Source organism: Sorex fumeus, unplaced genomic scaffold (assembly GCF_029834395.1).
Source record: "Sorex fumeus unplaced genomic scaffold, SorFum_2.1 ptg000041l, whole genome shotgun sequence".
Taxonomy (NCBI): domain Eukaryota; kingdom Metazoa; phylum Chordata; class Mammalia; order Eulipotyphla; family Soricidae; genus Sorex; species Sorex fumeus.
In genome coordinates this window covers 2843425-2961151 of record NW_026606098.1, presented here as the reverse complement: position 1 = coordinate 2961151, position 117727 = coordinate 2843425, and the positions used below count along the sequence as shown (strand labels likewise).

Sequence of the window (117727 nt, the reverse complement as noted above, 5' to 3'; positions counted from 1 at the left end):
TCAGGACGTCGGAGGGCAGTCATCTTGGTCTTATAGTTGGCGAAGGACAGGCGGGCGTTACGAATACTTTTCCCGGCTTCTGCCGCATCTACCAGTACTTCTGCTTTCCAGACTTGTTCTAGGATAACCATTTTACCTGGGATGACAAATAGCTTCTAAGCAGAAGATGACAATTTCACTGGGGTGAAAAGACAAGGACTATCAACAAGGGAGTTTGAAGTGACCAGAACTGGCAGGACAGAAGTCCAGAAAGAAAGAAATCACAAACAAAAATAAACTTTACAAATCTGAAAATTTCCCCAAAGAGATTAGTTTTTTTTTCTAATAATTTAATCACCATGAGAAAGTTACAAGTTTTCATATTTGGGTTACAATCACACAATGATCAAACACCCATCCCTCCACCAGTGCACATTCCCCACCACCAATATCCCCAGTATACCCCTCCCTCCCGTCCCCTCCCCCCCCTCCCCCCTCCCCTACGGCAGACAATATTCCCCATACTCTCTACTTTTGGGCATTACGGTTTGCAATACAGACACTGAGAGGTCATCATGTTTGGTCCATAGTCTACTTTCAGCACACATCTCCCATCCCGACTGATTCAAGAAATTCTTTTTATTTATTTATTTTTTTGCTTTTTTTTGGGGTGGGGGGAGTCACACCTGGCCATGAACAGGAGTTACTCCTGGCAGTGCTCGGGGGACCATATGGGATGCTGGGAATTGAACCCGGGTTGGCCGTGTGCAAGGTAAACGCCCTACCTGCTGTGCTATTACTCCAGCCCCAAGAGATTCATTTTAAACCCAGAGACTCATCCTCTCATTCTCAGGAAAATGTCCCTTAGAATTCTGTGTACCTTTCTCAGACATAAATCAGGACATCAGGACAAACACAGTATCCTAGGAATGCAAAATTTGTAATTCCTGAGTGAAGAGCCAGGAGGAAACCCTGAGCATCACCAAAGTGTGACCCCCCAAAAAAAAAACAGAAAAAAAAAAGACTATCAAGCTTAGCTGGTATCATTCTTGTAGTTTTTCTAAAAGCTTGAGTACATCCATAATCAAAATCTGAGGGTAGAGGCTAAAGAGATACTACAGTAGTATGTAAGGCACTTGGCATTGTGCCCGGCCGACCTGGGTTCCATCCCAGCATCCCATACAGTTCCTCGAGCTATTCCTGTGTGATTCCTGAGTGCAGAGCCAGGAGTAAACCCTGAGCATCTCTGGGTTGATTTTGGGTGTGGCCCCAAATCAAAACAAAATAAGGTCCCAAGAGATAGTACAGAGACAGGGGCTTTGCACGGGGCCACCCTGGGTTCGGTCCCCAGTTTTGCTCTGGCACCTTATGGCCCCCTGAGCACCGGCAGTAGTGATTCCTGAGTGCAGAGCCAGGAGTATACCCTGAGCATTGCTTGAGGGTGTGACCCTCAAGACAAACAAAAGTAAAAAGAAAAATGAAAATTTGAGGGTAAAAAGTGAAACAACTGAACAAGCAAACATCCCTTGGTTAATAGGCTTGTGAGCTGACGTTGCTAAACTTGGCATTGCATTTATTTGTAATCTTGAAATAAATATTTAAAAAATGTAGGTGCTTTTGTGGAGGCACCTATATTTAGATTACAGGGAGGGAAATATTTGCCTCTTGAAGCAGACGTTGAAAAGGTAGGATTGATTCTGGCCGGATATGCCTTACCTACTGGCTGGAAGAAAATGTTCTCACTATGCTAATCGTGTTTGAATTTTACAGTGCAACCATTCAGAAGTTGCATTTACTGTTTACCTAGCAGTAGCAGTTGGGATAGAAGCTGTCATTCTTTGGGAATGAAGGCGCCAGAGGAGCTCAATATGGAGTGATTGAAAACTAGCTGGTGTGGGTCTGTCACATGCTTGGTCTTGGGGGAGACAGGAATGAGCTCCCCCTTCTACTTCTGGTTATGTGGGGGGCGGGGAGCAGAAGCTAGGAGGTGCACACACAGTGCCGAGAATTATTTTTATTTTGGATATGAAGATTCTTTATATTTGAAACAATGTCCCCCAATAAAACTCAATATGAGTTTTATTGGGGGGATTATTCAAAAATAATATAAATTTATTTACTTTTTTGGAGGGGGGGGATTTTGGGCCACACCCAGAGATGTTCAGGGCTCATTCCTGGTTCTGTGCTCATGGAGTACTCCTGTCAGTGCTTGGCAGACTATCGTTTGGGATGCCAGGGATCGAACCTGGGTCAGTCACGTGCCATGCAAGTGCCCAACCCACTGTACTGTCTCTCTTACCCCAAGAATGTAAATTTAATATAGATGATCTCCCCCCTCGTTTTGGTTTTGGGGCCACACCAGGTACTCAGGGCTACTCCTGGCTCCACGCTCGGTGCTGTGTGAGGATTTACTTGGTCCTCCTGCACGCGGAGCCCGTGCTCCAGACCTTTCCGTTATCTTCCCAGTTCAAAGAGATGATCTTAACTTTTTTTTTTTTTCGTCACATCCAGCGATTCACAGGGGTTACTCCTGACTCATGCACTCAGGAATTACTCCTGGCGGTGCTCAGGGGACCATATGGGATGCTGGGAACTGAACCCAGGTTGGCTGCGTGCAAGGCAAACGCCCTAGCCGCTGTGCTATTGCTGCAGCCCCAAAAGAGATGATCTTGAAGATGCAAAAATTACAAAGTAAGCTCTGGACCCCCTCCCCTCCCCCTAGGTCCCATGGTTGAGGGAACTTGTGGAAGAATAACACTCCCCTTCTGACCACCTGTTCTTGGGGTTCAGGGCAGCAGGAAGAAGAGGCCTGAGTCACAGACAGAAGGAGCACCCTCTGCAGACACCTATGGTCACTTAGTGGCAAGGACCCAATCGGCTGTTTTGGGGAGTAGATCTTGGTGGCAGCAGCCCCAATGTGACAAAAGATGAGGTGACTGAATGGAAAATAGCAAAAAAACTTGGATCATTCCTGCTGAAACAGCCCCAACATTGGAAACAGTGTATGTGTGTGTTCGAGGGAGAGAGATGGGGGGGGGGGTAGATGCAGGGGGTGGTGGGCTGTGCAGGGTTATGTGCTGGGTTATGTCCCAGCTTTGGAGCTCAGAGGCTATTCCTGGCTCTGTGCTCAGGGACCATAATGTATTAGGGATCAAACCTATTTGCAAAGCGTGCATTCAGTCCTCATAACTAGCTCTCTGGTTTGGAAATGACATTTTTGTTTTGGGCTTACCCGACAGTGCTCAGGGCTTACTCCTGGCTCTGCACTCAGGAATCCCTCCAGATGGGGTGCTGGGGATTAATCCCAGATCAGTCACACGCAAAGCAAGCACCCTATCTGCTGTTACTTTTAGCCTTTGAACCCATTTTTGAGGCTCACTGGACGGACGACCCTAAGAAGAATGTGAAGGATTTCTTTCCCTTTTAAAAAATTTATTTCTTGGGCTGGAGTGATAGCACAGCAGGTAGGGCGTTTGCCTTGCACACAGCCGACCCGGGTTTGATTCCCAGCATCCCATATGGTCTCCTGAGCACCGCCAGGAGTAATTCCTGAGTGCGCGAGCCAGGAGTAACCCCTGTGCATCGTTGGGTGTGACCCAAAAAAGCAAAAATAAATAAATAAATAAATAAATTTATTTCTTGGGACTGGAGCAATTGCACAGCAGGTAGGGCATTTGCCTTGCACATGGCTGATCCAGGTTTGATTCCCAGCATCCCATATGGTCCCCCGAGCACTGCCAGGGGTAATTCCTGAGTACATGAACCAGGAGTAACCCCTGTGCAACGCTGGGTGTGACCCCCCCCAAAAAATTTCTTGGGGCTAGAGCTATATATAGTACAAAGAGTAGGGCATTTGCCTTGCATTCAGCCGACCAGGGTTCGATCCCCAGCATCCCATATGATCCCCCGAGCACTGTCAGGAGTAATTCCTGAGTGCAGAGCCAGGAGCCAGGAGTAACCCCTATGCATCGACGGGTGTGACCCCCCAAAAATTATTTCTTCCTTTTATTTTTTCTTTATTAAGTATTTTGGGTGACCCCTGGTGATGCTCAGGGGTCATTCCTAATGCTGCACTGAGAAATGAGTCCTGGCATTGCACAGTGGGTCAGATGGGATGTTGGGGATTGAACCTGGTTAGCTTCATGCAGAGCAAGTGTCCAATCCCCTGTACGATCTCTCCAGGAATATCTTTTCCTGAGTCTAGACAAAAGGCAAATCAATAAATATTTTTATGTATCACTGTATCACTGTCATCCTGTTGTTCATCAATTTCCTCGAGCAGGCACCAGTAACGTCTCCTTCGTCCCACCCTGAGATTTTAGAAAGTGCCACATTCGAGGCTCTTTCAGGGTCAGGGGAATGAGACCCATCATTGTTACTGTTTTTTGGCATATTGAATACCCCATGGGGACTTTGCCAGACTCTGCCATGTGGGCAGGATACTTTCGGTAGCCTGCCGGTTTCTCTAGAGTAAGAACTAGATAATAAGATGTTGCGTGGCCACAAATGCGGCCGCTCACTTCCAGGAGCTAGTTTTTATAGTCAACTTCCGGATTTTTGTAATTTTATGTAATTTAGCAAAATATCAAATGACCAGACATGGGATTATCTTTTTTTTTTTTTTGAGGAGGGGTTGGATCATACTGACTGTGCTTAGGAATTGTTCCTGAAGGTGCTTGGGGACTGTATGTGGTGTCAGAGATTCAAATCTGGGTCAGCCCACACCAAGCAAGCATTCTACCCTCCTACCCCTGTATTATTTCTCTGGCTCCAAAAGGAATTATCTTTAAAGTTGCTTCAGGGGGCTGGAGTGATAGCACAGCGGGTAGGGTGTTTGCCTTGCACACAGCTAACCCGGGTTCGATTCCCAGCTGAGTGCAAGAGCCAGGAATAACCCCTGCCAGGTGTGACCCAAAAAGCAAAAAAAAAAAAAAAGTTGCTTCAGGCATGGCTAGAGGGAGGGATAGCACACTGGGTGGGACCCTTGCTTTGCATGCAGCCAACCTGGGTTCAATCCCCAGCATCCCATATGGTCCCCAGAACCTGCCAGGAGTGATCTCTGAGTGCAGAACCAGGAGTAAGCCCTGAACATTACTGCCTGTGGCCCAAAAACCAAAATAGAAAAATAGGGGCTGGAGCAATGTACAGCATGTAGGGCGTTTGCCATGCAAGCAATCTATCCAGGTTCGATCTCTAGCATTCCATATGGTCCCTGGGCACTGCCAGGAGTAATTCCTGAGTGCAGAGCCAGGAGTAACCCCTGAGAATCACCAGGTGTGACCCAAAAAGCCAAAATAAACACATACAATTTAGGGGGCAGGGAAATGGGGGAATGGTAGGTAATCTGGGGACATTGGGGCTGGGAAATGTATACTGGTGGGAGGATGGGTGTTGGAACACTGTATGACTGAAAATCAACCATGAACTGCTTTGTAAGGGTCTATCTCATGGTGGTTCAATAATTTATTTTATTTTTTGCTTTTTGGGTCATACCCAACAATGCACAGGGGTTACTCCAGGCTTTGCATTCAGGAATTACTCCTGGTGGTGCTTTGGGGACCATATGGGATGCTGGGGCTTGAACCCGGGTTGGCCACGTGCAAGGCAAACACCCTACCCGCTGTGCTACTGCTCCAACCCTGGGGGTTCAATAATTAAAAAAAAAAAAAAGAAAAGCTGCTTCAGGACTCAATTGCTCTTGTAACAAATCGCGCTACGGACTTGGTGACTAAACATAACATTAATTTGCAGCTGTGGTGCTGAGGTCAGAAACCAAAAATGGGGCTCAGCAGTTCCAAGTGAGGGATGTTGGCAGGACTGCCCTCTTTGGAAGTGTACGGCGAATCTGGTTCCCTGCCTTCTCTAGCCTCGGTCACCTCTCAGATCTCTGCTTCCCGCCATTTCTTCTTCCACATGGTCCTCTGCTTATCCTCACAGTGTCTTTGTGACTCACTGACTCCCCGACTTCTGGCCATTGAATCTCAAGGCACATTCGGCTGTGTAACCAAGTCCCTAATTCTGGCAGGATCAGAGCTGGACATCCATTGGGGTCCTGAAGACATGAAGGACTTGTTTCTTTTGCAGGATTGCCCTGGCACATGCCAGCCTGGGTTCTGTGTACAGTCCCCAAGTCTCGCCAGGAGAAATCTGTGAATGCAGAACCAGGAGGAAGCTCTGAGCACCACCAGGGCCCAAACTAACAACAAAGAAATTTCCAGATCCCCCGTTGATGGTTTAATGTGAGGCTCAAATGTTTCCTGACAAGAACCATCCACTGAGGCTAGTGAACTCACAGAAATGTAAAAGAGGGCATCTCTTAGACATTTTAATTTGTATTTGTAAAAGAGGGGGAGAGAAAATAGTTCAAAGGGGGTACAGAGCATGCGCCGTTTGCTGGAGTTCTGGCTTCTACGTGGTCCCCTGAGCACCATGGGGTGCAGGCCCCCAGGTCCCCTAGGACTGCTGGGTGCTCCTCCAGGTGTTCTGGGTATCTCCAGTGCTACAGGGCCTGAGCAGCACTGATCTGAGTCACTGGCAGGGCCCCGGACCTCCTGAGCACCCCTTGGAATCCCATTCCTCGCCATCCAGCAAGAAAAGCAACAAGATTTGGGATTCCCAGCCCCATAATCCTCTTCAACCTCATTTCTGTCCTTTCGGGAAGTGCTCAGGTGCTTGGAGTTGCTCTGGGTGATGCTGGGGGATCAAGTGGTGCCAGGGGTCACACACCTTTTCATTGCGTTTTGGTTGGGGGCCATACCCAGTGGTGCTCAGGGCTTACTCCTCACGCTGTGCTCAGGAGTCACTCCAGGCAGGGCTCAGGGGACCATCTGGGCTGTCGGGGATTGGGGATCGAACCTGGGTTGCTTGTGTACATGGTAAGTGTCTTACCCGTTGTTCTACGACACCAGCATCTCTTAGACATTTTAATTTGTATTTATTTATTTATTCGCTTTCTTTGGTCACATCTGGTGCTGCACAGGAGTTACTCTTGGCTCTGCACTAAGGAATCACTCCTGGTGGTGCTCAGGAGATCCTTTGGGATGCCGGGGATCGAACCTGGGTCGGCTGCATGCAAGGCAAATGCTCTCCCTACTGGACTATCGCTCCAAATCCCCCTCAGATGCTTTTAATGACACTTGCATTTCCCCTCCCCTCTCCCTTCACCTTTGCTGCCAGAACTGGGCCCCCTGGACACTCCCTGCTGTGCAGCTTATCTGGGCACACATCAGCTATGCTCCTTACATCCTTATGCAAACTGCAGTTGTAGTGCGTCCAGCTGGGGGGCTGCATTCCTTTTTTTTTCTTTTTGGGTCACACCCTGTGATGCACAGGGGTTACTCCTGGCTCATGCACTCAGGAATTACTCCTGTTGGAGCTCAAGGGACCATATGGGATGCTGGGAATCGAACTCGGGTGGGTCACGTGCAAGGCAAACACCCTACCTGCTGTGCAATCGCTCCAGCCCCAGGGGCTGCATTCTTTAGCCAAGTGTATGGCACCCACGTGCACACAAGTGGTAGTTACTCCTGGCTGTGATGTTTGCACATCCTGTGGTTGTGCTCACACACCTGGAACCACTTGAAGGCTGGGCTCCGTTTGCCAGGCAGCAGAGCTGCTGGGCTGGAACAACAGAGTGGCTTAGGTCTGCTCTGTGCATGTGGACATTGGGGACTTGAACTCATGCTTGCAAGGCAGATGCAACAAGCCACTGAACTGTTCCTGCAGGTTCTTTCCCCTCCTCTCAACCAGTATTCATTCATGTCTCAGAACTTTTGGTGACTTTACTCTGTAAAAGTTAACCTAATTTTGCTGGGAATGGAGCTCAGGGGCAAAGTCCCCTCCCCCGCCAAACCCCAATAAAGATTTTTTTTTTTCAGGCTGTCAGTTTCATGCTGCTCCCAGCCGAGCTGGTCTTTAGCTGAGAGGGAGGGAACGGGGAAGCTTCCTCCAAGTTGCAAGCTCCTGAGTAATTACTGCAATTAGGTGTTGGATGTCATCATGTAAACAGGAAGTCCTTGCCCTGCCCACAGTGTGTGCTGAGCCCCTGCCAAAGAGTCACCGGCAGAGTGACCCAGTGACCTTGGTGCCCCGCCTTCTTCCCAGTTCCCATGGAGGAAGTCTCTGCAGCCTCTGTCCCGCCTCCAGCGCCACTGACCTTTCCCCTCTGCTCTCAGCAGTCAAAGTTTGGCAGGTGAGGCCACCTGCTCTAGGCCTGCGCATCCTGGTCTTCCTGGACACCCCAAGGGCCAGGGACCATGAGCCTCTGACAGAGGGGGTGGGAGGGATCTGGGGAGTCTATGCTCTCCTTTGGGGAGCCTGGGGGAAATTGGCTGGCTGCACAGGGACACTTGGATAAGGGTCCCCGCTGCACAGTGGTATCTCTGATGATCTCCCAAAGAATGAAACTGCTCAGGATGTAGAAACATTCAATAAATGCTATCTACCGGCTGACAGTCCCATTGAAAAGATGACAAGAAAATGAGAAAGAAATCCCGGTCCCACACTGAGCCCCAGGAAGCTGCTCAGTGATCACACCCAGACGCGATTGATTCCTGTGGGCTTGGCCAGCCCCACTGGGTTCTCTCTGGGCAGCACCACCGGAAACTTTGCGGAGGAAGAACTGGTAAGACCTGGAGGCAGAGCTGGGCTGATGCCCGCAACACGGGAATAGGCAGGACCTGTGCCAGTGGACAGGGCCGAGATAAATGTGGAAACAATTTGCTGAGGGATGCAGGGACAAGTAGCATTAGGGGACAGCTGCTTGGGTGAGTTGGAAAGGGAGGGAAGGTTCCAGAGGGAAAGATGACCGGACCGGAGGTGGAAGCAGTGCCACAGGCCTCCCAGGGCCTCCCTTCTGTGAGCCTCGTCTTCCTCCTGACAAAATCCTCTGCAGATCTGGGCTGGCTCTTCATTCCCGGGGCATGTCTTCCTGGGCCAGCGTTCATCACGAGGCCTGTGTGAATATCTCCCCTGATTTTCGCGGGATGCAGGATTTAGTGTGCCCTTGATTCCCTCCAGGCCTTCACTCCGGTTTTCTTATCATGGCTCCGCAAGTTTAAGGGGACCCCATTTCTTGTCGCGGCACAGACTGTGTGAACATGAATCCCTCCCACCCTACTCCCCCCACCTCTGCTGGATGCCCCTTAATTTAGCGATTGCACAGATTGACCCCAGATCAAATTATGTGTCTAAGTTCCTCTGTATGACCCCTGCTCATAATTCCCAGATCTCATTTTTTTTTATTTGCTTTTTGGGTCACACCTGGCGATGCACAGGGGTTACTCCTGGCTCTGTACTCAGGAGTTACTCCTTGTGGTGCTCAGGGGACCATGTGGGATGCTGGGAATCGAACTCGGGACAGCTGCGTGAAAGGCAAACGCCCTACCCGCTGTGCTATCTCTCCAGCCCCCCCAGATCTCATTTTTAAACTCCTTCAGAGTGAGTACAGGGGGATGTGTGCTGATGACCCTGGTTCAGTCCCTAAGCATTGCTAGGAATAAACCCTGTGCACAGAGCCAGGAGGACCCCCACCATGGTATGGTTTGAACATTTACCCCACTCAAAAACAAAACCTGACCCTCAGCTACTGTGTGTGTGTGAGGTGGGTGGGGCGGCAATGGGGAAGGAGGTAGGGGGAGGTATGCCTAGAGCTACAGGAATGCAACCAGAGTCAAACCCATGCAAGGCAAGCAGGCACCCTAGCCCACATCCTCAATCCTGCCCATTCTCTATTATTAAGAGGCAGGCTTGTTGGTTTACCAGATATGTTCTATCTGGAATGTTCTCCCAAGGAGTGACTTGGAAAGACAGCCCCAATAAATTCTATTTTTTAAAAAGAACTGATTTTTTAAATTAATTTCATTGAATCACCGTGAGACAGTTATAAGCTTTCATGTTTGGGTTACAAACATGATCAAACACCCATCCCTCCACCAGTGCACATTCCCCACCACCAATATCCCCGGTATAACCCCCCCATCCCACCCTCCCTCTGCCTCCATGGCAGATATGATTCCCCATAATCTCTACTTTTGGGCATTATGGTTTGCAATACAGACCCTGAGAGGTGATCATGTTTGGTCCTTTATCTACTTTCTGCACACATCTCCCATCCTGACCGATTTCTTCAGCCATCTTTTTCTTAGTGATCCCTTCTCTCTTCCAGCTTTGCTCATGAGGCCGGCTTCCAGCCATGGAGCAATCTATCTATCCCATGTATCTACTGTCCTTAGGAGTCAGCCTCATGATCTATTTTTTAAAAAGAACTGATTTTCATCCTTCACCAAATCCTTTTTTTGGGGGGGGGTTCTCAAGTAGTGCTCAGCAGTGATCCTTGGCCCGATGGTGTGAACCTGAAGTTCACTGCTTGGGGCAGTGATGTGCTAGCTGGATCCAGCTGTTTCAGAGGCCACCACGTGGTACTGGGGATTGAACTCAGGGGTCATCACATGCCAGGAATGTACTCCAGTCCTTAAGCCAGCACCCTGCACAAATTCCTAAATTTTTCTAAGTCTGGTTGGCCACTTTTTTTTTATTCCTTTGGATTTCTGAGTCACAGCTGGCTGCGGCTCCAGCTTTCTCCTGGCAAAGGAAGCAGATGAAGGGCACCTGGCAGGGGCAGGTGCTTGTGACATTAGCGAAGTTTCTCCAGGAGAGGTTGTTGCCAAGGTTTGAACGTGTGTGGCTTCCTCCTAGTGGAGAAAGGTGACAGTGTTCTGAGGTCCCAGGCGCTGATAGCTTCCTAACTTGTGTAAAAGCAGTAAGATGGTGAGCTCTCCAGAGAGCTGTGGCAAATTCAACTTGTCCTAAAGCAAGTAAGAGCCTGTGCTTTGTGATGGCCTCTAGATTCAGTTGTGGGAGGGAAGAATTTTTTTTGGGGGGGAGGGGGACACATTCAGCTATACTCAGGATTTACTTCTGCCTCCGCACTCAGGGGTCACTTGGTGGGGCTCAGGGGAGCATATGTTATGCTGGGGATTGAACTCTGTGGCTGGGTGCAAGGCAAGCGAGACCCACCCACAGCACTCTCTGGCCCCTGGAAAGAAATTTTTTGGGGGGAGAAAGTTTGGGCCACACCTGTTGTTCTTATGGGACCATATGCAAGCTTTAACCCCTATAGTTTCTCTCTGGGCTCTGGGGGGAAGCATTCTTGACAGGACTAGAGACCAGTTGAGACAGAGTTGCTCATGGAGACTAGGTCTCTTTTCTTTTTTTAAAAAGTAAAGCAAGATAGTTTTAATTTAAACTAAGAACGATGTGAGGGGAGAAAGGAAGTATGTGTTCAAGACAGAACATGGGCTTCTCCCCTTCCCACCCCTCCCTTCTCCATTTTTTTGCACCACACCCTGCAGTGCTCAGGGCTTACTCCCAGCTCTGCACTCAGGGATCAGTGCTGATGGGGCTCAGGGTAGCACCAGTCAACGTGGTTTTGATAGATCCCTCTTCTATCTTTTTATTGTTAGGAGGGAGTTGAGTTGGGGTCACTGTTACCTGAGAAAATAAGATACTGTTAGAAATCTTTTTTTAAAAAAATTTTATTAGTGAAACACCACGAGGTACAGTTGTAGACTTACAAATTTTTGTGTGGGGTTTCAGTTATACAATGATCGAGTACCCATCCCTCTACCAGTGCCCATTCTCCACCACCACTGATCCCAGTATCCCCCCCTGCCTCTGTGGCAGGGCGTTCCCTTTTGTTCTCTCTCTCCTTTTGGGTGCTGTGGTTTGCAAAAGAGGCATTGAGTGGCATTCATGTTCGGTCTATAGTCTACTTTCAGCATACATCACCCATCCTGGGTTGATCTTCCCAACACCCTTTATTTGGTGCTCCCCTCTCTATCTGAGCTGCCTTTACCCCTAGCATGTGCGGCTGGCCTCCAAGCCATGGAGTAAACCTCCTGGTACTTATCTCGGCTATTCTTGGGTGTTAGTCTACTATTTTGTTATGTTAGAAATCTTTTGAAAAGGTGGGTAGATAGATAGTACAGGGATTAGAGCGCTTGACTTGCTTGTAGCCAATCCGGGTTCATCTGGCCATATAGTACCCCCCCCCCCCCCAAACATCAACAGGAGCGATACCTGAGCACCACAAGGTATGGTACAACAGCAAAGATATCCAGTCTCTATTTCAAATCTGGGTACAGCATCTCCCATGGGTACAAAGTCAACTGTAAAGGAGACACATCTTAGGAACTAAGTCTGGTTAGGATTCTGCCCACGCTGGGATTCTCATAATACTGAGACTTTAAAAAATGTTTGTGATATGGTTCCAAACTAAAATACCCAAGTCCTCGGCAAGTCTCAACGTTTAAATTCTCCCCTTTATGTCTTTGCCGTTTGCTAAACTTTGGTAACCTCCTAGTAGTAGCAGGCTGTTCTGTTCCAGAGGAAATCACGCCAAGTAATTCCAACAAATGGAGCTGTTCCATGTACTTGTCCTTTTATCCCCAGCCTGCTGTGCCCTCTGTCAGCTGGCGGCATAACTTTGAACGACTAAAGCCCCTTTAGATTCTATGACCCTTTCTGCCTCTTGGAATTTAGCTCTCTGATACTAAGCTAAAACGAAAACTCATCTCTCCTGGTTTAGCTAGAACCTTCTAATGGCTCCCACTTTTAACTTCTGGCCTACTGGTCTCATTCAAGGAGACATCCTAGGTTTGAGCATCTCGAGTGCTAAGTGCTACTCAAGTCTTCCTGGTTCTCTGCCTTGGAATCCACTGGTTTCCAGCATCTTCTGCCTCCCACTGGCAGCTTGCTCCACCTTCAGTCTCACCCCATAAGCTGGTCATTATCTGCTCCCATGTCTCCCCTATGTCCTTTGCTGGAGTCTTTGATGGCAAAGCTGACACTCCTCCACCCTGTCATTTCTGTCGCCCAGGGTGTTAGCTGATAAGACCAGACCGCCAATGCTGCTTGCCCAGATGTGTTTTCCATGCTCCTCAGTCAACCTGTCATTTGCTGAAAATGACCGGTAACTGCCCATGATCCCTTCAGTCCTCACAACCTGGGGGCATGGGAGCACAACAGAGGTGCAGGTGCAGGGAGGTGGTGCAGGGCTCCAAGTCTCACACGTAACACTTCTCCCACTCCGAAGGCCCAAGGTCAGTAGTGCTGGACTCTGCCCTATTGCAGCTGGGGGCGTCTTGGCTGTATCTGCTGAGCACACAAATCTGGCCAGAACCTGATATGGCCAACAGAAGGACGTTCTGTGCATCTGCTGCTGTTGCCTTCCAGAAAACACCCTCATTCCCTCAAGGGTCCCACTTCCAAGGAACGGAGGCTGTGGGCAGGCTCCATCCTCCTCAGGCGCTGTCCCTCAGAGGGGAGGGAGCAGGGTTTCTTTTGCAGGTGATAATCTTCACCTTCCTTAACCCCTTGGGGGGGGAGGGGTGTGGTCTGCGCTGGTCCCTGGAAGTGAAAGACCCTAGGGGTTATGGGGCAGCTGAGCTCAGCGCGGCAGTGTGGGGGTGGGGGTAACTCGAGACCTCGAAGCAGCTTCGTTCCGCTGGGGCGTCCCCCGTGAAACCCCACCATCTGGCCAACGTGTCCTCCAATGAGCGGGGGTGGGGTGGGGTGAGAGTGTGATGGTAGTGGTGGTGGGGAAAGGAGACCGGCCCAGGCTTAAAAATTTCGCGCGATCTTCCACAGACGGTGTGTGCGCGGGGTAGTACCCAACCGGTGGCCCCGGCTAGAGCGTCCGCGAAACTGGGTCTGGGGGAAGCAGAGGTGGGAATGTCCCCTGTGAGGCTGGAGTCCCCTGGGAGTCGGTGTGGGGGGCGGGGAGGAAGGGGTGTCCCCTGTGTGGCGGGTATCCCCTGCGAGGCGGGGGATCCCCTGTGATGTGGGCGTCCTCGGTCGACCCCTGTGAGTTGGTGTCCCCTGGCGGGGCGGGCGTCCTCTGTGAGACGGGGGTTCCCTGTGAGGCGGAGCTCGCTCTCAGGTGAGCCACCCCTGTGTGGCGGGGGATCCCCGGTGAGGCGGGCGTCCTCGGGCGACCCCTGCGAGGCGGGGGTCCCCTGCGAGTTGATGTTCCCTGGTGTGGCGGGGGTCCTCTCTCTGTGAGGCGGGCGTCCTCCGTGAGACCGAGATCCCCTGTGAGGCGGGGCTCGCTGTCAGGCGAGCGACCCCTGTGTGGCGCGGGCGGGTCCCCTGTGAGGGGGTGTCCCCTGGTATGCCAGGGGGTCCCCTGTGAGGCGGGGGTCTCCACCCTGATCGCCGTCCGCCCCCGGAGCCCGCCCCACCGCGCCGTCGCCGTCGCCGTCGCCGCCGCCGCCGCCGCCGCCGCCGCCGCCGCCTCACAATGGCCGGACGGCCGCCTCACCGCGCGCAGGGATCCGGGCCACGCGCGCGCCCCTCCCCCACCGCGCCGCCCCCGGCCCGGCCGCCCCCCGGAGCCCGCCCACCCACCCAGCCAGCCTGGCAGTCCCGCATCAGCGTCAGCGGCGGCTGGGCCGGGGGCGGGGAGGCTCGCGGGGCCGGGCCGGGGGCGGGGCGCGGCGCGCCGGGGCCCCTCCCGCAGGGACTACTTTTCGTGGCGCGCCGGCGCGGGGCCCGCGGAGGAGGCGGCGGCGGCGGCGGGGCCGAGGTGCGCGCACGGCATGGCGGCGGCGGCGGCGGCGGCGGAGGCGCGCCGCGGCTAGAGGGACGCCGGCCCCGCTCAGGCCTCGGCGCGGCCCCCACGCTCGGCTCGCCCCGCGCTCGGCCATGGCGGAGCCCGCGCCCGCCCGGCGCCCGGTGCCCCTCGTCGAGTCGGGTAAGCCGCGCCGCCCGCGCCCCCTCCCTCCCCTCCCCGCCGGCCCGCGCCGCCCCTCACCGCCCCCTTGTCCCCGCAGAGCTCTACTTCCTCATCGCCCGCTACCTGTCGGCCGGCCCGTGCCGCAGAGCCGCGCAGGTGAGCCGGGGGGCGGGGGGCGCGGGCGGGCGGGCGGGTTCGGGGCCGCGACCCGCGCCCCGCGCTGCCCCGGGGGTCGCCGCCCGCTAAACGCGCGTCTCTCGGTGCAGGTGCTGGTGCAGGAGCTGGAGCAGTACCAGGTCGGTGCCGCCGCGCCCCCCGCCCCCACCTTTCGCGTGCGCGCGACCCCCGCCCGGCCTGCGCGGCGCGGCGCGGCGGGCGCGAGGGGGGTCACCAGGCTGCGCCCCGTGTCTTTGCAGCTGCTGCCCAAGAGGCTGGACTGGGAGGGCCACGAGCACAGCAGGACCTACGAGGAATTGGTGAGACCCGGGGGCGCGGGCGGACGACCCCGCGCTCCCCCTGCACCTGCGCCCCCCGCCCCGCCCCGACCCTGACTCCGATCCCCTCTCTCCCCCACCCCCCCCACCCCTCCGGCGGGGACCGCGCGCGCGCTCGGGACCCCGGGCAGCGCGCGCGGGGCGGGGGGCGGCCCGAGTGCGGGAGGGGTGGGTGGGTGGGTGGGTGGATGGACACGCACTCCCCTCCCCGGGTGGTCGGCCCTGTGCGCGCGGCTGCGAGGCGTTGTCGGGGGTTGGTTTGCGGGGGGGAGGAAACGGTCTCGGGGTGCGGGGCGGGGGGCGCGGCGGGGGCGACCGTGCGCCGGGCGCTGCCGCGGGGAGGGCGGTCCCCCCCCAGGTGCGGCCGCCTATGGCGAGGGCGCGCGGCGCGCGTGCGCGCGGGCCCGGGCGCGCCGGCCACTCAGCGAGCGGCTCGCGGCCGGCCCCGGCGCGCCGACTTGTAAGGCCGCCTTTGATTGGCTGCCGCGCGCCGGGCCCCGGTTTCCGGCCACTTGTTTCCCTAGGAATAGCCCCGCTGGGGTCTGGGCCCGGGAGAAACGCCCACCCACCCCCCCTTCCCGCTCCAGCCCCCTCCCCTCTCCTTCCCAAGCGTTTCTCCCTGGTTCCCTTTGCAGCCTTGTAAAAACTTAATGCTGCTCTCACCGCCAGCCGCGCGTCCTTTACCTTGGGCCACTCTTTTGTTTTTGTTTTTGTTTTACTTAGACCACACCCGGGGGTGCTCAAGGGTGCTCAAGGCCAAAGCACCTTCTCTGCTGTCTTGTCTCTCCAGGCCCTGGAAAAAAAAGTATTTTTGAAAATGATGCGTGGAAGTTCTGAGTGTTGCTGTCAGGTCGTTTTAAATTTCTTGTGGCTGTGATGTGTCTATCATTGGTTGATTTGGTCTGCCTTATTTAAAAAAAAAAATCTTCGGGGGGGGGGGCACTCCGGGCTGTGCTCAGGGCTTCTTCTGGCTGTGCACTCAGGCATCACTTCCTGGTGGGGTTTGGGAGACCATCTGGGGTGCAGCTGACGGAACCTGGCCTGGCCGCGAGTGCAAGGCACGCAAACGTGCTCAAGCTCAGCTCTCCGGGTTGATTACCTTCCCGCATGCCTCTCTTCTCCTCGCCCGCCCTAAGGAAGCAAGGACGAACGCTTCTGTAGAAAAAAAATTAATGCTAGTCAGGTTTATGGGTTTGAGCTACCCTGGGCTCACTTGAATGAGGTGTATTTCTCTCTTTTGGTGTTTGTTTCTGGGCCATACCTGGCTGTGGCTCTGCACTTGGGGGATCACTCTTGGTGGGACTGGGGGATCCTGGAGACTCTGCAGTTCCTGGGCTGCTACCTGGGCAAACCCAGGTGGGCTGCAGCTGTGCCATCTCGCCCAGCCCCCAGGCATGTTTCTCTTTTGTTCTCTTTTTTGGCGCTTCCTGGAGTGTTTGGGTTTACTAAGTCCTCCTTGCAAAGCCCTCTGGCCCATGGTGAAGTTTTGTCTTTGGGGAGTAGGGGATTTGCTGGTGGTGCTGGGGCTCCCCCATCTATGGGCATTGCCCCAGACAGAGCTCAGGAGTCTGGTCCGGGTGCCAGTTCTAGAACCTTGGTTTGGGGTGGGGGGGGGTTGTGTGCCAGTGAGTGTATGAGCTCATGAATCTGTAGGATATCAAGTGGTCGGATATGTGAAGTCCCAGGTAGAAAGGAAAGATGGGCAGAGAATGATTTTGAAGAGACAGTGGCTGAGCAGTGACCAGTGTTGGGGCCGACTCTGGACCTGCTATCCCTGACCATTCCTGCTGGACCGTGGCTCTTAGCGTCCTGTATGTTTCATCTTTGGAAAGATGCTTGAGCATTTTTGGTCAAGAATAGAGGCTAAGTAACAAAATGATCCCCCAGGAGAGAAGTGTCTCTCAGGCTCTTGATGTTAACTGCTTGTCTCTGTCCCCGCCAGCTTTACTTGCTTCTGGTTCTCTGCTTCACACCTTTCTAGAGTGGGCACTAGACCTTTCCCTCAGCAGTCTGGGGTTTGGTCACTGGTGGGATTCCTGAAAGGTCTGTGCTTAGCAGAGTTGCCAGCTTCCCTGCCCTCTTAGGATTGTGCTCTGCTTGATGCTTCTCCTCAGCAGCTTTCAGTTTTCTGACGTGTCCTTTCCCCCTCAGCCTGTGCTGGCCTCCCCCACAGGCACTTGTAGCCGGGGCTTCTCCGGAGCTGCTCTGCCTGTGGGAAAATGGCCAGGGATGCATGCAGACTCTGTGGGTGCTCAGTCTCGAGTGTCATGCCAGCCCACAGGTGGTGAAGTTGGGCAGGGTCACATGTGTTCTCACATGTGGTCAGGTCTTCCTGCCTCCCTGCTAGGGATACAGTTAGCTGAGTTTCTTTCACAGATGCTCTCCTGGGTCTCGGGGTGTTGCCGAGAGTTCTGTCTTCAGCTCTGTGATCTCAAACGATCTTCAAGCTAATTGTTAAGCGAGAGAGCAATAGCTTCTTTGAGTAGTTGGCATAATTGTAAAAATGTGTGGGACAGGGAACTGTGTAGTCAGCGTACATCTAATTATACTTCCTGGGACTTGGTACGCCCTCAGGATCACCAAAATAATGTTTGATGTTTACTGTTGAGGCTCAGCCGAGTTTGGTTACTAAATACTGAGGTTTTGTGTATCTGATTTCTTTTGATTCTTTTTGGCCGTAGCTAGCAGTGCTCAGGGCCTACTGACTCAATGCTGGGTGCTGCTCCTGGCAGTGATGAGGAGACCTTACGGTGAGGTGCTGGGATTGAACCCAGACTCTGCCCTGCTGCTTGCTGCTTCAAGTCTCAGGCACGTGTGCCTATTGGGACAGCGGAGTCTTGGCCAGTGCCAGCTGACTGGGGGCTAAGTGGGAGTTAAGTGTCTCAGGCCGGAGTGATAGCACAGGGGCTGGGGCGCTTGGCTTGCATTTGGCCTACCTGGGTTTGATCCCCAGCACCACGTACAGTCCCCAGAGCCAAGCACGAATCTGGCCTTGAGCACCAAAGAGGTGACCTTAAAACAAAAATCATTACATTAGGAATGTATAAAGTAGAATCCCAGTGATTACTCGCTTTTATTTTGGGGCCAGCCTAGCAGTACTCAGGGCTGACTCCTGACTCTGCTCAGAGATCACTCTTGGCAGGCTCAGGGGACCATATGCGATACTGGGGATCAAACCTGGGTCAGCCACATGAAGTCAAGTGCCTTACCTGCTCTGGCCCCCCTGTCTTATTTTAATGGGTCACGTTCATAGATTCCGGAGCGACCAGTGCCACTCCAGGGGTGACCAGCATATGTGTTGGAGGTGGAACTTGGCCTCACACGTTAAACTTGGGCCGTAGCACCTGAGCCATCGGGGCAGCCCCTTTCTTTTGAAGTAGAGAAATAAGGAAGTGGTATTTAGGATGCAAAATTTTTTGCTCCAGATAACATAATTGTAGCATCATAGCTCGAATCTGGCCCGCTGTGTTCCGAGTCTGGCCGTGACTCCATTTGTTTGTGGCGGCTGTGGTGGCGGGGCTGGCACACCTGTTAGACCGTGGCGGCCGTTTGGTGCTGCTCACGCTTGGCTGCGCTTGCTCAGCTGCAGGCTCTCTGACATCTAGTGCTCCCACGTGCTGGGGGGACCTGACCTGACTGTTTTTTTTTTTTTTGTTAGTGTTGCTTTTTGGTTTTGGGCCACACCTGGCATTGCTCAGGGCTTAATACTGGCTCTGCACTCAGGGATTACTCCTGTAGGTTCTGTGGACTGTATGGGGTTCTGGGGATTGAACCCAGGTGGGCCACGTGCAAGGCCATGTGCCTTGCCCTCTCTCCTATGGCTCTGGTCCTTTTTTTTTTTTTCCTTGCAGTCTCTCAGGTCTGAGACTTACAAAGAATCTTGGGGCCACATCCAGTGATGGCTCAGGAGTTACTTCTGGCGGTGTTTGGGGGACCATCGGGGATGCTGGGGATTGAACCTGGGTCAGGCGCATGGCCCCTCTACTGTCTCTCCGACCCTTGGAGGCTTGTCTCCTGAGGTGTTTGTGTGCGTGTGGGTTGCACCAAGCAGTGCCGGCGTTCAGGCTCACTGCGCTCTGCTCTCCTGTCGGCGGTGCTTGCGGGGGGTGGGGGTGGACTGGACCCGTCCAGAGCATTTCTGTGTGTGGGCTGCACCATGAAGTGCCAGGGAGCAGCGCCTTGCACTCTCTCAGGCACACGAGAGATCCCCAGGGCTCCTGACTGTTCGTTCACACTGCACTTCTGTTCAGTAGGAGTGTTGCTTGGGGTCACACCATTCCTGAGGTGCTTACAGACATCTGCTGTGTTGTGGCTGGGACTATCTTGTGGCACCAAGGAGCAAGATCTTGTTGCTTGGATTGTGCTTCGCATGTGGAATACCAGGGATTTGAACTCGGGTCCATACACTCCCGAGGGAGGTGCTCTAGACTGTGCCTCCCTCTTGATACTACAATTATTTTTTTGTTTTTGGGCCACACCCTGCCATGCTCAGGGGTTACACTCCTGGCGGCACGTGGGGTGACAGGTATCAAACCCAGGTCCTCAGTGTGCAGGGCAAGGCAAGCGTCTTAAGTGCTGTATTCTCCAGCCCCAGATGCCAACTAACATTCTTAAGCCCTTGCTCAAACCTCGTGATTCTGTTGTGATTTTATGACCATGCAGCATAGCTAATAACAGTGATGTGATGCTGGGGAGTTAAGCTACCTCACTGTGTGGGTTTGGCTCTGCCATTTATTAGGACTTTGATTTGGGGCAGGTGAGTTAATGCCTGCGCCTGTGTTTTCTCACTTTGTAGAGGAAGGGTAAATAGTTGTACGGTTTGAGCTTGGTTAGTAAGGTTCTCTGGAACAGTTTCTGTCGACACTGATGGCTGGGTAGGTGTTAGCTTTTTTTGTTAATAGTGAGGAGTTAACAAAACCTTAGCGTCCTTACAAAAGGCCAGGCGACTAACTCAGTGCTGGAGTGCAGGCTTTGCACGCAGGGGCCCTGGGGTGAGTGAACATGGCATGCTGTCCTGTGCATTGCTGTGTTTGCCAAGCACTGACCTGGGAGTCTCCGTTGAGCACCACCAATGGGCCCCCACTTCCAAAAAAACCTAGGAGAAAACTGCACATTGTAAAGGCACATTTATTTACTACCTGCAAAATGTTACTTCTGCAAAATGTGGACTCTGACCTAGGGACTTTGTCCAAGGTTCCATTGCTAGCTGGACGTTGGGCTTGGACTGTTGAGCCCCTTACCCCACCTCCTTCCTGCTCCGCTTAGCCAGTTGGTGATCAGGACTAGATGTCATGCTGAAGGATGCCTGTTTGAGGGGCGCTCTGGGTGGCGGATGCAGGTGCTGGAGTGCATTCTGGTGGGGTTTTTTAGTTTTCGTTTCTGGGTCATACACAACAGTGCTCAGGGGTTACTCCTGGCTCTGCACTCAGAAATCACACCTGTGGTTCTGGGGGACCATATGGGATGCTGGGGATCAAACCCCGGTCTGCTGTGTGTAAGGCAAGTGCCTTAGTTCTGGCTCTATGCTGTTGGTTTTTGATTTTGTCCTTTCTGGAGATGGGGCTATTCCCGTCTCTGTGCTGGTGGATGGAGTGGCGCCTGGGATTGGAACAGGATCAGCCACATGCAGGCAAGTAGGTGCCTTACCTCTCCTGCTCTCCCACTCCCCACAACCTGATCGTACAGTAATACCAATCAATAGCTAGTGTTTGAGACGCTTTTTCTCTAGTTCTTTGAGAAAGTTAGGAAATTTAGGAGCCTGGGATGTCTCCCCTTTTCTTTCATTCCTTTTTTTTGGGGTAAGCATCAATCACTGTTGATGTTGCTCAGGGGTTACTTTTGATGGTGCTCAGGAGAACATGTGGGATACTGGGGTTTGAACCCAGGTTGGGCATGTGCAAGGCAAGTGCCCTACGAGCTGTTTTGTCTCTCCAGCCTCAGGGCCTAGCGTGACTGTGCCGCGTGTCCTGCCTGTTGCATACACAGCCGGCTGACGTCCGTCTTTCTAAGCCCAGGCCTTCAGCAATGCCCTCACTCAGAACCGTGACTTTCCTTTTGATTTTTTTTTTCCCCTTTTTGGGTCACACTCAGCAGTGCACAGGGGTTTCTGCTGGCTCTGCACTCAGGAATTACCCCTGGCGATGCTTAGGGGACCATATGGGATGCTGGTAATCGAACCTGGGTCGGCCGTGTTCAAGGCGAAAGCCCTACCCGCAGTGCTATTGCTTCAGCCCCCGCCCTCTTTCCTTTGGAAATGAAACTGGAAGAGACAAATCACTCAAATGAAACTGTTTCTCAGGGCGGAGCTAGGCTGCAGGGCCACTTTCTGTGTTGATTGTTCACTGTTCTCTAATGCTAGGTGCATTTATTTAGTAAATGTCAGCTCATGCCACTTCGGGTACCATACGCCGGGAGGACAAGACTCCTATGGGACTACCATGGAAACACAGACCTGAAGCCACGAAGTACGGGGATGGGAGGGCGAGGTGGTGCAGCAGATGTTCAGGTGTGAGGGAGAGCTTTCCTTGATGGAAGGTGGCCAGGTGTGAGCCAGTGCAGGCGGCCAGAGCCATGGAAGGGGGCACGGTGGCCTTAACTTTGAGCAGCCGGATAGAATATCGAGTTTGGGTCTATTTGATTTCTGTATGTAATCAGAAGATCCGAACATTTCTTTCTTTGTTTCTAAACATTTTATTTTTTGTTTTGGACCATACCTGCTGAAACTCCTGGTCTACCTCTTCCCTCCCCTCCCCTGTCTTCTCTTCCTTTCCTTCTTTTCAGTTTTGGACTGATGCGCAGGAATTACTCCTGACAGTGCTTGTGGGAACATAATGTGGTGCCGGAGATTGAACTTGGGTTGGCTGCCTGCAAAGCAAGCACCCTCCCTGCTCCACTATCACTCCGGGCCCCCAAAATCCTAACATTACTTGCGTGTTTAAAATAAACTCGTGTGGGTAATGAGGTTTTTGGATTTGTTTTTTAAGACATAGCTAAAATGAGTAAGTTTATTTCGGTTTTCTGGATATGACTAATTTTCTGATGAGATAATGAATGGATTCTGCTAAGGTAATGTTTTGTATCAGTGCTGAAGTTTATGTTGGGGTTACTGAAATCGCTATTGCTACGCATTTTACTGTTTCCCATCATCTGTGGGCTGTTTAAAATCCGCATTCTGGAGTGTCAGACTTTTGGGCCACACCCAGCAGTGCTCAGGAACCTCCTCTTAGTGCCTGAAGGTCATTTTTTGCATTTCTTGAGGGACTCTGTGGTCCCTCATACTGAGTGTAGGACCTTTGGCCCATTCTTCTCAGCCATGCAACTTTTGTTTTTTTCCCTGAGACCCCAGGTGTGCTCTGGAGTTCTTCCCTAGCTTTGAGGCACTGTTTTGAATATCATCAGAGTGGGAACTGTGAGGCTTAAATGTTGAAACAATTTTGCGGGTTTTGTTTTCTGTTTTCCACTTTTCGGGTCATACCTGGCGGTGCCCAGGGGCTACTCCTGGTTTAGGCACTTAGGATTTACTCCCAGCCGTGCTCAGGGAACCATATGGATGCAGGGAAATCGAACCCTGGTCGGCTGCGGGTAAGGGCATTCACTCTAGCCCCCTGCCTTTTTTTTGCCATCAGGATTTAGAAACAAAAACATACTGACTTCAGGTTTATTTTTTTATGAGAGATCCATAACTGTTAATGTGTCAAGTGTTCACTGGAGTCCTGCTTCTCAGGGAATCTGGAGTGTGTGGGCTGTTGTTGGGCTCAAGGGGCATATGGGGTTCTGTTGGCTTCGGGAGGGGGGTGGGGGGGAAGAGCCGCGTTCGCGTTCGGTACCTCCTGACTAGGCCAGTGCTCTGCAGGGTGTTGGCATCCTGCCCTGGGGGCACCATGAGGATGCAGCTGTAAGGCTAGTGCTGATGCAATTCTTGCAGCCACCAAAGGGCTCCCTGGATTCAGTTTGTTTGGGAGCATAAGGAACTGTGTAGTCCTGGGCAGACAAGCTGAGGCTTTTGCCGGCCCTAGCCCAGCATCACATGGAAGGTAGTTTCCTGTGTCAGTCGCCTTTTCCCCTTGCCCCCAGCTATCTCTGGTCTGCTTTCTCTCTTGTTCCAGAGTTTATTTTGTATTATAATGGGGGGGGGGTTGGGTCATACCTGATGGCACTCAGGAATTACTCCTGACTTGTGCTCTGAGATCACCCAGGTGGTGTTTGGGGACCTACATACGGTGTTAGGGATTGAACCTGACTCAGGCCAACTGTGTGCAAGGCAAGTTCCATGTCTGCTGCAGGACATCTCCAGCTCTTAGTTTCAATAGCTGAAGTCGCAGAGTCTGGCCTCTGTACCCTAACAACACCCGTTGCTGCTCGGGCTCAAGGCTGGGTGCCAGGCCTGTGTCCTTCCTGCTGTGCTATTGCTCCGCCCCTGTTTCCTGGCTTCTTCCAGCGTACTTGGTTTTTGTTTGGGGCTACACTTACTCCACTCAGGACTTACTCCTGTCCCTTTTAAGTGATTATTTTGGCCTCACTCTGGCAACATCTGTGGTGCCAGAGACCAAATGGGGTTGGCTGTGTGCAAGGCAGATACCTGCTGTAGTATTACTCTGGTCCCCCTGTATGTGCCACTTTTAAGCTTCCCAGATGGTTCCAAATTATCTCTAGTTTTATATTTGTACTGCCAGATCCTCCTTTTTTTTTTTTTTGAAAGGTGGGATGTGGGGTATGGCACACCTGCAGTGCTCAGGCCTTATTTCTGTGTCTGTGCTCAGACATCACTCCTGGCAGTGATCGGGGATCACATGGGGTGTCAGGGATAGAAGCCAGGTTAGCTGTATGCAAGGCTAGTGCCCCATCCACTGTACTATCACTCTGGCCCCAGATCCTGCTATTCTTACCAATCTTGATCAGGACAGACTTGGATTTCGTTTGTTTTTGTTTTGGCTCTGTTTGAGGGGGTCTTACCGTAGTGGGAAGTGTGGGAAGCAAGCCTGTGCCTCCCCCCCAACCCCCCACCCTGACCGCATTGTCAGCTGCATACCTGTCTCAGGCCACCGTCCTGACCTCGGCTCTGGGCAGGAACATTCTAATAGATGCTTTTAATTTGTATTTAATCAGTTACAAGTAAAGAGCTACTTTTCTTGTGCTTATCTTCCATTTGTGTATCTTTGGTAAAATATGTTAACATCTTTTACCCATTTAAGAATAATTAAAAAAAAAAACATCGCTGAGGCTTGAATTCTTCACGTACCCTGGATACACATTCTTGCTGAGACCCAGGTTTGCAAGCACTTACCTTCATGTGGATGGTCTCATTCTCTGACGGTGCCTCTTGAATAGAAGTTCTGGGTTTTGAAGAAATCTGATTTATTGATTTGTTCTTTTGTGGATTGTGCTTTGGGGTGTTATATTAGAAATCTTGGCTTAACCAGGTTATAAAGATTTTTTTTCCCCCAAGTTTTCCAAGTTTAATGGTTTTAGATCGTTCCTTTAGATCCATAGACTGTCCTCGATAATTTTTGTTTATGGTGTTGATACATGAATCAAAGTAAAATTTTCTTTCTCTTTTTTGGGGAGGGCATGGGGCCACACGCAGCTGTGCTCAGGGCTGTTTCTTCTGGATCTATATTCAGGGGTTTCTCCTGGTGGACCCAGGGGACTCTGATATGCTGGGGATTGAACCTGGGTTGGATGTGTGCAAAGCAAAAGCTCTACCTGTATACTGTTCTGGCCCCAAAGTTAAATTTTTTTAAAATGGGTATTTAAATTATTCCAGCACTATTTGTTAAATCTGTTATCTTTTTAAAAATAACTTCTATCTCTCTCTACCCCTTTGTAAAAGTTATCTTTACATGTGCGCTTTCTCGTCTGTCTCTTGTTGATCTTCTCCCCCACCCCCCGCTTCTTGGGTCACACCTGGTGATGCACAAGGGTTACTTCTGGCTCATGCACTCAGGAATTACTCCCAGCGGTGCTCGGGGGACCATATGGGATGCCGGAAATCGAACCTGGGTTGGCCGTGTGCAAGGCAAACGCCCTACCCGCTGTGCTATCGCTCCAGCCCTTGTTGATCTCCTTCTGCCAGTATCGTGGGGATGAGCCTTTTTTTGGGTGAGGCCATGCCCTGGCTCTGCACTCAGGGATCACTCCTGGCAGTGCTCTGGACCACAGTCGGATGCTGGGGATAGAATCCGAGTCAGCCTTATGCACGGCAAATGTTCTGCCAAATTATCTGCAGTTTTATATTCGTACCGTTTTATTTTTCTTGAAAGGGGGGTTGTGGGGTTGGGCACACCTGCAGTGCTCAGGGCTGAGCTTTATTATCTCTCCGGTCCCCAACCCCCAGGAGTGATTCTTCAATGCATAGTCAGGAATAAGCCTAAGCATGTGGGTTCCCCCCCAAGAAAAAAAGAACGCCCTGATCTTAAACTTTATTATAAAGTGATAGAAGTCAAAATGGCATGCTAGTGACAGTGCCTAGGTTGAGCATATAAAGCTCAGAGATTGAGCGTGCTCCTTGTATGTGTGAGATCCCAGCATTCCAGACCATCTCTGGAACCCACCTTGAGCACTGCAGGGGCTGCGGGGAATGGGGGCATAATCGCTCCTGGCAGCCTCGGGTGACACTGTACTGGGATCCACCCTGGGTTGGCAGTGTGCAAGGCAAACACATTGCCTGCTGTGGTATTGCTCCGGCCCCATGATTTGGCTTTCTAGACTATTATTTGCTTTGTGTTTTTATGTAGATTTTTTTTGTGTTTTGGTTTTGGGCCTCACCTGGGCATACTCTTGGTGGTGCTTACAGAGCCCTGTGCAGTGCCAGGGGTCAGACGGGCGCAGCAGTGGGCCAGGCTAGCACCTTCCCCTCCCCACTATTGCTCTTGCCCCTGCATATGGATCTTAAAATTTCTCATTTTGTACCAGAAACGGTAGGGTTTTGGTTGGGATGACTGCGTTTATCGATCAGTTCTCTGTTTAGGTCTCAAGTTCCTCTCAGCACCCTTCTGTCCCTTTTGAATTGTTCTCTTTTTCTCTGTCGGATTCGCCATGATTCTAATAACAGTGTGGTCTTTCACACCTGCTCTCCCACCAGGTCTTATCCAATAAACATGTGGCTCCTGATCATCTTTTGCAAATCTGCCAGCGCATCGGTCCCATGTTGGATAAAGAAATTCCACCCAGTATTTCAAGAGTCACTTCTTTACTTGGTGCAGGAAGGCAGTCTTTGCTACGTACAGCAAAAGGTACCTTACTTTGAAGAAGTGTTCTTTTTTTTTTGGTATATCTAGCTTAGTAATTGCGATAAGTGTGAAGTAATGTAAGCATTGTGGAAAAAAAGCTGCTATGTAACGATGAACCGTGCTGTGGAATATAAAATTCTCTGCTTTTAGCATAGATGTTGAATTATATTACCTAAGTGTTCTGTGAGTCCTTCGTTTAACAATGCTAAAGGTATAGATGTTAAGTTAAAGAGCTTCAGTTTATTCTGAGATGTGTCTGAAGTTTTATCAGTGTGAGTTCTTGACTTTCCATCTTGTAGCTCACTCATAACTTCATTGCCTGTAATTGTATGTGTCTAATAACTCCTTAAATGCTAGAAGTATTTTCTTTAGATTCTGGAAAGCCCTTTGTTATAAGGACCAGTGATTTTTCTAAATTTGGTAGCAGTTTGAAAAGAAGTACCGAAAATGTCCAATTACGTGGCTTTTCTTTTTTTTGGCCAGTTAAATTCTGTTTGCTAAGTCATGTGGTAGCAAATTGTTTGGAATCGCTCTTTTTTTCCCGTCAGCTTGTAGACCCAGTGTATGTATATGACATGATCAATGCCTACAGTCTGACTTGACTGCCAGTGGGCAAGAATTCTTGTGGGCTCTTCTGATCCCGAACTCAAGTCAAGCTCATCTCCATGATTGTAAGATCTTTGCTGTCTCTTCGCTGAGCTTCCAGTGTCCAACTTGACTGAGCATCTCCCTCTCGGTTCCCTGCCAGCGCTAGTTATGTCTTGATGCGCATGGCTCCAGGAAATTGCTCTGGAGTTTTCTGGCCCCCCTTACCTTGTCATGCCTGTTTCAGTTTGCTCCTTCATTGCCTGGGTAGCCTGTCTCCTGTTTGCTCTGTGTGTGTCAGGCTCTCAGGGTCATTCTCTGATGAGCTCTGCTTTAGAACAGGCAGACCTAGGAGAGGCTTCAGCCGCTTTAGGAAGGGCCATGCTTCTCAGTTTGGCTCGCGACACGAGAGGGTGTTTGTCATTGCTCTCTGAGCATGACAGTGGCAGTGAGTCGAATCATGCAAACCATAAGGTGCCTCGTAGTCGGATGCCCGCGGCTCAGTAGCGCTGGTTGGTGCCTTCCTTCCCTTCCTCTTTTCCTCGGGGGAGACTCCCTTCTAGCTCAGTTGGACCCAGAGACTGCTGCCTTCTCCTGAGAAGGGGACAGATTCCTTTCTCTTAGCCTGTTGCTGGGAGATCTAAGAGGCTTGGCACTGTCGAATGCGCTCAGCCTCACAGACCTCACACTTGTGCTCTTGTGTAGAGAATGATGGATTCTCAAACAAGAGGAAAACCATTTCAGATTGTCAGTACTTCCTAAGGAGAGGAAAGTCATGATAATTTTGGCCAAAAAGAATTTTAAAAGTTAATATTTAAGTCAAGAATTTTTATAAATTTTACGTTACAAAAATTCTCAGTTCGGGGATGTTGAATCACTTGTATGATTACTATTGTATGATATCATTCTGCATTGGAAAATAAAAGCATATTGGCATTGAATGGGATTTGGAGCGGAAGACTTGGTTTCTGGTCCATTTTTACTTCTCAGTCATAGTGGATCTTTTAGAAGGTCCTGGAATCTTTGCGCCTCAGTTACCTCGCTTGTAAAGTGGCGTCGACACCTACCTCACAGGGTTGTTGTGAGGGTTCGCGAGACATTGTATGTCGAAAGCACTTTGTAAATTGTAAAGTGCTACACGAATGTTAGTTGTTGTTGTATCTGAGATGTTTTAATATTTTCCTTCAGACATAGTCTAATAAACCTTGAGGGCTTTTCTCTGGAAGTACAATAGTTGGTAAACTTTGAATAAACAGTTTATTGTATTGTACGTAAGTATTCTATAAAATCTTTCTGGGGCTAACTTTCAAGATTTTATGTGTATCTAAAATTCATTTTAAAGACTGCAGGCACACAGTGTGGAAGGGCTCTGCCTTTGCTGCTCTTCACAGAGGAAGACCCCCCGAAATGCCGGTGAATTATGGTTCCCCACCCAGCCTTGGTGAGTGAGGCCGGCTTTCCTGTGCCGGCAACTTCTCTCTCCATCTCTTCCCGTTGACTACCACATTTGTTTAAAAGAAAACATGGGTCGTGTTTTTAAATGATACCAGCTATACAGTAGTACAATTACTAGTAATTGCTAACAGTGAGAAGTGGGGTTGCTGTAATAAGCATTCAGTCAAATAGAATTGGGAAGAAACTTTGAAAACCTTTGTGTTTATTGATTGATTTATTTTTTCTTCTTTCCATACTGGCTCCACTTACCCTTTTCTGCTGTTTTTATTTCCTAGTGGAGATCCATCGAGGGAAACAGCTCACAGGGTGTTCCACTTTTAGCACAGCGTTTCCAGGAACTATGTATCAGCACATAAAAATGCACAGAAGGATTCTCGGTCACCTGTCTGCTGTTTACTGTGTAGCATTTGATAGGACAGGACATAGAATCTTTACAGTGAGTTCTGTTCTCAAACGTGTTCATCCTGAGGACATGCCAGTGAGCAGTCATTGGGCAGGTCAAACCACATGAATTCCATGCTTCCCATTTGCAGGTTTTTTTTTTTTTTAATTTTTGGTGTTTGGGCCACGTCTAGCGGTGCTCAGGTTATTCCTGGCTTTGCACGTAGAAATTACTCCTGGCGGTGCCCAGGGACCATATAGGGTGCTGGGGATCGGACCGAGTTCAGCCACGTGTAGGGCAAGTGCCCTACCAGCTGTACCATGTCTCTGGCTCAGTTTGTTTGTTTTTTAGGTCACACCTGGCAGTGCTCCAGGTGAGGTTCAGGATTCTCTATATGATGCCGGGGATTGAACCTAGGTCAGGCACATGCAAGGCAATTACATGGTGTCTTTAAAATTTTTAAAAAAAAAAAAAGAAAAAATTTTTTTTGGGGGGTGGGACGGATGAATGATACCGAAAAATTTTTAAAAATGTAATTATGTGTATGTTTGGAGTTTAATTTACCATTTTGCTGTTTTGGAGAAGTATTAGGATTGGGTGAGTTTACATTTTATTTTGTAGTTGTGAGATTCAGAGTAGATACTCAAATATTGGATGGGTGGATGCTGGTTGGTACAAATGATCTTGATTATTTAAAAAGATCTCAGTATTTTTTTTATATATATATTTTGGGGATTGCTACTCTTGTGCATTTCAACCTGGGAGACCTTGATCTGTCTTGGATTGATGTATTTAAGTTGAAACTTGCTAATGCAAATTGAAGTAGTAGACTCGTAGCCATGAATGAATATTTGGTAGAGAATTTTTTGAAATATGTTAGAGTGGCATCTTATCTGTGTTATGAGGAATCTAATAAAGTGTCTTGATAGCACTGTTAGATCATTTGAGCATACATTACAAAAGATTCATAATTTACTGAGTATTCTACAGTTAGTGTTTCAGATACTTAATTTTATTGATTTATTTGTTTTAGATGATTGACGAGATCTACACTTTTGGTCATGTGTTTTAGGGTTCGGATGACTGTTTGGTGAAGATTTGGTCAACGCACAATGGCCGCCTGCTATCTACGTTACGAGGTCATTCTGCTGAAATTTCAGACATGGCGGTCAACTATGAGAACACGATGATTGCTGCAGGGAGCTGTGATAAAATCATTCGCGTGTGGTGCTTAAGGACGTGTGCCCCCGTGGCTGTGCTCCAGGGCCACACAGGCTCCATCACGTCTCTCCAGGTGAGCCAGCTGCAACACACACTTCTGGGGTCCTTTCCTCTAAGACCTTGGAGATGACAAGTAGTGAGTCGCTTAGAAATTTGACACCGAAACAAAGCTGCCTTCCAGTGATGCCTTCCTGTGGAAGGACCCTTCGAGAGGGTAATGGGGTGTGACTCCCAGAACTCAGTGGGGAAGGCACGGAAGCCTCTCCTCACAGAGCGTTTGACGGGCGTCTGCAGCACAGGACACTGCAGCGATTCTGTGGGAAGGTCTTCCTCTGGCAGGCGCCCACTGTGTTGGCGAGACTTTCCGCTACTGCCTCTCTAATCCCCTGCCGTCCCTTGGCATGAGGCCTCAAGCCCAGCCTGACCATTTGAGCTTCTTCATTGAGATTGTGAGAGAACGACATTTTTTTTTTCTTTTGCTGTTGTTTTATAGGCTACACCTGGCTGTGCTCAGGGCTTACTCGTGGCGAGACTCTGAGGACCGTGAGGTGCTGGGGCTCCGAGCTAGCTGTGTGCACGGAAAGTGCCCTGCCCTCTGTACTATCATTCTGGCCCCAGGAGGGTATTTTAAATGATTCTTACATAGGATCTTTGAAAATTTAGATGAAACAAATACTTAGAAAAATAGCTGACCAATATTGGTGCCAAAAGAAACAACGTCTATCTAGATACGGATCTTGGTGTTGTACATGGCATCAGTTGTTGAAATTTGTCCTTCAATTGTTTCTGTTGAAAATGTTTTCCCAAATCTTAGGAAGGAAGGAAGGAAGGAAGGAAGTAGACATGTTGAGTGTGAGACTTTAGTCCTCAAAGCTTTAGTTTCAAGAAGGGGGTTAAAAAGAAAGATGGTAAGACCAATATTTGTGCAGTGTGAAGTTTGGTTTGCAACCTACCTTCCAGAGAGGAACTCTGGGAAGGACCTGTGAGAGATGGGGCTCATTCATTGTAGTTGTCTCCACGTGATGGGATTGTCCGCACGGTCACACAGTCAGAACGGTCTGTGCGTTCTTGTATGTAGGCTAGCACTGCTATTGGGGGTTATGCTCCGTCATGCCCTGGTGTTGTGTTTGCAGTTTGGATGACTGATGTCTGCTGGTCTCTGTTGGGGCAGGTAGGGCAGAGTAGGGTGTTTGTTTTCCTTTTTCTTTTTTTGTTTCGAGGGCCACATCTGGCAGTACTTCGGGCTTACTCTTGCCTCTGGGTTCAGGGATCACTCCTGCATGCTTGAGCGACCGTCTGTGGTGCTGGGGATTGCATCTGGGCCGACTGTGTACAGGACGAACACCTTCCCCACCTCACTGCCCTATGTCTTGTTGTTGACCCTTTGTGAATATTCCTGGACTCCTTTCACCACAGAGTGTATTCTATAGGGGATCTTTGTCCGCAGTATTTGCTGAGAACCACCTTTGCCTCTTTAATCGGCTTTTATTGATTCCAGGTGTTCTACCCATTTTCAGCATTTTGGGGGCCAGAGAGATCATACAGCGGGTAGCACACTTGCCTTGCACGGGGCTGACCTGGGTTTGATCTCTGGCATCCCATAGGGTTCCCTGGGCACGCCAGTAGTATTTCCTGAGTGCAGAGCCACGGGTGGCCACAGACAAAACAAAAGATAGTGAGGGGAGGGTGGGGAGATAGTACCTGGGTGAGGCCCTTGCCTTGCACAGGCCTCAGGAGTAACTCTGAGAACCACTGGGTGTGGTCCCGAAATAAAATCAAGAAACTCAGAACAGCAGGAAAAAGTGGTGAGGGGAGAGGAAGAGGAAGTTCATGTTCAGGAGCTTCTCAAGAGTGGATACAGCAAACAGAGGCATAGACAGGCTGGCGAGATAGATGTTCTAGGGAGGACGGGTGATTCGTAAGCCGCTGACATCTGGGGCTCCACTTGGTGTGTGGGAGCTAGTCGGTTTCTCCCACCCGCCGTGCCGCCTTGCAGCTCCATTGGGTGGAGACCGGCTCTCTCTTGTGCCATGCGTCTCACTGTCTCCTGGCCAGTATGCTGACCGCGCAGCTCTTGAGGCTCTTAGTAGCACTTGGCTTTCACTCCTCATAAGGGGTTTTCTGGCTTATTTTTATGAGTTTTGAAAATGATCTCTAATCAGTGTCCGAGATAAAAGCTCCCTTTTTTGTATGTGTTTCTGGGCCACACTCGGTGGTACCCAGGGTTTACTTTCGCTTTGTCATCAGGGATCACTCCTGGCAGGTTTGGGACCTTAGGGGATGCGGGGAATTGGACCCTGGTTGGCTGCCTGCAAGGCAAGCGCCGTGCCTGCTGTACTGTGGCGCCCTTCTTGCAGATTCACTTCCTGGGGCCGCAGCTCAATAGTGCAGCGAGTACGGCATTTTTGCCTAATACATAGGTTTGTTTGCTTCTGGCTTTTTGGGACACATTTGTGGCAGTGCTCAGGGGTTACTCCTGGCTCTGCACTCAGGAATTAACTCCTGTGGGTGCTTGGGATGCTGGGTATTGAACCTGGGTCAGCTGTGTGTAAGGCAAACATCCTCCCCGCTGTACTGTTGGCTCTGGCCCCTTATACAGGTTTAATCCAGGTGGATTTAATCTTCAGCATCCTGTATGGTTCCCTGAGCACAGCAGGCATGATTCCTGAGCACCATCGAGCACCCCCACAAAAAATACCACAGTTTATGGTCTTGCGTTTTATTTAGAGTATCACTTGTAGTTAACTTGAGGAATTATCCCACTGTTCTGCTGCGGCAGCTCAGGAGGTTGAACTTGTATTGTCTGTTTTCCAGTTCAGCCCTATGGCCAAAGGGCCCCAAAGATACATGGTCTCCACTGGTGCTGATGGGACCGTGTGTTTCTGGCAGTGGGATCTGGAGTCCCTCAAGTTCAGGTAAGTGGCTTTCATTGTGTTGCTTTTACTTCATGTCATTGGGATAAAATGAAATCTAATGATGAGAAATTTAGTATTTCTGAATTTCATCTCGAGGCTGTGCAGCATAGATGCCTTACTGCCTGCCTTTTACAGCTTAAGTAGATTGTTGGATATGTAAAACAGGCAAACCCTTTCTGTTTTGGGGGCACTGCCCACCCAGCTGTGTTTAGGCTTAGGGCTTCCTTCTGGCTCTGTGTTCAGGAATCATTCTTGCTGGGACTTGGGGACCACATGGGGTGCTGGGAATTGAACCTTCTTTGACCAGCTGCAAGGCCAGCACCTTACCTTACTGGCTGTGTGTATCTCTCTGGCTCCTACAAAGCTTTTTTTTTTTTTTTTTTGCTTTTTGGGGTCACACCCGGCAATGCTCAGGGGTTACTCTTGGCTCATGCACTCAGGAATTACTCCTGGCAGTGCTCGGGGGACCATATGGGATGCTGGGAATCGAACCTGGGTCGGCCATGTTGGCTGCGAGCAAGGCAAACGTCCTACCCACTGTGCTATCGCTCCAGCCCCTCCTATGAAGCTTTTTAGTGGACGCCATGTGACTGTGTGGGTGGGTGTGGTTTCTTTGGGCCACGCTCACTGGTCCTCAGGACTTATTCCTGGCACTGTTCGTGGACCATAGCTGGTGTGCTGTGGATCATACGGGGTGCTAGGAGTCAAGCCAGGGGTGGTCGCATGTAAGGTGTGCGGCTAGAGGCCTGACATTCAAGCCAGGGACAGCCGTGTTTGAAGCAGGTGTCCTACCTGCTGTACCATCTCTCATGCCCCTACGCTTGGGAGGTTTTTAAAGATTTGTTTCTTTGTGATTGGTTTTGTATCTCGCCTGCATGGCAAAGCCTGGCAAGCTACCCGTGACATATTTGATATGCCAAACACAGTAACAACAAGTCTCACAATGGAGACGTTACTGGGCCCGCTCGAGCAAATTGATGAACAACAGGAGGACAGTGCATTGCAGTGCAGTGATTGGTTTCAGGTTCTTGGGACCTACTCCCTGGCCTGTCCTTGGCGGTATGTCATGGGTCACTTCCTGTGGTTCCAAGGGAACCATGTGTACCTGGGATCCGATTTATGATGCTTTTAAGTGTTCAGCCCATTATGATCTCTTTCTGGCCCCTTCAGGATTTAATATAAAAGAATTTAAAATTCAGAACTTTTGAATTATATTTGGTTAGGTTTAAGTGAAATACAATTTTCTTAAACTGAAAATTGACACACGTGCTCTTTGTCATTTTGTTGAGTTTCTGTGGAACAGGAGTCAGACCTCGTGGTTCTGGCCGTGATCTGCAGAGTGGATGCTGGCTCTCTTTGACTAGTGTTTCCCAAAGTTGAGACCCTGGGATGATCCTTAGGATAGTAGTGAAGTAATTCCAGAAGGTACATTTCCCAGCGAGTCTCGAGTGATTTTTTTTTTTTTTCTGAAAGGGAATGGTAGACCCAGATAAGTCTGCGATCTCTGACAAGACTGAAAAAGTCACCAATTTAATAGGTCTATTCTTTCTCTGCAGTAGCCTGCTATGGAGAGAAAATTTATTGTTTGTTTTATTTGGGGTCCCATCCAGGAATGCGCAGGGATTACGCCTGCTCTGCACTCAGGAATCACTCCTGGCAGTTCTTGGGGGACCATATGGGATGCCGGGGATTGAACCTGGGAACTGCCCATGGATAAGGCAAAATGCCCTATCAGCTGTCCTATTGTTCTTGCCCTGAAGATGGAATTTAGACCTTTATTTTTAATAGTGCATCCATCTGTACCGTAGTGTACCTGGAAGTCTTTGGTGTGCTATGTGGTAGTAGGGAAAAATTAAAAGAAAAATAAAAATTTTATATTGTTAATCTATTCAACTAATGTATATTAAAATAACATCTTTCCTTTTCTCAAAGCCCACGTCCCCTGAAGTTCACTGAAAAGCCCAGACCAGGTGTTCAGATGCTTTGCTCTTCTTTCAGTGTTGGTAAGATAATTTGTTTTTCCCTCTGTAGTTTTAGCTTACTGAATGATGACATTGTGAGATGTTTTTTCAGTTAGATGGTCAATAGTTTACTCTGATAAGTTCATTAAATCAGCTCTGTGGCCCTTTGTTTCTTTTATTCTCATTGTCTGTGATTTGTAATAATGGAACAGAATAGCTGTGTCCTCTTAGCACACATCATCCTTACAGTTGCAACCTGGCGGTGGGTGGAGTTTGTTCCCATCAGCCATACCTGTGTCTGTGCATCATATGTTTGATGTGACAAGCTAAATTGCATTTTTGGGAGGTTAATTTGGTTTTTGGTTAACTGCTGGCAATACTGAGGGTTAATTATTCCTGACGAGGCCCAGTAGTTACTCTGGTGGTGCTTTGGGGAACATAGGGGATGCTGAGGATCAAAATCAGGACACTGTGTACAAGGGAGGCGCCCAGCCTACTGTACTACTACTCGTGCCCTGTGTGGTTTTTTTGTTGTTGTTTAAATGTTTTATTTACGTTTTTGGGGTAAAAGTACATATCCTAGTTTCCTGAAAGAAATTTCTGTGGTAGCTTTTCCTTTAAGGAAAGGACAAAGGCGTTTCCACTATAGAAGTCTTTTGAAAACTGAAACAACCTTGTAGTTCACAGCTAGGTTTAGGTATCTAGAAGTTTGGGGTCACCCCAGGTAGTGCTCACTTTGCGGACCATTTGAGGTGCTGCTGGTAATCTGACCTGGGTTGGCTGGGTGCAAAGCAAAAGCCCTACACAATGGAGTATCACATTGTAGGGTTCTTTCTTTTTTCTTTTCTTTTTATGGTTTTGTGTTTGGGCCACACCTGGCAATGCTCAGGAATTACTCCTGGCTTGGCTGTGCACTCAGGAATTATTCGCGAGTGAAGCTGGCGGCATGCTGGGGATCAAACCTGGCAGGTCGACTTTGTGCAGAGCAAGGGCCCTTCCCACTTAGATAGCACTGAAGGTCCTTGCTCTAGTCAAGGAAGCGGAGGGAGGGAGGGAGGGAGGGAAGAGCAGAGCAGAGCTTCGGGGTCAAGTTGAGCCTTTGAAGCCCCAGCCGATCCTTTTGCTAGAGGACAGCAGCGCAGCACTTGATCTTCCTTCAGGTCCCTTGGATTCCGACCCTCTCGAGGGAGCGGGCTGGATCCCCCAGCCTGAGGGCTCTGTTTTAGAAGGACCTTCCCTGCCAGCTGATGGACTAGATTTCCCCCATGTAAGAGGATGTCATTGAAAAGCCAGATGGAAGGAGCCATATAAGTCATGGGAAGGGGGTTCCCGGTAGCAGCGGGGCCGCAGGCAGGAAGACGGTCAGAGCTGGACGAGGTGGGGAAGCCCTGATGCGGGTGTGTCCCCTTCTCTCTGCGCATGCTCTCCAGCCTGGGGAAACCCTCAGCTCTGTCCCCACGGGCATGGCCTGATTGAAGGAAAATTGTGATCATTGGTAACTGATGTCATTCTGACCTCTCCCCTTGGAGATAAGGGGATGAAACCCAGAATTTCCAGAACCCTCTAAACAAAGCTGGTTGCTTCCCTTACTCGCAGCGCCCCTCCCTCCCTCGAAATTCTTTTGAGTAGTTTTCACAAATCACCTCATTGTCTAGAACCTGCTGCAGCTGGATGGTTTAATGATTGTCAAGATCGCTGTATTCTTCTCGCTTAGGAAATCCCAAGGGTTTTAGATTGTGTTAGAAACGAGGACAAAGACCAAATAGCTCTTTCTTCCCCTTTTTTTCAGGGGGTGGGGGCTGCTGTTGATTCTGTGCTCAGAAGTTGCTCCTGACAGTGTTCAGGGTAATGGGGAACTGGGACCTGATGTTTGCAGACAGGTGTCTTAACCCCTCTACTCTCTTTCCAGCCCGGGTGTACCTTTTTTTTTGGGGGGGGGGGCATGCCCAAACATTGTCATGGCTTACTCCGGGTTCTGTGCTCGGGGATCACGCCTTATGATTCTTGGCCGGGGGCAAACAAGCTCCTTACCTGCTGTACTCTGTATCCTTAGAACCTAAAAATCTGTTTCTGAAGGGGAGTCAGAGACAGGGTCTTAGGGGATGCTCTTCATTTTGAGTAGAGCTCTTGTTTACTAGGATAGTCTCTCTCCCACATACTTGTTAATGACTGGAATGTTTACCTTTTAACTTTTTCCCCCCCAGGTGGTATGTTTTTAGCTACAGGGAGTACTGATCACGTAATCAGGATGTATTTTTTGGGTTTTGAAGCACCTGAAAAAGTTGCAGAACTTGAAAGCCACACTGTAAGTACTTGTGGTTTTTTTTTTTTTGCTTTTGCTTTTGTTTTTTAGTTTTTTTATTTGGCCTTTTAGGTCACACCTGGTGATAATCAGAAATTACTTCTGACAGTGCTGGGGGGACCATGTGGGATGCCAGCAATGTCTTACTCTCTCTACTATTATTCTGGCTCCAAGTTCTTGTTTTTTTAAGGTGATAATTCATTGTTAGTACTACTATTATAGTACAGAGTAAACTGGTAACTTGGGGAATTACTGATTTTAAAAATGTAGAAAGAACTATATTCTAAAGCTGAAAGATAACATTGACATTTCAAAAAGTACCTTTGCAGTGCTAACCCCTTACTTTCTAGTGGTTGTTCAGCTTCAAGTCCAAAATTTGTTCGGTTTTAGACCCCACTGGTGATGCTTGGGACCTCCAGGGCTTTACCAGTGATCTCCAGGGGTACCATGTGGTACAGGACTGTACCCCAACCTTGTATTTTATCTCTTTGGCTCCAAAATACTTTTTTGGGGGGGGGGTGGCTCCGGGCATGGTGGTGCACAGGGTTTTTTTTTTTTTTTTTTTTTTGCTTTTTGGGTCACACCTGGCGATGCTCAGGGGTTACTCTGGCTCTGCACTCAGGAATCACTCCTGGTGGTGCTTGGGGGACTATATGGGATGCTGGGAATCAAACCTGGGTTGGCTGTGTGCAAGGCAAACACCCTACCTGCTGTGCTACCGCTTCAGCCCAGGGCTTATTCTTGAGCCTAGTAATGATCCCTGACAATGTTCAGTGGATTGCAGGTGGTAACGGATTTGAACCAGGGTCAGCCACATGCAAGGCCTTACCTCCTATTCTGTCTCACTCTGGCCTCAGAATGCTTATTTTTTTGCTCTGTGGCCCTTACCTGGAGGTGTTCAGAGTATAGTCCTGTCCTTGCTCTGTGCTTATGGATCACTCCTGGCAGGTCTTGGGGACCTTATGTGGTGCTGGGATAAGATCCTGGTCAGCTATGTGCGAGGCAAGTACCCTCTGCTTGCTATACTATATCTCCTGCCCCAGAATGCCATTTTTTTTTCCAGTGTGTTTGGGTCACACCCATCGATGTTCAGGGGTTGCCTTGGTCCCGCATTCAGTGATTACTCCCGGCGTTGCTGGTGGACCCATATGGGATGCCATGGGTCGGATCTGGGTGGGCTGCACAAGTGCAATTGTCCTACCCTCTGTACTCTCTCTGACTTATGAGGTTTTTTAAAAATTTTTTTAATTTTTATTTTTGGGTCACACCCGGCGATTCTCAGGGGTTACTCCCGGCTCTGCGCTCAGGAATTACTCCTGGTGGTGCTCGGGGGACCATCTGGGATGCTGGGAATCGAACCCGGGTCTGCTGTGTGCAAGGCAAACACCCTACCCGCCTTACTATCCATCCTGCTCCTTGTACCTGTTCTTGAACTTGATGTTCGCTTGTTGCTGGGGCCTAGTGTTTGAAAATAGGGTCTGGAGAGATGTTATGGCTTTTTTTCTAAGCTGTTGACCCTCTGAGCACTGCTGGATGTGGTCCGTCCCTAAATGCAGAACAAAAATAATGAGCAGGTTCTCAGAAGACGGTAGTCTTTGTTGACGATAGTCTTGTCCAAAGGCATAGCCACGGAGTGGGCATGAGGTGATAAACTGACAAAAGCCATGGGTTTTGATGATTTTGGGTGATTTCCTTCTGCCCTGGGTAGTGCTTGCACTTGATCCCAGCCTCCAGGGCTTGGTGGGAGGCATACTCTGGCCAGTGTCCTGCCTGTGCTGCCAGCATACCACCTTCCTGCCTTCATGGCAGTGCCCTTTTGGACACCGACTACTTTGTCCTGTAGCAGAAAGGAAGGGTCTACACTAAGATGATTGTTTTATTTTAAATTTTTAAAAATGTTTGGGCCACAGTTGGCGGTTCTTGGGGCTTTGTCCTGGCTCTGTGCTTAGACATCACTGCTGGCAGGCTTGGGGACCCTCTGGGGTGCTGTGGATTGAGCCTGGATCATTTCGTATCAGGGCAGACGCCCTGCACGTTGTAGGACAGGGATTTGCTTTAAGCCTTAAAGCTTGAGTGGGTTCTTTCGTCAGTCACAGACTAGAGTTGATGACTGTTTCTGTCCTTTTTTCTTTTTTCTTCTTTAGGATAAAGTTGATAGTATTCAATTTTGTAACAATGGTGATCGGTAAGTTAAGCGTGTGTGTGTGTGTGTGTGTGTGTGTATAGCACTGTAGCACTGTCCTCGTTGTTAATCAGTTTGCTCCAGTGGGCACCAGTAACATCTCCATTGTGAGACTTGTTACTGTTTTTGGCATATTGAATACACCACAGGGAGCTTGCCAGGCTCTGCTGTGCGGGCAGGTTACTCTCGGTAGCTTGCCAGGCTCTCCGAGAGGAATGGAGGAATTGAACCTGGGTCAGCCACGTGCAAGGCAAATGCCCTACCTGCTGTACTATCGTTCCAGCCCCTGTGTGTGTGTATTTTTTTTTTTTTTTAAGTTTTTGGTTCACTCCTGGCTGTGCTTGGGGACCATATCGGTTGCTGGGAATCAAACCCAAGTGAGCCATGTGCAAGGGAAGTGCCTCCTTGTACTATTGCTGAGGACTTTTTTTTTTTTACTTTTTTTACTTTTTTACTTTTTTACTTTTTTTAAAAAAATTTTTTAAGGAAATGTATGTGAATTTATCTTGTGTTTTATTACTGACCCACACTTGTGGCGGTGCTTTTGAGGGCTGCTCCCAACTCTGGGCTCAGGGGTTGCTCCCAGCTGTGATTTGGGGCCAGGTGTCAAACCTGGGTCTCTTGAGTGCAGATGTCTTCAGCCCTTTGAGCTTTCTCTTCAGCTGTGTGTTTTCGGCAGATGCTCTCTGCCGTACGTTAACACGGTTCTGTACACACGCTGTGTTTTAGGTGTGTGCTAGTAAGCACATTCATCGAATGGGAGTTGCCTGTAGCAGGGCGAACAGAAAAAGACCGCTTTAGAACTGTGTCTTGTGACCCAAAGAATAAAAGCTTCTCCTTTAGCTCAACTTCGGTTAAATGTTCTGGACAGAAAAAGGATATTGAAGGAAGTTGTCCCATATGCTAGAGTAGACCTTTTTTTTTTTCTCTCCTTTTTGGTTCACATCCAGCGATGCTCGGGGGTTCCTCCTGGCTCTGCACTCTGGAATTACCCTGTTGGCGCTTGGGGGACCATATGGAACGCTGGGGATCAAACCTGGGAGGGCTGCGTGCAAGGCAACGCCCTCCCCGACGTCCCATGGCTCCAACCCTGCTAGAGTAGTACTAAACCTTTGCTCATCATTTGATATATTCTGGGGGGGAAAAAATACACCTCTCAAGAGGGGAGATGCTGTGCTCGCCATGTGGGCACATGCAGCACATGGGCTTGGTAGCACATATGCTGCTACATATATATCACAGGGTTGGGTTATTTTTATTTTTATTTTTTGCTTTTTGGGGTCACACATTGGCTCAGGGGTTACTCCTGGTTGGCCGCGTCCAGGGCAAACGCCCTACCTGCTATGCTGTCGCTCCAGCCCCATATCACAGTGTTTTTGCTTGTGATTTTAATACAAATGTCACGGAGGCATATAAGTCTAAGGTCTCTCTTCTGAAAATTTTAAGGTTCTTAAGTGGTAGCAGAGATGGAACGGCACGGATTTGGAGATTTGAGCAGCTAGAATGGAGAAGCATTTTGTTGGATATGGCCACCAAAATCTCAGGGTAAGTTGTAACAGCTCGATTTTACTAGATATGGCATGCATTAGGCTTTTCTGTCTTGCTCTTGTGGTTTGCTTTGTTAGGGGATTGGATCAGCACTTAAAATGACAGGCTACTTGTAAGTAAAAAAACTATTTTCTCTTTTAACTCAGATATGTCAAGTATGCAAATTTTACTTTTTAGTGGATAGGAACTTAAACGGTTGCCTGTAACCAAGTCTGGTGAGTAGAGTATGCAAAATATTTAAGAAATTGACTTTTAGTGGGGAGTGAGGTTTTTAAAATTTTTTTTAATACATCAGTTAAATTACAATGATAATTATTGATTTTTTTTTTTTTTTTGCTTTTTGGGTCACACCTGGCGATGCACAGGAGTTCCTCCTGGCTCTGCACTCAGGAATTACCCCTGGTGGTGCTCAGGGGACCATATGGGATGCTGGGAATTGAATCCGAGTCGGCTGCCTGCAAGGCAAATGCCCGACCCGCTGTGCTATTGCTCCAGCCCCTATGTACCATAGCTTTTTTATTCACTCATCTGTTTGTGAACATTTGGTTTATCTCTATATTTTATCTGTTGTATACAGTGCTGCAAGGTACAGAAGAGTGCATATGTCTTTTCAGCATTATGCTTTTGGGCCCTTGGGATACATTCCCAGGAGTGGAATTGCTGGATCATATGGAAACTCAACTCCCAGGTTTTTGAGGAAGATTCATATTTCCCCAAAATGCTGTACCTGTCCACATTCCCACCAGTGGTGAAAGAGAGTTCATTTTTTTCACCGGTCATTGCCAGCATTGTGTGGTGGTGATTCTTTTTGATGAGGGTCAGTCTCTCTGGTATGAGGTGATACCTCGTTTTGATTTGCAATTTGTTGATTGATAACTTCTATAGAGTTTTTTTTTTTTAAAATATATTCACTGTGGATTTACAGTTATTTATAACTTGGTTTCAGACATACTATTTCAACGAGGATCCCTTCAGCGGTATCCACTTACTTGCAGCACACCCCCGTTGCCTCCCTCCCACCAGTCTCCTTCTGTCAGAGGCACCTCCCCTCCACACACACACACTCACACACACGCGCGCGCATACCTATGTGTGTATTTATAACATGTATATCGTCTATTTCTTGCATTGTGGTTTACAATACTGTTGCTGATAGGGTTTCATGCGTGACCTCTTACCACCTTTCAGTACCACTTCCTCCTCCCGGTTGAATGCTTCCCGCCACCATACGGGTGCCCTTGTGCCCGCCACCATCGGGGTGTCCTTGCTTCCTGCCCCCTCGAGTGGCCTGTTTCCCACTGAATGCCAGTTCTCCTGGTTTTTGTGTGTTTCCATGGTCTTTGGGCATTCATCATTCTCCTGTTATGTTTCCTCATATTCCGCATATGAGGCCTTCTGTGTTGGTCTTGCCCTCTGACTAACTTACCTCTCAGGGTGCTGCTCTCCGGGTCCCTCAACATAGCAGCACGTTGTTGCCTCACTTTGTCTATTTTATGGCCCAGTGATTCTTCATCGTGTAGATCTACCATCGTTTCTTCATCCAGTCATCTGTTCTTGGACACTTGGGTTGTTTCCGGGTTTTCACTATTGTACATAATACTCTATGGAACATGGGGGGGGGGGGGTGTAAATGCCTTTAATCCATTTTGTTTCTAGGCCTTTGGGGTATATTCCAAGAACTGGTGTTGCTGGGTCAAATGGAAGCTCAATTCCTAATTTTTCAGGAAAGTCCACATTGTTTTCCAGAAAGGCTGGACCTGTCGGCATTCCCATCAGCAGTGAATGCAAGTCCCTTTCTCCCCATATCCACACCAGCACTGGGGGTGGTGGTTCTTTTTTGATGCATGCCAGTCTTTGTGGTGTGAGGTGATATACCTCTTTAGCGTTTTAAGTTTTCCTGCTGATTAGTGAGACAGAGCATTTGTCTCATAGATTTTTTTGTTAATTTGTATTTCTTTGAGTACCTGTTGTTCATTTCACCCTCCCCCCCCACTTTTTGTTTCCTTTTTGTGCCTCACCAGGCAGTGCTCAGGACTTACTCCTGGCTCTGAGGGATCCCTCCTTATGGTGCTGGGGTACCATGTAGGATGCTGGGGATTGAACCCTGGACAGCTGTGTGTAAGGCAAACACACTACCTGCTGTATTATATCTTGTAGGCCCCATATGCTTCCCTTGTTTTTTTTTAATCTTACTGTTATTCTTGCATCTTGCAGAGTTCTTTCAGTGCTTTATATTTCTTGAATGTTATCCCTTTGTGGGCAAGTCATTCTTCATCGTGTAAATATACCATCGTTTATAAATGATGGGCAAATAATTTCTCCCAGTTTGTGGGGAGTCTTTGTGTTTTGGGCTTTATTTCCTTTGAGATGCAGAAGCGTATTTGTTTTTTCGGCCAAACTAGCGATGCCCAGGGTTTACTCCTGGTGGGGCTCAGGGGACCATATGGGGTACTGGGGATTGACCCAGGTCAGCCGTGTGCAAGGTAGAGTCCCTTCCCTCTCTTGCCTTTGAATATCTAGGTCTTCAGTCTGTTTTGATTTGACTTTTGGGGGAGAGATTCTGCATGCATAGATTTGTTTCTACAATCTTTTAATCTTTTAAGACTTCCAGCTGCTACCCTCTTCCAACAAAAGCTCCAAACCTTTTTTTTTTTTGTTGTTGTTTGTTTTTGGACCACTCCTAGTGATAGTGCTTAGGGAGCACTCCTGGTGGGTTCTGGGACCATCTGTATAGTGCTGGGGATCGAATGTACACTGGCCTGGCCCAAAGCAGAAGGCAGGGACTTTGCCTGCTGTACTATCGCTTCGATCTCTTCAGATATTTCTGAACGTGGTTTTCTTTTGTTCAGCTATTTTTGGGGGTGGGGTGGGGGTGTTGGACTACACGTGGCAGTGCTCAGGGTTCATTTCGGGTTCTGTGCTCAGGGATCACTTCTGTCAGTGCATGGCCATCTGTGGTGCTGGGTGGGCCAACAAGTAAGGCAAACTCACAGATACTAGACTTTGGGTTCTCCTGAGAGTTCTTGAGATAAGCTAGCTTGCTCTTTCCCTGGTAATATTGGGAGACTTGACCAAGAGTGGACCGTTCCTGTTTGATGTCAGACTGCTTAAATAAAATACCACGTAAGCTCTTTGAGTGATAACATTTTTGCTTTTTGTCTTTGGGCCACATGCGGTGATGCTCAGGGCTCACTCCTGGTGGGCTCAGGATTATATGGGATGTCAGGCATAAATCCTGGTCTGCTGCTTGTAGACAGTTGCCCTACCTGCTGTACTACTGCTCCAGCCAAATCAGCAATTTCTCGCCTTCCGTTTTCTCTCCCTTCTCTACCCCCATATTTCTCTAAATAAATTTTCTTTTACCAAAAAACGAACAAAACAAAAACCAGAAGCCAAAAAACCAACCAAATGAACGGGTAACATTTGTGGCCCAAGCTGTGGTGACGGGACTAAATGATGGGAATTTGGAACTCATTCTCAAATGAGCTGAGTCTCCACTGTGGCTTAAAGATGCTGTGTCTGGTTATCCCTGGTGGAGATGACAGAGGGCAGAGGCAGCGAACCTGGTCTGAAAGCATAGTCACCTGTGAGCAAACAGAACAGCCTGAAATCTTCAATATAGCTGTGGCTTTTGTGTTCCGTGGCCTCCCCCAGGGGTCCTCAGGGTCGCCAATATTCTAGGCCACCATGCTCTGAGTCTCTGTGCACTAGACTGTGGTCTGGCCCTGTGCGCCGTCCCCCCAGCCAGTAACCGCTGGTGCTCAGGCTCGGAGCTTGCTGCTGGCCGACCTTGCTTGAGGATCATGCAGTGTACTTTCACCTAACCAGCCTTTGTTTTTTGGGTGCTCTTTGGGCTGGAGCGATAGCACAGCGGGTAGGGCGTTCGCCTTACAAGCGGCCAACATGGCTGACCCGAGTTCGATTCCTCCGCCCCTCTCGGAGAGCCCGGCAAGCTACTGAGAGTATTCCATATGCCAAACACAGTAACAACAAAGTGTCCAATGGAGATGTTACTGGGCCCGCTCGAGCAAATCGAAGATCAACGGGAGGGCCTTTACCTTTTTTACCTTAGGGCTTACTCCTGGCTCTATGCTAAGGAATAATCACTCTCTGTGGGGCTTAGTGAACCATATGGGTTGTTGGTATTAAACCCAGATTAGTTGTGCATATGGCAAGTGTTCTGCCCGCTGTACTATCACTCCAGTTCCCAGTTGCAGCCTCTTAGAGATGAGCCCAAGAGCTGCTCGATTTCCTTGTTTTAGTCCATCATTGCTTTCATGGTGAGTGTTCTTTCGTTAAAGTTTATTTCTTGGGGACTGGGCAGATAGTCCAGAGGATAGGGCACTTGGCTTGCCTGTGGCTGACCTGGATTCAATCCCCAGCATCCCATATGGGTTCCTGAGCCCCATTAAGAGTGATTCCTGAGCACAGAGCCAGGAGTAAGCCCTCAGCATTGCTGACTGTGGCTCAACCGTTATCCCCACCCAAAAGGCTTTCGTTTCCAAATGTTGAGAAGCCACGGTGTCCTAAGAGCCTTTGCTCTTAGTTGTCTTTAGGCCCTCTCCCCCCTGACCATATCTTGCCCTAAGCCCTGTCACTGTTGATAACCTGTGATAGGTGCCTCATAAATCCTCTATTGTTGTCAGGAAGAAGTGGACTTGAAGTTTTTTTTTTTTTTTTTTTTTTTTTTTAATTAGTGAAGCACCATGAGGTACAGTTGTAGATTTACAAATCTTTGTGCCTGAGTTTTGGTCATACAATGATCAAATACCCATCCCTCCACCAGTGCCCATTTCCCCCCACCCCCTGAAGTTTTTTTTTAATTTTTTTTTTAATTGACAAGATCCATTTTTTTCTTAGGGATTTATCTTCCGAAGAGGAGAAGTTTATGAAACCCAAGGTAACCATGATAGCTTGGAATCAGAATGATAGCATTGTGGTTACTGCCGTGAATGACCATGTCCTCAAAGTGTGGAACTCCTATACTGGACAGCTGCTTCATAACTTACTGGTAAGTAGTTGTTTCAGAGGAATAGTTCTCAGTGAAATGACATTGGTAGTGTAGAAATAACTGGTGCGGTTTTAAAGTGGGGGGCACAGAGTACACGCAGCATACGGGGAGGGGGTTTCGCCCCCCCCCCCCCCGTCCTCGGCCTGATTGAGCCTGGTGATCAGATGCTACTTGGACCCAGTGTCTGCTGGGGTCCCAGGGCTGCGCACCTTGGCATTTTGTGTTTGGGTTGTGCTCTAGCCCTTGCTGCTCTCTCCCGGGCCTGGATTGGTAGGTTTATAAAACAAACATTTTGATCTTGGGCCTCACCCAGCTCTGCTCAGGGCTTACCCATGTCTCTGTGCTCAGGAATGTCTTTTGTTTTTGTGCTCAGAGGACCATTTTTGGTTCTGGGAATTGAACCAGTATTGGATACACTCCCATACTGTGTCTCTGGTCTGACAACTTATTTTTACTGAAGTAATTTTGGATCTAGGAGTTCACATATATCTGTGTGGCGAGGTAGTTTTTAAGCAGTATGACATCAATTTAATTTTGAACTAAAATTATTTTTGATGGTGTATTTATTGTCAATAGAAATTTGTGTTATTTATGTACATCATAACACACCAAAATATAAATGCATTTAGTTATTAGAAACAAGAGTAATATATATGTTTGTGTGTATATGTGTAATTTTTTTGAGGGGGGTTGGGTGGGACTATCTCAGGATCATTCCTGGCAGGGTCACTGAGACCATACGCAGTGCTGGGAATCACCTGGGTCGAACCCTATGAAAGGCAAGCACCCTCCCTACTGTACTGTCTCTCAGGCCCCAGTAGTAAGGATTTTTAATTTTGAGTTTGTAGCCATAAACCCCATTTATTAACTCTCTGACTTTGTTGAATGAAGGGACATGCTGATGAAGTATTTGTTTTGGAGACCCATCCCTTTGATTCCAGAATTATGTTATCTGCAGGACATGATGGCAGCATATTTATTTGGGATATTACAAAAGGCACCAAGATGAAACATTATTTTAACATGGTAAGTGAGCTTTGTGCATGTTTGTATTGGTTGCAAGCATTTAGATACGAAGTTGAGGTAGAATATTACTTAGGTAAAGATCGGACACTGGCATCCCGCAAAGCATTTGCTCAGCACACTGAGCTTTCTCCAGCCCTGTGTGGTTCATTTTTAGTGACCAACAGACCCATACTGCAGTCAGTATCAGGAACATCCATGCTCACTCAAGAGCTCTGCCCTGAGCTGTCCCTGCGCTGCACTGTTCACACAGGGACTCACTTAACTGAACTGGTACCATCGAACTCCTGCAAAACAGCTTATAATTAATGTTTTTAAGGAGATATTCCTGCTGCACTTGATCCTGAAATTCGTGGCAAATTGAAATAGTTGTTTAATTATAAATTGGTAAGATCAGAGTCCTGCAAAACAGCTGAAAGTTGGTATTTTTTTTTCTTTTTTTTTTTTCCTTTTTGGGTCACACCCAGCGATGCACAGGGGTTACTTCTGGCTCATGCACTCAGGAATTACTCCTGGCGGTGCTCGGGGGACCTTATGGGATGCTGGGAATCGAACCCCTCTTGGCTGCATGCAAGGCAAATGCCCTACCCGCTGTGCTGTCCCTCCAGCCCCTGATAATTGTTTTTAAGGAGATAATCCTTGATCTTGAAATTTCTGACAAATTGAAATAGCTATAACTGGGCCTTTCATTTTTGTATGTACCCCTGAGACTTGAGGGTGTTCACATTTTGCATGGTAGTCCTTTTTGTGAAGAACAGGTGCTGATACTTAAAAATAAGACATGGAGAAGATTAAGCTTTTGTTACTTTTTATGTGTTTGCCATCTAGGTTATTGTTTATAGCCATTAGTTACATTTTTAAAAAATAAGAGCTTTTAAAATTGTCATTCATTTATCAATCTTTTGCAATTTTGAAAATTAATTTTTTTGGGGAGTCACATCCAGCTCTGCTCAGGACTTACACCTGGCTCTCCATTCAGGGGTCACTCCTGGCAGATTTTGAGGTTCTGGGGTGGGTTGCATGCATGCAAGTGCCCTACCCATTGTACTATCGCTCCTCTGGCCATGAGAATTTTTTAGTTTCTTTTTATGTAGGCTAATGATATGTAAAATAAGTTTTATTTTCTCTAAATTCTGTGATGTGAGTTGTTTAGACAGTTGTAAATTATTTCTGATTATATAATTTCATTGTCTTGGATCACCAATGGTTGTGCTCAGTGCTTATTCCTAGCTCTGTGCTCAGGGGTCACTCCTGACAGTGCTTGGGGAACTATGTGCTGGGGTCGGCCGCTGGTGACGCCAGCACCTTCCTCACTACTCTTATTGGCCTCTAGTTTATTTTATTCACTGTTGTTTACAAAGCTGTTGATAATAGTTGAGCTGTTCACTATTCCAACTCCACACTGAGTATCAGTATCTGTATCCCTCACTAGTGTCCCAAGGTTTCCCCCTCTCCCTGTCCCACTCCCCTGGCCCCCCTCCTCCAAATTAAGTATTCATCAGTGATGAGTAATTGCATCCTGTTACTCTAAACGCGGGTTGAGCTGTCCAAAGCTCACTTGTGTAGAATCGCTTGTGTGATTTTCCCTGTGTTTCCTAGATCGAAGGACAAGGCCATGGAGCTGTGTTTGACTGTAAGTTCTCACAGGATGGACAACATTTTGCCTGTACAGATTCTCACGGCCATCTTCTCATATTTGGTTTTGGATGCAGCAAGCCATATGAAAAGGTCATTTTTGATACTTTACTGTAGTATGTGAAATAAGAAAACAATGGTTTGGATTGGTTCTGTGTACTAACATAATTTTCTTTGTTTTTCCTAGTGATAATATCTAAAGCTCAAAATGTCCATCTGTCACTTTCCCTTTCCTAGATTCCTGATCAGATGTTCTTCCATACCGATTATCGGCCACTGATTAGAGACTCGAATAATTATGTCTTAGATGAGCAAACTCAGCAGGCGCCTCATCTCATGCCCCCACCATTTTTGGTCGACGTTGATGGGAATCCTCATCCAACGAAGTATCAGAGATTAGTACCAGGCCGAGAAAATTCTGCTGATGAACATTTGGTTCCACAACTTGGTTATGTGGCAACAAGTAGGTTCCCAGTTGTTTTTATTTGGAAATTGTAAAAAATAGTTTAGTGCATGCCAGTAGTATCAGACTCACCAGTCATTTTGCAGGAAATGTTTTCTCTTTTCGGGTGGGTCACACCTGGCTTGTTCTCAGGGATCCCTTTTGGGAGGCTCTGGGGACCATATGTGGTGCTGGGGATTGAACTGGATTACCTGTGTGCAAGGCAAGTGCCCTACTCAACCATTCTCTCTCTCGCCCCTGGAGTAATTTCCTTCGTTGGATTTGCAGGTGATGGGGAGGTAATTGAACAAATTATCAGCCTCCAAACCCATGATAATGGGGAACGAAGCCCAGAGCCCAGTGTCCTGGACGGAATGATACGACAGTTGCAGCTGCAGCAAGACCAGCGACTGGGGACTGCTCAGGAGGCTGTGCCCAGTGGGCTTCCTGACGGCGAAGGGACTCCGCGGAGAGGTACTAAAGAGCTGGGCAGTACTGGGTCTCAGTGTGGTTGAGTTGGAATTGAATTGCAAAGTTAATGTGAGGAGCTCAAAGGAAGCATTGCTAGAGAATGTTGTCGTAGCTCTGAGTGTGCGCTAGTCGTCTGATTTTCAGTACCCGGGAGAGGCTATTAAAACCTGTGGTACGGACTATGATGTAGGCCATGTTAATGAGCGCTTGCCAGGCTGTTTGTGACCCTGCCTTTAATACCCCTGCTAAAATTAAAAAAAAGAAAAAAAAAAGAGGATCATTTCTGGCGGTCTCAGGTCCATATGGGGTGCCAGGGATCAAACCCGGAAGCCGGCTGTGTGCACAGTGCTAACCACTGTGCCCTAAAGCTTCGGGCTGTGTAGGCGAGAGTATTGTTTGCCAGTTCAAGCTGTGTTTCTGATTTGTTTTGGGGCCACACCTGGTGCTGCTCAGGGCTCACTCCTGACTCTGCGTTCTGAAATCAGGATCCCTCCCAGCAGTGTGGGTTCGGGGGTCCATATGGGTGCTGCGGATCAGATCTGAGTTGGCTGCATGCTTGGCAAAAGCACACCCCACTGTACTGTCGCTTTGGTCTCCATGCTGGAGCTCTAACAGATGCTGCCTTTGTGCATAGTATGGGCACTGACCCTTTCTTCCTGCCTTCATCTTTATAAAAAGGAGAGCCCAAGGATCAGCCGTATATTTGACAAGTACCTTACTTGCTTTACTGTTTCTCTGGCCCCCAGTGCTACTTTAAGTAGGTGAAGTATGGTGTTGCATGTAGCATGATTGATAGCATAAGGACATGTGTGTAAGAATGCACAAGCTTGTTAACTGATGGCTGTTCTCATAGGACACAGGCTGATGTAAGTGGAGGAGGATTTTTGTCTCCTGGAAAGGATGGACTGTTGCAGTGGCGGCACAAGCCCATCTACCCTGTGTTTTTTTTTGTGGGGGAGGTGTAGAGGGGTGGGGTTTGGAGCCATGCTCTGTAGTGCTGGGTGTATAGTTATCATACTGCTTGGGGTTGCTCCTGGCCATTGAACTGAACTGAGCCCCGTACAAATCTCTGGCCCCCAAAGTGCGTCCCTCCCCCGGTTTATGGGCCATACCTGGTGGTGCTCAGTGGCTCCTCTGGGATGCTGGGTATTGAACTGGCTTGGTTATGTGCAAGGCAAGTGCTCTACCCACTGTACTATCTCTCTGGCCCCTGTTTTGTGTATTTAAAGCCATTTGACCTGGAGCTCCCTTGCCAGGCCCCATCCTTACAGACTTTCTCCCTGGGAGGTTGTTGTGTTGCTTGCAGCCCAGCAGGTGCGTCCTGCATAGGCTTGGGGCTTACTGCTGCTGGCGTTGCCCTGTCACCCACACCTGCCCTCTCTCAGTACGTGCTGCTACTGTTTACCTTTTCTTGGCTTGGTCTTGACCCGGCAAGCTACCGAGAGTATTCGATATGCCAGACACAGTAACAACAAAGTCTCCAATGGAGATGTTACTGGGCCCGCTCGAGCAAATCGACGATCAACGGGAGGGCCTTTAAGTAATTTAATTTAATTTAATTTTATTTTATTTTTTGGACTCAGCCAACAATGCTCAGGGGCTTTACTTGTGGCTCTATGGTCAGAAATTACTTTTAGCAGGTTCTAGAGACCATCTGGGTTGCTGTGGATTACACTGGGGTGAGCAGGCGAGCTCTTCTCTGAACTCTTTCCACCCAAAATTGTTGGGTGTCCCTGCGGTGTCACTGAGCATCATGGAGTGGTTGGTGCTGACAGAGCCTTCTGTACACTGTTTTTGCTACTTGAGCTGGGTGGGCGTCTACACAGCTTTCCCATTAGATGTGCTCTGCGCCTACTGGGCTGGCAGTACTGGGAAATGTGGAGGTTCATGTGGCCCCATGATCCGGGAACTGTTGGGCAGCCGTGGCTGCTTAAAAGAGATTTAGCTTTGGAGCTGGGCTGTATCTGTGCCAGATGTTGGGTGTGGGTGCGGACATCAGAGACTTGCAGTTGGGGTGCGGGGGGAATCTGTGCTCCCCCTTTTTTGAGAAGGCCTCAGGGTTCTCAGTCCAGAGACTGTTCTGTCTCCGACCATTCACCGGCTTGGCGATGATTAGTGAATGTTACTGGAATTCTTGTTCTAGAGGCACTGCGTTGAGGAGGCTTCTCTTCAGTGCTGATCTTTCCGGAACTTGTTTCCATGCTCATAGAAGAAAGCATTTTTAGGAATTCAAATATGGTAGTGTACTAGAAAAATGCCTTTAATTAAATAAAACTGTTAATTTCGGCTAGAATAATGGCACAGCAACCTTAGGGTGTTTGCCTGGCACGAGACTGATTCCTGATGTCCCATATGGGTCCCTGAGCACCACCAGAGGTAATTTCTGAGTGCAGAGCCAGGAACAACCCCTGAACATCGGCAGGTTTGGCCCCTCCCTTTCCCCCTCCAAAAAAAAAAAAAGCATAAAACTCCCCCAAAACCTATGAATTCTAGTGAATGTATAAGCTAATAGGTTAATAATTCTGTATTTTGTATTGTTATCTTAGTTACTGCAGTTTTTTAAGTAGATTTTTATTTTTTGGTTTGTATATGTTGAGAGAGACTTACATTCATTATATGTATTTAAGATAATTAATTGGAAGTTAGTTTTTCAGTCATCTTTTGATAATTTTCCTCTAGGTTTTAGACGACTGAGCTTGGACATCCAGTCCCCTCCGAATATCGGTCTGCGCCGTAGCGGGCAGGTGGAAGGCGTCCGTCAGATGCACCAGAACGCGCCCCGGAGCCAGATTGCCACTGAGCGGGACCTTCAGGCCTGGAAGCGAAGAGTGGTTGTCCCAGAGGTACCACTAGGCATATTTAGGTTTGTTTTAGGATATTATTAATATTGCTTCTCTGTACACAAATATAGCTATGGTTATTTAACACAAATTTTTAATCCCTTCGTGGTATGCATATATTTTATATGCATATATTTTAGTAATGGATTGCCATCAGTGTTTATTGTGGTAGGAAAATGTCAAAATTGCCCTTTTTCCTACGGCAAATTTTGTCGTAGCCATTTTTATTTTATGTTCAACCTACTTTTTTCTTGATTCAGAGTTTATGCATTTTCTCTGAGTAAGGGAAGTATTTATGTGTGCCTTCCCTTTCTGCTGGGTCTGTCAGGAATGGGACCTCTGGCCTCTCAGCTCTGGTGTCTAATGCTATGGAGCTATTACTACCTCACCAAAAGATTCCCAGGATGAGGATGGAGTGCAGTTCAGAGTGCTTGTCTGGAAGCTTCAGGGCCTGAGCTCAGTCAAGAAGAGGGAAGAAAAAGTTCTCAGAGCAAATATTCAGTGGTTGAATTCACAGTTGTCTCATGGCTTTAACATTCATAGTGTTGATTTGCTATTTTTGGGTTCCTGGGCTTGAACCCCAGGGCCCAGCAGGTTGCTAAAGGCAAGTGCCTAAACCCCCACATACGGTCCTGACCCCAGACAACCGTGATATTTCAAGCCTTCATTTATATTTTTGTTTTATTTTGGATTTTGGGCCAAGCCCAGCAGTGCTCAGGGCTTATCCCTGGCTCTGTGCTCAGTAATCACTTCTGGAATGTGTGGAGGTTTCTGAGTGATGACTCAGGACGCTGGAAGGTCTGTTTCTGTGTCTGTTCTGGTGTTAGTGAAGTACAGGTGAGGAGAAGTCGCTGTGGCAGTATTGAGCCTGTGTCCTGCAGTTCCTAAAGAAAATGTGGGTTTTGAATGAGTTTGGGAGTGGATGCTGCATGAGAGGAAGAGTAATCTTGGAAATTCAGTCATTGGTGCTGTGCTAATGAGTCTGGAGATCCTGTTTGAGATGATTGTGGGGCCAGTTACGCTGCAAAGGAAAAACAGGACCTCCTAACTGTCCCTTAAATTTTGTTTCCAGTAAATGCCTAACACTTAGTTCTATTACTTGAGGAAATTTCTGTGTCGAAGTGAATCAGCATCATAATGATCAATATTTTCTTCGTAGATCATTTCTTAACCTTCAGTTCAGTAACTAACAACTGGTGCTTTTAAATTTTTTAGGAAGCTAGAAGATTTCAGAATCGAGAAAGGTGAGGAGGAAAGAAATCTTTATATCATCGGAAGGAAAAGGAAGACTTTCCAGCTTGCACAGAAGGTAAGCTTCATTTTATTTTCTTATGAAAAAGCAAGTTAGGAGTTAAACTCTCAGTGTGTTAGGAATTTCTTGATTAAATCTTGTGTATTTAAAATTGTAGACACTGGAACTGGAGCAATAGCACAGCGGGTAGGGCGTTTGCCTTGCATGCGACCGACCCGGGTTTGATTCCCAGCATCCCATATGGTCTCCTGAGCACTGCCAGGAGTAATTTCTGAGTGCAGAACCAGGAGTAACCCCTGTGCAACGCTGGGTGTGACCGAAAAAGAAAAAGAAAAAAAATTGTAGACACTGGGTTGTACATTTCGGGAAGAGTTTGAAAACTCCACTGTCTCTGGTCCAGTATATTTTCAGTTACAAAACTTGATACACATTAACAAAAAAATTTTTACAAATATCAGACCTGACAGACTAAGGAAAATAGAGCTCTATTTTTTTTTTAAATTTTTATAATTATGTTTTGGGCTGTGAGTCAGGAGTCAGGTCGGTGCCCGTACCAGCGATGACATGCCTTACTGTGTGGGCAGATGGCTCGGTGCAGGAATCCAGTGAAACATGCCACTCGGCCTGGCAGTGCTGGTACCGTTGGCCAGTTAGAAGTGGGGCACACAGGACTCGGGAGTTGAGGAATTGCATGTCCCAGTCCTTACTTAAAGATTAAGCGCAGGGGCTGGAGAGACAGTACAGTGGGTAGGACACTTGCATGTGACTGATCCAGATAACGATTCCTGCAACCCCGTGTGGTCCCTTGAGTACCACCAGGAGTGATCCCTGAGCATTGTCAGATGTGTCCCAATCCCCCATCTCCCTCAGAAATCTAAATCCAGCGGCTGGAGTGATAATGCAGAGGGTAGGATGCTTGCTTTGCGCTCAGCCCACTGTGGGCTCAGTCCCTGGCACCCCATTGAGCTCCAGAGTCCCTCCAGGCTTGTTCCCTGCACATGGAGCCTGGAGTCAGTCCTGAGCACAGAGGGCATGGCCCAAAAGCTAAGGCTGAGATTATGGGAGAAATAATTCAATCCTTTTTTTTTGACTTTATAGATTATTTAAATTTATTGTGGTAATATAATGGGCTGGAGCTATAGGATAGCAGGTAGGGTGTTTGCCTTGTATGTCTAGGGTGTTTGCCTATCTGGGTTCGATTCCTCCACCCCTCTCGGAGAGCCCGACAAGCTACTGAGAGTATTCCACCCTCACGGCAAAGCCTGGTAAGCTACCCGTGATGTATTCGATATGCCAGAAATAGTAATAAGTCTCACAATGGAGATGTTACTGGTGCCCGCTCGAGAAAATCAATGAACAACAGGAGGACGGTGACCAATATATATAATAAAGGGGCCGGAGTACAGTGGGTAGGGTGTTCGCCTGCCATCATCCTTGGTTCGATCCCCAGCATCCCATATGGTTCCCAAGCACCATTCATGGGAAGAGTCAGGAGTGACCCCTGAGCATTGCTGGGTGTGGCCCTCCCCAAACAAAACAAAAAACTCAAGCACACCCAAAGTCACTGTCACTGTCCTCCCGTTGTTCATCGATTTGCTCGAGCGGGCCCAGTAACTTCTCCATTGGAGACTGTTGTTACTGTGTTTGGCATATCGGATACATCATGGGTAGCTTGCCAGGCTTTGTGTGGGTGAGATATTCTCAGTAGCTTGCCGGGCTCTCCGAGAGGGGCGGAGGAATTGAATTTGGGTCGGCCATATTGGTCACTACCATATTTTAAATTTTAATTGGGAAATAACAAAGTTTATATTTGAGTTTGTCAGTTATTTTCTTATGTTTTCACACATTACATTATGTATAAAATCATTTTTACTTTGCATTTAATTTTACTTTTTTAGTATGTTTTTGTTTTTGTTTTTTGGGTCCCACCCACAGATGCTTGGGGGTTATGGCTCTGCACTCAGGTATGACCCCTGGCAGTGCATAGGGGACCCTATGGGATGCTGGGGATCGAACCCTGGTTGGACATGTGCAAGGCAAATGCCCTACCTGCTGGACTATCATTCCAACCCCTTTTGGCCATACTCAGGCAGTGCTCAGGGCTTACTCCTGGCTATGTGCTCAGAGAGCACTCCTGAACAGGTCTCAGTAGACCTTCTGGATTATTGAGGATTGGGCCCAGGTCAGCTGCAATCTCTCTCTAACCCCAAAATAATCTATTTTTAAAGTGATAGTTTTTTGTTTCTTTCTACCACCAACTTACTCATAATAGAAGTTATTTTACGTCATAATTTGGAGAATGCCAATTCGATGCATGTTATTTACCCATGTTTTCTCTGTGCAGTAAAGTTATACCATTTCATTTTACAGTATATATTGAACAGATCCATTAAAGAACTTGTGTTTTCTTTTCTTTCTTTTTTTTTTCAAATTTATTTATTGAATCACCTTGAGAGCAGTTACAAAGTTTTTGGTTTAAAGCTCAGTCATACATCGATGGAACACCGGTTCCTTCACCAGTGCACATTTTCCACCACCAAAATCCCCAGAATACCCCCCCCCCACCCCACACCCTCCCTCTACCTGTGTGGCATACGATTTCAACATTACTCTCTCTCTACTTCGATCACCAGACCCAACATTGTTATTTGACTCTTTACCCCAACACTCAAATCTGCCGAAAAGGCAACATTAGACAATTTGTTTTCTGTTGCTGATTATGAATTGCATATGATATTGCATGGCCGTGTGACTTTGGAATTCTGAAGTTATAGTAATTAAATCTGGAGGAATTTCTGCCAAAAGCTTATGGGTTCTGAGATTTGTTTCTGAGCCTCTGGAATCATGGCCAATAAGCAGCTTGATCAGCAGCCAGGGGGCCATTCGTGTGCGGCAACTCGGGGTATCCTGGTGTGGGGAAAGAGAAAGGCTGGCTCCGCCCCCACCCCATGAGGCCCGGCATTTCTTGTCACTGTGGGCCGCTACCTGGCTGTCTATAGGCCTCTGGAAGATGGTGGCTACTGAGCCGCCAGAGGGAACAGGCCAAGACATGAAACCTGTTCCCACCTGGTGTGGCCCGGCGCTGGAAACCTAAGTCCAGATGCATTTCTGCCAAAAGCTGCTGGGTTCCGAGATTTGTTTCTGAGTCTCTGGGATTATGACCGACAAGCAGCTCGATCAGCAGCCTGAGTGCTCTGTTTTATTTTCTTAATTGGTATTTTAGGAATGTCTTCGTATTGGCCAGTTTGTTGGCGACAGACTTGTTTATTGCCTGTTTATTTCAGTCTGTTCCGGTGGTTCTGATGTCACAGTCTCGGCAGAGGACGTGTCGACGTAAATATACAAATTACGGGAGAAGAAATCTTGGACGACTCGAGTTGTCTTCTGAAAATGAATCTTCAAGCTCTGTACGACATGTAAGTCAAGTAACTTTAAATTATAGAGGTAACCTGAAATAATTTCTGAAATAATTTGTTTCTTCAATTTGAAGCACTTTGAAATTATGGAAAACATAGAGGCCGCGCGACATCTTATCAGGACATCTTTTTATGACATCTTATTATCTCATTCCTACTTTGGACAAACTTGCAGGCTATCGAATGTAGCCTGCCCACAGGGCAGAGTCTGGCAAACTCCCCGTGGCGTACCACATATGCCAAATACCAGTAACAATGATGGGTCTCATTCTCCTAAAGAGCCTTGAATATAATCTCAGGGCTAGGATGAAAGAGACGTTACTGGGGCCTGCTCGAGGCAATCGACGAATAACAGGATGATGAATGAATGAATAGTGTTATATAGAAGAAATTCTAAATTTTCAGTTCTTTCCCCAAAAATCTTTAGCAGTTTTATTTACATATCTACCACTTGTCACTTGTCACCCTGTTGTTCATCGACTTGCTCGAGCAGGCGCCAGTAACGTCTCCATTTGTCCCTGTCGTGTGCTAGCGTAGCCCAGTGGTGTATTGGGGGCTCTTTCAGGGTCAGTGGAATGAGGCCCGTTAACTGTTATGTTTTGGCGTATCGAATACGCCACGGGGAGCTTTCCAGGCTCTGCCGTGCAGGCGGGATAGCTTGCCGGGACGGAGCGCCCCAGGAAAAACTGCATCGCTCTCTTCAGAAGTGTAAAATTGGGTGGTCTTAGTGGCTTAGTTGAATTGTGCCATTATAAGTATTTAATTTCAGAGTACTTGCATTACCTATTAAAGAGCCCTTGGCCTGGGCCGGGAAGTAAGAGTGGTTGAGGTGCTCGCTTTGCCTGGGCCTGAACCTGGCTCCCTTCCTGGTACCACAGTTTCTCTAGCACAGGAAAAACCCAGGAAACAAAACCTTAGGTTCATTTTGCAGTTGGTCCTCATTTTCACCCCAGTGTCCTTTTACAGCTAATTTTCTTGGTCTGTATTTCTGTGTTTTGGCCCTTGCCTATAAAGGGATCATGATCTATTTTGTGGCTTTATTTCCCCTACGTAACTCAGTGCACACACATGAACCTGGTTGAGAAAGAACTCCCATCTTCCAGTATTCCACTGCACAGCATACTGTATTTCGCGTCCCCACGTGGCAGCTGATGCACAGTTGTATGTTGCCCCACACTGGCTATTAGTGGAGCGCTGCTGACCAGCATTCCTATCCTTTCCTGTGCGGCCACAGTGTCCCGGGGGCTGTTTCAGAGCGGGTTTGCGGGGTCAGCTGGAAACTGAAAGTCACGAATAGGGAGAGGGCCTCAGTGGGTCAATTCAGAACATGTAGTTTTGGTTCATTGATGCTGCCCCTGACTCTCCATAGACGGTTTTCTTCAAAGAATCGGGCCCGTCCAGTAGAAGTAGAGCAGGGCCAGGGCCAGCAGCTTGTGGCTCAGTGACTCGAGCTGGTGACACTCCGCTCTGTGGCGCCTGGGGTTGACTGGGCGACTTTTTTTCCCATTTATTATTCATTTAATTTCAGTTTCCCCCTTATCCTTCATTTAAACACTGTAGTTTACAAAGTTGTTCATGATGATTTGTTGCAGACATTCAGTAATTGAACACCAGTTCCATTGCCGTTATATTTCCCCCTACTATTATTCCCAATTTTCCCAGCCTTAAGCTGCCCCCATAGCAGGTCCTTAATAATTTATTTAATACTGCTTGTCAGTAATTTGCTAAGAAAATGATCAAGAAATGTTTTCTTAGAAGAAAGCGAAGATTGTTGTATCTCACCTTGAAGCCATTAAGTCCCTGTGAGAGATTAGTAAGGTATTAACAAAGTTTTTATATTTTGTTAATCGAGATCGATTGCCTCTATGTTATATCCCATCCAATCCCATGTGCTACTCCTGGTTTATCAGTGCTGTAGAGTTTCAGATATCCAGGAACTCTAATATTTTAACGGGGTGTTATAGCTGCAGTTAAGTTTTAAACTATGGTGACTTTGGGGTGTGTGCGTGACTGTTGGGGCTTCTGGAAGTACAGGGAGATGGAGGGGAGGGAAGATAGTCCATCCTCGACTCTGCCAGAGCCTGGATATTTCAGTCACCAAACCCGCATACCTGTTTTTTTTTTCAGTGGATTGATTAATGGGTGAGGCTCATCCTGAGCAGTGGGGTCTGGCCGGGAGCATGGGGGTGATTGTGGAGTGGAAGAGCTTTGTGCTGCTGGGGCCCTGCCCCGCTCTGGGGTGCCCTGGATGCCAGCCTTGAATGGGTGTACGGGAGTCTTCTGGCACTCGTTGATCTCTTTCGAGGTTTTTTATGAGTTTCTGGATCATGGCCTGTAAAGGAGCTTACATGGCACTGGAGGTGGTTCATGGGCGTGATTACCGGGACTTTGGGAAGTACAGGGGGTTGAGGGGGAGTCGCTCATCCCATCTTAGTGGGTTGCATTTATTGGCACTGTGCAGGTGTGGCACCAGGGATCTGAGCCGGGCTGCCTGTCGGTAGCACTCTCCGTGGGTCACTGGTCACGGCCTCATGCAGTGACATGACTTCAGTCTTTGAGAGGAAAACTTGACAAGTTGGATTTAATTGGAATGAAAATCTGCTGCTCTGGGGGAGATTAAGAGAATTAAAAGATAAGCCATGGACTGGGAGAAAATGCTTATGAATTACCTCTGATAGGGCCAGAGAAGGTCATACCGGGTGTGAGGCACATGTCATGCGTGTGGTCAGTCCCCATCTGGCCCTCAGCACCATGTTGCCCCTGTATCTATCTCACCAGGAGCCCACAGAACGCAGGACCTGAGCACCACCACAGGTTTGAGCCATGGTTTGCTGAGAATTGCCTGCAGGGGGTCCCTGAACCTCTTGTGTACTGCTTGTGCAGCCCCCAAAACAAAAACCAACCAACCAAAGATCTGCCAGGGGCAGGAGCAGTGTGGTACAGCAGGGAGGGCATTGGTCTTGCACGCAGCCGACTTGGGTTCAGTCTCCAGCATCTCATACGGGATGGATCACTCAACAGTGCTGAGTATTGTCAGGAGTGATTCCTGAGTGCAGAGTCAGAGTTGCCCCTGAATGTTGCTGGGTGTGATCCAAAAAGGAAAAAATACAAACTAAAATGAACTGCCAGCCCTGTGTGGGTTTGGTTGGATGGCAGGTTTGTACCTCTCATCTATCGTGCCCCGAACCATTGCCTGGGCCCTGCCAGTGGGCTTTGGGTACTGAAGGGGCTGGGTAGGGCAACCCACTCCCCCAAACAAAACAAAACACAGGAACTGCAAACTTGTAACATTTCTTTTGATTTGCTCACTTCACTCAGAAATTGGTTTCTTGTGGAAACTTCTTTTCGACTAGTATTATGTTGCCTTGTGCCTGGATAACATTAAGGATGTAGCAAAGATGATTCACTCTTATTTCAAGTTTGTCCGATTCCATTTGATTGCTCGGTCGTTGTGCACCTGAAGTTATTAGGCTCACCGTGCTTTTTGTGTGTGTTATATTACCTCAGAAATAAAGATTTTACTTCCCCTGCACTCATTAGGAGACGTCTTGTGATCAGAGTGAAGGCTCTTGTTCTTCCGAAGAAGAAGAGTGGAAAAGTGATAGAAGAAGTCCAAGTGACAGCGAAAGTTCCAGGTACATATGCGTTGGCGTATTTGCTCTTGTAAGCATTTCGTTTATTTAGTCCTTTGTATTTTTGCCTCTGAGCCAATGCTAGCAGTGTCCAGCTGTGTGTGGCTAGTCCCTTGACCCTTGACCCAGTGCTTTAAGGATCAGTGGAACTGCTGGCCCTCAGCCAACTGGAGTGCTAGGGCTTTCCCGAGAGATGGGTGCAGACGGGTAAGGGCCTCCTTTTCTGCTTGATTCTTCTTCGTGTGGCTGCATTTCCTTCTCTTTTACTCTTGTCGTTCTGGGGAGGGAACCCTTCCTGGCAGGAAGTTCTGGGAACCTGGATCTTCCTATCTGCTCTGGCTCTTGTTTCATTGGACTTTACATAGTCTCCAGTTTCCCTGGAAGGCCAGTAGGGCCAGTGGGTGGTAGTTGGATGCTTGTGGGTTTAGTTTCTGTTTGGCTCAGACTTGGTGCTCAGGGCTTTCTCAGGGTCACTCCTGGTGGGGGTGGATCATCCTGGCTGGCCGAATACAGGGCAAGTGCGCTACCTGCTGTACACACAGCGTTTCTGCCCCACTTTTCTGTTCTCTTAAGATCGTGTTTGATTTCTTTGCTAATTGGACTTCTGATTCCATATGACTTAACATGCTTTCCCATTTTTTTAGAGGGTGTGACACCTGACAGTGCTCAGGGCTTATTCATGCTTCTGTGCTCAAGGACCACCCTATTGGTGTTTGGGGGATCAAATGGGGTGCCAGGGAGGGAACCTGGGTCTGCCACATAACAAGGCGACAGCCCTCCCCGCTAAAAGTATCTTTGTCACCACTTAACATGCTTTTCTTTCGTAGTGATTCTTCTTCCCGATACTCCGATTGGACGGCTGACGCAGGCATCAATTTGCAGCCTCCCTTACGGACTTCCTCGCGCCGACGAGTGACTCGATTCTGTAGCAGTTCAGAAGATGAAATGTCGACTGAGAATTTGTCTCCTCCCAAAAGAAGACGGAAGAGGAAGAAAGGAAATAAGCCCAAAAAAGAGGTCAGGGAAGCAAGCGCGCGCGCGCGTGTGTATGTGTGTGTGTGTGTGTGTGTGTGTGGCCTACCCAGGTGTGTGTGTGTGTGTGTGTGTGTGTGTGTGTGTGTGTGTGTGTGTAAGAGTGGCCTACCCAGGCTTACTCCGGGCCTGCAGGGATTGCTGACAGCTTCGGGGGACTGTGTCTGCAGTGCTGGGAATTGAACTTGGGTGGAGAAAGTCAAATGAAGTGCCCTTCTTGCTGTGCTCTTTCCAGCCCCTGCAGTGCTGCTTTAAAACTGTTTCTTCAGGTCTCAGTGAATAACAGTTACTCAAGATTGGGTTTCGGGCATACAGGGGTTCCACCCAAACCGCTTCACTGGTTCCCACTGCCTCCACCCGTGTCTTCCCTCCCCCCATCAGTGGCACCTTTCTCTTTGTTAAGATACTGTGTTTCACAGTAGTGTCACTGATGGGTGTCAAGCAAGTCACTGTTCTGCCCCCTTCCCTGACCTGTCTCCTCTCCACCCCCACTTCCCCGGTGTTCTTGATGAGTTCTTGTGCATGTTAACGTACTGAATCTGTACTGTAGAAAAACTGTTAACTCATTATTATTCTCAATACAATTTTTATTTTTTCTAATCAGAGTGTTGCTGTTTCCTGTTTAATAAACGTTGGTCCTTTTTTCTTTACCTTAACAGAATTTGAGGAGAATGTCTCCTGCAGAATTTTCAAATACGGAGCATTTGTACGAGTTTCATCCTCCAATTTGGATAACAGATACCACACTTCGAAAGTCTCCTTTTGTTCCTCAAATGGGGGATGAGGTGAGAGCGATGCGACTTAAAAGCACGAATATGGAACAACTTCTCAAAAACAAAATTGAGAGTATTCTTAAAAGTACTGAACTCTGTACTTCCCTTTTGTAGGTAATATATTTTCGACAGGGTCATGAAGCTTATATTGATGCAGTTAGAAAAAATAAGACTTACGAACTGAACCCTAATAAGGAACCTTGGAGAAAAATGGATCTTAGGGTAAGGTGATTATTAAGTTATTAAATGGTACTTGCGTTGTTTAAAAATCTATTTTAAGAATCCACTGAGATCTGGTTTATTATTGCCTTTCAGATTCATACTTAAGATCCTTTCTGTTACTATAAGTCGTAAGACCTAGTAGGTTGTAGCAACGTTGGTGAGCAGAGAAGGTATCCTGCGTAGTGAAATAAGGTTTTATTTACTATGGTGAATGTTGGTAGAGAAACCAAAGAAAAAAAGGTTTTATTGACAAATCAAGTTAAGTGTTACTAATGAAGGGAAGGTGAAATTGAGTAAAATAGGTCAGCTGTGTGGTATCGAATGGAATTGGACCTTCTGTGGTACCTTTTACTTAATTGTTGGTTTTGGTCCATACCCAGCAGTGTTCAGGGTATCACTCCTGCCAGGGATCAAATCCAGGTGGGCTGTGTGCAAGGCATGCGCCTCACCTGTTGTACTGTGACTCTGACCCTCTGTGGTGACTTTTCATACTCCGTAGTGTGGTACACTGATGCTCATTAGTCAAGAGGTGTGCCTGAAAAATCTGTAATGTCAGTTCCATTACTTAAAGAGTATTGGAAGACAGTTCCACTTGAGACTTCACATTTGTGCCTGGTCCATGTGATGGGTGTTCGCAAATTTAAACGCATTAGAGCTTTTTTAGGATAGCTTGACATACGTATGTGACTGGGGTCTGAGTTCCCAAAGAAAAATCACAAAGTGGTTTTTAATAAAATGTCGATGGCACTAGCTCAGATATAATAAAACCTAGATGACACCAGCTTCTCTATATTAACTGATTAGAAGATTTTTTTTTTTTTTTTAGTGAAGCAAGAGGTTTTTTTTTGCATGAATGGGGGGTAGGGGAAGAAAAAATCCACATGTACGAGAGAGAACATGACCTTAGAAGAATGAGTGAGCAGCCAAGTGTGAGAGATTTGTGATCAAGGACCAGCCAGAATTTAGTCTTTTCAACATTTTAAAATGCCACCTTGGAGGAAGTCCCGTGTTTTGGTGGTTAAAAGTTCTCAGTATTGTGATAGAGCAGTCTCGTCACTGTAGCGAGTCTGCCGACAACTGAAAATGAAGGCACTTACTTACACCTTTGAAATCGGTGATTTTATTGCAGCATTTAATGTATGGAAGTTCACAGGCTCTGCAGTTTATTCATGGGTATTACTGTTTATTTATATTATTATTTTTGGGGGGTGGGTATTTTGGACCACACTTGGCGGTGCTCAGGGGTTACTCCTTGCTTTGTGCTCAAGGATCACTCCTGACGGGGCACGGGGGACCATGTGGGGTGCTGAGGATCGAACCTGGGTCGGCTACATGCAAGGCAAGTGCTTTACCCACTGCTGTCACTTTGACCCCACTGGTTTTTAATTTTTGGGAGCCACTCTGGGCAGTGCTCAGGGGTCACGCCTAGATCTGCACTGAGGAATTACTCCTGCCGGTGCTCAGAGAACATGTGCAAGCCGGCGCCGTCCCTTACTCCTTTCCTACCTCTCCTGTTGCTGCGTGTAGTAAACACAAGGCCACTTGGAGAAGCCCAAGCACCCCACCATGCTGAATCACTGAGAACCTGTGCCCGCACTGCTGTGTACAGCCCCCAGCACAGCGGGGAGAGGGCGTCCAGGGCTGCAGTCTGTTCTGCCGGAGGCCCGGCTGCCCTCCAGCACCTCAGGGCTCCCCCGCACTCGGCTGTCTGTCGGCTCTGGCCCAGGCAAAGAACTTTGCTGCTGGAGGGATGGCTGTTTTACAATACATTACTGAAAGAAAAATGGGATGTGAATTGCTGTTGGCACTTAATGTGACTTAGGGACATGTCTCTAACACAAAATATTACATCATAGTGTCAGTGATTGTGCAGAAGAATTATTACAAGGAAGTTTTTTTTTTTTTAAAGAAGAGTTTGTGTGAGAGAGAGGAGAGAGAGAGAGCGAGAGAGAGCGAGAGCGAGCGAGCTGGTCAGGATGTTCTCCTGGGATGCTGGCGATAGAACTCGGCTTGACCCTGTGCAAGGCAAAGCGCCCTACCCACCCACCTTACCCGCTGTACTATTTCTCTGGTGATACTTTTTACATTAGAATTCTTGTTTTTGGGCCGCACCTGGTGGTGCTCTGGGGATACTCCTGGCGGGGAGTGATGGGGATGAAACCGGGTTGAGTGTGCGCGGCAGGTGCCCTGCTGACTTGTCTGTCTCTCCGGTCTGTTTCTTACTTGAGAAACAGCATGAAATGTCTTCAAAAATTGAGGGGATAAAAATGGACTTGTTTTTTTTTTCATTGAATTATTCTTGCTGGAAAAATGAACAAGTTTTAGCTCTGCGTAAAAAATGCCTGTAATTAAAGTTAAAGAGGATGCTGGTGAAAGCCTAAACGAACTTCACATAAGTTGGCAACATGTAAGGAATGAGTCTTCAAAAATCGCTTTACTTGAACAACTTAAAACTTTTCTTCTTTTAAACATGTTTATTAAAGGATCAAGAGTTGGTCAAAATAGTTGGAATTCGATATGAGGTTGGTCCCCCTACACTCTGTTGCCTCAAACTAGCGTTCATAGACCCAGCAACTGGAAAACTTGGGGACAAGTCTTTCTCCATTAGGTATGTATTTTTCTTTCAGTGAATGAGTTCCGCTTGGGTCTTGCATCTTAGATGCTGGTCAGCGTGCTTTCCCCCATGAGCTGCAGGGCGGTTCAAAGAAGAGTGCTGCGGGCAGCTTGAGGACCCCCGGGGCAGGAACCCAGGGAGCTCAGAACAGGCTTGCACCATCAACATGGAGGCAGTGGCCTATCGTGACCTTTTTCCATGCCATTTAAGTGTTTGGAGAATTCTGGCCTGTAGGGGGGAAGGCCTTCTGCTTTTCTTAATGAGAAAATGTAAGAATAATTTACTCAGCTTCTCCTTCTCCTCTAATAACCGTGAGCACTTAGTGTGGCCTAGAGGGCCGTATGAAATGTGGCTAGTTCCAGCCGGGAGTCACGAAAGTGGAAACAGGATTTTGAAGAAAGACCAAAATATCTATATCTAATTCATTGTATTATTTTGTGGTAAAACAATTAAGACACATTGAGTTGAATACAATAAATTTATTTGTTCCCTTTAGTCTTAGTTTTTTTTTTTTTTTTAATTATTTGTAGTGCTAGTGATTGAACCTTGGGCCTCATCCATGTCCTCTGCCACTGAGCTGCTCCTCTGGGCATTTTTTTTTAAATTTATTTTTTGGGTGACATTTAGGATGCTTAGGGGTTACTCCTGGCTCTGCACTCAGAAATTACTTCTGCCGGTGCTTAGGAGATGACAAGGGATACTGGGGATTGAATCTGGGTCGGCCGCTTGCAAGGCAAACTGCCCTCCCCGTTGTACTACTGCTCTGGCCCCTTTATTTTTATTTTTTAAGAAATTGAAAGGTTTATTGGAAAACAAAAGGGAGAAAAGGTGCCAGCGGGGGAGAAACTTGAGCAAGGACTAAGCTCTCATCTTTTTTTTTTTTTTTTTAAAGCACTGTTCTTTATTTAAAAAAAAATACTGTTTTTGGGTTTGTGGCCATGCCTGGTGTATTGCTGGGTATACCTCCTGGCAGAGTTTTATTTGGTTTTGCATGCAAGGCAAGAGCCTGGCCTGCTGTACTGTGTGTCCAGCCCGTTCCTGGCAGTACTGGGGGATCAGAACCAGGGCCGTGCCGCATGCAGATGTGGGCGCCCGCCTCTGAGCTACATCCCCAGCTAGGCGGATAATAAATGCTCTGTGTTTTCCTCCCAGTGCTGCATTTGTTTCATTTTTTGTTTATTAGGGCCACACCCAGGGGTACTCAGGCGTCACTCCTGACCCTGCACTCAGGAATCACTACCGGTGGACTTGGGTGACCATATGGGATGTCTGGGGAATCGAACCCAGCTTGGGGACATGCAGAAGAAGCCGCTGTACTATTGCCCTGTCCTTGCCATTGCATTTCTGTTTAACTGTTTTACTATTTAACCCTCTATTTTTTTGAAGGTACCATGACATGCCAGATGTCATTGACTTTCTTGTGTTGCGACAGTTTTATGATGAAGCAAGACAGAGAAATTGGAAGCCTAGTAAGTCTGTTTTTCTGAGAATTAAACTTCATCTTTTATTTCACTTTCCCTAATTTTTTGGTTGTATTGCTGCTTTGACGGTATATGCAAGCATATAAAATTTGGAAGGAAGAATTATAAATGACTATACATATATTTATGACATGTTTAGTAATGAATAACATTTAGAGGGGCTGGAGCAATAGCACCGCAGGAAGAGTGTTTGCCTTAGACATGGCCAACCCAAGTTCAATTCCCAGTATTCCATATGGTCCTCTGAGCACTGCCAGGGGTAATTCCTGAGTGCATAGTCAGGAGTAACCCCTGTGCCTTGCCAGGTGTGACCCAAAAAAGCAAAAAAAAAAAAAAAATTTTTTTTTAAAGGATTTATTTCTTACTAAGGACAAATTGAGAAGTTTAATGCCTTCTACCCTTTTGTAATCCTTTCCTGTACAGTATTATTTCTAGTATTACTCTGGCATAATTCACAGATTGTCTAATGATCTAAGACAATTTTAGACAACATTCTAAGACGAGGAGTATCACTGTATCACTGTCATCCTGTTGTTCATCGATTGCCTCGAGCAGGCACCAGTAACGTCTCCTTCATCCTTGCCCTGAGATTTTAGAAAGTGCCACATTTGAGGCTCTTTCAGGGTCAGGGGAATGAGACCCATCATTGTTACTGGTTTTTGGCATATTGAACACGCCACGGGGAGTTTACCAGACTGCCGTGTGGACAAGATACTTTCGGCAGCCTGCCAGGTTCTCCAGAGTAAGAATTAGACAAAAAGAGGTCACGCACTTCCGGGAGCTGGGTTTTTAAGTCTCTGGGACTTGGCTGTTGATGGGATTACATGGCGCCCCGGACAGTTGGTGGGTATAACGCCTACATACTGGAAGAAGGGGGTCTGGGTGGAGGAGTACCATGGAGATCGAGAAATAATGCAAAATTTTAATAATAATGTTATGGTGTACCAAGCCATATTTTACCTTTTGATCTCAGCACAAGCTTCAAGAGGGTGACTAAAAAACCATTTATTTAAAATAAAAAATTTCAGGGCCGGAGAGATAGTACAGGGGGTAGGGCAAATGCCCTTGTGTGTGGCTGACGAGTTCATCACTGGCAGCCCCTGTGGTTCCCTGAACCCACCAGGCATGATTCCTGAGTGCAGAGCCACGAGTCAGCTCTGATGGTGGCTGCGTGTGGCCCCCAAATAAACCAACAAATGCCCATGAGCTTGACGAGAGAAAGGGTGCGAGGAGCTCGGTGGAGCACCGCCCTGCCTGGAACGGGAGCGCAGGCTTTCTGGGGGCTCGTCTGCGCAGGTGGGCAGTGCTCCAGCCCCGGATCCCTGCTTCCAGCCCGGGCACGCTCAGCTAGCTGGCCTTTGGGGAGCCGTCCTGCTTTTGTTTCAGTCTCACTGGAAACATGAGCTTGGGCTAAATCATTTTGTGTACGCAGTCCTAAATGATGTTGACGTTAACCTCAGGGCCAGGGATGTGGTGTACAGATCAGAGTGGGTGCTTTGCATACATGTTTTTGGCTCTGAGCACTGACAACCGAGCGTGTTCCTAAAACAGAACAGAACAGACCATCCCACAAAGCCAGTGTTCATTCCTCAGGTTTTCTGTTGCCCTTTCCTATAGGCACGACCCCGGTTCTGTCTCCTGGCCCCCAAATAGACATGTTTCCTTTTGGGGTCACATCTGATGTTCCGAGGGGCCATTTGCAGTGGTCCAGGGGTTGAAGCTGGGGCTCCCTCATACATGCTTTCCAGCACCTGAGCGTGCTCTCCTGCCCCGAATGTACTTTTTTGAAAAGGGTGGGCTGATTGCAGAAAAAGTCTTCGAACCTTGTAGTCGTTTGTGTGTCTCTGGTAATTCCTGTAGAACAACGATAGCAGACCTCCTTAGAAATGAGTGTGGGAAGCATTTAGTAATGTATTCTAAAACGCCAGGGTTGACCTGATTTTTCCAGAGTTACTTGGGGTTGTATAGATAACTTCCTAAATGGTTAGCTCCAAGCCTGCCCTTTCATTTTCTGTGCTCTAGGAAGTGTTGCGTACTTGGTGAATGTGCATCTTGAATGTGCTTATCATGGCCTCATTGTCAAAAGTTTTGGAACTCTCAAAATTTTATTTTTTGCTTGCTTGAATAAATTCTTTGTTTTATGTTCCTTGTTTCATTATGTAATAGACCTTAATTTAGAATGGGCTTTTGGCTTTACCGAGCAGTAAAATCTGATCATAAGCCATGCTGGTCTCTCATGCCACTCGCTGAGTCCCTTCCGTCCATTGCTGTCATACCTTGTGTTGTTCCTCAAGGTACTGGAAAGTAGGGAAGGGTGACTCATTTCATAGTTGCATTTATCTCTTTTTTTTCTTTTCACTTTTATTAGTGAAACATCATGAGGTACAGTTGTAGACTTAAAAATTTTTGTGCTTGGGTCTCAGTTATACAATGATCAAGTACCCATCCCTTCACCAGTGCCCATTTCCCACCACCACGGAACCCAGTATCCCTCCCACCCCCCATCCCACCCTGCCTCTGTGGCATGGCATTCCCTTTTGGTCTCTTTCCTTTTGGGTGCTGTGGTTTGCAAAAGAGGCATTGAGTGGCAATCATGTTCGGTCTGCAGTCTACTTTCAGCATGCTTCTCCCATCCTGGGAGGATCCTCCCAACACCCTTTATTTGGTGCTCCCTTCTCTATCTGAGCTTCCTTTTCCTCTAGCATGTGTGGCTGGCCTCCAAGCCATGGAGCAAACCTCCTGGTACTAATCTCGGCCACTCTTGGGTGTTAGTCTCCTATTTTGGTTACGTTCATCTTTTAATTTTGTTTTCCTGTGTGTCACGTTGGTAAATCGATGTCTGAGGTGCTCTTCCCTCTTCCACAGGCGACAGGTTCCGCTCCATCATCGATGACGCGTGGTGGTTTGGAACGGTGCTGCGGCAGGAGCCGTTCCAGTCGCAGTACCCCGACAGTCACTTCCAGTGTTACGTGGTGAGGTCTGTATGCAGAGGGGAGTGACTCCGCGACAGACGCTTGGTCCCTGTGACCTGAGGTGAAACTCTGGCTCTGCGTCAGGTCGAGCCTGCTTGATCTCCAGTGTGCTTGGAGTTGCTCCTCCATGGTGGCACCTGGGTACAGGCGTGGCTTGTTCCCTGGGCCCGTCCATCGGCATCGCCGTCACGGCTCAGGAGCTGTGTGTAGTGCCACCCTCCCTTAGAACCTCCTTGCTCCTTGTCTAGGGCTGTAGAGTAGTCTGCTTTCTGAGATCTGGTCTCTTGAAAGATGTTCACTACCCCGGGGCTGAGGCCACGTGGGGTTCCTAGACTTGCTCTTGAACTTGCTGTCCTTTATTCGGGAGGGGGCTGAGGGCGTGGGGAGTTGTCCCAAGCACTGCCTGACTGTCCTTGCACTCTGGAGCCAGCTGCCTGGGGCCCTGTGGTGTCCTGTGGAGGCATTCCAGGGCAACAACCTGATGATGCTCAGGGACTGGGTGGGGGCGGGGGGCAACGGGGCGTGGAGCCATGTGAATTAGGCTGGGTGCGTGCCAAGCATGGGCCTCAACCCCATCTCTCCTGCCCTCTTGCCGTTTTTATAGTCCCTTCTTAGAATCTATTCTAGGGAAGTTTCTAATACTTAGAATTTTGATAACCAAGTGAATTTCTACATTTTAAATCTTTGCTTTTACTTGTGTAGTGGCTATGTAGTAATTATTGATAGTTCACGATCACGACCATCCTGTTATTCGTCGATTGCCTCGAGCAGGCCCCAGTAACATCTCCTTCGTCTGAGCCCTGAGATTTTTTTAAAGAGTGCCATATTCAAGGCTCTTTCAGGGTTAGGAGAATGAGACCCATCATTGTTACTGGTATTTGGCATATTGGGTACGCCACGGGGAGTTTGCCAGACTTTGCCGTGTGGGCAGGTTACATTCGGTAGCCTGCCAAGTTGTCCAAAGCAAGAATGAGATAATAAGATGTCGCACGGCCGCCAACGCAGCCGCGCGCTTCTGGGAACTGGGTTTTATAGTCTCTGAGTCTTGGCCATTGATGGGATTACATGGTGCCAGGAGGCCAGTTGGTGGATGTGACCCCCTGCCTACTGGAATTTGGAGGATCTGGGTGGAGGATGCTCAGCCCCGATATGAGCAGGCTTGGAGATCTCAGCCCCGGGACCCGCATGCTTTTGTTCCTCTGCGGGTACCTTCAGGCATGTGGAGAATGGTCTCAGCATGGTGGTGGCTGGTCCTGGAGGTCGTCGACTGCCGGAGCCCTGGTCGGGGCGGGGAGGAAAACTCAACCCGCTCCCCTCCAAGGGGCCCCAGCGAGGACAGCCAGGTGTGGGGGCAGGAGACTCTGCACTGTTCTCTTGCGGGAGCTGGGTTTTATAATCTCTGGGTCTTGGCTGTTGATGGGATTACACGGCGCCAGGGGACCAGTTGATAGTTCATCATTTGAAAATCTATTGAGACCTTTGTTTCCATTTTGACAGTTGGGACAATACTGAAACAGAAAAACTGAGCCCGTGGGACATGGAACCAATTCCTGATAATGGTATGTGATTGTCAAATAGTAGAAGTGTTTTTTTTATAAGACAGAAATAAAACATTTTGCATTTATGTTTAATATTTGATTCTACTAACATGGAATGTGTTCATTTGGGAATGTGGGATGCTAACTTTGAGCTTCACTAAGATAAGTCCTTAGGGGTATTTGTATTACTTATTTCTTGTCTTAAAATTCCCCATCTTTGTGGCTACTGTCACTTCATGAAAGGTTGAAATTCTGACCTTTTGTGTTGTATACCCTCCTCCTCCTCCCCCCTTTTTTTTGGGCCACACCCTATGTTCAGGGCTTCCTCCTGGCTCTGCATTTGGGGATACACCCAGACAACCCGCCTGCAAGGCAAAGTCCCTCCAGCCATACTCTCTTCTGGCCTTAGAATTTATCAAATCCTGATTACAGCTAGTTCTGTGCTTCTAAGCTGTTCATCATTGTTTTGACTGTAAAGGTAAATCAGAAAAAGTACTTTTTCCGAAGAAATTCTATATGTGGATGAGGCCTGTAGGCTTTTAGAAGAATTGTTCAAAAATCTTCAGGCAGATCAATTTGGGGTTGCATTACAGTCTTGGAAATGTATATTAAAATAATTCTAAAATGTTTTTGTACCTGATTTTGAGACATCTTTATCTTGGTTTCTGCTGACTGGCATTTCTCTTGTAGTTACAGATTTCTGGAAAATGGTCTCCAAATATATTTCCTTTTGTTCTTTATAAATTTCTACTTCTGTCAAACGTGATCACACTTTTTAACAATTTCAGTTAATATTAGGATTACCGAATGTTGAAAAAATAGTCACTGTCACTGTCCTTCTGTTATTCATCAATTTGTTCGAGTGGGCCCAGGAACGTCTCCATTGTGACACTTGTTACTGTGTTTGGTATACCGAATACATCACGGGGAGCTTGCCAGGCTTTGCCATGAGGGCGAGATATACAACTCTTATATACAACTGTTGTATACAAGTATACTCTTGGTAGCTTGCCGGGCTCCTCGAGAGGGGCGGAGGAATCGAACTCAGGTTGGCCAGGTTGGCCGCAGGCAAGGCAAACACCCTACCCGCTGTACTATAGCTCCAGCCCTGAAAAAGTAGTACAAAAAATTTTTGAATATCCGTTTTTTTCATATTACATTTTATGTGACTTTAGTGCAGTTACAGTCAGGAAGTCGCAGCATCCTGGCTGACCTGTCCGCCTTGGTCAGGTTTTGTCATGTCTCATCAGACATGGCTCTCTTGGCTGTGTCTCCTAGACTCCTCATCCATGCTCTTCTAGCTCTTTGCATTATCTTCCAGGACCTGCTATGTTTTAGTAATGAGTACTGGCCAGTAGGATTACAGAAAGGTTCTTGGTTGGGTGGAGGATTTGCATTTTCCAGTCAAAGAATTGTTATCTTAAGAGTATCATCTCAGGATATATTTGGCAAGATGTTTAAATTCCAGGTCTCCCCTTCTACCTCCCGCCTTCCCTGTCTCCTCCTTGTGTTTTGGGCTATCCCCGGCTCTGCGTTTTTTGGCAGGCCTCCCACATTGTCCTGGGGAAGGGGAAAGGCCCGGCCCCTGCTTGTAAGGCTGCCCTCAACTCTTTGGGCTCTCTCTCGGCCTCTGCCGGGCTCTTCTCTATAAAGTGCTACTTTCTGTTGTTTATGAACTGTAACAGTTGAATATGGTAGATGTAATTTGATTTTTCTTCCCTTTTTTTTTTCTTTTTTATAACAAAATTTAACATTCGTAGTTGAACCTCCTGAAGAAGTAGGAGCTAGTATATCTGTCACTTCAGATGAGCTAGAGAAATTGCTCTACAAGCCACAGGATGGTGAATGGGGGCTGAAATCGAGAGATGAAGAATGTGAGCGGATCATAAGTGGTATCGATCAGCTTTTGAACATGGGTAAGTTCTTTTTAGCGAAAAGTCTCATGTTGATGTTTTCTTGTTTTTCTGTTCTCTTCATTGCTGCTCTTACGGCTGGGTTGTGAGTGTGTGGTGGTGCTGGCTGGGGTTGGACTCAAGTGTAGTGCCCGCCTAGTGCCCTTACCCTGCCCTCCCGTGCCCATGCAGCGCCCACGGGCCTGTGCTCCTGGCCACAGTCCTCGCGCGTCTCTTTGTTGTGTGCTTGGCCATAGGGGGCTTTGTGCCGGAGAGCTGTTGCTCGTTCTCAGTGCGGGTTCGTGGGCGGCCGGGCTACTGGGCTCCCAGCTGGCACCTCTGGGCAGCACTGGCGTTGAGCAGCTCCTCTGAGCCCTGAGCCACTGTCCAGACCCGCAGCATGCTTCAGTTTCCCCTAGCACTTGATTTGCTTTTGTTGTTGTAGTTGATGCCTTTTTTTTTTTTGCCTCTCAGGTGGTGCTTGGGGACTATTCTCTGTGCTCAGAAATCTTACTCCTGGTGGGATTTGGGGTGGGTTATATATAGTGCCGGGGATTGATTCAGGTTCGGTCGCCTGCATGGCAAGTGTTTGAATTAACATTGTACTATTTCTCTGGCCTCCAAAGTAACTTAAAATGGTGTAATTGTGGTTATAATCTTCAGTCTTCCCTCCCTCCCTCCCTTTCCTCCTTTTCTCCTTTTCACTGTACTTTTATGTTGCCATCTGCAATGTTAAAAATAGTCCTTATTCTTGGGATGGTGTGTGGAGAAATAATTTGTAGAGACAGACTCTTTAGGCGAGGTCTTCTCTCTCCCCTTCCAGATATAGCAGCAGCATTTGCAGGACCAGTCGATCTCTGTACGTACCCAAAGTACTGTACGGTAGTCGCCTACCCGACTGACCTCTACACCATTCGAATGAGACTTGTGAATCGCTTTTACAGGTGAGAGCTGTCTGGCCAGACTTAGAGTTGGCCCAGCTGTGGTGACTGATGGTGAGAGCAGTGGACTGGGAGTTCGTTGAGATCATTTTCTGTTTATTTTTTTTTTCTTTATTTTTGCCGGGAGAGGAGGACACACCCAGCGATGCTCCCGGGTTATTCCTGGCAGGCTGGTGGAACCATATGGTATGCCAGGGATAGAACCCGCATCAGCTGTGTGCAAGGCAAGCATCCTGCCTGCTGTCCTGTGGCTCCCGCCCTGTTTAACCTTTCTTTAGAGCTGTTTCGTGGTCTTGTCTGCTGGACTTTGTGGGTGGATGAGCAGATACAGAAAAACCAGATAAGATCATGTTTCATTCCTTAACTGTTCAACGTTAACTCAGAAAATATGGGAAGTGGTTAGGTCTTGTAATCACCAATAGTCATTACATACATATCATCAGGCATTGTATTTGTTTAATATGTTAATTCTGTGTAGCTGTTGTACTTTAGAACTAATTTTATTTGATGATTTGTCTTTGAAAGATGGTTTTCCATAGCCACTTTGTTTATGGGGTGGGGTGTTTGGGTTCCACCTGTCAGCCCTCAGTATAAACCTCCTGGTCCTGTGATGAAGAGCTGCTCCTGGCAAGGCTCAGGGCATCCTACGTGCTGGGGAATGAACCAGATCACCCACCTGCAAGGCTGAAGCCTTAATCCATGTATTTCTCAGCCCTAATTATCCCCTTCCTTTTTATTTTTTGTTATAAATCTTTGGGTTCTACAGAACATGGAACACTTTGGTTTTATTTGCTAAGGGTTTTTTTTTTTTTTTTTGAAAACATCAGGCAGTGCTCAGGGCTTACTCCTGGCTCTATGCTCAAGGATCATTCCTGACAATGATTAGGGGACTACAGGGGATGCTGAGTTGGTTGTGTGCAAGTACGCGCTGTACTCTCTCCAGCCCCAATAATTTTTGTTCTGTTTTGTACATCAGTTACTTATTTATTTTGCTTTTTGGGTCACACCCAGAAATGCTCAGGGGTTACTTCTGTCTCTGCACTCAGGAATTACTCCTGGCGATGCTCAGGGGACCATATGGGATGCCGGGGATTGAACCCGGGTCCACTACGTGCAAGGCAAACGCCTTCCCTACTGCACCATCGCTCCAGCCTCAAAAATTTTTTTTAAGGATTTTTTTCTAACATTTCGGCTAGTAGTAAAAATGCCATTATATGAGACTGGCTTCTTTTTTTAATTTCCCTTTATTGCTGTTGTTTTGTGTCTCTTTTTGGTGTTTGGGTCACATCTGGCAGTACTCAGGGCGTACTCACAGAGATCACTTATGGTGGATACAGAGGGGACCATCTGGGATGTCGGGGATTGGACCTTTGTTGGCCCATGGCCACTGTACAATTGTACTGGCCCCTGAAACAGGCTTTTGACTGCATAGTGTTGGTGCAGTTCATCATGGAGAATGTGCGTTTGTCCAAAAAATACTCTGCCAGTTTCATGCTCCAAAAAGTTCATTGATAGTTTCCCCTGTCCGGGTTCAGGCCCCGTGAGACAGTGGGGCTGGGGAGGGTTGCTCCGCTGGGCTTTCTCTGTGATGAGCTGAGTTGTAGGGATGCTTGGCCCTTGAATTCTCTGCACTTCAGTGCGTATTAGATTTGCTGATTTGAGTGGGGCTGGAGAAGGGGCTGATGGAGAGACTCCAAAGCAGTGCTCCATGACCCATAGCCAACTCCTGCAATGTTGACCAATTGGGTTGGACCGCACACTATTCCGGCCTGTCGCAGTGGTGGTTTTTGGACCACACGGTGCTGGGCACCCATGAGGGCCGAGTCTGACAGTGCTTGCGAGGCTGCAGTATCGGGGATTGTACTTGGATCCGTTTTCTTTCAAGACACACGCCACAGACTGACCTCTGCGGGCCCCAGATTTGCTTCTGAGAGCATTAGAAGTTGACTCGTTGCAATTTTTTGCTGTGACTTTATTAGATCATGCTGACTTAATAGACTAGATTTTTTTCGTTTAACTTTTATCGTTTCATTTTTTAAACCCTAAATTTTCTGCTTTTATTTTTGAAGGAGATTATCTGCATTAGTCTGGGAAGTCAGATACATAGAACATAATGCCAGGACATTCAATGAACCTGGGAGTGTTATTGCAAGGTCAGCTAAGAAGATAACTGATCAACTTTTAAAATTTATCAAGTAAGTGACCGCCTATTTACAAATTACGGGAAAATGCCTTTGAGGTTGTGATTATGTGTCCATCCAGACAGTTGTAATTTCCTGGATTATACCCTCTAGTTTGGTCTTCAGCCAGTTTCTTTACATTGTTAAAATTATTTCAGTAAAGGTATGAGTACTTGACCCATTTAATATTTTCTTCTTTTTAAAGGTTTAAAATTGTACATTGAAATTTTCAAGAATTTCTCCCTTTATACATGAATCTTTTACTTGGTTTCTCCTTAGGTTAACATTTATAACTGTTCTTATGAAATGTTGAATTTTCCTTGGTACAATATTACTGGGTGGAGCGATAGCACAGCAGTAGGGTGGTTGCCTTGCACACAGCCAGCCCGGCCGAGCCAGGTTCGATTCCTCCACCCCTCTTGGAGAGCCCAGCAAGCTACCAAGAGTATTGCCTGGCAAGCTCCCCTTCACGTATTTGATAGGCCAAACACAGTAAGAAAAAGTCTCACGATGGAGACGTTATTGGGCCCGCTCCAGCAAATCGATGAGATGAACAACGGGAAGACAGTGCTCCAGTGCTACAGTATTACTAAGCATGTTCTCCTGGCGTTGGGTGTGGTATTTTTTTTTACTGTGTCAGTAATCAGTCCAGATTCCCATTCATTTTATAGGTGTGTGTTTATGTGGGGTGGCGGGGGGCACCTTGCTTCTGACTCTGCTCAGGGCTCATTCCTGGGAAGACTGGGGGACTATATGTGGTGCTGGGAGTTGAACCTGGTTTAGCTGTGTACAAAACAAGTGCCGTGTCTGCTGTATTCTCTCTCAGATGCCTCTTTATCTCTTAATCTCTCCCACATAATCTCAGCAGTTTTTCTTTTTTGGAGGGAGGGGATAAGTGTGAAGACTCTTCGGCTGTATCCTTCGGATTTTTTCTGATGTTTTCTCTTAATTAGATTGAGTTTTGTTCAGTCTGTTTTGGAGTTTTGCCCTGGAAGAGTATTTGCATAGTTTGTGTACTTTCTTACGTTGAAAAATCAGTTTTAGCGAGTAGTAGGATGAAAGCTGATTTGGAAATTGAGCTCCAAGCTCTAGCCTTCTCTCTCCTAGTGAACATTCTCTGTGTGACCTGGACCTTGGACAGATTACTTAGATTGTTTCCTTTATAAATTAATGCTTTGTTATATATATGTCCTTCTCTGAAGCTGTGAAAGTTACCTGAAAGAATCATACTATAATGAAGACAGTTCTTCAACTTCAAAAAACAAAACAAAACATTTGTTGCAAATAAAGCGTATCTCCAGATCGCTTGGCTGCAGGCTTGTTCTCCCTTTAGTCTGAGTATCATTTTCATCTCCTTCAGATTTTTTTTTTCTTTTGTGTGTTCAATGAAGATAGAATTTTCTTTTTCTTTCTTTTCTTTTTTTTTTTTTTTTTTTTTTTTTGCTTTTTGGGTCACACCCGGCGATGCTCAGGAGTTACTCCTGGCTTTGCACTCAGGAATCACTCCTGGCGGTGCTCGGGGGACCATATGGGATGCTGGGAATCGAACCCGGGTCGGCCGCGTGCAAGGCAAATACCCTACCTGCTGTGCTATTGCTCCAGCCCCTCGTTTCTTTTTTAAAAATCATCTTTGTTCTCTTTGTTCTACCTCATAGCAACCATTCTTGATACATAACAAGAGTTATTAGGAAAAAAAACCCATCTGAAAATTCATCCAAATAAAGCCATAAGCTTTAACATAAGCTATTAGTATGTTTCTGCTTATTTTCATTATGTACTTTAACTGGAAAGAAAACTCCTAAAATCTAAGACAGGCCCTTTTTTTCTTTTTCTGCAGAGGGGATGGATAAAAAGCCTATATCCCTCTTGAAGTGTTCACTATATGTAGATGATTGGTTTGACTCTCCTGCACAACTGATTCTTATTTTACAGGAATCAAGATTGTACAAACATCTCAGAACTTTCTAACACCTCTGAAAATGATGAGCAAAATGCTGAGGACTTGGTAAGAAGTATTAAAATTTTTCTGAGTTTTGTTCACTTCAAAAGGCAACTTAAATAAGTAGAGGATCGGGAAGATGGTGCTGGGGGCTGCAGCACATGTGGGAGACCTGGATCGGAGACCTGGGCCAGTCCCACACTCTGCTAGACGTGCCTAGGAAAGGGAGAGGGGGCTCCGGCCATGAAGGATGGCACTGAACATGTACCCCATGTCCGGTCCCAGCACCGCACAGTCCCTTTGCTGTTGAGTGTAGCCCAGAAACCAAAGAAAACGTTCCAAAAATGTAGACCTGAAGATTTGGCAATTCGCATCACTTTTTTTTTTTTTTTTTTTTTTTGCTTTTTTGGGTCAAACCCGGCAATGCACAGGGTTTACTTCTGGCTCTGCACTCAGGAGTCACCCCTGGCGGTGCTCAGGGGGACCATGTGAGATGCTGGGAATTGAACCCAGGCCAGCTGTGTGCAAGGCAAACGCCCTACCTGCTTTGCTGTCACTCCAGCCCCCTGCATCTAAATTTTAATTAAATTTTTTTCTTGGAGGGGGCGTGTTGGGCCACCTCTTGTGATGCTTGGGCCTAAAACAAACCAGAGAAAAGCATTGACTAAGGTGTAAGATACAATCTTGTTTTTTTTTCTAGATTTTAGAAATAATTATATTCAGAACGGTATTGGAAGTATTTTTGTTAGATTTCACCGAGTGTTGGATTCCATCGTAATTCAAAATGAATTTTGCCATGTATAGAATATTATGAAGTGCTTCACTCTAGCTGGTATTGAAGTTGAAGTGCACATATGGGCTAGTGGTCTTGTGGAGTTTCAGTTCAGACAGGGTGAGACTGTCCTGTGGAATGTAGGAAGGAGAGTCTTGAAAAAAAGTTGCGTCAGTTTCTATACCCATTCGTAGTTCACTGCATTTCTTGCTAATTATGTATATATGTAAGACACATGTCAATAGAAATGGGTATGTTGGCATGTGATTTAGGCAACAGGATAATGTCTAGAGTATGGAATCTTGAAACTGATTTTTTTCTTGTTTGTTTGACTGTTCTGATGTCGTCCTGTTTGTAAACTTGCCAATGTGTAGTCTCATCATAGTGTGTGCCCTGCCTGTTGCTGCACACCATAGGCACAGTTGTGCAGGAGACGCCCTCGCTCTGTGGGGGTTACTGAGTGCTCAGGTGTGCAGGAAGGGAAAGGGCCACAGAAGGAGCCGGGAGGCCGCACAGCGGGGGTGGGGCTCACTTCACATGCGGCTGGTACGGGGCCTGGAGCGGACACAAAGGCTGCACTTGGGGTGACCCGCCACAGAAATCATGAGTGTCCGCTGAATTTTGTTAGTCATTCATTGGACTCCTAAAATCTGATTTCTTCGATAGGGATTTTATTGCTCTTCATATTTCTGATAGGATTTTGACACTACGGTCTCTGGTTTTCATTTCTAGGATGACAGTGATCTCCCTAAAACATCTTCTGGAAGAAGGAGAGTAAGTTAATCGTGAATCAGCCTGCTTTACCTCTGTTATATAGTCATTTTTTTAAAATTTTATTTATTTTTTGGTTAAATTTATTGAATCACCGCGAGAAAAGTCTTGGATTTCTGATATTTCACTAATTAAGTCTGGAGGGATTTCTGCCAAAAGCTGGATAATTACGAGATTGGTTTGTGTGCCTCTGGTGCCGTGGCTGTGTGTGTGTGTGTGGGGGGGGGCGCAGCTCATGGCCTCCCCATCCCATGAGGCTGCAGTTGCCCTGTCACCGCTGGCTCATACCTGTTTGTCCAATAAGCTCTGAGGCGGTAGCCACCATGCTACGGGTGGGGGTGGGGGGGGCGGTGGAAGAGAGACACACCCTTTCCCTCGGGGGTGGGGGGCGTGGGGGGGCGTAGTGCAGTAGTTTGTCTTATAGGCCATTCACATTTCTTCCGCAAGCTGCTGGGCTCTGGATTAGGCCCGTGTACCTCTGGTGCCATGGCCGTGCTGGAGAGCCACTCATGGGAGGGGCCTGTGGTTTAGTCTTCATTTTGAAATCAACCTAAGAGTTTAGGTGTTGTATTCATAAACATAACATTTTAAACAAGAAATGGGAGAGAGAAGGTTTAGTGGAAGAGTTGGAACTTGAACTGTTCTAAGAATGAGATCAGGAGAAAAGCGAAGAATTAGAAAACTAGAATGTTACTAATCATGCCGAAACGGAACTGAGGTTAACAGTGGATTTGTGATGGCCCCTGCCTTCCTCTGTAGAGACATGAGGTGAGGTTAGCATGACCAATGCTGGTGTCTGCCTGTTATTTTGGGCAATGATGGTGGTTTTAGTGAAAATTAAAGGTTTACTTAAATTTTTAGTTCAGATCATTGACTGTAGAGCTGAAATAGGTACATAGCTTTTGAAGGGATAAAGGATGAGGCATTAAAATGGGGTGAGTTCGGAGTTGAGTATCAGAAGGAAGGATGGGAACCATGGCAGAGATGCTGTGTGCTTGGGACAAACAAGGTGGGATCTGCAAAGTGTGGGGGGCAACTTGGCCAAAATTTGGTCCCTAAGCCTAATGGGCACTTGGACTGGGAGGTTAACGATGCCTCTTGAAGTCCTAATGTAATATGTTAAAGATTCCTCATTTGAGTAAAGTAAGTAAAGTAAAGGCCCTCCCGTTGATCATTGATTTGCTCGAGCGGGCCCAGTAACGTCTCCATTGGAGACTTTGTTGTTTCTGTGTCTGGCATATCGAATACTCTCGGTAGCTTGCCGGGCTCTCCGAGAGGGGCGGAGGAATCGAACTCGGGTCGGCCATGTTGGCTGCGTGCAAGGCAGACGCCCTACCCGCTGTGCAAATGCCTAGAAATGTGAGCATTTAAAATCTCATCTGATTGGGGGCTAGAGTGATAGCACAGCGGGTAGGGCGTTTGCCTTGCATGCCGCCGACCCGGGTTCAATTCCCAGCATCCATATGGTCCCCTGAGCACCACCAGGAGTAACTCCTGAGTGCAGAGCCAGGAGTAACCCCTGTGCATTGCCCGGTGTGACCCAAAAAGCAAAAAAAAAAAAATCTGATTATTCTTTAAACTCTTTACATTTTTCACGTTTTTCTAGTAAGCATACATGCCTTAGCTTTGGGGAGTGACCTCAGCGAATTCTTTCCTTGCACGAACACACTGTGTCTCCCATAGCGAACCACAGTCAGCGGAGCTCTGCTCCCTGTGACTCTGGGACCGCCTGCATGGCAGGTGGCCTTTTGGCAGTGTTTGTTGCTGTTCCATGTTCCCGCGCGGCTGAGCCACCACCATGTCATTTTCCAGTCGGGTCCTGGGTCTTCTTGGAAGGAGCTTCTGTCTGCACTGGGACCATCTCGGCCGTGTCTGGAGTCAGGTCTCTGGGGGCCTTGTGCTTTGTTACGGCCACAGGGACTTGGAGTTAGAGTGTAGACTGTTACTCTCCCGTCCCGTTTTCCAATGTGAGATTTTATATCTTGTGAAAGCTTTTTTTTGGGGGGGGGGTAGGTCACACCCAGTGATGCACAGGGATTACTCCTGGGTTTGCACTCAGGAATTACTCCTGGCGGTGCTCAGGGGACCACATGGGATACTGGGAATCAAACCCGGGTCGGCCACTTGCAAGGCAAACGCCCTACCCGCTGTGCTATTGCTCCAGCCCCATGAAAGCATTTTCTAAACTGGAAAAGACATGGTAGAAAAAAAAAGAATATGATAGAGTAATAAATGTGACCTTTTTTTTTAACATAGAAAAAGTGCGTTTTCCCCTAAGTAGCTAAAAAAATCTCAAGTAGCCACTTTCTTTTATCATGATAGAGAAAACAACTCAGATTCTTGTTTTCTTGGCTTTAACAGTGTGACATTTCCTGAGGCTGGAAAAGCTTTCATACTACTAAATGTATTTTTAGGTCCGTGATTGGAATAGAAGAAACATCAAAGCATCCAACTATATTGAAAATAACTGGAAGAGACAGTGTAAGGAACTTGTGAACTTAATATTTCAGTGCGAAGATTCCGAACCATTTAGACAACCTGTTGATTTGGTTGAATATCCAGTAAGTTACCAGTGTTTGAGTCTTTTTGATTTGTGGAGAAGAGATTGTTGGGTTAGGGTTATTGAAACTTGTTGAAAAAGATGTTGAGGGTTAATGTTAACTCCCCTCTTGCCACTAAGTTAACAGTAGAAAAAATAATTTTGCAGTTTCCTTAAATTTATAGACAACTCTGGTAATAACTCATTGAACTAATACATTTAGCCAATATATAAAAATGGATAAGTGGGATAAAAGTGTACCTGCTCCTCTAATGGGACTTGAAAATGAGATTTCTATTTAAGATTATAAAGTATAAATTTACTGTAGAATGCCTGGACAAACCAACATAAAGAGGGTAATAAAGTTAGTTTCATATGCTTCTGCTCCATGTAACATTTGGTATAGTTTTTTCTTCCTTATCTGAGTGTGTGGGGACCTTTAAAAATATTCTAGGAATCCTTCTCTTGACCATCTTTTAGAATTTTGAGGTATTTACATTTTGAAGAGCAGGAGTTGAATCTTTAATTCTGTTTTTCAAATCTAGGACTATCGAGATATCATAGATACTCCAATGGATTTTGGAACAGTACGGGAAACTTTAGAAGCCGGAAATTACGACAGCCCCTTGGAGTTTTGCAAAGATATTAGGTTGATATTTACCAACGCGAAAGCATATACACCAAACAAAAGATCAAAGGTAATTATAAAAGGGATGTATGTATTAGTGTAGATGACAGCCGACTACTTTCTGGTTAGAGGTTGAAATATGAGAGTGGGTAAATGAAGCTATCGGAGGCGATTTCTGCCACTGCCCACTTCAGAACTAATATTACAAGAGCTGAAGCGGGATTTTTCTTAGGGATTTCTCAGGGTTTTTTTTTTTTTTTCTAGCTAGCTTACTATACTGTAAGACTTTAGTATGAAATATAACCTACAAAGTATGCATTGATTGACTTTCCAGTAGGGTCTCCAGTCACAGCAGGTTATTAGTAAAGTTTTGGGGGAGTCAGAAGAAGGTCGCATGGAAGACCAGAAGCCTTAGTACAGTGGGTGAGCTTCTGGTCTTGCACGTGGCCAGCCTGGATTCATGCCCTGCAACTCCATGTGTCCCCTGTGCTCAGTCAGGAGTGATCCCCCGAGCAGAGAGCCAGAAGTAAGCCCTGAGCCATGGATGGTGCCCCTCCATGGGTTTTCACCTAAGGATTCAGTGGTGTAATGGTCTGCAAGTAACCTTATTAATTACCGTATTTCATGGAATAATCACTGCAGGTTTTGCGCCAAAGTGTTTTGGGCAAAAAAGTAGAGTTGTGATCATTACGAGAAGATTCAAAAATTGTGTTGGCATAACTACAAATATGGTCTATGATATTATGCAGTAGTGAGAATGATATGGTGTGCTTTTTGTGGATAATATTTTAAAAGATAAGTTTTACCCAGTAAGACGGGGGTGAGAGGGATACTGGGATCCGTGGTGGTGGGAAATGGGCACTGGTGGAGGGATGGGTATTTGATCATTGTATAATTGAAACCCAAGCACAAAAATTTGTAAGTCTACAACTGTACCTCATGATGTCTCACTAATAAAAAAAAACACATTAAAAAAAATAGTCAATTTTAGGATAAAAGAAAAAGATAAGTTTTGTAGTTCTAAGTTTTGGTATTCATATCCTTGCAGATTTACAGTATGACCTTGAGATTGTCTGCCTTATTTGAAGAAAAAATGAAGAAAATCTCTTATGATTTTAAAATTGGTCAAAAATTCAATGAAAAACTTCGAAGAAGCCAGAGGTTCAAGAGAAGACAAAATTGTAACCGTGTCTATAAAGCTAACCAAAGTATCAGGTGAATTGGTTATTGCTCTTTACTTTTTTGCTAAAAGTATTGAAAAAGAGTAGTGTTGGTTTATGGCCTGAAAGCATGTTTTTTAAGGCTTAAATTGTGTGTGTGGACCTAAATTTCTAAGCATTAGATTGCTTTCTCCTCAGTTACATCTTAATGCATTATGTTTTGTGTAAAGCTCTCTCTCTCTCTCTTTCTCTCTCTCTCTCTCTCTCTCTCTCTCTCTCTCTCTCTGCCCCTCCTCCCTCTCCCTCCCTCCCTTAAATCGGGAGGGGAGCTGTTGCTCACTGGTGTGCTTGAGGGACTGCCGTGCCAGGGATCCAACTCCGGGATCTGCTGTGCAGAGACGTCCTCTCCCTTTGAACATCTATCTCCCTGGCCATGTCATTGAGAGCCGTGCTGGCAGGGCCTCTGTGCTTGCCTGCAAGGTGGTCACCCTCTCACTGGGCCCTCCCTGAGCTGTCCAGGGGGGATCACCCCTGAGTACAGATCCCCTGAGTAACGAGGAGGAAGCCCTGAGCCCAGCTAGGTGTGACCAACCCAAAAACGAAACCAAAAAAGGGTGGGTGGTTGGGTGGGGGGAGTTTGATCATTGCGAGCTGATCATTATTGTTTACGTGATCAGTGTCAGCAGATCGGTCTGCCTTCCATTTTATAGTAATGAAACCAGAATTTCCGTATAGCTTGAAATTTTTTTTGTTCGTTTGGTTTTTGGGCCACATTTGTTGGTGTCCAGGGGTTACTCGGTGGCTCTGTCCTTGGGAATCACTCCTGGCATGTTTGAGGGACCATATGAGGTGCCAGTGCTCAAACCTGGGTAGGCTACGTGCAAGGTAAACACTCCCCGCTTTACTATCTCTCTGGCTCACAAAACATTTAGCCTCTTCTCATCCCTTTTTTGCCTTTCTGTTCTTTCACCTGAAGTTTTGGTGGTTTCTCCTTTCATTTTATACTATCTTCAGGAACATACGAATGTGAGGAATTGCATCATTGATATTCAAGTGATAATATGAGTTGAATGCTTGGCTCTCTTAACCTTGAGTCTAAAGACCTTAAGACACTTAGTGAGATTCTTCGTAGTTTTTGTTGTGGGTTATCTATTCTTTAGAATAAAATGATTTCAGATACGCTATCAGACAAAAGGAACTAACCCATGAAGAATGAGATGAATATTTTAATACCTTGTTTTAAATTCTCTCTCTCTTTAAGAAATTCTGGCATATCGAATACTCTCGGTAGCTTGCCGGGCTCTCCAAGAGGGGCGGAGGAATCGAACTCGGGTCGGCCATGTTGGCTGCGTGTAAGGCGAACGCCCTACCCACTGTGCTTTCGATATGCCAGACACAGTAACAACAAAGTCTCCAATGGAGACGTTACTGGGCCCGCTCGAGCAAATCGACGATCAACGGGAGGGCCTTTACCTTTACCTTTTAAGAAATTAATACCTTTTAGGCATTTTCTTTGAACTATGGTATTCTTTATGCCTTAATAAATGCTACTTCCTTTGTTCAATTCTTTGATCAGAAATAACAGGCAGAAGCGGCCAAAATCTCAGGCAAAAGTAATTCCTGAGCTGGTAGGTTCCCCCACAGCGTCTACCTCAAGCCGGGCAGCGTACTCTGCAAATCACGGGACAGATGCCTCTTCAGGCGTTGCTTCCGACTCGTCAGACTCCGTCGGGTCCTCTGAAAGAGTGAGAAGAAGTCGACCTGCCCCGCTGACAAATGGGTCTCTGTTGTCAGGTGAGAGTGGGGTGCTGCGGACACACACCGAGATGGTGACTGTCGAGGCACTTGGCGTGTCGGGGGTGGGGGGGAGAGGAGAGGCCAGGAGGAACCAGAATATCTGCAGTCACCACTGTTCTTCGCAAGCGATGCAATCACTTTTGATGAATATTTGAATCCTCCAAATCCTGTGTGATTTCACTGAATTTGGCAATATTTAGTTTAAAAAAAAAATTCTGGGGCTGGAGTGATAGCACAGAGGGTAGGGCGTTTGCCTTGCATGCAGCCCGACCCGGGTTCAATTCCCAGCATCCCATATGGTCCCCTGAGCACGGCCAGGAGTAGTTCCTGAATGCATGAACCAGGAGTAGCCCCTGAGCATTGCCGGGTGCGACCCAAAAAGCAAAAAAAAAAAAAAAATTCTTGGACAAAAGGACATGGACATGGTAGACATTACTTTCAAAGCTGACGGTCTGGCTAGATGGACAGTAGTCCAGAAGAGGACGGTGCCAGTGGCGGAGCACCTGGGCAGCCGTGTCCAGCCAGGCCCGCCCACTCCTTGGGGAGAACGGGCTTGTTGTTCTGGAACCTCGTTCCTCCTCGTTCTCACCAAGCTGGGCTCAGGCACAGCCGGGGTCTAGGGAACAGGGAGTTCAGGCTGTCTGTTGCTTGTGCTGAGACTGGGACACCCCTCCATTAACTCCTGGGAGAAATGCTAGCCCCCTTCACCTGCTCTCCCCCAGCGGTGCATGGAAAGCACAGCAGAGCCAGGAGTAAGCACTGCAGGTATGCGCTGCCCCCCCCCCCCCCCCCAGCCCACTGGGGGAAAGAAAAGTATAGGTGCTGAGATGCAGAACTTGAAGTAGATTGTAGGGTTGATCTCGCCCGCGGCACCGCCGCCCCCGTTTAATTGGTGTACCATGATTTACGGTATGTCAGTGATAGTGTCTTGTCAAATACATCATTCCAAAGACACACCCAGCACCAGAATTGAAGCTAACAAAATGAATCCTGTCTTCTGAATTTAAACCAGGATTTGTAATTTGTTTTCAGAGTAAGTGAGGATGCCTCAGAATGCCAGACATGGAGCTGGAGAGAGAAGACAGGGAGGGCACCTGCCTGGCAGGCGGCCAGCTCAGGTTTCATCTCTGGACCCTTGGCTGGCCCCCAGAGCACCACCAGGAGTGATCCCTGAGCATTCCCAGGCTCTCCCTCCAGTAAAACTCAAAACCCAACAGAAGGCCGAATATGTGCCTTTAATTCCCAAATCTTAGCTGTTGTTGGAAGTGGTGTGTGTAGATTGTCCAAGTGTGGCCCTGTGGCCCTGCTGAGAACCTCTCTCTCTCCTGCAGCATCCGAAAGTTCGGAGGAAAGCCCCGAGGGCGCGCGGGCCTGCGAGTCCTCTAGGAGCAGCCGCCTCCGGATGACCAGAACCCGAGCCGCCCAGAGGACCTCGGGGAGGAGACCCGGGGGTATGTGGACTGCTGATTGCCGGGGGCTGCTGGGCTGTGGGGACAAGGGGCACAGGGAGCAGAGAGAGGATGAGGAAAGCCCTGACAGCACCGCGAAGAGGAATGGACGGGCCTCCGGGCTTGGCAGGGCCCTTGCTGGCCGCTCCGCAGTGTCTGCAAGAGACTAGTGTTAGGTTTGGCGAGTTTAGAGTGAGTCTGAAAGTGAAAAACAAGGAGCGTTAGGGTTAAAGAGAGTTAAAATAACCTTTTACAAAAAGAAAACACATGGGGCTGGAGCGATAGCACAGCGGGTAGGGCATTTGCCTTGCAAGCGGCCAACCCGGGTTCGATTCCCAGCATCCCATATGGTCCCCCGAGCACCGCCAGGAGTAATTCCTGTGCATTGCCGTGGGAGATACAAAAAAAAAAAACCTAAAAAAAGAAAACACAAAAGAATATGGTCATTAAAACTTTTTTGTATGTGTGTTGGGGAGGGGGCATAGGGTTGGAGGGATTGTGGTCTCCAGGGGATGGGCCTTCCAGGCAGTGACTGTCCATCTAGGCTGGTGGGTGGCTTAGTGCCGTTGGGCTCTGTGGGAACAGTGCTTGCCTAGGCCACCCTGTTGGTGTTCTGCCAAGTCAGTCAATTTCTCCCTCTCCCTCTCCCTCTTTGTCTCTCCCCTCTCTTCCCCCCTCATTCCCTCTCTCTCTCCCTCTCATTCCCTCTTTCTCTCCCTCTTCTCCCTCCCCCCTCTCCTTCCCTCCTCCTCTCTCCCCTCTTCTCCGTCCACCCCTCTCCTTTCTTCTCTCCTTCCATCTCCTCCCTCTCCCCTCACTCCCTCCTTCCCCTCCACCCAACTCCCTGTGATGCTCAGGCTTACTCCTGGCTCTGCACTCAGGGATCACTCCAGCTGGGGCTTAAGGGTTCCCGTGGGGTGTCCGGGCGTGCAACCCAGACAGCCATGTGCAAGGCCAGCACCCTGCCTGCTGTACTGTCTCTCTAGCCCTTGAACCTTCCTGTGTGTATGTGTGTGCATGTGCATGTGCATGCGTGTGTGTGTGTGTGTGTGTGTGTGTGTGTCTGTCTGTTCAGGCAGGCCTTGCTCCTCCTGTGGTGCTTGGGAAGTCGTCCGAGTTGTTGGGAACGCCCGCCAGGTGCCTTACCCGCTCTGCCGCCTTTCTGCCCGCCTCACCCCCTAATTGTAGTGTTCCTCTCTTTTTCAGGTCAAGTTTGTCTAGAAAATGGTTGTGGCCGAAAAGCCACTCGGAAGCGTGTCTACTTGAGTGACTCCGACACCAACTCCCTGGAGCCGGGCGAGCGTCTGAAGAGCAGGGCCGGGAGCAGCCGCAAGGTGCTGCGCAGGTGCGCGGCTGTGGCCGCCAACAAGATCAAGCTCATGAGCGACGTGGAGGAGAATTCCAGCTCCGAGAGCCCATGCTCCGGCCGCAGGGTACCGCCCCGCAACGCCTCTGCCGTCGCCCGCAAGAAGCTCCTGCACAACTCGGAGGATGACCAGAGCCTCAAGTCGGAAGGGGACGAGGAGGAGCGCCAAGGCGAGAAGCCCCTGTCGCCTGCGCCGCACACCGCGAACGGCCTGGACAGCGCGGATTCTGAATCGGACGGCGACGTGCAGGCGGCCCGGAAACCGTGGCACGCCAACGGGGCCCGGCCCCACCCACCCGCCGCCTCGAAGGCCAAGTTCCTGAAGATAGAGTCTTCCGAGGAAGACGACAGAAGTCACGACTCGGATCGTGGGCCTGACAGAACTGCGGGCCCGTCCACGTCTGGACAGACACACAAGTCGGAGAGTGTCTCGGAGGAAGAGGATGAAGCAGATTCTGACCTGGGGAAGGATGCGGAGCCGATGCACACTGCGAGCCGAAAGAACGCGGCTTTTCTTAAAAAAGCCAAGATTTTCAGCGACTCTGAGGACTCTGAATCTGAAAAACAGGACGAGGGAGGCAGCGAGCGGCCAGGCCAGGGTGGGAGCCCCGCCACGGGCCCCGAGACGAGTGAGCCCGCTGTGGGCGCCCAGCCCTGTGCCCAGCCGTCTGAGGCCGACTCGGAGTCTGATGGCAGCAAGGCCAGAGGCAGGGCCAGCACCTCGATGAAAGGTAATTCAGGATGCTGCTGCCTGCCCCTCTCCTGGGCGTGGCTCCCCCGTGGGTTGCCCTGTGCTCTCCGCCCATCCTGTCTATGGACGCGTGACTTGGTGTCGTGGGTGATGCCAGGGGGCATGGATAACTTTTGCGTGGGTGGTGGGATGTTGTGACGCCTGGGTCACCGTGAAGCAGTCAGTACGGGCTGAGGTGGCCGAGAGGCCCATGGTGCAGCTGACGCGGTTGCAGTCATGTGGACTTGGGGTTTCGTGCACAGGGCACTGCTCCTCTGCCGCTGCCGCCAAAGGCCAGTCTCCCTGCAAGCTCTGTGTTTGTGTCTCCTGCTGTGTTCTGGGGAGGGGTGAAGGGACTTACTCACCTGCTCACTGCTGCCCTGTGGCAGGTGGGGGTTGTTGAATACCCCTGAGTGGGGCCGACTAAAGCTGAGATCAGGAGCTGATTCGGGGCGGGGGTGGGGTCCACAGAGAACTTGGCTTTTGCACGTCAGGTCCAGATGTTTAGTCCCCGCACCCCCCAAACCCACACCCAACCAGCTCAAGTGGCCGGTGTGACCGGGACTCAGGAAGCCGGGGGACTGCCGGGTGGGAGGCTGTGGGCGGCTGCCATGGGGCAGTCTGCAGCCTGCTTTCTGGGTCGCAGCTAAGACATCCCTGCCCTGTCTACGTGCAGCGTGCTGTTCCCCTGTCAGTATGAGCCCTCTGCTTGGGTGGTTGGGACGTGGCTCTCAGCGGTACTGTTGACCTGGTCTCGCTTCTGTGAAAGACTAAAGGAATCCTTTCAATTTTTCAGATTCTCCTCTACAAGAGCTCAGTCAGCGGCGCAAAGTTTCCAGGAAAAGGGTCTGTTCCAGTGACTCCGACGGTAACTCAAAGGAGGTGAAAAAGTCATCCCGAGCCAGAGGTGGTCTCCTGAGGAGTCCCCGGAGATGTGCGGCGAACGCTGCCAGTAAGATCAAGCTCAGGAGCACCGTGCAGGTGAGCGCAGACAGTGTCTGTACGAGGAGCAAGACCGGAAGGAGGAAGCCGCTCCAGTTAGCCTCTGCCACAGCCGAGAAGGGAGCGAGTGACTCCGAGGGAGAGGGCTGCTGCGATGTGCCAAACGAGAAGCGTGCCAGCAGAGGGAGGCGGCCTGACACCGACAGCGCCCACAGCCCACCTCCGGCCGTGGATGCAGACTCAGACTCCGAAGGGGCGTGCAGTTCCCTGCCTGGGAACAGGCGCGCCAGTGGCCACAAGGCTACTGTTGCACCTTCTAAAACTAAGAGTTCCTTCGTTGGGTCTTCCGAGGAAGAGTCCAAAAGCCATATGCCGGAGGATGAGGTGAGCGGGGCTTCGGAGGCGGCCTTGGCCGAGAAAGCGCTGGCCGAGAACAACTTTGAAGAGGAGCTGAATTACGGACTGCGCAGGTGGAACGGCCGGAGACTCAGGACCTACGGGAAGGCTCCCTTCAGCAAGGCCGAGGGCAGGTCGGCATCCCCGGAGCCTGCCGGCATGGAGGTGAGGAGGAAGAGAGCGCACCCAGGCTCCGGAAACGCCCACCCCTCCGAAGCAGCGGAGAGTCCCCAGGGCGGGCCCGCGCCTCCGCCCCCGTCCGAGTCAGAGCTGGGATCTGGGACCGAGTCGGAGGCTGACTGCACTGTGGACACAAAAACCAAAAAGAGGAAAACGAAAGGAAAAGCTAGAGGAGTCCCGAAGGGCCGATCCCCTCCAGCGGCCGCGGTGCGAACTGGGCGGCCGCAGAGACAGAGCAAACGCCCCAGGTTCAGCGTGGACGACGACTGGGAGGATCTGGACTCGACAAAGTCCCAGAGAGTTCTGCGACGTTCCAAGATCAAGACGAGAAATCAGGGTAGAAGGACTGTGAGGTACCACGACGGCGATGACGAGAGGAGCCTGGAGAACGTGGTGGAGCTTGACGATTGCACCTTATGACCCGCGGGGACCGGTTCCTGGAGAGGGATGGACTGGGCCCACAGGAGAGCTGGCTGTCGGAATGATTTTTGTCCTACAATTCAGGGAATATATTTATATTTTTCTATGAAAAGTTATGAATGTGACTAAATCATGACTGTTATTTTTATTTGCACTTGCTTGCCTTGTAGCAGCATTCAGCACAGGTGCCAAAATCCGCTTCATTGTGGGGGCAGCCGCGACCTGACAGTATTTGGTGACCTCTCACGCCGGTCAGAACCATGGTCAGCACCAGGCGCCTGGGTGGCGGGGCTGGGCGGCCTTTCCTTGGTGATAGCAAGTGTCATGGCAGTTATCCTGGGAATTTGTCAAGAGGTGGTAGTTCCCTAACCCCCTGTCCTCTGCTAGTGTAACAATTCTATGTGACACATGTTTACAGATTCTTCATGGCTATTATGTGTATACTGACGTTACAATCATGGGAGGTGTAACCATGATCAGTAGGCGAGGTACCTAGCACTCCCCCCACCCCCGCCCCACCCCCGATTAGAAAGCATTATACCAGATTTGGTCTCATTTTCATTGAAATGGTTTCAGTTTTCTTTGCAAATGCTGTTCGTTCTCTCTCTCTCTCTCTCTCTCTCTCTCTCTCTCTCTCTCTGGAAAATATCATCACTTTTATTTTATAAACTTGAATTTATAAAGTGCTGGTAAATTATTTTTTAAAAATGTTTTTTGATTGTACATTTTAAACCTTTAAGGCCAGACCATAGCCTAGCATTTTCTTTGAATTGTGCACTAACAAAATGCTATTGTCTTTCCAAGATCTCCTGGTTTCCATGTAAGGGGTTTAACCAAAATCTTGGTCTTCCATAGTCTTACTCTGTGAAATAGAGGAGTTTGTGTGCCTTAGGTGTAGGAAAAGTGTGTTCTTGAATAGAGTGTACAGGGCTGAAGAGTATTTAAGTTCTATGTCGTTCCCCCCATTTTCCGTGGAGGTTGTGGAGTGGAGTTTGTCCATAGTGCAATCCCAGTCTCACCGAGGTGAGACATTGTTGGCCGTCATCCTCCACCTTCATGCTGTCGCTTTCTGCTGCTGCATGCAAGCCCAAGCACCCTCTGTTGGCCAGGGCAAAGGAGGAGATTTCTGTTAGTGACCTCTGACCTAAGTGGAAGGAATGGTCACGTCTTGCGGGAAAATCATTCTGGGATCCATTTAAAGTGAAACTTGCATCGCATCATCCCATAGCCTAGTCCCACTTACTTTCGAGCCAAATGTTTTGTACTTGATCCGAGCTACTCCGAACAGTGTAGGGGACCGTCCCTAGCATCCCTGTGCCTGAAGGTGGTCTTGCTCCGATGGTTTACATGTTTGCTCGGGAAAGGGGGATGTCCCGGTACTCCCGCACTGTTGTTTATCGGCCCCGACTGTTTGGTTTTGGATTGATGAACCTTTTCCCTGCATCTGCTTAAGACGGCAGCTAGGGGAGACATCAGCTCAGTGTTCTGCTCGTTGGGAAGTGCCCTTGGGATCTCTCCCGCTGGACATTGTCTGCTCTGGGGGAAGGGTCTTGCAGGGCATCTAGTGAGATGGGTGCGAGGCCAGCATCCCTGGTGGGGTCAGAGAGCCTGATCCTGTTCAGAGCATGCGCTTAGGCATGGCAGACAGATGGATGTAGGAGAATCGGCCTGAAAGAATTTAATGGGAATGCTCTTTCCTTGCCGAATTAAAAAATGGTGATGGATGTCATATCCATTAGATTATTTAAATTCTTAAGCTTTTTTTTTTGTTTTATATCTATTCTCAGGGTTATAACTCCATGTTTACCATCATCTGCAAAAAGGTACCAAAAATCCATAAATTAATTATGGGATACATTCATATGGGATACATAAATTATTTTGGTAAAGTGATACTAGGACCACTTAGGCTTCCTTAGCAGAACCAGTCTTTTGGGCTGAATTGCCTGGTCTTGTTTGATCTGGTCAACTAATTAGCAGTTTTTGATTTTGTCCAAATGGTTATATTTTTGTGAATAGAAGCAGTATTTTGGTTTTATTTGGAAATATAAAGCGTTAAGAGTTGGGCGGGTGACTTTGAAAGCATGATTGGCAATGGTAGTAATTTCTCAAGTTCTGAAGTACAACTAAGGGATAAGAGAATCATTTTTATGGGGTTTTTTGGGTCATGGTGCTATTACTAAGGTTATCTTTGAATATGTGACACACTCCTAAGTACCTGTAGGGAAAATTAATAAATTAATAGTTCCGAATGTTTACATTGAGCACTAGAACATGTTTGACTTTTCTTCTACTTCTGCGAAATGTGCAGGGATTAAAATGCACAGCTGTACTTTAATGTTGGGGATCAGTTTCTTGGGGGGAGGGGCGTGGTGATGAAAAATGACAAAGGGTCACACATGGAATGTGAACTGATCCAAAAGTGCTCTCGCTTTTAATTGCACTTGAAGTAATGTAATGGTGTGTATAAAGAACAGACGACTACTGTGATTGTGTATGTCCAGAGTCCTATGGTTTGACTCATCTATGGCTTAAAAAGGGGGATGAAGTATATGGATTTGATTGTTAAAGCCTTGGAAAGACTTAATATTTCAAACATTTACAAAGTAGGTGAGATTTATGGAACTTTTTTAAGATCCTAATTTAGAAATAACCTTTGACAATGTGTAGTCACTTGTGAATAAAAGAAAAAGTTTATCACATTTTCAGATAATTCATAGGTGGATCTGCTTCCTTTTTTTTTTTTTTATTTTAGGGGTAAATCTCCGATTAAATTCTTCCCTGTTTCGTATCCTTGGGAAAAGAAAGAGAAATTAGTTAGTTTCTAACACACAAGCTTCTATAAATAGTTGAGTTGTACCAAAAGGGGAATTGGTTTTTATAAGACAAAAACAGAGGGGAAAGAACTTGCGGAGGAGGTGCTTTGAAACCTAGGTGCTCCCCTGGACCCCTTCTGCAAGACAAAACCAGAGTTGCTCCCAAACCACCTGAGGGTACTGCTGCCCAGAATTGGGTTCGGAAGAATTGGGTAGGAGTTCTCACTGATAAATGCCAAGTCCATGCCAGCCCCTCCTCTCTTCGAGTGCCCTGCATCGCCCCTGTAGAATAACCAGAGCACAGAATATCTTAACATCACTGTATGGTATTAAGAACTAAATCGGAAGGATTCTAATCTCAGTTGTGTTAGTGCAAATGGAATCTGATTGTGCCACTTGGAAAAAAAAAATAAAGGTTGTATTGTCAGAATGTAAGAACACTATTAAAGGTGCAATACAGAATTTTCGGTTTCCCTTTTTATTTTTCTTGTGTTGAATTTTCAAGTGTTTTATGACCAGAGAAGGGTTTTCTGTTTTGTTTTGTTTTTTTCTTTTTCCTTGTCTTTTTAAAGCTAAACTTCAGCTAAACTCCATTCTTTTTGTGAATATTGTCAGTATTCGCCAGTGTCTCGCAGTTGTCACCAGATCCTGCAGGCTTTGTACACTGTCTGGAAGTTGTTAGTGACTCGCGGAGGGGGTGTGACAGCCATCACCTTCCCTGTGGAGTGGCCGTTGTCTGCGGCTGTTTTCTTTCGTGGCTGTCGGGAACAGTAAAGCAGAAAACCTAAGGAAACCTTAGTTTTGAGGTTTTCTCTTACCCTGGTTTGAGGGCTCAGTCCTTGGAGCAGAGTGGGCAAGCCTGCAGTCAGGTGCTAGTGCCTGCCTAGATTGTTGCCAGAGGGCCACGTGGAGACTCTCACAGCAGTTTGTCTTTAAGAACCTGGAAGTCCCCAAGCTGTGATTTTCCCCGTTACTCCTTGTAGGACAGTGTTGTGTGCAGGAAGGAAGTGGATGGGCTGCTGGTGCCCCCACAAGGACCCCTTTTCTAAATAGGGGACATCTAGGTTCTGAGGGGTTTGCAGCTTTCCTCTCCGGACAGTCCGGAAGTTAACTGCATGGACACTGTCCGTTTCAGGCCCGTTTTAATTACCAGCCTGGCAGCTGATGAGTTTTCAAATCATCTTCAGGTGAGTTTTCCTCGAGACCGTGCGTGAGGATTCAGACTGGCCCAGAGAAAGTGGCCCTCTGCCTACCAGCCGGCACGAGAGGGTCTCTGGCCCTCACCGCAGCGACCACTTTGGTGCCCGTGATTGTATCCAGGATGGGACTGGAGAAAGTTTCACTTTTGCCAGTGAGTGGCTCAGGGTGCAGGAACCACATTACTAATTCCTGAGAGTCCACATAGGCTGGGGGTTTGTTCCCCTTCGGCCCTACTGTAAAATGCGAAGCATTTCCCAAGAGCCGGCCCTAAGGCTTGGAGTTTGCCGGTTCTGCACAGGATCTCCACTGTCCTGAAAAGGACAGTGTCCGTGCAGTTAACTTCCGGACTGTCCAGAGAGGAAAGCTGCAAACTCTCAGAACCTAGATGTCCCCTATTTAGAAAAGGGGTCCTTGTGGGGGCACCGGCAGCCCATCCACTTCCTTCCTGCACACAACACTATCCTACAAGGAGTAACGGGGAAAACCACAGCTTGGGAACTTCCCGGTTCTTAAAGACAAACTGCTGTGAGAGTCTCCACATGGCCCTCTGGCAACAATCTAGGCAGGCACTAGCACCTGGCTGGAGTGAAAGCTCAATGGGGAGGGAAACTTGCCTGGCACATGTCCGACATGGGTTCAGTCCCCGGGCCCCAAATGGTCCCCTGAGCACAGCCAGGGGTGATCCCTGAGCATTGCTGGGTACAAATCCCCAAAACTTAAGGATTCTCCAGTTGAGCTTCCTAGGTGAGCTCAGTTTCTACCTTGGCAGCATCAGTGTTACCACTTGAAAGCTGTTCTTGGCTACTAAAGTCAGATGCTGCAGAGAGTGCAGGTGGGGCGCCTACCTTGCACACAGCTGACCTGGGTTCGACCCCCGGCATCCCGTATCACCCTCTGAGCACTGCTAGGAGTAAGCCTCAAACGTGGCTAGGAGAAGCACTGTTGGGTGTGGGCGTCCATAGTACCTTTAAGCTGAAGTGACAGGGTGCTTCTGATACTTGTTTTTAAAACAGGTCTCTGGCTGGTAACCGCAACTCTGCCATCCAGAGATTTCCCCGCACGTCCTGTCTTAATTGGCTCCCTCTGCAGACGGGGTTACGGGTGGTACTGGCAGCCCAGGACACCTGGACTCACCCAGGACTGCGGCTGTGTGAGCAGATTGAAAGTCCAGCATTTACCCCTTCAACCTTACCGTGCCTGCTTGTAGTTTGCGAGGCTCAGAGGAGACCATGTAGCAGATAAGTCTCAAGATCTCAAGAATTCCTCACGCCTTTCATCAGATTTGAAGAAATTCGCAGCAGCCACTGTAAATCTTGTGAGAGCCAAGACCTTAAGCCAGTGAACAGTTGTGTAGGCATAAGAGCAAACAGGAGAGGAGGTAGACGCGGCGAAGGGTTTGTGGCACCCAGCACCGAATGTATCCAAGGCCCCAGAGATAGCAGAGGAGGACCGAGGAGCAGAGGAAGCACAGAGCTGTGACCCGCCAGTGTGCTGGAGAAAGTCTAGGCATTGTCTCAAGAGGGGACATTAATTTTGGCATCTGGCAGCCTTCCGGAGACTTCAGGGAGGCAGGAGTGTTTTTGATAGATGCCGGTTTGGAGCGGATGTGGAAGTGGTTTTTTTTTTTTTGATGTGGAGTTTTTTATTGTCAGGAAAGGGTGGCTCAAGGCAAAATAGGCTCCATCAGAGGCAGCTCCATGGGAGGCAACTCCACAGGAGGCTAGCAGGTGGGCAGCTTTCCCTTCCCACAGGCTAGGCTTACTCAAGCAGCAGCAACTGGGAACCTCGGGGCTGAGGTAGGTCAGCGTATTTTTTTCAGTTTAGACCTCTTTCCGTTCATAAACTTCCCTTTATATGGAAGTAAAGTCTTCTCTAGCAATGGTGTGAGATTTACTTTGGATTTAGGAAAATAATTTTGAGTCAGGATGATCGTAATTGGAACAGAAACCACACACTAGAGAGAACTGCTTTCAGAACTTCCTGCCCTAGATGCGCTTCTGGGAGCCCTAATGCCTGCCCTGTGACATCACCTAGGCAGGCCGGCCGACCATGAGGGTCTTCCTGATAAGTTGCTTCAGACCTAAGAGGGGAATCCTTTCTAGGAAAGCACTAGTTTCCTCACCCGCTCTGCTCCAATACATGCCTGACCATTGGGGCAGTGGGCGCCTGGGTATCCTGACTGGGTAGTATTAAATGACACTGACAGATACGGGGTTAGCGTGGTAATCTCTGTCATTCTTGAGCTTGAACCCTGAATTATCTTGTATATATTTCTAAATAAAAAACTGTAGTTTTCTCAAAAAATAAAGCACTTTATAGCGTACCAAATTCCCAGTAATAAAATTAACCCTGTTTTCCATGTATGGAGAAGTAGTGTTTTTAACTCCTCACTCATCCTTGGCCGTTATCTCTGAAATTCCCCTGTGTGGTCTCAAGACTGTAGAGATGCAGTCTCCTGGCACTGCTGTGGATAGTGATTCACTCCCATTGACTTCCTGCTCGGCGCACACAAGAAGCTCAAATTTTCTTCAAGAATTTTCAAACTAAACTTGTCTCCTTATTTTTGTTGTTGTTGTTGTTGTTGTTGGGTCATACCCGGCGATGCACTCCTGGCTTTTGCTCTCAGGAATTACTCCTGGCGGTGCTCGGGGGACCATATGGGATACAGGGAATCGAACTTGGGTCGGCCGCATGCAAGGCAAACACCCTACCCGCTGTACTATCACTCCAGCCCCGATGTCCCCTTATTTTGGATTACTAATAAGCATTTACTAAAATGCTTTAAACTCTGATTTTCTCTCAGCTTGTCAATGTAGATGCTTGTCACCAACAATAAACACTATCCCACAGACACTTTTAATCGTGACAGGAATTTTATCTATACCATTCAGCTGGAATGAGTTGTCTACGTAACATTTTTTTCAGTATGTTTTCAAAATGATGTTTGGCACTAGCACGGAAAATTTCACCGGTATTGCTGCCTATTTAAAGAGATTTTTCTTTTATCTGGTTGCATTTTTCTGCTTTTACCTGATTTAACGTGCTAAGGATAAAAATTAGGGTTTCTCTGCAAACACTAGTTCATAACTACAAGTTCTGGAGAGAACATTCTTTGAGGTGGTAGGACCGCCACCCTCGATGACCACCTGCCCCCTGCTTGTCCCCAACTCCATGTCCAGGAGACCGGGCTGGGGGCAGCTGCTCTCTCCCTGGGGACATCTCCCTGGGAGAAGGGCTGGAGTGTCAGCCGCTGGGCACGGCAGCTCCTGTCTTCGGGGCTGTTTTAGCGAAGTAGGTTCTAAGCCCCAGGGTGCGGACAGGGGATCCCAGCAGATCTGAAATGAGCTGTACCCCACCCACCCCCAATACTGGAGGACTTTCCTCAGAGGCCAGAAGCTCCTCCCCACAGCTGTGTCCTTGAGCAAGACATCAGGCTGTGACAGGGCTAACGTCTGCATTCACAGAAGCCAGTGGTTTGGAGGCGCCCTCAGGGCGATGGCGTTGGTTACCACAGTGCCCAGTCACGCTCTTTCTGGTGTGACTGAGAGAAGTATAGTTTGATTCCTTCCCATGTGAGAACTGGTCTCCAGTGATGTGCTGCTGGCCGCCCACTGCCCAGAGGCTGCAACCTGAGGTGGGCCTAGACTAGACTGCTGACGGAGGTCTGGAAGCTATTGGCGGCCTCCGATTCCTCCCTCCCCAGAAGAGCACTGTGCCTCGGACACTAGCGAGAGCGAAACAGATCTGAGCCCACCTTGGGGGGTGGATGCAGCTCACTAGGGCCAGCCTCCCATGGCTCCCACCTCCCTCCAGAACCAGCCTGGGTTGCCCCTGCTGGGTGCCTTACAGGAAGCCCTCCCTGGCCTTCAGGCCAATTTGGGTTTCTAGAATGTTCTTGGGTACCCTCATTTTTTTTTTTAACATACAGACACAAGTGTAATTTGTTTCAGAATCTTTAGAATCTGATTCTTTGTGTTTGCCACGTGCCTAGCGCAAAATGAGGAAAATAATTGCTATGTAAGATGCTCAAATAACGGGAACAAAATAGGTTTAGAAACTGCATTTCACTTATCAAGCCCATCAGTATATGCCAGTTACTAGTTTAATGACTGCTGTTGGGCCTTCCCAGGACCCTCGTGGAGGCAAGGGCGGTTGTGTGGATGCCAGGCTGGCATGACCTAGTTTTTGTTCTCGAGGGGTTCCTGCACAGCCCTGGGACACAGAAGGCTGGGGGCCGCCAGGGGTCCAGGAAGGTTACTGCAGAAATACGGAACGTTTCTGTGGGCGCCAGACCACGAAGTACTGGGGTTTCACTCAGGGCCACCGCAGGTGGTGCTTTGGGGTAGTAAGTGGACACGGAAGCTGGGTTCAACCCGGCACGTGCTCTCCTGAACCCCTGCCGATCCATTTAATATAGAGTTCAAGGCAGAGGACTGGAATGATAAAATGGAAACCTCCATTTGGTTCTATTCTTAAAACTCAGGTTTTTGCAAGTGCTTTTAGACCAGTGACTTTAGGAGCTCAAGAGATGGATCCATTCTTGGAGTCTGCTGCTGTGGTGAGCAGCCTTACAGTAAGTTACCGGGAAGGCTCAGACCGTTAAGGTCGGGGAGAGACCGGATCATGCAGTGTAATTGATGTTGCTCATGCCTGGCTTGAAATTTAGCAATGTGAGTAGTTACCAAAATTTGTTGTTGGGGGTGATGTCTTGTTAAGGAATGTAAATCCTAAAATCTCGTGTTCCCAGAGCTTTTGCGCTTCCATGAGCTTCTACTCATTTTTCAGAGTCTGTTCCTGGAGATAGAGACCCCGGGACAAAAGTGACGGGGTATGGGGGCACAATTCTGCGGCTGCAGCCCAGGTCCCGAGCAAAACCCCCAGAAGCACAAATGGTACTCAGGAAAGTACTACTGCTGCCAGTAGAATAAACCTAACAAGAAACTTAAAGGGAATGATGGGAAGACCAGAGACTGCCTGGATTAGGAAGAGGAGCGGGAATAACTATCCCAGGGGAAGGAAAAATGACAGAGGGTGACCCAACCATGAACTCAGAAAGCGAAAAGAGGTAGATGATGTTCATGGCAAAGTAGGTTTTTTTTTTTTTTTGGCCTTTTGGGTCATACCTGGCGGTGCACAGTGGTTACTCCTGGTTCTGTAACTCAGGAATGACTCCTGGTGGTGCTCAGGGACCATGTGGGATGTTGGGGGTCGAAACCAGGTTGACTGTGTGCAAGGCAAACGCCCTCTCCTCTCCTCGTTCCGGCCCCCAAAGTAGGTTTTTATTTATTTATTTATTTATTTATTTATTTATTTAAGGCAGGTTCAGATCCTGGAAAGAAAAACAACAGCAAGTGAAACATGTAGAAGTGGAAGTGAAAAAAAAAAAAACCAGTCAGGGTCGTGAGCTAACAGGCAGTTACCATTCTGCTCTTAAGGCTCCAGTTACTCCTTGGTCGGCACCTTCTGAGGGGTTTCCTAAGAATCACCCAGAGGGCGGGAGCCGGGATAAAGTCCCACAGAGGGCTGGAGTCTGTAGCGGGAGTGGTGGGCAGAAGAGACCAAGGGCCTGTCCTAAGACCACAGTCGTTCTTTGAGAGGAACAGGCCTGGAAGAAATCTCTAGAATCGCCAAGAGGAAGCGGATAGGGCATGTGGCACCAACTTCAGGGACTGAAGAATCTCAAAAGCCTCAATCTGCGCCTCATTTTAAGAGTCAAGAGCTAATTTTAACAACTCATAGCATCACTGTTACAGTGTAATTACCGAAATTAAAAAAAATTAAGCACATAAGGGTCAAGAGGAAGTACAATTAAGCCTGACTCTTGAGTGAACAAAATCCAGTCCCTAGATTCAGTGACAAAGGTCAGACAAATTAGCAGGGCAGGGAGTGACCATGGAACAAAGGAACAAAGCAGTTGGGGGGAAATTTCATTCATAATTTTGTAAAACTGGAATTCTTGATGATTGTGTGATCTGACTAATTCAGGGAATATATATTTTTCTAAGAAAGTGATGAAAGTTTTATGATTCTCACAATGTCTATGACTCATTTTTTATTTTTCATGTGGTAGCATTTATAGAGATGTCAAAATGGTATGTTCTGGTGAGGCAGGTCTTAATTTAAATAAAAATTAATTGTATAAAGCCAAAGTCGTATTTTTAGATGATGCTGTGGCATCCCCAGCATTTCTCTTCAGCACCTCCACAGAGATTTGTGAACATTTTGAAGAGGTTTATTAGACTCTAACAAATGTGAATGATGGCATGTCCGACCTCTTCCACTGAGGCCAAGGCTGGGATTAGGGAACATCTCAATTCTTCCAAGAATCACTTTGCAATGAGGTCTGATTCCTAATTTGGTGTTTGGTGAAATTAAGACCAACAGATTAATTGAATCGATCGTCAAATACTTTCAATATATTTCCAGTCACATGCTGTCACAAAAATGAATTGTTAGAAACAAGTTTTTCCATTGGAAAATAACTGTGAATATTATATATGATTTGCATGTGTAAATATGAAAAAGTTAAATATGAAAACCTAGTAATTTCTATCTTTTTGATAAAGAATGTTATGCATATTTTTGGGTTACACAGATGCACCAAGTATCTATGGAAAAACTTATGATTGCATGTCTGCTTTTAAAAAGGCTTGTTTTTTTTTCTACAGAATATTTGATAGCCTGTATTTATGGTACAGTTTCTTCTGAAAAACTGGTACTAGTTTCGTATACTAGTATGCTGAGAAAGGGAAGACTTAATAAAACCATTTTTTGGTGCCTGGGGTTTGATTTTAATCTCTAATGAAATGTTTGAAACTATGTGCAGTGTCACATTTACCCTTAATTTCACAGATATTTCTTACTGGGTATGTTACATCCTCAACAAATATCATAAAATGAAAATAGCCTCAGTTAAGATTATTTTATGCAAACTTTTCAGAAAATTTCAATGTAATGAATTCATTTTGAATTTGCTGTGGTTGGATTTGTCAATACTTAGATTGTATTTCTCTTCCATAATGAAATCCCTTTTCAGATTTGGTATTTGAATATATAGTTGCATTTTTAAAAGTGCTTGGCCTAAATTTATTTTACCTGCATGAAATAAGCAATTGCTTAAAACTCAGTATTCCTGTAAAACTCTCCCTTGAAAATGGAAAGAATTTAAATCAAATGTATTCTCCTTACTCCACTTATAATTTTAATCAACTTTCCAGAATTGATTTTTTTCATATTGTAATTGTGAAATCAATTATGAGCAGATTTCTGGTAAATATGGTAATTTATTTTATTGAACAAAGGGGTTGTGACAAAATGAAACCCAAGCAACGTTTTTATTCTGCCATTCATTCTATAAAATTAACCCCAGAGTCAGTTTTCAGAGATCGCATGATTAACTTTGTTTATTCTCGTTAACTAACAAGTTCCAAAGTTTGCTAAAATTTCATTGGGTAACAATTTGGTCTTGTTCATACAAATGATCGAATCTTGCTTAAAACCTGAGCTTTTATTTTGCGGTGATGTATAAAGTGATCAATAATGGTTTTGTGTAATGCTGCTGTTTTTGATAATTTTTTCATATCTTAAAACAGGTTGTTTCTTGCAACTTAATGAGACTTTAAAAAAAAAATCCAAGAGACTCCCTAACCCCAAATTAGTACTTAACTGAGACTATGCCTTGGCAGGGTCCCAAAATGCAAGCTAAGACGGTTATTTCCAGCACAGTGGAATCTAGGTAAATGGGTTTTAACTATGTCCCTTTTGCTCCCGCTTGAAATAGAGCTCCGTGAATATCTAAAAGAGAAACAGTTTTTAAAGAAGACCAAACAGCCCAGCAATTTTTCAAATAAAGTTTAAAACACATTTTTTTTGTATTAAAAGTATTCAAGTTTCATTTCATTGTCTCATTACTACTTTGGACAAACTTGCAGGCTATCGAATGTAGCCTGCCCACAGGGCAGAGTCTGGCAAACTCCCCGAGGAGTACCAAATATGCCAGATACCAGTAACAATGATGGGTCTCATTCTCCTAAAGAGCCTTGAATATAATCTCAGGGCTAGGATGAAAGAGACGTTACTGGGGCCTGCTCCAGGCAATCGACGAATAACAGGATGATGAAATGAAATGAAAAAAAAAATGAAAAGTATTCAAGTTTAAAAAAAAAAGCCATTTTTGCATGCTCCCACAGTCCTCAGATCCTCTTGGCGATCACCTGCTACTGCAGGGGCAGTTCTCCAGGTCCGGGGACAGGGTCCAGGCCTGAGCATCCTTGAGGACTCGCTGCTTCCTCCTCCCCGCGGTCCCACTCCACCTGGGGCGGTCGCGCTGGGAAGAAAGGGCGCCCCCTCCCGGTCCTAACGGAGCCTGCAAACGCGAACCGAGCGGAGGCCGCTAGGGCTCTGGCACGCCCACTCACGTCCGTTACCTGCGGAACAGGAGGCCCCGCCCCGTGTCCAGGGGCCCCCGCCTCCAACTTCGCCTCTTGCTTCTCTAGGCCCGCGGTCCTCCAGTCACTATTTCCCGAGTGAGAAAGCGATCCCGAGTTTGCGGAATCGCCCGGACCTTAGCGCAAGCGCAGAGGAGACGGGGGCGTGGCTCCCGGTGCTGGGGGGGCGGGGCCATACTTGGCGCTGATTGGGCGAGGTACTGTGAGGGGCGTGACGCATGAGCGGGGGCCGGAAGAGACACGGCGGGGCCGTGGCTCCCGGGTCTAGGGGCGGGGCCGTGCTGGGCGATGATTGGGCGAGGCAGAGCGAGGGGCGTGACGCATGCGCGGGGCGGAAGAGGCACGGCGGGGGCGTGGCTCCCGGGTCTAGGGGCGGGGCCATGCTGGGTGCTGATTGGGCGAGGTAGAGCGAGGGGCGTGACGCGTGCGCGGGGCGGGGGGCGGAAAAGACACGGCGGGGGGCGTGGCTGCCGGGTCTCGGGGCGGGGCCTAGCTGGGCGCTGATTGAGCGAGATGGGGCCGGGAGGCGGGGCCTGGGCGGGCGCCTGCGCAGTCGGCCGACGCCGCCGTTGGGCCGGCCGAGGGGGGCTGGGAGGCCATGGCGGCCACGTTCTTCGGGGAGGTGGTGTGGTCGCGATGCCGGGCCGGCACGGAGGACGAGGAGGAGGAGGAGGACGAGCGGCGGGAGACGCCCGAGGACCGGGAGGTCCGGCGGCAGCGCGCGCGGGAGAGGTGAGGCCGGGGCGCCGGAGCCCCGGGCGCCCACGCGGGACGCTCCTCCCCGCGGCTCCGGGGTCTGGGGGGGGAGTTGCTGTTGGGGGCGGGGGTGCCCACACCCGGCGCGGCTCTGGCCCGGCCCGCACTCTGCGCCCAGGGATCCTCCTGACGCTCCGCCTCGCCCCGGGCCCTCGGGGGCGCCTTTAGTTTATAGTCTCCTGTCACGGTGCCGCATCCTGACGCGAGGGACGCGCCGCCCGCGGGCCGTCGCGCCCGGCCAGCACGCGCCCCGTCGCGCCCCGACCCCCTCCCCGCGCCCCGACCCCCTCCCCGCGACCCGTCCCCCTCCCCGCGACCCGTCCCCCTCCTCCGCCCCGTCCCCGCGACCCGTCCCCCGCCGCGTCCCGAACCCCCGCGCCCCGACCCCTTCCCCGCTCCCAGTCCCCTCCCCGTGTCACCCCGCGTCCCAACCCCCCCGCGTCCCGTACCCCCCTGCGCCACATCCCTCCCCCCGCGCCCCGACCCCCTACCCCGCCCCTCCGCGCCCCGTCTCTCCCCACGCCGCGTCCCGACCCCCCCCCGCGTCCTGTCTCACCCTCCCCACGCCCCACCCCCTCCGCGCCCCGTCCCTCACCCCGCGCCCTGACCCCCTCGCCCCGTCTCCCCCCCACGCTCCCCGTCCCCTCCCCACGTCGCTCCCCCCTCCGCGTCCCGTCTCAACCCCCCCCCCCCCCCCCCCGCCGCGTCCCGACCCCCTCCCCGCGCCCCGCAGGCCTGACCTCCCGCGGGCTCTTCATCCTGGTGTCTGCCCGCAGTGCCCGTGACCCTGGCTTGGGCCCACGCTCCCCGCGCGGGCGTGGCGCGTTTGGGGTCTGGGTGCCCTGTACACGGACCGGCCACTGGGGTGCTGCCCGCAGCTTGCTCTGCCGGGTCTAAGCCCTCAGGAGGGCTTTCCTGCACACGGTGCCTCCCTCCTTCAGGCCCTGATGCTGGCAGGGGACCGTCCTGTGTCAGGGTCTGGCAGGGTCAAGGCAGCATCCTGGCTTGGACACTTGGGCCCCATGTGTCGTCTTCATTTCCCTCTCCTCCGGTCTTGCCCTAGGGAGGTGAGGCTTTTTCGAAGGCAGACGAAGACCGCTTGGGATGTTTCTCTGCTGGAAAAGTATCCCTGCTCCAAGTTCATCATCGCCATCGGGAACAACGCTGTGGGTGAGTGGGCACAGAGCCCTCAGCTTACTTATTTCCCCCTAAAAGATTTCAGGGGGTCGTATGGCCAGTGGGGCGCTTGCCTTGCCGGTGGCTGACCCGGGCCCATCCCCGGAACCCCCCCCCCCCATGGTCCTCTGAGCACCATCAGGAGTGATCCCTGGGCAGTCAGGGGTAAGCCCTGAGCACTGGCAGTTGTGAACCAGCCCTCTTTCCCTGGCCCACCCCCCTAAAGGTATCGCTGTGTCACCAGTGAGGGGGTGTATTTGTTGTAGGTGTAGAACATGATGATCTTAGTATTTGTTCCTGCTGTGGAGTGATCCCAGTAGGTCTAGTTAACATCCAAGCCATGTGCCTAGTTAGAAGAAATTGAGGGTTTTTTTTTCTTTTCTTTTTGGGTCACACCCAGCGATGCTCAGGTATCACTCTTGGTGGTGCTTGGAGGACCGTATGGGATGCTGGGAATCGAACCCAGGTCAGCCGCATTTAAGGCAAAACGCCTTACTAGCTCTGCTATTGCCCCACCCAGAAATTGAGTTTTGATGGTGACGACTTGATGCATCTGGGCCTTGGTGGCACCTGGTCATCCGCAAGAGCGCCTCTGGTAGTAGTCAGCCGCAGACCAGACACGAGGGCAGAGGGACTGGTGACTTGAAAAAAGGTTTTCCACGAGGATATGATGAGAACTCTGGAAAAAAAAAAAGACCCAATAATAACTGACACATTTGCGTCTAAGTTCCTGGGTCTTAACACGTCTCAGCCGTCTGAGGGTTAGGAGCAGTGGAGAACAGCACAGTGCGTACAGACAGCTGTGTAACTCGGGGAGGGTCAGGGTTGGGGGCATTTGGGAGCCCCCGGTTACAGCCCTCAGCCTCAGGGCTGAAGAGATGCTCAGTGGGCCCAGGGTGTGGGCACTTGCGGAGGACATCCAGGGTTGGTCCCTGGCACCATCTGATCCCCTGAGCACTGCTGGGGTGACCCACAACACAAGATGGCAAAGGAGCTTGCTTCCTGCACTGGTACCGTGGGCCTGGCCCTCGGCCTCTCGCTCCAGTGTCCTGCACTCTCGGGCTGGCCCCAGTGTTCGACTGCAGAGTGGCCGCATAAGGTGGCTGGTCGTGAGTGACCCCGGCGCTCTGAGATGCGAGAGGGCCGAGAGCTGATGCTGGTGGGGTAGAGAAAGCAGCTTTGAGAACCAGACACTGACTTCTGTGCATTGCTTCCGCAGCCTTTTTGTCGTCGTTTGTCATGAATTCGGGAGTCTGGGAAGAAGTTGGTTGTGCTAAACTGTGGAACGAATGGTGCCGGACCACAGACACGATCCATGTGTCTCCCGCCGAGGCGTTCTGCGTGTTCTACCATCACAAAGCCAATCCCTCGGTATGTGAGTGGGACCACCTTGATTCACGGGTTTGGGAAACCGTATGTGGGTACTAATGTGCACGGTATTAAAAGCAAACTGCAGGTGTTAGCTGTTCTCACCCAAAAATTATTTCAGCTGTGGCAGCTGTCGAATAGTTTTTTTTTGGGGGGGGGTGGGCAGTGCAGTTCCAGGCCGTGAACCTAGGCCCTCATGTTGGGCTCTGTGGTTCCATGACTGGCAGTGTCAGCTCTCTTCATGCAAACGTTTGTCCTCTGGGAGGAAGAGTGGGGTCTTTGCTTTCTTGTTGTTTATGTGGAATTAGCCCAGAGATTCAGTTAGTGGTGGGTTTTTTTTTTTCTCCATTTTGGGTCACACCCAGTGATGCTCAGGGGTTACTCCTGGATGTGCTTTCAGGAATTACTCCTGGCGGTGCTTAGGAGACCATATGGGATGCTGGGGATCGAACCCAGGTTTGTCGCATGCAAGGGAAACCGCCCTCCCTGCTGTGCTGTGGCTCCAGCCTCCTCAGTTAGTGTTTGATGAATAGGTGTGTCCTTGATGTAGTCTACAGGCAACTCTGGACAAAGCCGATTGGTCCTGATTTATTTTGGTTTTTTGGACCACACCCTGCAGTGCCCAGGGCATACTCCTGGCAGTGCCTGAGGGATTCTGTGTTGTTCAGGGGTTGAGAGGACTAGCTTGTTTCAGGGGAGGAGCCTGCTCATCCCAACATGCCTTATTCCAAAAAGGAAGGACCCAGCCTGGTAACACAACAACCCCGTGTCTGTAACCCGGAGCCCAGAGTTCAGACGCCAGATTTTCTTTTTTTTTTTGGGGGGGGGTCACACCCGGCGATGCTCAGGGGTTACTCCTGGCTCTGCACTCAGGAATTACTCCGGGTGGTGCTCGGGGGACTATATGGTATGCTGGGAATTGAACCTGGATTGACCGTGTGCAAGGCAAATGCCTTACCCGCTGTGCTATCGCTCCAGCCCCAAGACGGCAGATTTTTATGCCGAGTCTGTGTCTGTCGGAAATGAGGAGACTGATCCTCACTGCAACAGTGTCACTTGGAAGCAGAGAGCGAGTTGAATGTCCCTGTGACATCCCTTGGTTCTCTGTCTAGCTGCCCACTTTCCCGTCCCCTGGTGCTGCTCCGTGCAGTCACGTGTTGCCGGTCCTGACGGCCTTTCAGAAGATGGTGCGAACATCTCTGTGGAGGGATTCTCCCTGAGCCTCCGTCAGGGCTCTCTCCTTGGCCTTGCGGCCTTTGCGTCCTCTTGGGCCGTGGGGTCCGCTTTCTAAACCGAGGCCATCGTTGCTGGCGGCAGGGCAGGTTTCCCGATGCTTCCGGGGCTGGGACACCCCACGTTTGCAGTCTCTGCTCGGGGGCTGCAGGCTGGCCATGTTCCCCTTCCAACAGGGAAGTCCCCTGTGTGACTTTGTCTCCATTCCAACCGCCTGCCAGGTCTTCACCCGTGAAGGGGCCGGAATAATTTCAGGAGTGCAGGTGCCGTGGCACGGCGGCTGGAGCGTGATTTTAGGGCGGCCCACGGCAGGGCGTGTCACCGTGGCCTGGATGCTGGGCTTCTCGTTTCAGGTCGTCCTTTGCCAGTGCAGCTGCTACGTGGCCGATGACCAGCAGTACCAGTGGCTGGAGAAGGTAAGTGGGCCAGGTCCCCTCCTGGGGGACGGGGACCACGCTGCCCGCTCCTGGGGTCCACGGCCTCCTCCCTCCCACCAAGGCCCCGCAGTCTGCGCCCGAGTGGGCGGCACCTCAAGGCTTTCCCTGGAAGAAAAGTGAGCTCTGGTGAGGAGCCGCCCTGTGGGGTGCGGGGCGGTGGGCATGGGGACCCCCGCCCGGTGCTCTTAGGTGCCGAAGCTAAGGCGGTGGTACCCGCACAGGCCTAGGAGAGCGTGAGTGGCCTGCTTTTGTCAGGCTGCTGTTTGCCTGTTCTTTCGTTCTTACTCTCTGCTTTGGGGTCATATGCAGAGGTGCTCAGGACTCCCCCCCTGGCTCCATGCTCAGGGATCACTCCTGGCAGGACTCGGGGGGGCCCTGTGGGGTGCTGGGAGCAAACTCGGGTGGGTGGCATTGCAAGGCCAGTGTCCTCTGCACCGTCCTCCCACTCTCACCTTTAACTTATATTTTTAATTGATGTAGAATAACTGTCATGTCGCAAATACTAATCGTGTGTCAGGGAACAGGTGTTTTCTTCCACGTTGATGGTGACCCCCGACTCTTGGGCGCACTGAGCAGCGTGTGTGGGTGCCTGCCCGGACCCGGTGGCCTCTAGTCTGCGTGCAGAGCTGGGCTGGGCTGAGGTCTGCATTATTTGGAGCAATGGCAGGAAATCTTCAGTTCTGTTCCCATCTGAAATAGCTCTTTTTTCTCAGAGTTGTGTTGGGGCCACACCTGATGGTGTTGGGACTTGCTTTTGGCTCTGCGCAGGGATCACTCCTGCAGACTCGGGAGCTGGCCCGGGTCAGACATGACACTGAGACATGACACTGTGCAAGGCCAGCGCCCGGCCTGCCATATTGTCTCTTCGTGAAGTATTTTCAGAGAAGTGACCTAAAATCAGTCCTTTTTCTTTTCAAGAAATGTTTGTTTCCCCACCAGCTATTTTATTTTCTTTCCCCCAGCTTCATTGGCGACCAATGGACACCACTTTCTTTCTTTTTTTTCTCTTTTATTCTCTCTCTCTCTCCCCCTCCCCCTCCCTCCTTCTCTCTCCCCCCTTTCTCTGTCTCTCTCTTGCTCTCTCTTCTGGGCCTCATGGTCTGCAGTGTTGCGGTGCTGTTCCTGAGGTTATCATGTACATCCTTTTCCGTTCTCTCAGCACTCGAGTTCTTGCCAGTGATCGTTTCCATCTCTCAGTGTCATAGTGGTCCCTTCTCTGTCCTAACGCCCCTCTACACTCTTACTCAGGGCAGCTTCCAACCGTGGACCAATCCCCCTGGCCTCTCTCCCTCCGACTCTTTCACTCCACGCGACACTCTCCGTGTCTGTCCATGCAGAAGCCAATCTCATGGCCTCATTTTCCCTGGGGCACCTCTTCCTGTGTGTTCCAGGCACACAGCACCATCAGGGGCTCTGAGAGCTGGGAGGGTCCTGGGGAGTGGACGTGGCTCGCCCCCGTCCCCCACAAGGGCATTTCTAAGGGCGAGAGAGGTGCGGGGGTGGTCCCACGCCTGCTCCCATTGCTTGGGGTGCTGGCCCAAGTCAGACAGGGCACGTGACTCAGAGAAGGTTACCCAGCTAGAACTTTCTAGATGGAGTCCAGCTCGGACCTGGGTGAGAGGCGGCCAGGTGCAGGCCCTTTGCCCCTGGATGCTTGACCTGAGGTTCCGGCCCGGGAAGCGGCTGAGAGGAGTGTCTGTCCGGTCAGCCAGCGACGACGCGTCTCTGAAGTTGGACTTGATTTTCCATTAGGTCTTCGGCTCCTGCCCACGGAAGAACATGCAAGTGACTATTCTCACGTGTCGCCACGTCACGGACTATAAAAGCCCCGAGTCGACGGGCAGCCTGCCCTCACCGTTCCTGCGGGCCCTCAGGACACGGGACTACCGGGAGCCCCTGTGCTGTCCGCTGCTCGAGCAGCCCAACATCGCACATGACCTCCCCGCTGCAGGTGTGGGGTCCTGGGGGGGGGGTGGGGCGGGAGGGAGCCCCCGCACCTGCCCTCTGCCTGTCTGGGAAGTCCCAGTCTGCTCTCCTGAGGGCACAGAGGCGGGCTCGTGGGGCTGCACTTGCCCGCTGGCCAGTCAGCAAAGCCTCCCTTCAGGGGTTTGTTGAGGTGACGGCTGCAGCGCCATTCGCCAAACGTTCCAGCTTTGGCTGGCATCTCCCGCCAGTCCTGGCGCCCTGCCCTGGAGTGGGGAGTTGGTGGCGGCCGCTTAAGTGACCAGAACCGAGGTGCTGGAGATCGAGTCTCGGTTGTCACTCTCATCTCTCTCACTACATTAAACATTTCCTCCTGAGGGGCCGGAGCGATAGCACAGCGGAGAGGGCCTATGCCTGGCACATGGCTGACCTGGGTTTGATCCCTGGCATCCCGTATGGTCCCCTGAGCACCACCAAGAGTGACCCCCTGAGTGCAGAGCCAGGAGCACCTCTGATCACTGCAAGATGTGACCCCGAAAAAAACAAAATTTCTACCTGAGTGTATGAAAATCAGGTTGTTGCTTTTTAGTAATGGTCTACGGTAGTTGCTTGTTAATTATACATAGAGTAATAGGTTTGCTCCCCTTTGAATGTTGTTTACTAAGAAGTGCCGAAATATTTTACATTCATGTCTTTTCTTTTGTTTACTTTTATTGTAATTAGCAGAATTTTAATCTTGTTGCTATTTAAGATGTATCTGTGGGCTGGAACAGTTGTGTGGCTGTAGGGTATGTGCTTGCCTGCACATGGCCACACTGGGTTCAGTCCCTGGCACCACATATGTCCCCTGAGACTACCAGATGTGATGGCTGAACACTGCCAGTGTGCCCCAGAAACAAGAGAGAAAAAAAAATTCTGTCAGTGTGACGTTCAGAAAATGGAAAATGAATATATTTGCAAAAGCACAAGTGTTGCTTGAATTGACTTTGAGAGGTGGTAGACCGCTGGGCTGGGCCAATCCTAGCTGACCAGACCAGAGAGGCTGAGGGCCACCAACGAACCGTGCTGCTGACAGAGTCTCACTGACGCCCACTCTCTCCTGAGAGTCTCACTGATGCCCGCCCTCCCTGACGCACACCCTCGATGATGCCCTTTCTCGCCAACACCCGCCCTCCCCTCCCTCCCCCACACCTGCTCTCTCTGACGCTCGCTCTCCTTGTTTCGTGCAGTCCTGAGCCACTGCCAGGTGTGGGGGATCCCGGCTGTGCTATACCTGTGCTACACAGACGTGATGAAGCTGGACCCGGTGACAGCGGAGGCCTTCCAGCCCCTCCTGGAGTCCCGGAGCCTACGGGGTTTGGTGAAGGTGAGGTTGCAGCTCCTGTCGGCCTCTGTCCCCGCAAGGAGCCGTGGGGGCACAGGGTGGGGTCCCCGGGGCCGCAGAGAACGATGTTACCTGCCCACATTCCTGTGACAGGAGGAGCGTCACCGAGCAGGCCCGTGTGGGTCTAGTTTTTAGAACTGTTCATTTGCGGTACTTGGACCTGTGAAGGCCCTAGGATGAATCATACATGGGGCATGACCCCCCTTTAGCCGGGAGTGGGCTCTGGCCCCTGGGGACCCTTACAGCCCCTCAGTGTCAGCCCGTGACTCCTGCCAAAGCAATAGGACAGCGGCGGGGTGGGGTGGCGGTGGGGGGGGGGGGGGCTTGCCTTGCACACGGCCAAGCGGGCTCAATCCTCAGCGCCCGTGTGGCCCCCTGAGCACTGTGAGGACGGATTCCTGAGTGCAGAGCCGGGAGTCAGCCCTGAGCACGGCCAGCTGTGGTCCAAAGCAAAAAGATTTTCTCCTGTGAAGGGGAGAGGGTCTGACCTCGGACTCTCCGCTCTGCTTGTTCTAGAATGGACTTAGCTCAGTTCTCACGGTGACGGCGACTTCCTGGGCTTCATAGAGCGGCGGGCCGGAGGGCAGCAGGGGCATGGGTGGCCTCCCGGCCCCCTGGTCATTCCTGCTCTAGTGTTCCTTCAGCCCTGTGGGGCCCAGCGGGAGCAGCACGCACACGCGTGGCATCATACATGCTCGCCCCACACTCAGCGCTCTGTGCACATGCACGCACACACACACACACATGCACACACCTGATCCGTACATGTGCCCTTCCCCCCCCCCCCCCCCCCCAGGGCCTGCACCCTGCCGCGCTGTGTTCTGGGGGGAGTGGGCTGACACCTGCCGCCCAGCCAGGTCTGCTCTGAGTCAGGGTTGGGTGGGTGCGGCAGGTCGCTGGGGTCTCCTGGGGGAGTTCTGGGGTGCCTCTGCGTAGGGACCCCAGGGACTGGGCTGGGGCTGGATGGGCAGTTGTCCTCAGGTGCGCAGAGCCGCCAGGGTGGGGGAAACGAGCTGAGCACCAGGTATGGAGCCTGTGCTCGAAGGCGAGCAGCCCCACTAGCCCCGCCCAGCTAGTCCCTCCGGCCAGTGTGTGGATGGGGACTCAGGTCTCCGTCTCACCCATCCTTTTTCCCTCTTTTTCCAGAATGTTCCTCAGAGCAGAGAGATACTGAAGAAGCTGATAACGACGACTGAGGTTCAGAGTAACATCTACACGTGACTGCGGGGGTGGGGTCGGGAGGGCGGCCGTGCACTGGGCGGAGGGGGCTTTCTTTTCAAGGCGGGTATTTTGAGGTTGTGAAACAGGAATAAACTTAACGGTTTTTGTAGTTTTTGACTCTCTCTCTCTCTCTCTCTCTCTCTCTCTCTCTCTCTCTCTCTCTCTCTCTCTCCTCCCTCCTCTTCCCCCCCCCCCACCTTCCCCTCTCTCCTCCCCCTATTTAAGGCCAAATGTTTTTCTTTGTCCAGTAGGTGGTAGTATTAGGTATTTCATAATATAAAATTATATTGTACAATAATTGTAAGTATGTATAAAAAGGGGGTGCTGGGGCGAGACTCTAGTGCGTAGGATGTTTGCCCTGCCCGCAGCCGACCAGGTTCAGTCCCCGCTGTCCCCTATGGGCCCCTGAGTATAGCCAGGTGTGGCCCAAACCACCCTGTAAAATAAATGTATAAAACAGTTGTTCACTTTCACAAATAGGTCGTAAAAATAGGGCATAGTATAGTTGGTCGGGTTCAGAAATGCTGCAGATCTGGAAGCTGATGACCTTGGTGTGGCCTTGGTGGGCTGGCTTGTGGCCCCGGGCCCCTATGGCTACTCCTCCCTCCTCACCAGGTTTCTGGGTGGTGTGTAGGGTCAGCTGTGGTGCTCACTGTGATGGAGCAGTGTGTGTGTGTTCATGTACATGTGTACGTTTGTGTGTGTGTGTGTGTGTGTCTGTCTGTCTGTCTGTCTCAAGTGGTGCCCAGCTTGTCCATTCTTTTTTTTTTCTCTTCTCCTTAAGATATTTTATTAAGCAAGAACTTAAAACGTGTGATGAACTTTAGTAGCTCCCTATAAGAAATCTGAAAATAATGAAATTAGTATGCTCTTTAGATTTGTTACTCCTATGACTTAATGTTGGAAAATATTCTTTCTCCTTCACTGCTAACTCTAAACCTATTTTATATTTTCTCAATTTTGTTTGTATCTGAAATAACTGTCTTGTTTGGAAAGTAAATCTCTGTATAGTTAAAAAAAAAAACAGCAGCAAAAGAAGACCAGGTACCAGAACATATTTAATAAAGGACTTGAACCTAAAAGACATTAAATCAAATTACATTCTGAAAACCAAACAATAAGAAAACAAATTACCCTCTAAAAACTGGTCAAAATATCTGGACAGAAACCTTGCACAAAATATATACAGATAGCACAGCGGGTAGGGCGTTTGCCTTGCACGCGGCTGACCTGGGTTCGATCCCCGGCATCCCATATGATCCCCCAAGCACTGCCAGGAGTAATTCCTGAGTGCAGAGCCAGGAGTCACCCCTGAGCATTGCTAGGTGTGACCCGAAAAGAAAAAAATAAACATATGATAAGATATTCAATGTCATATGCCTTTAAAAAAATCATGAAATAAGATTACATTTTGTCTACACCTTATGGAAAACAGTGTGTAGTTATTCCCAGAAACTTTTGACTAGAACTTCCATATGACCCAGTGATTCCCCTCCTGGGCATTCACCCCAATAACATTAGGACATTAATCATCTGGGGTACATACATACCCATTTTCATCCCAGCATTCTTCACAACAGCCAAATTCTGGAAATGAACCAAATGTTTACCAGCTTGTTCGTTCTTGACCAGCCAGGCCGGTGGCTCTTGAGCCTGAGGAGTGGCAGGACTGTCCCTGGGACCCTCGGGGGCCACAGGGTGCCATGTTGGGCAGTGCCCTGACTGCTGAGCACTCTGCTGACCCCAGGGCTACTGCTTGTCCTTTGGCGTCAGTTCCCACCCAGCGTCTGCCGCTGGCCCGTTCTGTCTGTCCGAGATCGCTCACGGCCAGCTCTGAGGCCGCATGTGTTCCCTTTGAGCACGCCTAGTACTTCACTTCTTTGTATTGTCTGTCATCGCGGGTGCCTGGGCCCCTTGGGCTGTGTTCAGGGCTCCTCCTGGCAGGGGTTGCGGACTCAGCCCTGTGCTGTGTCTCCAGCCCTGACTCATAAATTTACTTGAACTTAAACGTTCCAAAATACGTGAAAAAATTACAGTCTTCAAAGATGGATGAGAGAAGTTGGCAGTTAGGGTTGAAAACGTGAGCACTTGAGAACAGGGGACCAAGTGGGCATAAGGTCCCTAGGAATCTGGAAACTCGATGAGCACCGTTCACCACCCAGCTGACAGCTACAGAACACCACCACCAGCTGCGGATCCACAGGCTTATAGGGGTACATGGCACGTTCACAAAATAAACCAGTTGCTGGATGATAATAGCATCCCAGGCCAGGAGCAAGCCAGGCTTAGCAAGGCACTTGCCTTGCACGTGACTGACCCATTTCTCTCGAGCACCGCCAGGAGCCACCCCTGAGCACAGAGCTAGGAGTAAGCTCCGAGAACCACCCAGCATTGCCCCAACATGCCCCCTATCCCCACCCCTGCAAAAAAAATTATATAAAATGTACCATTCTTTAACAACAACAAATGACTTAGAAATCTATAATAGCCAAAAAGCTGAGACATTCTATTCTTAGCTTTTAAATTAAGCAGCAAACTTAATAACTCACAAATTAAAGAGAATTTATTTTTAATGTAGGAGTACTGCTATTTATTCAGCCACTGATTAGCTGACTGAATTGGGCATGAACTCCACCTTTTTTTTTTCATAGTTTATTTTTCTTTCTTTATTGAATCACTATGGAAAAAGTTACTAAGCTTTCAGGTTTAAGTCTCGGTCATACAATAATCAAACACCTCTCCCTTCACCAGTACTCATTTTTCACCACTAAGAACCTCAATATACCCCCCCACCCCTCCCAGTGCCTGTTGGGCAGATGATTTCCACTTAACTCTTCTCTACATTGATTACATTCATTATTTCGACAAGAGATGCACCATTATTGTTTAGAATTCCCCCCCCCCCCCCCACCCCATCAATCAGAATTGCTGAAAAGGCATTGTGAAATACTTTGTTTTCTATAGCTGGTTATGAGAATCATATAATGTCATGCGGCCGCAATAGTGGCCGTGTGATTTTGAATTTCTGCGAAGAGCCAGATAATTATGAGATTGGTTTCTGTGCATCTGGTGTTACGGCTGTGTTGGAGAGCCGCTCGTGGGGGGCAACTCGTGATCTCGGTAGGGTGAGAAGGACGAGTCAGTACCGTCCCCCTTCCCATGAGACTGCAGTTGCCCTGTCACCATCGGCTCATACCTGGCTTTCCTATAAGCTCTGAGGTGGTGGCCACCTTGCTGTCGGGGGGGTGGGGTGGGGTGGGGAGGGGCGGAAGGGAGCAACACCCTTTCCCACCCAGGGAGGCATGGTGCCATAGTTTAACGCATGGTCCATTCACTTTTCTGCCGCAAGCTGCCAGGCTCTGGACTAAGTCCTTTTGCCTCTGGAACCATGGCCGTGTATGTGGTCCAGATGCATTTCTGCCAAAAGCTGCTGGGTTTCGAGATTTGTTTCTGAGTCTCTGGGATTATGGCCATTAATCAGCTTGAACAGGAGCCAGAGAGGTCGTTTGTAGGCAGTGACTTGGGGTCTTGCTGGGATGGGGAGGAAAGGGCTGGTTCCACACCCATCTGGTGAGGCCCCACATATCTCGTCACTGCAGGCCCAAACCTGCCTGTCCAGTGGCCTCTGGAGGATGATGGTCACCGGGCAGCCAGGGGGAACAGGCCAAGGCACGAAACCTATCCCCACCTGGAGTGGCCCAGCCCCAGTAATCTACTGCAGGAACAGGACACATTTCTGCCAAAAGCCTTTGGGTTCTGAGGTTTGTCTCTGAGCCTCTGGGATCATGGTCGTTAAGCAGTTCAGTTAGGAACCAAATAGGCCATGCCTCCAATTATATAGCTGAGCCGGAGGTGCTTTGTGGGTGTGTCTCCCACATATCTAACTTTTGGCCATTTACTTTCTTGGTAAACTTTGCCCCAAGTTTTTGTGGTCTGGCCAAAGGCACAGCAGCAATTTTGGGGTATTTGAAAGTCTGATGGTGCCATCAGGCTGCTGATGCACTCGCCTCGCAGGTACAGATTGACCTGCTGGCAGCACCATACCCCCTTAAAGAGAATATCTTAAGGGAAATTAAAAAATATGTCAGTGAAAATAAGAACACAACATCCCGAGATCTGTTAAAACAATAGAAAAAAGTAGAGCTTTAAGATTTATGCCAAAGTTACAAAGAGAAGTTAAAATCAATTTTTGATTGCCTATTTAGGAAATTAAAAAGAATTTAAACACCAGTCAAAATTGCAATAATAAAGATCAGTGTGGAAGGAGATCAGTATTCAAAAAGATAGATAGGTGGAACTAAATACTGGTTATTTACAAAGATCAC

The 117727-nt window shown here is 48.7% G+C and overlaps 2 protein-coding genes across 2 annotated transcripts; both read left to right on the top strand.

Annotated features, from left to right (window-relative positions):
* Positions 1 to 14651: 14651 nt before the first annotated feature.
* On the top strand, positions 14652 to 92827 carry BRWD1 (bromodomain and WD repeat domain containing 1). Its single transcript, XM_056119313.1, has 41 exons — positions 14652 to 14731; positions 14811 to 14869; positions 14980 to 15009; positions 15130 to 15189; positions 26288 to 26438; positions 28363 to 28461; positions 28751 to 28911; positions 29930 to 30151; positions 32893 to 32993; positions 34926 to 34996; positions 37159 to 37259; positions 39401 to 39441; positions 40885 to 40983; positions 45847 to 45997; positions 46889 to 47023; positions 48620 to 48748; positions 48893 to 49118; positions 49386 to 49571; positions 52248 to 52431; positions 53624 to 53717; positions 56945 to 57076; positions 60617 to 60711; positions 61536 to 61725; positions 62400 to 62525; positions 62628 to 62735; positions 65219 to 65343; positions 66736 to 66818; positions 69696 to 69807; positions 71300 to 71361; positions 73101 to 73256; positions 74056 to 74176; positions 76243 to 76368; positions 78286 to 78358; positions 79797 to 79838; positions 82250 to 82396; positions 82920 to 83072; positions 84051 to 84217; positions 85739 to 85956; positions 87291 to 87410; positions 88614 to 89504; positions 90300 to 92827. Exons 1-41 carry the CDS (start codon positions 14683 to 14685, stop codon positions 91439 to 91441), a joined length of 6738 nt encoding a protein of 2245 aa, XP_055975288.1. The 5' UTR covers positions 14652 to 14682; the 3' UTR covers positions 91442 to 92827.
* Positions 92828 to 104470: 11643 nt separating this feature from the next.
* Positions 104471 to 113414, top strand: PSMG1 (proteasome assembly chaperone 1). The gene is made up of 7 exons (XM_056119539.1): positions 104471 to 104636; positions 105724 to 105830; positions 107056 to 107207; positions 108791 to 108853; positions 110627 to 110825; positions 112027 to 112163; positions 113328 to 113414. The coding sequence occupies exons 1-7, from the start codon at positions 104503 to 104505 to the stop codon at positions 113400 to 113402; spliced, it is 867 nt and encodes a 288-aa protein (XP_055975514.1). The 5' UTR covers positions 104471 to 104502; the 3' UTR covers positions 113403 to 113414.
* The last annotated feature ends 4313 nt before the right edge of the window (positions 113415 to 117727 follow it).

Excerpts from the sequence above, each read along its gene's own strand:
- BRWD1 (XM_056119313.1), top strand. The coding sequence starts at position 14,683 with ATGGCGGAGCCCGCGCCCGCCCGGCGCCCGGTGCCCCTCGTCGAGTCG. Across the intron at positions 62,736-65,218 it reads GGAGAAAAATGGATCTTAGG|GATCAAGAGTTGGTCAAAAT; the intron begins GTAAGGTGATTA and ends TGTTTATTAAAG. Across the intron at positions 79,839-82,249 it reads CATCTTCTGGAAGAAGGAGA|GTCCGTGATTGGAATAGAAG; the intron begins GTAAGTTAATCG and ends ATGTATTTTTAG.
- PSMG1 (XM_056119539.1), top strand. The coding sequence starts at position 104,503 with ATGGCGGCCACGTTCTTCGGGGAGGTGGTGTGGTCGCGATGCCGGGCC. Across the intron at positions 108,854-110,626 it reads AGTACCAGTGGCTGGAGAAG|GTCTTCGGCTCCTGCCCACG; the intron begins GTAAGTGGGCCA and ends ATTTTCCATTAG. Across the intron at positions 112,164-113,327 it reads GCCTACGGGGTTTGGTGAAG|AATGTTCCTCAGAGCAGAGA; the intron begins GTGAGGTTGCAG and ends CTCTTTTTCCAG.